Genomic DNA, 122,653 nt, shown 5'->3' with positions numbered 1-122,653 from the left:
AAATGATTGAAAACACCTCTTTTTTCGCATGTTCAAAAATGGAAGGGGTCGTACCGCCCCTCCGTCACGAGATATCAAAAACCGGACCTCGGAATCGTGATTAGGGACAAAAGTTACCCCTTAGGACAAAGTTTCACGCAAATCGAAAAGGGGTCGGGGCAACTTTTCCCGATTTCGTGTGAGTTGGTAGAGAATTACCCATTTAATAAATTTGAGGCATGGCATCAATCAAAATCAAAAAAAAAAAAAATCAAACCATCCACATTAACGACCCCCGGGTCTTTTGTGGTCTCTATTGCAAGTTTCTGCACGGTTCGAGGAGTCCGAAGGCTTTGAATGGGGAGAGCACCCAAACCTCTTTCTACTCCAAGGAACCTTCTACCCCAGTGTTTGAACTGACGACCTTCGGATTGTGAGTCCAACCGCCGCCAGCGATTCCACCGGAGTAGGCTTGGTTTGGTGTGTTGTTTGTACTTATGGCATGGAGACGACTCCTACACCTGGAATGACTTTACGGCCTAACAACCAAGGCCGGGACCGACATTTTACTTCCTCATCCGATGGAAGGTTGCAGCAGATGGGAATCGAACCCAGAATCATCCGCTTACAAAGCGGACAGCGTAACCATTCGGCCACGTACTGCCACATCAAGCATGGCATCAAGCGGTCAGTTAAAAATATAAAACTGTGTCGTTTTTACAGCAAACAAAATTCATAAAATGCTATCAGAGTGCTTATGACTTGCACGTTTATAAGTATTCATAAAATAAACCGTGATTTGAATCAAATCATTATGTTCTTATTTTTTTTGTTAACACAGCAGTTAATAGGACCTTTAATAAAACTCTAGATTTGGTAATTCAAACGTTCATATGTTTTCACAAGTTTTAGGAAGCTTTGGATAAATAAATTTAGTGAGGAATTTCTAAAAGAACAATTCTGGAGTTTTTTTAAAGGTCCTATCAACATATGAAAGCCAATAGTTCAAAAACTCTAGAATTATTGATAATCAAGTTTGAATTGAGGAAACCCCGGAAAACTCTCCCTTTTCAAATCAAACTCACAGAAAAATACAAATTTCTAGTTAAAAAAAGCTTCGACCAAATCAAAAAAGCAATTCAATGATTAAAAAGTTGTTAAAATTCCGTACAAATCCGTATTATGAGTAAAATTCCCTACAAAAATTCCGGCCTGTTAAAAATCCGCAAAGAGGTTCAAAAATCCGTATGGTAAGTAAAAAATCCGTACAGTAGCCTTAATAATAAGCTGAACCTTTTCACGAAAAAAATATTTTGAAAATTTGAGAATCAAGACTAACATTTAAAGATTACCATTTTAAAATATTTGTTAGATTTTTCTTAATTACGTCCTTTCAAATTTTAAGCTAAAAGAACATTTATTATTATAAGCAAAACCATCAATTTTCATCTCAATCAGCTACTGCTTGAGTGATATAATCATGCTACCATCTATCCAATATAGATTGTTCAAGTTATAAAAATTTACAACCATTTTAGGAAACAAGCATTTCTCTGTGAAAAGCCACCTTCAGCTGACTGACTGCATGCATAACACAGTCACTCCACCACAATATATATAGTAATATCGCATCGATATGCATGTAAACACGTGTTTCGCCAGCCGAGCATTCATGCATCGTTCGTTCCCATTAGACTTTATGCTGCCGCCTCCCGACGAACGAGGGACGGAGAAGTAAGTACCTTTTCAATCGTGCACCACTATTTTTCAATTGAAATGAATCGAGTGCTTCCACGAAGAACTGCACGTCGTCGTTCAGGTCTATTACGAGACGAATCGTCTCCGTGAACCGCTCACGACTTGGCCACTCCGAGTCCGTCCGTCCATCTGTCAATACACGGAAAAAAAAGTCAATTTTCAAAATCGTGAAATATGTTCGTGAATTTGATAACCAGGAAGGAATATAATTACGTTTATAATGTAAATGCACTATACTCATGAATAAATTCCTTCGTGGTTCTCAAATTCATGAACACAATTCACAATTATTTCGAGAATTGTTTTTTTTTTCTGTGTAGAAGAACTGCAGTTGTTTTGAAGCCACTTGTGTCCACACGGAGCAGAGGAGCTCGTCGGAGTGCACGGCAGTGCCGGTTGATGAAAAAGGGAATCCATAATTACGGCGTTGCAGCTAATTTAATTTCCAATAATGCTGCTGCTGCTGCAACTCACCTCACTCTTGGTGGCATGGCATCAAGCGGTCAGTTATCTCGCTCTGCGTTTCTGTTTCAGCCCAAACAGCCCTTCTCCTCGTCCTTTCACTCTCATAAACCGTTTGGAGATCCCTCGATGCACTGGAGTCTGCAGGCACATTACCAAAGTACCCCCGCAGAGATAGGGGAAATATACCCATTTTAATCACTCTAAGCCGTTCGACCAATTCTCATCACTTTTGCCGTTTTCCGCTATTAAATCAATATTTTCAGATGTATCAACAACCGAGAGTTGCTTGCTCACTATTATTTGAGCTATTTATTACTTTGGAACAGTCAAAAACACTTTATGAAAGCTGTAATTCATGATCAAAGTGCTGATAGGCCGATAATAGAAATAGGCTGAGAAAGGGTTAAGTTCCCCTACTTGCCATGATTGATGTAAGAGTCAGAGATCGACCCCTTCCAATAGGAGATTTAATGCTTCGTATCGGACAAATTCGGGTGCATCGAGGGTAGAAGGTGAACATGTTTCGAATCGACCAGCAGAAGAAAGCGGTTGTGTAGTGGGAAGAGATCCCATTTGAGAGACACCTTGGTGGACTGATTTCCGGATTGCAAAACCTGTTTTCAGATTTATTAACGATATCGCACACGACACGTCGTGGAAGTTGCAACATCTTGAGATGGTGACTGGTAAATCCGTACATTAAAATATTTGTGATTGTCCCCTCTAAAACCTTGTAAAACATTGTTGCACTCTAAAAAATAATCCTGCAAAATTAGAAAAAAACACGAAATTCTAAAATGAAAATTTCTGTTCTATATAAAAAAATGCCACTAAAATTGCGAGAACTGGTTATTGTAGATTCAAAAATAACATTAAATTTCCCTAAAATGATATATTCAAAAAAATATTACGGTTAAGGGGTTACATACATGAAGAAAATCACAAAATTTCATATTACAGATAATTGATTAAATCCATTTAAAAGATGATTTCCAATCACTCCTGTAAGTTTCATGAAGGTATTTCATGATTTAACTGAGTTAGAGACGATTTAGGCTCAGAATTTTGCCATGCGCAAAGCCAACTGTCTATGGAATAGAATGGAATGGACCAAATTGGCTGAAATTTTGGGCAAAGACTCCCAAGACATGTCCCGTGTGCATGACGAAGCCCGATTTTAAAATTTTGAATTTTCAAAAAATATAAAAATAAAAACTGGCGATTTTTTATATGAAAAACAGAAAAATATTTTCATCTTTTTTTTTAAATAAACTTTTTGAATCGGCCTTCGTCATGCACACGGGACCGGTTTAACGAGTCTTCACCAAAATTTTGAACCGATTTGGTCGAAGCAATGTTGAGATATCGTGGCACCCGTTTTCTGTAACTGCTAACTTCAAATAGCTATATCTCGGCAATGATACAATCAAATGTCTTCAAATTTGTTTTGTTAATAGATGAAAATATATATTTTAATGCTTTTGAAAAAAGTTTAATTGTGTGCTCAAACCGACCTATGACATTTTTGCCGATTTACATGTAACCCCTTAAGCAACGAAAAATGGCAGCATTTTTGAAACTATTGTTGCATTTTTTTACCGATGAAAAATACATTTTTTTCGGAATTGTGAGTACGCCATCAAATCGCGCTTCCAATTTTACATAAAAATCTCTTTGACGACAAATTTCCATCTCATGACTATTTCAGGCTGCAATCAATCAAATCAATTCAAATCCAGTTTTTTTTTGTGAAAATTACGTAGCCTTATGTGTGGGACATCCTTGCCTTGCGTTTTTCTTAGCATGCTGATTTTGCAAATAAGAAATTTATCCTAACATGAGCAGTATAACTCTATGAATGTTTGAATCAGAATGATGCCAGATATCTATTGCAAACAAAATTACTTGATATAAATTATATAAGTTTTTTAGAAAAAAAATGATTTTTTTGATAATAGCAATATTGGTATCAAATGGTTCAGAATTGTTCATACATTACGAAAGAAATAATACGTTTTTTTGAAAACACTCAATATTTTTTTACATAGCTACGTACTTTGAAAAAGTGATACATTTTTTATTTCTTTACAATTTGGTATCAAAAGATTGAGATTTTTTGTACATTTTGAAAATAATAATTCTTTAATATAAAACTTCTCAACATTTTCACAAAACTACGTATTTAAAATGTGTTTAAGAAAACTAAAAATTTTAGTTAATGAAATGAAAAAAAAATAAAAATAAATAAATAAATAAATAAATAAATAAATAAATAAATAAATAAATAAATACAGCAATTCCCCACGAAAACAGCATGATTCGAAAAAAAAGTTCTCCGATCGGGCTCAAAATTTTTCTGGGGGTTCCTTGGTTAAAATAATTAGACCCGTTTTTTTTTGTATGGCCATTAGGGTGACCTTCGCCGTGTTAGGGTGGTCCGAAAAATGGCAATTTTCGTAATTTTTCGCAAAAACCACTTTTTTCAAAAAATCATGTCTCCGCGCCATTTCATCTGATTTTAGCTGTCGTAGACTCAAAAGAAAGGTGATTAGTTTGGCTGTTTGAGAAAAATAGTAAGAAGTTTCAATAACCTATACATATTAGGGTACCAAAATTTTCGTAATTGAAATACGCAACTTTTGGTACCCTAAAATGTATAAGTCATCGCTGAAATTTTCGAGTTATCACAGTTTTAGTGAAAATAAGTCGATTTTTTCCCGTTTTCGTCATTTTCCCATTTTTGCGCGTGGCGCGTCGAAAAACCCAGTTTTTATTTTCAAAAAATCGTATCTCAGAGTATTGAAAACATAACTTCACCATTTTTTGATATGTCATGTAAAACTTTCCGAGGAATCCGATAAAAATATTTTCAGACATAGGCCATTTGGTCCCGAGACCTTCAAAACAGCATTTTAAGTTTTCATACGAACTTTTCAAATGTTAAGCTAGATTTTTGAAACCTCTTACTATTTTTCCCAAATAGCCAAACTAATCACCTTTCTTTTGCGTCTAGAACAGCTAAAATCAGATAAAATGGCGCGGAGATATAATTTTTTGAAAAAAGTGGTTTTGACGAAAAATGAAAAAAATTGCCATTTTTCGGACAACCCCAACACGGCATAGGTCACCCTAATAACAAAACAAAAAAAAATATGGGTCTAATTATTTCGACCAAGGAACCCCCAGAAAAATGTTGAGCCCGATCGGAGAACTTTTTTTCGAATCATACTGTTTTCGTGGGGAAAGCCTTGGAAAAAAATTCACTATTAATAATCGAATCACAAACAAAATCTTTTCGTTGTCTTAATTTTGATTGTCGAGCTTAAGTATGACCCCTAAACTTCGCTTTACTGCCCATGTTCGCATAAATGTCCTATACGAAAAAAAACAGGATTTTCTCTAGATTTCTAGAACAAAGTACTGGATATTTTTGGTTTTTCTGAAAGAGGACATTTTGGGATTGAGGATTTTGATCCAAATTGCATCAAACAGCTCAAAAGTGATGAAAATACATATGGGACATTTATGCGAACAGGGGCATTAAAGTGATGTAGAATTTTTAAATTCAGGATGGCGGCAAAAAAATGCATTTTGTACTTTATCAATCAATCTAATCAATCAACTATTCAAATTTGACTAAAATGGGGTCGCAGAACTTGAATTTGGCGTTAAAAATTAAAAATAGAAGAAATTTTTTTCTTTGTTTTCAACGTGATTACATTATCCTAAGTCCCATAAAATCGAGTCCCATAATCGTTTAATTTTTTTTTAAACTCAAAATAATCACAAACAAACATATTATTTAATTTTAAAAGTATACAAAATTCTCGCGATCATCTGATACTAATGTTTCAAAATCTAAAAAAAAAATAACATTCAAAAAACGAGTTTGTGTGAAAATTTTGACTACTTGCTAAAAGATGCATTCAAAATATATGATACAGACTTATTGGTCCAATTTTCTACCCTTATTGTAAAAAAATTAAAATGTTGATTTTTTTTTCGAGAATACGTTGTTTGAAGAATAATTTGAGGAAAATTTTGTGGTTTTAGGATACTGAAAAAGGCATATTTTGGGCTTAATTAAAGGAAGGTGCAAAATTTGGTACCAAATAATGTTAAAAAAATGGGAAAAATCGGAAATTTGGTCAAACAAAAGGAATTGTTCCAAGTTTTCTGCAATTTCGAAATTTTAAAATACTTCAGTAAGGATAGCACCTCAGAAAAAAAATATTTTTGAAGAGCTGAGAAAAAGTATACAATGTTGTGGTTGCTGGTTGCTGCTCTATTGCAGAACAATTATTTTTTTAATTGTCCAAATTTAGTTGGTGGACACAGCTCCCTATGAATAAATAAAATTGTTTGGTTTGGCCATACGTAAATGTCCTTAGCAGCTGCATATTTTGAAGGTCTTTCCACTCAACGATCGCCTAAGTTAGATTATATCCAAGAAAAAAATAGCCCACTTTCATTATCACCCTTGCAACAATATCGATCATCTGCGCGAATCGCGATCGCGAAAAAGGTGCCAATTCGTTCGATCTTGATTTGGCACCCCAAATTGCGGCCAGCTCCGGTCCACCGCCAGAAAAGATGATGCCCCAAGGTTTTGTCACGTGGCTGCCAATTAGGGGTGGTGGCCACAAAGATGAGGTCATTGTATTACCGCCGCGCGCGCGGCTTAAAAGTTTTCGCCACCGGATCGGGACGAGCGAGGGTTGGGGATAATTTTATATAATCTACCTCGGGGGAGGAGGAGGGAACTTTTGTGAACCGTGGCAATCGTGATTCGCGCAGGGTGTGTGATTACCGTGGTGCGGCTGCCGATTCAAAATGGGCAGAAAGGAGACATTTTTCAGTTTCCTTTCTCGAGCGCAGAAATGATTACTTCACAATCACAAAATGCTACCGCGGCGGGCTCTCGAGCATAGGCTCGCGGTCGGACGGGTTTTCCAATTCGCTGAAAATCACTCATTTATCACATTCATGCTCGCAAAAGGCCTTGGGGAGGGTAATTTTTTAACATAAACAAAAAAGTTTTAATTTATTACCCTAGTTCTCCATTTTTTTAAATCATGTCACGGTTGAATGGAGACGCATGATATTCTACATAATAAAAAAAATAAGAACTGGGCAACAACTGCCAATCCTCTCCAAACATTGGTGACAAACGCGTATAGAAAAACGAAGAAAGCATAACAGAAATCACACAATATCGCATAACGATAAAACCCGCAGATTTCTGCACTGCTGCTTTGCCGTTATGATCGCAACGCAAACGAGGCAAATCTTGCCTCGTCACCTTAAAAGACTGCCTCTAATTGTCTGTGTCAACCGAAAGCAAACAGTGCCAGAGTGAGTGAGAAAACCCCTCCGGATAGTTATGAAATCAGTGAAAGAAAGATACTTGGGTGATTAGCAACGCCCCCGCAACTGAAATGGTAAATATAGAAAATGCAACGTGCAAAAGTCACTGAATTGAAAACGGGGCACAAACGACCTTCGCGGTGATTGATAGGCATAGTTGACGGAGTAAAATGATTGACTAGCTACTGGATTTTGACTATAGGAATTCAGTATGATTAAGTTGCGCGACGATGTTTACAAAGTAGAGTTCAAATGCCAAGCGTAACAAAAATTGGCTACAAATACTTTGGAAAAGTTTTTGACGTCCTTCCTTCAAAATATTCTTTAAAAATATCAAATCATGATTTTTTCATACAAGACTTAATATTAACATTTTGTACTTGTGACTTAGAGCATAAACTTAATTGCTGAGAATAACTTCACTTGTCTGCAAAATTGTTTTTCTTTTACTTGTGACAGATGTGTGTTCGCTACAGAAAATTTAGGTTCAAACTTACGTGATTTAAATTTGGTCAACGTAGTAATAGGATATAGTGCTTTCCGTTTTTTGAACCAAATATCATGAAATTAAACTGTTGACCAGTTGAAAATATATATTTCTCGGGTGAGTTTTCAAAAAGCCGTAAGAGCCACCGTGACCTTCGACACTTATTTTCGTTTTTCTTCAAATTGAAACAATATTTCATTTGTTTCAAGTTTAGGGCACTTAAAGGACGTGTAAATGGACAATTTCAAGCATTTTTGAAATCAGTTTATTGTAATTAGGTCGAATACCGATGCAAAAAGGGCTTTGTTTACCAATGGCTCTTACGGCTTTTTGAAAACTCACCCGAGATTTGTTCCCCATTTAACCGTATTTCAAAAAAATATTTCGGCATTTCTGTGAGCATTTAACAACGATTACTTTTTGTTGTTTTATTCTGATTGCGCTGGAAACTGAGAATTTTTATGTGAACAATGAATTGTATTTCTTATTTGGCTTAAACTTTGTGAGGGCCTTCCATACGACAAAATAAGTCATTTTGTGTCATTTGTTCACCCACACAAATATTCGTAAACGTAAATATTCGAAAATCTGTATCTTTTGTTGGAATTTTTGATCAACTTGGTGTCTTCGGTAGCGTTGTAGGTCTTTTCAGAAAAAAGAAAAAAGAAAAAGAAAAAAAAAATCAGATTTTGAAGGGGGGCGACATAAACTTTGAAAAATATTTGCATCCCGACCGAGCTACGTAGCCCAGTGGTAACGCTTCCACCTCGTAAGCAGTAGATCGGGGTTCAAATCCCGGCTCGGACCAACACAACTGGTGATCTTTTTCCCTTCTGGAATCGATTGCTTAGTAAAGGGAAGGTAGTGTATCGTCACAAGCTGGACCTTATCACGACACCTTAGGGAGGCGCCCTATGGAATGTTAACATTATCCTTATCATGTTAACATTATGTTGAGAATGAAATTGCCACTGAATCCGCTTTGTAAATGCAGGCCCCGATACTCTTCAAGGGTGTTTCTCTTAGGAACTGAGAAAGATTTACTTTTTTTATGATTTTGAAAAAAATGTGATTTTTAGAAAAAGTTGAAGTTTTATACCTTAAATTTGCATCATTTTTTTATGTATATTTGAAATTGCAATCGAAAAGTTCTCAACAGATTTTTGATAAGTGCCCCGTATTTTGAAAACATTTCAACATTTCAAATGGACGTAATATTGAATAACAAATTTAGTTTTTGGTTTTTCAGTCCCAGTACAACGAAATTTAGTTTTTTATGCCCAATAAAAAACAAAATTTCGTCAAAAAAGACAAAAAAAAAATTAAAAATTCATTTAAAAAAAAATTCTCATATTTTAAGATTATCATTTATCATCTTTTCCATTTTTTCCGTCATTCTCAAACGACGAAACAGCCTACTTTTCCCTACCAAAAATTGCAGAATCGAATAGTAACCCTTTTCAAAACAAATGCTGAACTGTTCTACTTTTCAGCACTGAAATGGATGCTGGAAAGTTGAACTTTTCAGCACTTGTTAGGAAAAGAAATATCTTTCTATATTTTTTTGATTTAAACAATTCATTGACTAAATTCATGGACATTTGAACTATAATTTTGTTCAATGAGTGTTGTTTCGGATTTGCAAAAAATGTTGTATGCACAGCAAAAAAAATGTGTAAATTTGGAAGGTGTAATTTTAGAAGGATAAATATTAGCTCTTTTATGATGTAATTTTACCTCAATTTAGACGGAAAAAGCGACATTGCACCAGAATAGTGGTAAAATTACACACTTTCAGAGGTAAGATACAGATACTTTATCAAATTTAAAATAAGTGAACAAATTACCAATTACAAACAATTTGACGAAGAAATTGTCAGTCCCGACCTCAAGGAAGGAAGGAACAAAAATATAAATTTCAAGCCCAATTTTTAAATTTTTATGTATGGTCCTATAAAAAAGCATAATCACAGTTCGAAGTTCTAAATTTGAAGGTTTAATATTATCCTTTTCAATTTAGATTGAAAAAGTAAATACTGGAAACCATGTACATTTCAAAAATTTTAGTTGTAAAATTACACATTTTTGGACATAAAAGAAGTACTTGTTCCCAAGTGTAATATTACACCCAAAGTTAAAGAACGAGGGGATAGTCCTCACGAAAAGAAACGTGAGGAAAGTGCCATTTTGCGAGAGTATAGTCCTCTCGCGTGTTCATTCGTTCATTGGAACAGTTCATCCTATTATATGGACAAATGACCGCCATTAAGTCACCGAACCATGGTGGCCCATACGGCAAAGGCACGGTTCAACATCCCGAAGGTCTTTTTTCTTGATAGATGAACTTTTTTGAAGATGAACCCAAGAGTAAAGTACTCTCGGTAATTTCGGGATTTATCCTCTCAGTCCACACACAGTACCATTTTCCTACCGAATCGTGCTCTTTATCCTCTCGTATGCCGATGTCCAGTTCTGGGTGTAGTATCCCAAGTAACATTTTTTTTCCAGGAGTTCTACAAGAGCTCTTCAAGATAGCTACAGCATAGCAGTTTGGAACGCGGTAGGATAAAACTCTCTTCAAGTACTCTTTCAAACTGTTATGCTGTAGCTATCTTGAAGAGCTCTTGTAGAACTCCTGGAAAAAATGTTAGTTGGGTATGATTGTACTTTACAGAAATTGTGATACCATACCGTTCTCAAATTGAAACCAATTAAAATTACTTATATTTTGTAAAAATCTCAATCAAATTTCGACGTTTATTATTTGTAGAAGTCATGAACAAGCTTGGCAACTCTGAACACATTTTTCTAGTTTTGTATCTAAGATATTGAAGACTTATCTTAGGGTTGCTTAGATGAATCATCTAGAAGAAAAAGCAATTGGGAAGATGTGGTTTTCTGAACATAATCAAAAAACAGCGTCAAATATTCAGATATGTATATATATCTCAACAAATATTGAATTGTTAAAAATATTGTTAAAATATATAAAAAAATATATTAAAATATTGCTATTGCTACAAATGTTTAGCAAAATTGCCGGTTTGGCCTACAGGGCATAAACCAACGTTGTGAAATGTTTGTTCTAGAAAAATCGTAAAACTATGAGAAAAACTGCGATTGGCCAAAAAGTTAATACCGTAGGCCTATAGTCCATGAAATTCCCTAACTTTTGACCTATGGGAGTATGGGTGTTGGAGGCTGTTGCAAAAAGTTATTAAGGTTTTAAAAAAATCCATTTTTAACAGTAATTTGCAAAAGCTATGAGAAAAAGTCAAACCAATCCTGGATGTCTATAGCACATTTTGAAGGGCTTTAAAATACCTTTCGAATGCATCTAAGAGAGTTGGAATTGATGAAGTTTTACGGAAATGCGAGCAATTTTAAGATTTTTCATGTTTTTTGGACCTCAAACTTCAATGCCCGTTTTACCCCACTTCCCTTTGTCGTAGAGGGCTCATATTTGGCATGAGTTCATCTCATGTATAGACAAACAAACCCTGAAAGTTTCATCCAAATCGGAGCACCTCGATACGACCTGTTTCACATCGGTGAAAAACTCGCTCTTAAGCTACATCCTCATCAGAAAGTGACTCTCAAAAAAACAAAAGCTCCGATTATCTCATTCCTTTCTTAAATATTCCTTTCTTTTTCCTCCCAAAATATCACCCACAACCATCGCATCCCACCGACAGCATAATACCACCATAACGATCATCCACATAGCCCCACTCCCTCCCCATCATCCAACAGGGAAGAGCTCTCCAAGAAACGAAAGGGAAAGGAAGACCCCGGACACCCGGGTTTCGTAAATATCAATTGCCGTTCCGTTATGCAGTCCAGACCCGCAGACCAAAACCAAATCGTTATGTACTGGGTACCTGATGAATACTGGTTCGTTCATCTACCAACGATCGAGGAAAGGGGAGGGGGGGAAACCTGTCTCCCACACTCTCCCGGCCGGCTGAACCCGTCCATCAGGGTCGACCGGGGGTCTAGCTGGGAAGCTGGAGGGTCCCCAAGGGAAGCAAGTTTTGTTTACTTGTTTGTTTGGTTGCTCGCTTGTCGATCGTTCAACACCAACTCAACGAAAGTGGTTGTCGATTTGAGCGAAAAGAGCACAAAAAGTGAGTTTACCTTTTCTGCTGCTGCTCTTTCTCAATGTGTTGGTGCATATGTTTACATCATTTCACACGTACACGATAGTAGAACACATTAAAGCTCGCTGTTTACGCGTGTGTTATCCATGTTGGGGGCTTTTGTTGTTTTTTTTTTTCTCCAGCTTAAAAACCTTTCAGACTTACCTGGTGAACCGCGATACGAGATACTATACACACAGACGAGGGCTTGTTTGGTATAGTGATGGTGTTGAGCTGAGATAGATACTTCAAGATTTCGTATGAATGGGAAAGATAGGCTAGGAAAATTCTTGGATTGCACAAAAGTCGACGAAATGTACATGTTTTTTTTTCTCGAATTTCATAGTTTCATATTTGTTTTGTATGATGTGTTTAGTGTGACATATAGTTTTGTTATAAAATCAATTAAATATAAAAATGCAGTATAAAGTTCATTTAAAAAAACCCCTCCACCTATTTATAATAACCACCCAAGGACACAAACAGCAACACAAAGGAAATAAAAATGAGCATTCAAAAACGACACTGCGCCTCCCCGTTACCAGCACACTAATCTAATAAGTGGTAAATTACATCACACCAAAACAAATTGAAGACAGCCCCCGCGAAAAAAAAATATGCAGTTGAAATAACAAACTCCCTCTTCACATCAATGAGAAAAGGCTAATTTACTACAAAAACCTTCTTTAAAAATAAAAAAATGAAATAAAATAAAAATAATAAAAGAAATATACTAAAATGACCAAAATGACCAAAGTGGCCAAAATGACAAAAATGACGAAAATGACCAAAATGACCAAAATGACGAAAATGACGAAAATGACAAATATGACAAATATGACCAATATGGATAAAATGGCCAAAATGACGAAAATGACGAAAATGACGAAAATGACGAAAATGCCGAAAATGACAAATATGACCAATATAGATAAAATGACCAATATGGATAAAATTACCAAAATGACCAAAAGGACCAAAATGGCCAAAATTACCAAAATTACCAAAATGACCAAAATTACCAAAATTACCAAAATGACCAATATGGATAAAATGACCAAAATGGTCAAAATTACCAAAATGATCAAAATGACGAAAATGACCACAATGATCAAAATGACCAATATGGATAAAATGACCAAAATGGCCAATATGGATAAAATGACCAAAATGAACAAAATTACCAAAATTACCAAAATGACGAAAATTACGAAAATGACCAATATGGATAAAATGACCAAAATGACCAAAATGGCCAAAATGACCTATATGGATAAAATGACCAAAATTACCAATATTACCAAAATGACGAAAATGACAAATATGACAAATATGACCAATATGAATAAAATGACCAATATGGATAAAATTGCCAAAATGACCAAAATGGCCAAAATGGCCAAAATTACCAAAATTACCAAAATTACCAAAATAACCAAAATTACCAAAATGACCAAAATGACCAAAATGACAAAAATGACGAAAATGACCAAAATGACCATAATGACCAATATGGATAAAATGACCAAAATGACCAAAATGGCCAAAATGACCAAAATGACGAAAATGACGAAAATGACGAAAATGACCAAAATGACCAAAATGACGAAAATGACAAATATGACAAATATGACCAATATGGATAAAATGGCCAAAATGACGAAAATGACGAAAATGACGAAAATGCCGAAAATGACAAATATGACCAATATAGATAAAATGACCAATATGGATAAAATTACCAAAATGACCAAAATGACCAAAATGACCAAAATGGCCAAAATTACCAAAATTACCAAAATGACCAAAATTACCAAAATGACCAAAATGACCAATATGGATAAAATGACCAAAATGGTCAAAATTACCAAAATGATCAAAATGACGAAAATGACCAAAATTACCAATATTACCAAAATGACGAAAATGACAAATATGACAAATATGACCAATATGAATAAAATGACCAATATGGATAAAATGACCAAAATTGCCAAAATGACCAAAATGGCCAAAATGGCCAAAATTACCAAAATTACCAAAATAACCAAAATTACCAAAATTACCAAAATTACCAAAATGACCAAAATGACCAAAATGACAAAAATGACGAAAATGACCAAAATGACCATAATGACCAATATGGATAAAATGACCAAAATGACCAAAATGGCCAAAATGACCAAAATGACGAAAATGACGAAAATGACCAAAATTACCAATATGACCAATATGGATAAAATGACCAAAATTACCAAAATGACCAACATGGATAAAATGACCAAAATGACCCAAATGACCAAAATGACCAAAATTACCAAAATTACCAAAATTACCAAAATTACCAAAATTACCAAAATTACCAAAATTACCAAAATTACCAAAATTACCAAAATAACAATAATTACCAAAATGACCAAAATGACCAAAATGACCAAATGGCATAAATGAACAAAATGACCAAAATGACCAAAATGACCAAAATGACCAAAATGACCAAAATTACCAAAATGACCAAAATGACCAAAATGACCAAAATGACCAAAATGGCCAAAATGATCAAAATTATTAAAATTGCCAATGTGACCTAAATGACCAAAATGACCAAAATGACCAAAATGGCCAAAATGATCAAAATTATTAAAATGGCCAATATGACATAAATGACCAAAATGGCCAGCATGACCAAAATGCCCAAAATGACAAAAATGAAAAAAATTACAAAAATGTCAAAAATGACAAAAATCACCAAAATGGCCAAAATGCCCAAAATGCCCAAAATGACCAAAATTCCCAAGATGCCCAAAATGACCAAAATGACTAAAATGACCAAGATGACCCAAATGACCCAATTGACCAAAATTACCAAAATTACCAAAATTATTAAAATTACCAAAATTACAAAAATGGCCAATATGACCTAAATGACCAAAATTACCTAAATTACCTAAATGACCAAAATGACCAAAATGACCAAATGACCCAAATGACCAAAATGACCAACATGACCAAAATGACCAAAATGACCAAAATGAACAAATGGGCAAAATGACCAATTTGACCAAAATTGCCCAAATGGTCAAAATGACCAAAATGACCAAAATGACCAAAATGACCAAAATGACCAATATGGATAAAATGACCAAAATTACCAAAATGACCATTATGGATAAATTGACCATAATAGTTTGGTATTTTGGCCAAAATGACCAAAATGACCAAAATGGCCAATATGGCCAATATGGATAAAATGACAAAATGAACAAAAAAGACTAAAATGACCAAAATAAGCAAAATGAGCAAAATGACCAAAATTATCAAAATGACCCATAAGACCAATGAAATGACTAAACATCATTGTGGGACCATAAGATGAATCGAAAGAATGTAAAGCGATCAAAACCGGTTTAGCCAGTCCGGAGATAATGGAGTGATAATTTTTCGATTAACGGTGGTTAACGATAAAATTGCATAATGCATTTCCCGACCATTGCAAGTAATTTAAATTTTTCTCATGACATACATAGCAATAAGTCTACTAACTGTACGGATTTTTTCCTTATCGTACGGATTTTCGACCCTCTTCGCAGATTTTCAATTGGCCGGATTTTTTGTAAGGAATTTTAACAACTTAAAAAAAAAATGAATTGCATTTTTGATTGGGCCAACGCTTGTGCTAATTAGACATTTTTATTTAAAGGGATAATTTGCATAGTTTTCCGGGTTTTCCTCAGTTCAAAGTGATTATCAATAATTGTTCTTTTCAAATTCCTTGCAAAACAAATAAAAAAAAAAAACACTTTTTCAAGAAAAACTCTAGAAATGTTTTTGTGAAAACACTGACAACGATATCATTCTTAAAGCAAACTTGACATTCGGTAAACTTTTTAACGTTTAACAAAAATAGTTTTAATTCCCAAATTCCAAAATTATCTAAATAATTCTGTCATATTGGTAAAGCATAAGCATTTTTGATCAGCTAGAGTTGGTAGCCGTACATGACAATAAGAAAATTAAAACTTCGAAAAAAGGTTACTTTGATGATTCGATTATTCCAATTCCCTTTGCAGACCTTCGAATAATCGAACATCGAATTATGAACTTTTCGGCATTGTTATTTTTGTTTAGGATAAGGATGGATCATTTCGTCACTAAATGAAGACAAAAAAGTGGATATTCTTTTAAATTGATTGAAAATAAAAGTATTTCATTATCTTCGGAATATTTCAAAGTTTTACTGAAAAAAAACTCGTTTCTGCGGATCATGCCAATACCTGAGAAAATTGTACGCTCTTTTTGAAAAAAAGTCATGGAGCCGCAAGGTGCTTAAGATTTTTTTTTATGCGAAATTCGATTTTCTAGATAGAAATGAATGCATCATCGTCAACTAGTCATATTTTTTTAAACGTATCTTGAAACATTTTCAAACTAATTTCACCTCCCCTAAACCACCTTACGAAACCGATATACGTATATGAGCTCCACTGCGCGACACAATATTTTGTTTCTCTTCACTTTGCGACGACGACGACGACGACTTGGGCTTGTTGTATATGCAAACATCACGATCACGACAACGTCGTCGTCCAAGTCGTTTCCAACGTTCCACGATCGTTTTCCGCGCGCGCTCGCCCGCTGCACTCCGGCGAACTTTACCTTTTCGTATGCAAGTTTGCTGTCTGCTTCATTTGTGTATGTATGAGTGAGAGTCTCGTCGCTGTCGGTGTGTGATCGCGATCGTGTGTACAGAAGGCAGAAAACCGCGCCACAGTCGCTTATTATATTGTTCAAGAGCTATTTCAAAATAATTCAAACGTTTCGCGACTGTTCACCAGTACGGACGTCCAGCAGCAGCAACCAGCAGGTCTTCTACCCTTCTACGTTCCAGAAGAACTTGGACGAGGTGTAGTGAAAAGCGAAAGATTCTTGGAAACAGTTGTCGTCGATCGTTCGTTCGTCGGAAGCTCGATAAGGCGCGAATTAGCTCCACATCCGGTTGGTCGTTGACGGTTTCCTTTTTTGTTGGACGAGTGCGAGTGTTTGTTCACCGGAAATCGCGTGCAACAAGTGTGTGCTTGTGACAGAAGAAGCCGAAGTCGAACAAGTTTCGCAGCAAAATGATGGAGAAGGAACCGGATTCGATGGCGGTCACCATGAAGCAGGACTATGCCGCTTCCGAGGTGTACAGCACGACGAGCGAAGCTCCACCTGTAAGTGTCCTGAACCAATCTGAACCATGAATGATTTTTTAGGGGAAAATTGCTGCACGAAAAAAGTGAAAACTTTAATGGCCGGAAAAGCGCTCACATTTGGCGAATGCAAAACTTGCATGACTGTCCCAACCGCCGCCGCGATGTTCTTCGAACCGCGATGAGTTTTAATTGTATTGTTTTCCGATGGAATTAAGGTCAATCCATTGAGCGCGCGCGACTCGTATTCGTCGCTGGTTCGTGCTGATGATGATGAGGCTGGCTAAATGCTAATGCTTGACTACCTTGAAAAATGGTTGGCTCCAAGTCCGGGACACCTGAGTTTACACTGTTGCGCTCGTTGTTGTGGTGCAGCACAGCTTTCACACACAGCATCACATGGGCTCACAGAGCTTTAACAATTGTTGGAGGAAAGTGTAAACTGCAGCAGCGCAGCATAATTGTGCGATAATTTCAAGATAATCACATTCCGGTTCGATGGGTTAGCCTTCTTTGCCCTGGCCCCAGCTTGTTTACCTAGGCGTGAAAAGTTTGTGCATTTCTTAATGGGCACTTTGTGCTGAATTGTGTTCAGTCATTATTCTGAAGTGTTGGGCTTCTTTTGTATCCAGTGCGGGGAGGCAGGGGCAACCTTTCAACCCCTGCGAGAGAGGAGGTTAATGAAGACTAGAGGAAGGCTTTGGTTAACTGGAAAATTACCCCCCCATTTCCAGTGTTCCGGAGCGAGCGTGAAATCAATCTTGGATTTTTTTTATCAAGTTGAATGGTAGATCGGTTGGTAGAGATGCTGGAATATCTTGTAGAAGATCTAGTGTTCTCTTAAAAATGTAAGATATTTTCTTTTCCTTTGAAATTTTTAAATATTCAGCTGCTCATGGCATTGGAAACAAATATTTTCTCTAGAAAAATCTTGCTTGATTATTTATGTTTCTTATTTTGACGGTAATATTTCTTATATATTCATAAGAAAATTGCACATTTTTACCCCCTTAAAAAGAATTTGCCAAAAAATGGCCGAACATTAGATTTTTCGTTGGAAAAAAACTTGTACTTGTAAGCTACACTTTGTAATGTTTTTTTGAAATTTTAAATTATGGGACCACATGTTGGAAAAAGGCGTGAAACTTTGGGAAAAGTAATTGTATAAAACGCTTTAAATACTTTTTGCTTTAAATTTTTGAAAATTTAATTGAAATTAGCAATTTAGTTTGCGGTATCAAAGAAAGTAAATACTGAAATTTGTATGACCCAATGTCATCCCTCATTACGGTTTGCCATTTTCCATAAATTACCGGGCATAATCTTGATGGTTATAGAGCTCAAATCCCAAATTTGAGTACGATTTGTTAGAATTCGAGACTCCCTAGATAAATTGATGGCGTAATGGATTTGAGTTGTCAAAACATTTCACTCATAAGAAATACTCAGGTGAAAAAGGCTCGGATGCCTGTGTTCCGTTGGTTTTCAACCCGTAAAATCGATGGATTTGTGTTTTTGGCATTACATAACTAACGATATTTTGATCAAATCCTTTAGAGTTCATGAATATTTTGCCGAATAGTGTAAAGAGTACCCAATTCGAAAGGTTTTATAAAATGTAACTATAACATCGCCCATAAAAACACCAACTTTTGCTTAAAACATCACTTTTCAACATAATATACATTTAAATTACAAGCTTCAATACACAAAATTTTCATGTTTTGCTTTTTGAATGTTTTTAAATACCGTAAAGCGGGGAATCATTGATAGAATTTCAATTTATTTTTCGAGTATTATTCAATAGGTAACAGTTTTTTCCTAATTTATATTTTAAAACAAGGACTACACAGAAAAAAATGGTGGTAATATTCATCAGGAAATGGTGACAGATTTTGTGTTTAAAAAATATTAATTTTACCTCAAAAAAGATGAATTTTTATCAGTTTTTGATGAATATTCATCAGGGTTACATTTTTACACATTTTTATGTAATATTACTCAAAAAAGAGGTAATATTCAACCTACCAAATTTTCAACATTCGAAAATTCAACTTTTTTTTCTGTGTAGGCAAGGTCACAAATTTTCCATGTATTTTTTTCCAAAAAATGTTAGTTTTTAATCAATAGGGGAAATATACTAATTTTAATCACTCTAAGCCGTTCGACCAATTCTTATCACTTTTGTCAGTTTTCGCTATAAAATCAACATTTACAGATGTATCAACAATAAAGAGTTGCTTGCTCACTTTTATTTGAACTATTTATTACTTTGGAACAGTCAAAAACACTTTATTTAAGCTGTAATTCATGATCAAAGTGCTGATAGGCCGATAATAGAAATAGGCTGAGAAAGGGTATAGTTCCCCTAGTGCTTTCGTTGAAAATTGATTTTCAAAAATCCGGGGTGACTTTGATAGTCACTGTGTTTCTTACAAATTTCAGCCCAAAAGTGAGCATCATTTGGAAAAAAAACTCATTAACTTTTAATAAAATTTATATAAACTTGAGGTTTAGCAATTAAAAAGTTCAACAATTGATAAAGATTCATAAGAAATTATTTTTTCATAGCAAATCAACTGTACTATGATTGATTAATTTTACAATTTTTCGTAGCAAATTGTTCTACTAAAAATACCTTTTAATATGATGATATTTTGATTTCTGTTCCAATAATACTTAAAACGTGTAACCTGGAAACTAATGTAAGCTGTTCTTAGTTGTCAAAAGAATCCGATATTGCAGTCCATTTTCCGATTCGAACTCATATTCAATGAGAAAAACATGACACTAGTTTTCAAATAATCCTATTTAACAATGTTTCCATAATTATAGTTAACTAACTTTTGGAACTTTAAAAAAATGGTTGAAAGCCATTTTGTTTGTATTTAATTCGTATTTTTAATTTTGCAATAAAATCTTCATCCCATCAATGTGACCCCGGTTATCAATGTTAGAAGAAAATAGAAAGTCACAAAAAAAATTCTCAAACTGATTTCTTATACAGTCAATATTCAACTATCCAAATCTTCGATTATCTGAAGTTGGATTATCCGAAGTTATCTTAGGACATATTTTTCCTCGTATTTTTCGTTTTCTTACCATTTCTGCCACCAGTCAAATTTGAGTGTTTGATTTCCTGCTTCAACAAATACATTTTCTCAATATTTCACCATCATCGCCATTTTGCCCGCCATCTTGGATTTTACATATCCTTTTAGAGCATTTTTGGGCTTATTATTTATCTCAATGACCCAAAAAATAAAACAATTAAAAAAAATTTTCATGATTCGATTGTCCGTAGTATTTTTTTTTTCAAAGGACTTTGGATGATCGTGTCAGGATTGAACTTTTCTAAAAAAAAAATCCACCTACTTGATTGACAGCTTCTTTACTTTTTTTAGTTACGGCAAATAAACTGATCTCAGCGTATTTCCGAAAAAATTAAAAAAAAGGGTACGGCATCTTATTCTATCGTGCACCTAATATTGGCATATCAGCACATGGATGTTAATTTACAGCTTAAAAAAACATTTTCATCTGAAATCAGGTAATAATTACCTTAATGGAAAGTGGGCAAATAAATTCGATGTTTGAAAGCAAATTTTTATAAATTCATACGGATAAAATCAATGTTGCCGGATATTTAAACATTGAGTTGTTTCCAAATTTGTTAATAATTCACCAATTTCAAAGTGTTATCTTCAATTTTGAAGAAAAATTAATTCCGAAATCAGCACTTTTTTTTCAAATTGATGTGTGTGATGGGAAATTTAGTTCCGAATAAACAAAGGTTCAACCTTTCAGGGTTTTCGACAAAATATAAAGATTTCTGAAGAGATTATGTAATGTTTTTTTTTATTGTAAATTTTCGAACAATTATTACAATATAGCAGAAATTTTAACATTCACTCATTTTAAAAGGAAAAAAATCACTCATTTTTAAAGGACATTGTGGATGTTTTTTTTCTTTAAGTAAAATAAATTGGCAATGAATCATTAAAAAACTGTGTCAAAACTGTCACACTATTGCGTTCGGTCAACTTCTTTTCGCGTTTTCAAGAAAGCAGTTTCCCCAGCTCTACAAAATTGTGACATCTCGCGTGCAACTTTCCAAAGTTAAAAAAAACAAAAGCACACAAATCTCGCTGCAAATCGCCAAACCACTCCTTTCTGCGGCCAAACTGCAAGAAAAACAAAAAACAAGAAAGTGTCACCTCCAGGGGCTACAAACACCCCAATTTCTCAAAGTGCGTCACGACATCGATCGCCTACTGGTGGTTAGAGCTGTATTTAATCACTGAGTTCATGTTTTGGAAACGCGCACGCGAAAAATCGTGATTCACGTTGTTGTCACATGGCGCGTTCGCGAAAGTGACTTCTTTCACTTGGCAGCCTTAATGATGCGCTGGGAGGGGGAAAGAAGATGCTGCGGCAGATGTAACGCGCCATTTTCCCTCGAAAGTGGGTCTTTTCTCGTCGTTACGAAAGTTTTGAAATTGCATCTCGCAGAGATCTTGCAATAAAGGCAGCGGCGCTCGGTGCAGTTTTGCTCGGCGTTGATTAATTAGGTAATCTTACGATGTCTCTGCGGTTTGCATCTGTGTGTCGTGAGAAGCTTATTAAAATGGCATCTAAAGTTAGCGAAAGAAGAAGAGAAGTTAGAAAAGAAGAAAAGATAGTTTCAGTCTGAAAAGTACACCCCGACGGGGGTTGGCAATTGAGAGTAAAAGCTCCACCGAGAAGGCGCACGAGCTTTCCCACAAGCTTTCGAGAGGTCCACATTACGACACTTTGTTTTTCGGGGGTGATTTGACGACCTCCCTCGGCGTAGTCGAGACTGATCGCTGATCATGGCTGTCATTGTAGGCAAATTAGAGAAAGGTTAATCGCTGGTGCAGTGGAGAATTATCTGTTATGACAACGCTGCTTTGAACTTTTGTTTTGTTGTTGCTGAACTGGAAATTGAGGGGATTTTTGAAGCCACATTGGGCAGGGAGAAAATTAGATGCTTAGTCATGCAGGTTTGTGGGAAATTTACCGGTCTGTCAGGAGGTTTTTGTAGTTTTTCTGAATATTAAATGATCGCAAATTATTTGTTGATTACGTGAATTACAGTGAGTTAGCACAATGACTTTGCAAAATTATTAGCGATCATGCGTTTCGTAGGGAGAATTGATCAGCGCTTTTTTTATTATTATGTAACATAAAATTCAAAAATTATCTAAATTTTGATGGATTACAAAAAAAACTATTACAACATTAAACTTCTGCCAAAGCGTTAGAGACACGAATGAGGAATCAAAAATTATTCAACACATTTCAACCAATTTGCACGCTCTAATACCGATTTAAATCGTTCTTGAAACCAGCACAGCGATTCAGTCATAACACCAATCACAATTATCCCCGGCCGAAAAAACGCAACCGAATTCAGCACACCTGATTCGCATTGTTTCGTTCAATAATAATTTCGACTAGTTTTGTCTGGTGCCCACTTTTGCTGAATTTGCGTGCCAGCCTGGCATAACTTTTCTCCCCGCAAAACCTTCACAGCAGTCGGTTTATTGTTTTTTCCCCCCCACCAAAACTGCAGCGGCAGGCGTCGAGGTGAAAACTCATTTGTTGGCGTGCATTTTCCTTGGACTGCCACCCTAAGCAGAAACATAATGGCCATTGTTTGTTTATGCACACCGAATCTAGAAGGTTTAATTTTTCCTTCATATTTTGTCCGTACGTTGCGCAAACAACAGCTCAGCGGACGCATAAATCCCCCTAGCAGGGCGCCACACCAATTAGCAGCTCGGCAAAGTACCTGAAAAAAAAGAAGTAATTGTCTCCAATTTAGTGCCACCGCCACTAAATATATAAAAACACGGAGCGACCTCTTCTTGGTGACCAACGAGGCAAGGGAAACCACTGAAGGGCACTTTGGGCACCATGAATTGCGTTAATTCTTGCTGACGACGACGCCAGCTGCAGTCGCAGCCGCAGCAGTGAGCGGTGAAGGTTCGTCACTTGCGACTCTGTTGAAATCCTTTCGATTCGTCGTCGTCGTCGAGCTTTTGAGTCTTGTTGAGATAAGTCGGCGCGATCCATTTGTGTGAGGTGACGAGCCAACGCTTGAGAACCTCGAGCGGCTTTTCAGGTTAACGTTTTTGCTGTTGCACTTCCAGTTGTTGGTGAAGTGAAGAAGAAAAAAAAACATCTCAAATTTGCCTAATGAAGCTATGAATATGCCGAGGCGTAATTTTGCATAAACGACCCACTTGTGGGGTGGCCCCTTTGCCATGTTTGGTCGTACCGAATTTGAGGTGGGCAAACAATTTGGCAAATTATTTTCAATATACACACTCATTATGGGTGAAGTTTGTGGGGTGTTTGGTTAGTCAATATTTGTTTACGTAAAAGTGAACTGCTCAAAGTTTTAGGAAAGCAAATTATGAGAAATCAATTAAAAATATAGCTTAAATCTTAATTTCTTAAATGTTAAAATTTTTGTTTTATAACCAATAATTTTTTAAGTATTTTTGAGAAACTTTGTTCTAAAAAAAATATTTTACATACTTTAAGCATAAATTAACCGTGTTTAGTTATTATGTTTAACCCTCTACAACCCAACCCCGCCTTTAGACGGGCTTCAATTAAAAAAATCGCCAAAAATCAATTTTTCGCCCAAATGCATTGGAAAGAAGAACTCTTAAAATTTTTGAAAATATATGGGTTGGATGTTTTACTTGTTTTATGTGACTTTGCCAATGTTTCAAAAAATGTCATTTTTTAGGGGTCAGCTTTGGCTGTGTTTTTAAACTAACATTTCCAATATTTACAATAAAAAGAAGTATGCATTAATTTTTCTAGTGTCGCAGACTATGCCTCTACGCATTTTTAAACAATTTAAATGATAATGGTGCCATTTTATAGCAAACAATGTGAAAAACAAGCAAAAAATTGAAAAAGTGTCTGTAAAAACATGAAAAAATTAGATAGGCAGAATGTAATGATAAGAGGTGGTAGAATAGGCAAAATACTACCAAAAACAAACATAAACTAAACAAGATATTAAAAAACTAAAAATTAAACAAGAAAAACATAAAACAAGACAAGTAAAGTTTTTCGTAGAACAAAAGTTGCTAAAAACGACAATTTTGGACAGTAGAGGGTTAAAACATAGCCAATAATTTTTGTATTTATTATTTGTATGAAACTTTGTCTATCGATTCCTCATGTCTGAGTATTCCATTTTGCATCATTAATTTCTCCATACAAGTCTCTATAAAAATTAGGGGGTTGTCCATAGAAAAGTGCTATGAAAACACTCGAAAATCTGCATCTCCGTAGAAGTGATTTTCTGATCGATTTGGGTGTCCTCGGCAAAGTTGTAGGTTATGACTATCAAAAAAAAAATTAAAAAATAAAAAATTAATAAATAATAGTTACAATCTATAAAAAATGGCAAAAAACTCTATTTTGACAAACTTTGATTTTTTTCATAATATTTTGATATGACAAAAAGTGCCAACTTTTGAGCACCAAATTTTGGATTGCAATTTTAGTTTTTTTTTTGGCACAATATAATTGGGTGCTGGTGTTTATGCATCGACTTGACGACTTGTCGAGCGAGAACGAGCCGGGACTTCGAATTTGATATTCAGTTTATGATTCTGTATAAAACCAAAAATTTAATAGGGAAAAATAGGGTTAAAAAAAGTTAAGCACTTAAATGGCTATATCTCTGGAAATAAATTTTGGAACAGCTTCAAATTTTGGACCCAAGCAGTTTATGGCGCATGTTTTCGAATGGCTTTGCCTTCCTCACTGAGGTGAGGCTATAATCCTGCTCAAAAAATGAACTTTTGAAAAACAGCTCGAAGACCTATATAAATGTATACCTTTCGACTCAGAATCGAAAACTGAACAAATGTCTGTGTGTGTGTATGTGTGTGTGTGTATGTATGTTCCCAAAATTCTTGCCAATTTTTCTCAGCACTGGCAAACCGGTTGCATTCGACTTGGTTTAGGGTCCCATACATCGCTATTGAATTGTTTGAAGTTTCGATAAGTAGTTCAAAACATACATATATAAATGTGTTTTCACATATATCTGGATCTCACTTATATGCATGAAAACTATGTCCGGATCCATCACCCAACCCATCGTTGGTTAGGTAATCAAAAGACCTTTCCAATGAGTCCAAAACATTGAAGATCTGGCAACCCTGTCTTGAGATATGGCCACTTAAGTAATAATTATGTAATATTTTGAAGCCGAATCTCACTTAAATGTATGTAAACAATGTCCGGATCCACCGTCCGACCCATCGTTGGTTAGGTTATCGAAAATTCTTTCCAACGAGTCCAAAACATTGAAGATCTGGCAACCCTGTCTCGATGTATGGCCACTTAAGTGAAATTTATGAACATTTTTATTCCAGATCTAAAAAATAGATGAAATTTGTGTCCAACCCCATCATATCACCCATTTTTGGTTATGAGTGAGGAAGGCACCAACTACATAGGTGGATTTAGTAAGTTTTTTGTTTGAAACTGAATTCTTTTAATTTGATAGTGTTATCCGTAAAATTGTCCCAAAATATCTCTAAAAATGGCTTTGACCACATTAACTGGTCCAAAATTGTGAATCGAAAAATAGAATGTTCGTCTCCGACCCCACGGCTACAAATCTGAAATATAAAAATTGTGGGTTTTACGAGCGGTTTTCCAATGATGGAAGACACAAATTTTTAAGAGCGGATACAGACATCGAACAAGTATTTCAGAAAAAGAGCTCTCAGCCTGGCTTTGAGTTCCGGGTTTAGGGTCAGAATTCAATCGACAGAGCGCATCAAAACCTTCAAATTAGCAATAGGATTTTTTTTCTGGGACGATTCCCCGCCGTGCACAATTTTTTTAGATTTATGAGAAAAGTGTTTTTCCAAAAGCAAACCTTTAACCTTTCTTTTGTAAGAAAGGCAAAAAAAAAACAAAGAGTTCATCTCTTTCACGTCCGTGGATTGGCTCTTTGTTTACAAACCCCCTTTTCGTAATTGAAAGATGCAACTTCAAACAGCATTTTAAATTTTCATTCAACCTTTTCAAATGTTAGGCTAGATATTAGAAGCTTTTAACTATTTTTTCTTGAAAGCCTATCTAATACCCTTTTGTGTGTGTCCAATGTAGCTAAAATCAGTTGAAATGGTGCAAAGTTATGTTTTTTTTTGAAGAATGTGGTTTTTGCGAAAATCGACGAAAATGGCCATTTTTCGGATTACCGTAATGGCCAAACAAAAAAAAATTTGGTCTAATTGTTTCGACCAAGGAACACTCAGACAAATTTTGAGCTCGATTAGAGAACTTTTTTTTTCGAATCTTGCTGTTTTCGTTGGGAATTGCTGTATGAAGGAAAAGTTATTGAGAAAGTCAAAATATCAGAAGAAAACTGAGAACTGGTATAAACAACATTTTTTTTTAAACCCAGTTGTTTTCAATTTGCATCATGAACTACTGATCGAGAATCGCTACATTCCATAGCACAAAATGTGCCTAATCTCCTCCTGTGTTCGACGAATTGTTCGTGCTAAAAATGATGCACCGTCACGAACTGCGCGTGCGCGCGTTACGGTGTAGTCACGATAACCGCTACAATCATACGCCCCCAGAAGACGCAAAAATTCTGTCCGTACAGCTATTAAATTCCAATTAAGACCAAATTGCGTAACACATTCGCGAAAAAAAAAACCCTCCCTCTGCCCTCCCATTGTTCCGCACTGTTGACGCCTAGCCTCACGTAGAAATTACCATAGCTATCAGTCAGTTTGGAGTGTACAACCATCCCCCGGTCATTGCTTTCCGGTCACATAGTCCGGCGTCCGGAGGAACGTGACCAACGTCGGCTACGATATACGGGGATGAGTCTGGGTAGAATTGAGACACGAAGCCAAACAGACAACAACGAGAAAAAAAAAAATGTCAGGGTCTTCTTCGCCGTAATAGCTGGGGAGATAACGAGTGTTCTTTGAAGCGCGAGAAGGTTCTTATAGCGTTTCAGATTTCTTGAACACGATCAATACCTTTGGTATTGAGGTTGTGAGATTTGAAATTAACAGGACATAGAACCTGTCACTTTGTATAGATAAGATTTGTACGTAAAACTTAATGAGTGCTACACGGAATTTGGGCGATCGCCACTTTAAGGGCACAATGAAGTCGTTACGCTTTTAAGGCTTGCTGCAGATCGTACCGCTGACAAAGAAATCGCGATCATCATGGGAGCGGGCTACCCGGTCGGTCGGCAGCTAGGAAACGAAAGTAAAAGTCTTTTATTTTCGCCAAACTCCCACGCTTACATTACCCCGGAAAGTGGCGGCGACCGGCGACCGGTTTATTTTAGTTTTATTTTATTATATCCAGCTTTTTTGAAATTGTCGTCGCGGATATGGTCGAGAGCGAAAGTACAATTTATGTACCCAAAGGTGGTTGTGCTCTGCAGGATCGAGGGGGTGGTGAAAGATATATTACCATAGAGTGCGCTAAGCTGAAGCACTGCACTGCCGAAGGAGAAATCGAATCGAACGGAAAGCTAAAAAGATCACCTCACCGCGATCACGGAGGTCGCGGTACACGCAACGAGATGAACACCGTAAACGATCGATTGTTTACCAACATTCCATTTTCGGCCACATATGATCAACCACCACACGATCACTTCGAGTCGAGAGTCGAGTGTGGAATTACCGTACATCAAAAACTGCAACGTTTTCGTCGATCAAACCCGTTGTTGGCACCCCCATATTCGGCACCCACCACGAGATCCGCTCGTCAAGGTGATCGCGTGTGTGTGTAATTCTAACGCGCGGAGATCGATTTAATTGGCAAGCTGCGAAAAGTAATGCGTCCGTCCGCCACTCGGCGATCACCGATCATCTCATTAGTCAAGAATCGTGGACGTTCCAGGCGCTTCTGTCGATGCCAAGTGTCACGCGAATCAACATTGAAATTCATGTTCTGCGCGCTCAAGAATCGTCTTGACATCGGCGATGGGTTCATTAGCTCACGACCTGCTGGAATCTGGGTCACCCTATAGACGAGAGGGTCTCTCAAGCCTTCACTTGTACCGAGCACTCTGGCACGTCAAGAATCAATAAGATTGTCGATTCTATTGCCGCATACGACGACCTGATGGAACTGCGATGTTGCAGCAGTTCGCTTCTCTAGTTGATGAGCTGAAGCGGTGCGGCGAAGGGTTTCGCCATCGATCGACGTAGCGATCGCCGCCGCCGCCGTGGTGGACACGAATTTGCAATGGGAGACGTCGGTGTCGTTTTCGGTGTGCTTGTTACTTTAATGGTAATGAAGATCTTGGGGAAGTGGACGGTCGGATGGTGTTTTTTTTTTTGCTGTGTGTATGCAGCGAGTGGCATTGACTTGGCTGATGCTTACAATGTCCATGATGTTGATGATCTATTCTAAGTTGAGTGATCGTGTGTTGAATTGGAACATGTGAAAATACATGGAAAATTATTATTTATTTATAAATCTAATGAGAACATTGGAGGCTCAGATTTTAAATTGAAAATTCAAACAGCCAAAAATTTAATGTACCTTCCCTAACAATTGATGAAAAAACCAAAACCATTTTTCGAAAGCTTGAAAAAGCACCAAAATGCAAAAATAATTAAACAAGAAATCTTTTGATATCATTTGAGCCTTGAGTTGGAACGCTCACCAGTATTTCGAACTTATAAATTTGGTGCTCCAGAACGCAACGTGAGCATTTGAGCAACAAAAAATAGATTCAGTTTGTTCTAAACGATAAATAACTCCATTTTGCTGAAATAAATATTTAAATATTTTCCATCCATTTCAGGCATGAATTTTGGAATCATTTTTTTGTCTAATGATACGAAAATTATAGGCTTGATAAAAAAATGATTTTTGGGCCAATATGACCCAAACAAATTTAAGAAATTTTTAATTAATATTTCTTACATCAGAAACACAGAGATACAAAGTAAAAAAAATATGTAAATTTGGAAGCAGTAATTTTGGAAGGTTGAATCAGAGAGAAGGGGTTGAATATTACCCTTTTTATGTTGTAATTTTACTTCAATTTAGATTGAAAAAGTTACATTACACCAGAAAAGAGGTAAAATTACACATTTCCAGAGGTAAAATTACAACTTTTTTCTGACATAAAAGATGTACCCCTTCCCAGATGTAATATTACCATGATTTTTTTTTCTGTGTAGAAAAGGACAAAACATGATGTTTCAAACATTTTTCGAAGCATCTGAGCCAATATTTTTCAAGAAGCCGGATTTTTTATGATTAAATAAAAAGCTGCCGTCTTCCTTGTGGTTCTCTTCCACTGATTTCATGTTTGTGATTTAAAATAAAGCGAAAAAGAAGTGAAGAAAGATTAATTTAGCAACCAAATCATCAAAAAACATCGAAAAGAATTATTTTTTTTATGAGAATGTTTTGTTTTTTTTGAAAAATGAAATTTTTTAGGGGTCAATTAAATTTGGTAAATAAATATTGATCTGTCTCTCAGACTATGTATTTACAGTTGTTTTGCAGCATTAAAAGTACTTCTATAGCATTAATTGTGGAAATCGTAAAGAATATTAAATAAATGATTGGAAAAATAATGAAAACACCCAGTAAACTAAAAAAATATTGATTGAAAATAAGAAATTTTCATAAAAAATGTAAAAAGAAAAGAAAAAAACACTAAACAAACAAATCTGCATTTTTTTAAAAGGTCCAATAAACAAAATTTTATTTTTTTGCTTTTTGAGTATTTTTGAATACCGCTGACTCAAGACGGTTTTAAAAACACCCAAAAAGCAAAAAATGGTAATTTTGTTTAAGAACCCTTAAAAAATCTAGAGGTAGAGTTGTTCATAGAGCAAAAGCCGTCCTGGCTTGTCCCAATCGATGAAAAATATTGAGACTAGAGGTGGGCAAAACCGCTCTTTTTTAGGAGCCGCTCATTTTCGTTCGCTCATTAAAAAGAGCCGCTCTTTTGAACGGCTCTTTCGCTCCTTTTCAAAATTTTGATGAAAATGTTTTTTTAAGAATCGTGTGATTTTTTTTTTTTAGTGGGTCTCGTGGCGCAGGGGTAGCGGCTTCGGCTGCCGATCCCGATGATGCTATGAGACGCGGGTTCGATTCCCGCCTTATCCACTGAGCTTCTATCGGATGGTGAAGTAAAACGTCGGTCCCGGTTTCTCCTGTCTCGTCAGAGGCGCTGGAGCAGAAATCCCACGTTAGAGGAAGGCCATGCCCCGGGGGGCGTATTGCCAATAGTTTCGTTTTCGTGATTTTAAAAGTTATTTCACACTGGACTTTTACAAATTATTTGAAAAAAAAAATAAAACTGAAAACGAGAAGAGGTCCTTGAAAACCATAGGTCTTGGCGGTCTCTATGTCAAGATTTATACTCGAACCTAAACATTTGAGTAATTGAATGGTATTTAAACTTAAATCTAAGATTGAAAAAAAAAATGCTATTAATTTTAAAATTGCGTCTATTTCTGCAAAAATTGAACTAATGCTGATATTTTATTTGGAGAAAACATTCTGTGAACTCTTTTCTACATTCTAATTTAATCGATAGAGTCTATAAAAGCTGAAGTTGATTTGGACAGAAGGATTTTTTTTCCCCAAAATCTCTAAACTATTCAGAAGATTTTTGATAATATTATGCAATTTGATATGCTCAGATTTGTATTCCAGTAATTCTTTAATTTATAATCAATAGTAAAGTTAAAAATATTTTCATGTTGCTTAAAAAAATCTTTTTTTTTTTTTTGATTTTTTTACAGGCATTGAAATATTTGAAATTATATTTTCAATACTCAAAAACCAATTTAATACTACATTTTTTGGAAATTCAATAAATTTTATTTATAACAAATATCATGCCATGTTGGGCCGGTTCTTTCAATAGACCGAAGTTAAAAAAAGATCCGCGGTTCTTTTTTTGTGAGCCACGGTTCTTTCGCTCTTTTCAGTGAGTCGGCTCTTTGAGCGGCTCGCTCTTTTTTTGCCCACCTCTAATTGAGACCAAATTTATCTAATAAAATTAGCTGAAGGCCAGTGTTGAAAACAAACTCTTAATTTTTTTAAAAAAGAGTATAGATTTAGTAAGTAAAAATCAAATTTTTTCAAACGCATGTTTTCCTACAATTTTATGACTAGAATTTACAAAACTGATTTTGGAAAATGTCTTGAAAATCGAGCATTTCTGAATACATTGTCTCAACTCCAGTGAAATTCTAGGAGGAGGAAAGTCAAACATGCAATAGTTTTACTTTGAAACTCAGTATAAATAAATATTTTTCTCAGATTTTTTTAAGGATTATGAAACTCCATAAAACATTATGAAAATATCACCATTCTGACTGTATTTTGTTATTATTTCCATTACCTCAATAGGATTCTTTTATGACAAGTATGGCGTTGTTAAATAATTTCAGCTAATGTATTTTGGTGCGTCCATCCCGGGAATTTCCGGGAAGAAATTCCCGTGATATTTTCAAAACCAGGAATTTTTAAATGCCTGGAATTTTTTATTTTGTCTAGGTTTTCCCGAAATTTGAAATAATGTTGGGCTGAAAATTATGATTTGCTTGTGAAAAAGATGAACAGTTTAATATTTCGTAATTGAATCGAATTAATTTGGCTTTTGGGGAGGCTTCAAATATTTTGATGTTATTTTTTTTAAGTGGTATTACATTTACGTATATTAATGGTTATAAATAAATTTAAAAAATATATTTTATCATTTTTCTCAAGCACAAATCAGGACAACAGTTTAGGAAATTTATTTTCATAAAAAAGTACAACATGCGATCAAAATATTTCTTTGAAAATCACATATAGTGTTGCTTGCAATTTCTATTAGTCATTGAAAAAAAAAAAGAATTATTTCTAAAAGTTTTAAAATATTAAAAACATTGGAACGGATACACTATTTTAAGCTATTCCGTTGTGGGACTTCAATAAGCTAACACTTATATGATATTTTTCATTGTCCTCAAAAAGTTACCTAAAAACTGTCAATTTTGTACTAAAGCTTTGAAAACAGGGCGTTTTTCTTTTTTTTAGCCTCTTTTGGCTCTACCCTTAGGCAACGTAGTTTTTATTTTTGCTTATTTTGTTTTGACAAGCTCCGTTGCGTAAACCCCGTCACAATTCGCAAAACAAACAAATTGCTGTACCCAAATCAAACACCTCGACGCAATTTTCAACAGCACGTTTACCTCCAAAATTATGCGCCCTGCAGCAAATTGACGAGCAAGAAATTGTTAAGCGCTAAAGGTTACCAAATTTCTTGGTACACAATCAAAAAAAATTGAAATGTTGTGTGATTTTTTCAATTAATTTTTAAGGGTATTCCATGTAATATTCAGAACACAGTAAAAAATAATGTAAATTTGGAAGCTGTAATTTTGGAAGGTTGAATATTACCTCTTTTATGATGTAATTTTACCTCTATTTAGACTGAATAAGTGACATTACACCAGAAAAGAGGTAAAATTACATATTTCCAGAGGTAAAATTACACCTTTTTTCTGACATAAAAGATGTACCCCTTCCCAGATGTAATATTACCATGATTTTTTTTTCTGTGAAGTGCATGGTGCAAATCAAACTTTTTCCACATATTTTTTTCACAGTGTATCAGCAGCGGTAGAAGCCTCTCTTAGCACAGGTCTACTAATTGCAAAACATACCGACGCTGAGCTTTTAGCAAATCCGTCGACGCCATGTGTGTATTTATTCTGTCATCACTTCGTGAAAAGTCACCGCCAAGATGTTGAAGGTCGGAACATCAGTCAGTCGTCCACAGTGCGACACAGAGAGTGTAAATGAGCTTTTAATGAACGCAAGTCCTTTCTGATTGATGGGAAGTTGACATTTTCAGCTCGAATTATGGGAGGTTCAATGACTTATTGGCCAGCTCAGAAATCGAATTATTCACGGCGCATCATATTCAGAACTCTTGGGCTTGTACCCAGTCAGAGTGGCTCAATAATTATGCAATCCGAGAAAGATCGACGCTCTACGGTTGATGTAAGAAGCCGCACGGTATGGTATGGAAATCAAAAATGAAACTTCACTTTTTTTCCCGCGGCCAACCGGCCAGTCCGCGTCTGATTGAGTGGCCAGTGTGGCGAAAGCAATTAATCTTGTTTTCAATGTTAAATACTTAAAAACTCCATAACGAGCTAATCGAATTGAGCGTGAAAGCCACGCTTAAGAGGAAAATACCGGCGGATGATGAGGAAATTGGATGCGTTTCCTCGATGTTTCCGGAGATGGATTCTGCAAGCTCAATTGGCGAAACGAGAAATGTTTAGTGGATGCAAACAAGAGCATGAAATTGAAAAGGAATTTTAATGTTGAATTATGACAAGAAAACCCTAAAGTCATCTTCTGAGAACCCTATTAACCCTAAACGATGAGCTCGCGTTTGGCAAAGGTCAGTTCGGAGATGCTACCGTCCAATCAGCAGCAGCAGCAGCTCGATTGCGCAATTCCGTTTGTTCGTTTTGCTCCCAAGAACATCATCACGGAATATGCAAATGCCAAGTCAGCCGTCGTCGTCGTGCCTTCAAGCGAGAATCCTCTCAGCGAGCTTGAAAAAAACCACACGCGCGTGCTCTAGAAACACGCTAACCGAAAAATATAGACAGACCTCACCGAATTCGTAATGCTTTTCATAAATATTGCCAGAGACGATCAATGCAGCAGCGCTAAAGTTCCATCATTTTAACCAAGATTGAAATAATGAAGCACACGCGAACCGCATAACCGTGAGGAGGGTTGCCACCGATCAGGGGTGACTTCTGAGACAATCAAGTATTTTTGAAGAAACTTTTATATTTAGGAAAAAAACGCCAGATTTCCGATTAAAAATATTGGATTTAGATTATTTTCATCTTCCTGCACAGATAATTAAATTTAAACATTTATGATATTCATAACAAAAGGTCCAAATTTAACCAAAATAATTATCAATTTTGCTAAAGCAATTAAAAAAATGAAATTGGCTAACTTTCCATTGGATCTATCAATTAAAATGTTCAACTTAACGGTGCACATCAACCAGGGCATTAGCGCCAAGATTTTTGGAACTATCGCAATAATTTTTTCATTTATACCTAAAAGAACTTGCTACAAGATAATTTACAACAAAGTTTGACTATTTAAACAATCATATTGTTGCAGCATTTTATCAATTTTGGAATAAAAAGACAACAACTTCCTTAGTTGATGTGCACCCTTAAAAGTGTGGAAAACTTTTTTGTCCATGTTATGTGTTTTGCAAGTTTTTACTTTTTTGTTGTAACATAAATCGTAAATTCAAAAAAAAATCCGTCAAATTATCATTCCAATACATTTTTGAAAAAAATAAAGTACTTTTGTTTTATTGAAACTTTACAGTTCAAAATTTCATTCTGACTTAACAATTATTTCTAAAATATTAATGCTGAAGGAGATTTAAACGCGTTTTCTGTAAAAATAATCGGACCACGATCAACATTCCTGTCTGTCATTTTTTTTACTTTAAGCTTATCACGGAGCAGGAATAGGAACACTATCAACAAAATTGGCGCATTCTTTTTATTATCATGCGAATGAGATTTTTTGGGGAGAAATAAAAAAAATAAAAATATTCCAATATCATAAATATGTAAAAATCTATAACTTTCAATTCCAATTCACAAATTAAAATAAATTATTAGCGCTTAAAATTGCTGATGTTTATAAATACATTTTAAAATGTAATTTTTTTTATTTCAAATTTGATAATTTTAAGCGGATTCAATTCTCAGTAAATCAGAAATTTAGAAAATAACGAAAATTTATAAATTCAAAAATAAATAAATTTATAAATTTGAAGTTCTAAAGATTTAAAAATGTAAAAATAAAAAATCTGAAATCTTAATTTCATAAACAAGAGCTTTAAATAAAAAAAATCAAATTCAAAAATTTTAAACCTAAAATTCAGAAATTCATCACAAAATTTCAAATTCTAAAAGAATAAATGCCAAAATTTATTTGTTCGTATTTTTTTATGGCATTTTGTTTTTTTTTTTAGTTTTAAAATTTTAAAATTTTGTGATGAATTTTTGAATTTCTGGTTTAAAATTTTTCAATTTAAAAATGTCTTAATTATAAACTCCTGTTTATGAATTTAAAATTACTGATTTTTTTTTATTTAGAATATTTCGAATCTTTTGATATTGAAATTTCTTAATTAATTTATTTCTGAATTTATAAATATTCGTTTTTTTCCTAAATTTCTGATTTAGGGTAGAGTAGTCATCAATGAGACACGGGGAACAATGATAAAATGGCTCTCACAAGTCGTAGTTTCAACCAATCAGGCTCATATTTGGGGGACAGGTGAGTCTACTGGATAGACGTCTGCCATATTAGTGGCTTTGGTTATGGACGCTCCCTTGAAAAGTTATTCATAAATGTTTGATTCTGGGGTGTTAAAGTAAATTATGGACAAAAAATACTTTTTCGCTCGTAGGCTGCCATTTACACCAAAACTAATATTTCTTCAAATTTCTTTCGACGTTCCATAGGGATTGAGTTGGGCTACAATGTCCTTTCATTAGGTTTGACCAAAATTTAGAATATACCCAGAATCCAGGGCTGTCTCATTGTTCCCCACTCATTTTAGCCCATGGGTAACAATGAGACACTTTGATTTTTCTTCATTAAACATTTCAAAATCCATGTAAATCTTTCAAAACATGAATTGAAAGTGATTTTTGGCATATTTATTGAGTTTTAACATCATTTAATCAGACATACAAAGTTATTTAGTATAAATAAATGGATTTTACAAAATTTAAATACTTTTTAGTTTAACTTTTGTTAATTAAAGTTTCATGTTGGCAAAATTGCTTTAAAATATTCAAGGCAAGTCATCTGTAATGGAACAATACAAAAACATGATGTTTTACTAGAAAAGTATTGATTTTCGTAGAGTGTCTCATTGTTCCCCAGCTGTCTCATTGTTCCTGCCAAGTGCGTCTACAATGAGACAGTTGAATAACTCTGGCTGTAGATGTCGGATCGATCTCATATTTTGGTCAATGTTAGAACACATTAAAAGAAAGAAAATGCAACAAAAAGCTCATTAAAACATGCTGATGAAAAAATTAGAAAAATCGTTGAAAATTGAAAACCAAAAGTGTCTCATTGATGACTACCCTACCCTACTTGGATTTACAACCTTTATTATTTTTTTTAAATCATCAATTTCTCAAGTTTTGAATATTTTATTTTTTAAATTTTAAAAATTCCGACTTTTTTTTGAGCGTTAAATATTTTTTTTTGTGTTATACACTGTTTACAATTTAAGGCGTTTCAAGATTCGGCGCTTTGAGATTCGATCTAGTAAAATAATATAACATAATTAAATTATAATGAACAATTTTAAATCATATTATTTTTTTTCAAAACATTTGGAAACAAGCATCGCGCGAAGAAACGTCAAACGCCACTTTTTGTTTCTGTTCCGTTCCACACGCAGTCAAAACTTGTGTAAATTTGGAAGGTGTAATTTTAAAGGGTTGAGAATTACCTCTTTTATGATGTAATTTTACCTAAATTTAGGCTGAAAAGTGACATTAGACCAGAAAAGTTACACATTTTTCTGACATAAATGATGTACCCCTTCCCAGTTGTAATATGGACATTTGATGTTATATCATGATGATATAAAAAAACTTTTGTTTTGTCTGAAATAAAAGTATTGCAAGTTGCAATAAAATTCAAAACAAACCATTTTTTCTTCTTCATTCGGCCAATTTTTGTGACATTTGTTCAAAAACCAGCAAAACAGAGATACGAAAACTTTAAGATAACGTGATAAATTTCGATTTCAACCCTGCCCTCACCCCACCAGACACGTCTAGCCACTTTGGGCGAAGAATTACCCCACTAACTCTCTAAACGCAATTGCTATGCGAAGCACGTAAACACGCGTCCGCACCGTACTGAATTCACTCAGCTATTCAGCTTTCGGTTGATCCTCGACGCGTGTGTCATCATCATTAGGGCAGCGCAGCGTTCTCATCAAATATAGCACACAGCTGGCAGAAGAATGGAGTGATCTATCTGTTGCCAGCGATCTTTGAAGGTGAGCGTTTGGATCAAGTTATTATGCTTCTAATAGGTCGTCGCGGTACGTGCTGGGAATCTCCCTCTCACTTCAAAACCGCGATCATCATAAACATCTTAGTGGAGTTGGGGAGATCTCGAAAGGAGCGGAGTTATGAAGCAATCTTCCAGATTTAACAAATCCGAGCAAATAGGCATTAGTCACTCTGATAGCCCTCCAAGAATTGGAGCTCTACGGCGTGAGGTATTTCGCCAAGTCACACAGTCTCTTTGTGTGTCTGCTACAATGTAGTGCCCGGGAGATCATGATCATATGCGCGCACGAGAATGATACTTCGGTAGGAAGTAATTAGTCTTCGTCACTCAGCGTGCGCCAATCTCTGGCCGAGTGATTTATGGACACCCCCATATCTGCTGGAGGCTCCGCGCGGCGCAGCTTCACGTATAATGTAGATCTCACGATTCCGCCGCCAGCCGGGCTGGACCACGTGATCTACCCCGTCTTCTTGACTGTTGACGTAACGCTACGCCTCCTCAACATCTTGGAGCTGTGGGGTGGTTCCGAGAACGCCGTACCACCCCAGCAGCAGCACACGATCTGTTGGGAATCATTTCCGATAATCGATCGATCAACTTCGGTTTGAGAGCGTGAGAGATTGACGACGTCTGTGCCGTTTTGATCAATTGGGCAACAGTCGTCGCAGCATGATTATACGGTTCAAGTTTGACCTGGGGACAGCAGCAGCTCTCGAAATGTGGCGCGGTTCGTCGCCTAACGCTCCGTTCAGCTCGTTTAGGGTCAAATGAATTTTGTTACAATATATTTGCATAACAGTCTCTCTGGGTGCGGTGAAGAGCAGTACTTTCAACCTTTTTGGCCGGCACTGTGCCGCCAAAGTGGCCCATCATAACGCAATACAGAAAGAGACAGCCAATTTAATATGCCGCATATTACTCGCTCTGCCTCTCGCCATCACGGATAATTACGTACAATTTTTACATATCATCATTATCACCGGCAATAATCATAACCATGGGCATCGTTTGGATCGCACGAACGGAACGACGCGGTCAGCCGTCTCGTCATCATCATCATCGTCGGTGGAACTGGCAACCCTTTTTCGGTAGATTGTGTATTCACATTTAACGCTTGTCATTTTGAATCTGAAAACATTAAATGCTATGATTTATTTGGCTCAGCATTCCTAAATCATGTTTTGAAAGACAAGAAATGTCAACCACAAATTTGAAACGCAATTTTCTTTGACGAATAATACGAAATCTAATAATTTACTAGATTTAGCTTGAAGATATTCAGAAAGCTATAACTCACAGGCACAAATGGGCGTCTCCCTTGGTCGGTCACAGCTGGTATGTTGACATAACTACTTCCGTGCCAACCAACAACCGAGCGTGTTTGGTTGCAATTTATGAACACTGGTTCCAGTGTTGTACCGTGCCGAGGGCTTGTGATACAACGAGATTTTGCAGCTTTTGATGGCCTGGATGATATCCAGGCTCAGTGAATATTCGAGCTGTAAATTTTCAAAGTTTGCGGAATCATCATACCTAAATTTCAAATTTTACAAAAAAAAAAAAAAAATAAATAAAACATCCTAGAAAACGCCTAATTTAAATAAAAACGTTACTTAATCCACCTTTAGGTGGTTGGTGCCATTCATAAAGTAAAGACACTACACATCCTAAAAAAAAGTGTATAAATAACACTAATTTTGCCTTCCTCACTGAGGTAAGGCTATAATCCTGCTCTAAAAATGAACTTCGTATAAAAACGTCGTAGACCTTCCTTCATGTATACATATCGACTCAGAATCGAAAACTGAACAAATGTCTGTGTGTATGTGTGTGTGTATGTGTGTGTGTATGTGTGTGTGTATGTGTGTGTGTATGTATGTATGTGACCAACAAACTAGCTCATGTTTCTCGGCACTGGCTGAACCGATTTGACCCGAACTTGTTGCATTCGACTTGGTTTAGGGTCCCATAGATCGAGTTTTATACAGATTGAAGTTTCGATAAGTAGTTCAAAAGTTATGTATAAAAATGTGTTTTCACATATATTTGGATCTCACTTAACTGTATGTAAACTATGTCCGGGTCTATCATCCGACCCATCGTTGGTTAGGTTATCAAAAAACCTTTCCAACGAGTCCAAAACATTGAAGATCTGGCAGCCCTGTCTCGAGATATGGCCACTTAAGTGATATTGATGTACTTTTTTGAAGCCGGATCTCACTTAAATGTATGTAAACTATGTCCGAGTCCATCATCCGACCCATCGTTGGTTAGATTATCAAAAGACCTTTCCAACGAGTCTAAAACATTGAAGATCTGGCAACCCTGTCTCGAGATATGGCCCCTTAAGTGATATTGATGTACTTTTTTGAAGCCGGATCTCACTTAAATGTATGTAAACTATGTCCGGCTCCACTATCCGACCCATTGTTGGTTAGGTTATCAAAAGACCTTTCCAACGAGTCTAAAACATTGAAGATCTGGCAGCCCTGTCTCGAGATATGGCCCCTTAAGTGATATTGATGTACTTTTTTGAAGCCGGATCTCACTTAAACGTATGTAAACTATGTACGGATCCACTATCCGACCCATTGTTGGTTAGGTTATCAAAAGACCTTTCCAACGAGTGCAAAACATTGAAGATCTGGCAACCCTGTCTCGAGATATGGCCACTTAAGTGATATTGATGTACTTTTTTGAAGCCGGATCTCACTTAAATGTGTGTAAATGTAAATGTATGTCCAGGTCCATCATCCGACCCATTGTTGGTTAGGTTAGGTTATCAAAAGACCTTTCCAACGAGTGCAAAACATCGAAGATCTGGCAACCCTGTCTCGAGACATGGCCACTTAAGTGATATCGATGTACTTTTTGGAAGCATTGTTGTGAGGAAGGCTCCAACCACATAGGTGGATTAAGTAAGTTTTTTTTATCAAATTATCGTGTATCAAAAACACTAAAGTACTTATAACTTTTGATAGGGTTGTCAGATCTTCAATCTTTTGGGCTTGTTGGAAAGGTCTTTTGATTACCTATCCAACAAAGATGATAGATCCGGACAACTTTTTCATCAAAATATATGAGATTCGGCTTCAAAAAAGTCTATAAATAACACTTAAGTGCTCATAACTTTTGATGGGGTTGTCAGATTTTCAATCTTTTTAACGCGTTGGAAAGGTCTTTTAAAAACCTTTCTAATAGTTATATATATATATGATGGGTTTTCTTACAAAAAACACCCTTTTTACAATCTTCCGAAGTTTAGCTAAAATCGTTTTTTTTAGCATAACTTTTGAAGTACTTTTCTAAACTTCGTAATATTAACTAGGGTCTTGTGGGACCCCAAGACGGATCGAATGAGACCAAAACGATCTAAATCGGTTCAGCCAGTCCGGAGGTAATCGTGTGCATATTTTTCGGTGCACGGACTCACATCCAGACACACGCACAGACATTTGTTCAGAATTTGATTCTGAGTCGATAGGTATACGTGAAGGTGGGTCTACGAGGTCAAATAAAAAAGTTCGTTTTTCGAGTGATTTTAAAGCCTTTCCTCATTGAGGTGAGGAAGGCAATAATTTCTTAAAGCAATATTTAATAATTGTTAATCAATCCAAGATTAAATAATTACATTTCTAAAGGGTTCTTACATAATTCACACTGTAATAGAAATCATGTTGCGCAATGACACAAAGCCAGGGTGACCACTCAAATTGCATATTAAATTGCCCAACTTTTTCCGAACTTTCCAGAAACTGAGATAATAGCATTTTTTTATCTAATGAATGGTTATAACAGAAAACTCTTTTTAAAAGATAATATCAACCATCGAAAAAAAGTTTTAAATAAATCAAAATGTTGTTTAGAAACTAAACAACAAATTTCTAAAATAATACTTTAAATATGGAAAAAAATTCAATTCCAAGATGGCGTCCTGAATGGCGGTGATGGAATATTGAAAAAGAGCATTTAGTTATTTTTAAGGCAATCAACTATCCAAATTTGACTAAAATGGGGTCGCAGAACTCGAATTCCATGTTAGAAAAAGAATTTAAAAAACACGATTTTTTTGGCTAATTTCCGACTTTCCCGACTTACGTGGCCACTAGGGTGACAAGAAAAAATGAAAATTTTGGAAAATCGTAAAAGAATCGACCTGGCTCAATTTTTTAGGTAAAGATAAGTAGCCAAATAGGTTAATGGGTTAATGTCAGAGGTTGATATGAGCAGACATTTCAACTTTTTTTTAAATCTGTTTTTAGGGTATTGAAACATACATTTCCATCTATTAGCAAAATAAATATGAAGACATTTGGATGTGCCATTGCCGAGATATAGCTATTTTAAGTTAGCAGGCAGTTTAAAAAAAACGGGTGCCACGATATTTCAACACTGCCTTTACCAAATCGGCTCAACATTTTGGTGAAGACTCACTAAACGAGTGTTGTGTGCATGACGAAGGTCGATTCTCAAAAAGTTTATTTTAAAAAAAGATAAAAATATTTTTCTGTTTTTCATATAAAAAATCAACAGTTTTTGATTTTTGTAATTTTTTAAAAACCTTCAAAATTGGGCTTCGTCATGCACACGGGATATGTCTTGAGAGTCCTCACTCCAAATTTCAGCCAATTTGGTCCATCCCATCTCGAGATATCGTGGCACCCGCAAATCAACTCGGTGTTTTGAGAAAAACGCTCACAAAGTTTGAAGGTTCGCTTTGCGCATGGCAAAACTTTAAACTTAAATCGTCTTCGACTTACTTACATCACGAAATATCTTTATGAAACTTTTAGGAGTAATCGGAGATCATTTTTTGAAAGGATTTAAAAAATAATCGAGAATATGAATTTTTGAGATATTTTACATGTATGTAACCCTTTAAGGGTTAAGGGTTGCATTTTATCGTTGAAACTTGTAAGGGAAAATTCGAAAAAATGTATGGAGAAAAGCAAAAATTTCAAAATTCTGCCAAAAAGTGGCGTTAAATGTGTCGGATCATTGTCAAGTGTGAGTTTCTTTAGTAAAATTTTATCACAAACAACTTTGTTTAAGATCGCAAAACGATCCGAGTTAACCCTGACGAGTTATTAAGAGCGAGTCCACGAGCAAAGCATACCCATCTCGCATCGACCTCACCAATCTGTCTGAAATTTTCAGGAATTCTTTGTACATATAAAACTAGCATCTGGCCAAAATATGAGCACTCTAGGTCAACGGGAAGCGGGGCAAATCGGGACACAAACTTTAAAGGTTCAAAAACGTTAAAAATCGTAAAAAGGCTGTAACGTGGGCAAAATTCAATTTAATTTCAAAATTCAAAATGCATCTGAAAGGGCTTAAAAATGCAACAAAATGCAGGGTAGAGCATCCCAATTGGTTGAATCTAAAGGGAGTTATTGGCACTTTAGTGAAAAAATAGCACAATTTTCAAACTCAAATAAACAATTGTTCCATCCAGATATTAACTCGGTTCGACCTGCAGCTTGTAGGGGACATCTGGGACTACCATCTGAGACTGAGAACTTTGGGTAAGGCAGTTTAACATATTAAATAGACACTTTTACTTTGAGTGAATTTTTTGGTTGAAAATTTTTGCCCGGGGACCCCTTAGATCCCATTTTCTGATAATAATTTTATCATATTCGTGTTCCTGAGACAATTTCACAATAGAAACATGCATAAAAATGTTTATTTTCATCCATTTTAACCCTTTAAAAAATGAAAGTAAAAAAAAATCTTCGATTCACATTTATTGAAATTCAAATTCGTTTCCAAGGATAACTTTAATTTTTTAAAGGGTTAAAATGGATGAAAATAAACATTTTTATGCATGTTTCTATTGTAAAATTGTCTCAGGAGCACGAATATGATAAAATTATCATCAGAAAATGGGTCTAAGGGGTCCCCCGAGCAAAAATTTACAACCAAAAAATTCACTAGAAGTAAAAGTGTCTATTTAATATGTTAAACTGCCTTACTCAAAGCGTTCTCAGTCTCAGATGGTAGTCCCAGATGTCCCCTACAAGCTGCAGGTCGAACCGAGTTGATATCTGGATAGAACATTTTTTTATTTGAGTTTGAAAATTGTGCTGTTTTTTCACTAAAGTGCCAATAACTCCCTTTAGATTTAACCAATTGGGATGCTCTACCCTGAATTTTGTTGCATTTTTTAAGCCCTTTCAGATGCATTTTGAATTTTGAAAATAAATTGAATTTTGCCCAAGTTACAGCCTTTTTACGATTTTTGACGTTTTTGAACCATCAAACTTTGTTTCCCGACGTTTTTGCATGAAAGATTTTTTTATCAACCTCAGATCAAATAAAAAAGCAAAATAAATTTAACTTAATTTTGACAATTACGAATTAAAAGTATCAGATCGGAAGCGGATATCATTCTAAAAATCATTTTTTCAACTGTTTTTTGGTCTTCAAAAAGCATTGGAAATTAGAACTTTTAAATTAAAAAAAATATAAATTTTATCGTTTCACTTATTTTGTGACCTTGTCAGTGTATCGAAGCATTTTTTTTAACAAGGAAAAAAAAGATTTAAAAAATCATTAAAATTCAAAACAACAAAAAGAACAACACTTATTTTGGATGAAAACTATTAACTGTCAACCAAATCATGAAGATATTCTTTCTAGAAAATTCAAACTAAAATAAAACATCAATAACTAACAGAGCACAAAACACAGGCTACTTAGTTGCGTCTAGTTTATTTCAACAATTCCCGCTAAAACCAACTGAACACATTCGTCAAGCTGTGTAAACCTCCCAGTCTTTAAAAGAACGGCGCAGTAAACGTTCCCGGAGTTCGCTCCTCGCCAGGATTTTACGACTTGACGCAAACGCGTTGACACTTTTTCCTGCTTCCCTCAGAATGTTCTCCCAGCAATTTGAACACTTGTGCGCTCGTAAAATGGAAAAGCTATTTACCCGCATAGGCCTGATTATCATCGGAGCTCGACAACTTTTTATGAAATTTCCACTAGACGGCGTAAACGCCACGTAGTTCACTGCTTTAAAAACTGTTATTACGCTGGCTGGAAAGCGCGCTTTCGTAGACCGCTTTCCTTTAATTAATCCGCAGCGAGCGCGACGAATCTGTTGGGAAATCACCGGCCGAGTAATCTAATTAGCTTTGAGGAGGGAGGCCTGCAGTTATGATGACTTCTGGTGCTGTTGTTGCATTCGTCATCTGTGAGCAGCGAGTGCAGCTGTTTTTTTGCAATTGGACTGAAACCGGTGCGATTTAAAAGATCAAATCTTGGTTGACTAATGGAAATCTTTTTTTTTTCTTCTCTTCCCTCAATTAGGCATACAAAATCCGTCAGGCCAACTCGGTGAAGATCGCCAAGATCGTGGCGGTGACGGTGATCCTGGCCTCCTTCATCCTGGGGTCGTTCATGCTGGCGTCGACGTACCTGCAGGCGAAGCAGTCCTGCGACCAGATGCAGACGCTCGATGCCGTCCTGAACAAGGAGCTGATGCTGGAGGCGATGCAACAGGTAGGTGTTTTTGGGTTGAATCGGGCACTCACTGAGGGTCGATCAAATTATCTTCTTTGACGGCTCGGATCAAACCCTGGGCGTAGCCTTGAAGCACAGCCTACTTCGCTGATTTGCTTTGGCATGGTGGATGTCGTTCGGAACAAATCCAAACAGATCGCGCAGCTGATCTGCGCTTGGGAGTTAAGAGGTGGATTGCCAAAAGTTTGAAATTTATGCATGAGATGTATGAGTCTTCCATAAAGATGTACCTCGCGCCTTTATGACAGCTGATCAGCGATGCGAGAAAAGAGATCTTTACACGCGCCATCACCTTTGTTCGCGCCCTGGCTTTACAAGATGTTCGCCAGGTTGGCCAACAACTTCAAGGAAAAGCAACCTCAAGACGTGCAAAACATCGCGCGCCGAAGAAACTTACCGAACCGCGAAAGTGAGCAGCGCCCATTCTTTGCGGGGTTTGGAAAAGTGGTTCACCTGCGATTGCAGACAAAAGGTTATCATTTGTCGGACTTGTCTCGTAACTTGACTTGTATATGACTTATTTCCACAAGCAACGAGCATCGCCATGCGGTTTGCGGCGAAAGCCGCACTACTTCAGCCTCAAAATGGCAAAGTGTCCTAGTTTTCAGCTTCATACAATTGGAAATGTCACTTGAACAAATACACCGACTTGTCGGACAACCTGAGTCACCCTGGCAAAAGGTGTCACCTCAAGCTTTTCGACGCCGATCGCTAACGAGATTTACGCAGGTGTGCTAATTTAACGCGCCAAAGTTCCCCAAACTCGATCCAATCGCAGAGATCGTTCAAAACAACTTAAAATTTTGTTTATTTTGATCTGAGGAAGCTAATTAACACACTGGAAACCGCTGCTAGTCGCGCCACTAAAAACCCAATTTACGTCCGGAGATGACCTTAGGCCTGACTGTAGTTGCCGAAGAAGTGGAGGAAGATTTATACCTCTCGATCGCGCTGTAAACCGTTTCTGGGTAGGGGCAGATTTGATTCGCGATGAAATCGTCGTAAGACACACAAAGAACGCCGGATCGCGAGAAGGGTTTGATTTATTTTCCTAGAGTGCGTTGTGAGAGGTGCCGGCGATGATGATCATTCTATTCGAAAAATTGTGTATTGCCTGCCTTTGGTTGGAACAGGGTTTAACAAAGGATTGTAGTAATTCACAGAATGGCTCGTTTTATTGGGAATTAATGATCGGAGTCGGACACTGTTGATATTTCAAAGCAATCAACATTTGTTTCATTGCCCGCTATTTATGGCACCTGTTTATTATATAATGTGAGATGATGAAAGAGCCAATATCGAACTCTCATGACAAAAGTTTACAGTTTGAATTCTAGTGAGAAATGATTTCGAGTTAAATTTATAGTAAAAAATTAATCTTTTTTGTTGACTTGGGAAGTGTTAAAGTTAGGGTTTATTTGTAAATTTTAAAATCATAAGAATCTGTCTGACTCACAAAAAAAACATTTTCCTGTTTGTTTTTGAGAGATTTTGGAATTTATAGAACATTTAACGACCTTTTCTTTTAAATAAACATTTACAGAAATGACCAGTAGGGTGACATTAAAAATGGATCAACTCGGATCGTTTTGCACCCTTGGATAAATATGTAGAGAGTTGAGTTTCTACACGAATCTCATACTTGGACAAATTACGAGGACAGCAAAATCCTGAAGCGATGCTGATTTGGTTTCCTCCATACATTTTTGCGATTTTTCCCATGCACATACATATTGATACATAATTTTGCCTAATAAGTCGTGCTAGGAGGTGTTATTTAGTATTTTTCAAGGTTTTCGATTTTTCTTGTCACCCTGATGACTGGGAAGCTTGAATTAGAAAACATAAACTCATTATCAAAAAAAAAAAAAGAAATTCTCAATTTAAAAGTGGCTTCAAAAGTAATATGTTTTAAAAAATTTGGCAACACTGCCAAACTAACTTTGTTGGTACACAGTAAAAAAAATCAAGTGATACATCGCTAATGTCAGAAAAAAGGTAAAAAAGGTAATATTCAACCTTCCAGAATTATACCTTCCTAATTTTTACTGTGTACCGAAAAGGTGAAATTTTTCTTGCACAGTTCTTTTATTCAGTGAAAATAGAAAGTTATTTTTGACAAACTATGCTTTCTTAATTCTTTCATCTTGAAAATATTACATTTTGTAATATTTTATTTACGCATTTCGTACATTATGGTGCTAGAAAAATGTGTAAGATAACACAAAAAGTGTGTAAATGTAACTATTTTTATACGTTGTTTCTCTTTTTCCAGGTGTTAGTCAGAATTATTAAAATAGACCCAAAAAGCAAAAGAAAAAAAAAATAAATTTAAACAAAACTCCAGAATTGTTACAACACCCTTTTCTAAAAAAATATATTTTCTGGGAAAATTTCAGACAAAGCAAAATAATTTTCCAAACTAAAAAAAATAATTTTAAAAAGTTCGTAACGTGATTTTCAAGTTTGTTAACGATAAAATTATCGAGGTTCGATTACGATATTTTTATAGTTATCGTCATTTCGGTAATTATATCGGCGATAATCTTATCGCCGATAATAGACGATAAATCAGTTTTGAAATCTTTCTAAAATCGACTTAATTCGACGATATCATGTTAAATTTTCAATGCTTTCATTAAAATGTAAAAAATTGTTACATTTGAATTTCAGGGTGTAAATACTCAAAATTGTTCACAAAATACCGTATTATTTTGAAAATACTAAAATTTCCATAATTCGCAAAACAAGTATCAAACTAAGCGAAATTTTTTTATACGTTTTCACTTTATTAGTGTTTTTTTTTTGCAGAAAACTTAAATTTTCACAAAAAACCTTATTATTTTGAAAATACTAAAATTTACATAATTTGCAATATGGGTTCAAACGAAGCAAAATTTTGTATGCGTTTTCACTTTATTAGAGTTTTTTTTTTGTTGAAAACTAAAATTTTCGCAAAATACCGTAATATTCACGAAATAGTGTATTTTTCAAAATTTGCAATATGGGTACTAAACGAAACGAAATTTGTTATGAATTTCCAAATTTTTAGAGTCGATTTTGGAAAATACTAAAATTTTCACAAAATACGGTATTTTTTCTAAATAACTAAAATTTTCATAATTTGGCAAATGGATATCATACGAAGCGAAATTTGGTTTGGATTTTAACTTTTTTTATATATTTTTTTGAAAAATACTAAAATTTTCACAAAATACCGTATTTTCGATACAAGACAAATTTTCAAAATTCGCAAAGGAAGCGAAATTTGGAATGCATTTTTACCTTATTGGGTGGGTATCAAATGAAACAAAATTTTATATGACGCACATAAAAAGTTTTGATGTATGTTTGAAACATGAAAAATTTCACTATCGTTTCGTTTGATAATTATATTGCAATTTTTTAAAATTTGGGTATTTTCGGAAAAAATAAAGTGTTTTGTGAAATTTTTATACATGCATCATTTGTTATTTTATTGTCGAAACATAAAAAAAATAAAGATAAGGAGCGGCCGTGGCTGACTGGTTACGGTGTTCGCTTTGTAAGCGAATGGTCCTGGGTTCGATTCCCATCTGCTTCCAACGAGAATGTATAGGAAATATTAATCTTGAAACTCTGAACATGAACGAAAAATCAAAGCCGCGCTCGAGTCGGGGTTCGATCCTCCGTCCTTTGGATTGGTAAGCAAAAATGCTAACCACTAGGCCATCGCGACTTAGTGAGCTATGACTGAAATTAGGAATACTGTTACCACCATCAACTATATACGCGCTGGGTCCTTGGCCATTTGACAAGGGTTCGGAAGTTCTAAATAACGTTTGAATCCGATTGGTGCAAACGTTCTTCAGGGCGGGGCTTGTCGACAAAGCTGAAGTACCTCGCGCTCGGCTAGCCAGCGTAGAAATGGGTCACCGAAGCTCGGCAGAGCTAACACCTTCCAAACGCCTATGCGAGTTATTTGCATTTATAGAATGTAGAATTAAAAATATATGGAAACAACTCAATTTGTAAGAAGCGGCCGCGTGGTCCCGTTTGGTTGGTTGCACACACACACAACATAAAAAAAATTAAAGATCTTTATTTCAAGCAAATCTTTCTACCAGTAGCATTAAAGTTTAATGACTTCACAATACTTAAATCAGGTTTTTTTTCTATTTCCAACGTCGTTAAAACTGTCCCAAGCACGCCTCTTTCAACTTGGCAGAACTTTGACCTTTCATCATAAAGTGTTTGTGAGTGTATCTGAAGTGTTATCTGCGACCATTATAATGACTTTCTGAAAGATCTGGCTGGTATAGTTCCACATTCAGCCAAGAACGTCCAATAATGACCACTCAGCGCCGAGGCTCAGATTCACGATGCCCTCTCATTTGCATACGTTGTTCTGTGTTTACGACCACCAAGATCTTCTGGCCTTCCACAGGTGTTCATCTGTGCCGTGTTGATGCTGTTTGGCCGACTATCAAGCCAACATAACACAATTAACTTTGAGTACAATCATGATCCTTCTCGTTTTTTTGTGTACCTCTTCAGGCTTAATTAACTGTATTCACAATCTACAATGCAAACAAAGTATGAGTACATCAACCATCGCTTACAACCGCTCATAACCTTCGCAGACCAGAGATCGTCTTCGATACGCGGGGCTCAAATCAAACAGAGCTTAACATTCAGATCTTCCCCGATGGAAACGAGTTTTTTGCTGTGAGAATTATCATGTTTTTCATTTTTGTGAAGGGAAACTAGAATGACTGGTTTTGAGGCTTAAACAGATCGCGAATGACGAAAGTTGCACTGCGCGCAGCAGTAGAGAGTTGTGTCGACGCAAAACGAGTGTTCACGTGGCACCGTCAGCCGTCTAACTAGACTGACTGGGTAACGTGAGGCTTGTAAACGTGTACCTTCCATCGATCGCCAGTATCATCCTCCTCGCATTGAATGATAATTCGATTCCCGCCTCGGCAACTTGTTGTCGATTGATGGGAAATACCACCCGGGTTCTGCTGCGAAGAAAGCTGCGTCGACACAGAACAATTGCTACTGAGCAGAGCATCTGTAATTAAACCCCACCAACAATGATGATTTGCATCCCCCTCCGCCGGATATGGGAAGATCATCACCAGCACCAGCTGAACCGATCCGGGAGTGGCAGCGTGTTATTACCTAATCTTAGATGGAAGATGCTAGAAGTGGCGTTTCCCCCCTCACAACCCACACCGACCCATCCCACACCTCTAAGGGAAATTGTATAATTACACGCGATAATGCTCTAATCGATTTGATCCACATAGACGCAGTCTGGCTGATTGAATAATTAGCCGTGGCGTCCCGCGCAGGGAGGATCGCGAAAAGCGATGGCTTGTTGAGGTATTTTCCACGTTGTAATTTAGAACAAATGTTTTTTTTTTGTTTTACTTTGCGTGGATTTATTTGCATAACAAACAAGTATAATTAGCGAGAAAATTGCATGCTCTGATTAAACTGATAGAACTGAACATGTGAGCATATGAAATATTCAAACAAGAATTGTTTGAATCGGGTTTCTTGATGATTTTAGAAGATCTGATTTAAAAATCATCCCGTTTTTTTTCTTTACAAAACAAGTAGGGGAAATTTTAATTTAAATCTCTATCTGAAACTTCTTTCTCATTTAATCCCTTGCAGACCATTTATGGTCAATATTGTTGGTCATAGAGGTAAGAAAACGCTCTGAACATTGTAATAATTTTAATATTATGAAAATGATATTTTTCAATTTGGAAATCACATTAAACATTTCAATGAGTGAAATCATGGTAGCTGAAATCTAGTATTCTCTCTGGTTTAGCTGAAAAAAAAAAATGAATTAAATTTGATAAATGAATTTTTTTATTCAAAATTCATCATTAGAAATGCTTAATACAATGTTACTGTCAGCGAATTTGTCAAGTGTTGAAATATTATTTTTACAATTCCGTCGTAAAACTACTTACTTTTCCTGTCATTCTTGAACGACGAAATAGCCTGCTTTTCTGTACCAAAAATAACAGAATCGAATAGCAACACTTTTCGAAACAAATGCTGAAAAGTTCTACTTTTCAGCACTCAAATGGGTGCTGAAAAGTTGAACTTTTCAGCACTTGTTTCGAAAAGTAACACTTTTCAACATTTTTTTGATTTAAACGATTTATTGACAAAATACATGAAAATTTGACATAAAATTTCACTCAGTGGGTTTTTTTTTTGGAATTGCAAAAAATGTTGTATGGAACTCGTTGCAAAACTTGATTTTTTCAGCACTCTTCGTATTTATCCAACTCGGTGAACCTCGTTGGATAAATGTACGACTCGTGCTGAAAAAATCCTTTTTTTGCAACTTGTCGCATAAACTACTATTTAAGTCTTTTTCCAATTTGTTCAAATTTAAAAATAAAAGACTAAACATTTTCGAATGTTTATTCTAAATATTTTTTTTTAAATAAAAGCTAAAACAACAACATCTTAAAAGGGCTTAAACATAAAATGTTGAGCTTAATTTCAAAAGTAGAGCAACATTCAAATTTTTATTTGAATGAAACTTTGTGCGAGCTTTTCCTATGAATAAAAAAGTCAGGCTATTAAAAATCTGTGTCTTGAGAGCGGGTTTTCTGATTGATTTGGTGTCTTCAGCAAAGTTGTAGGTATTGTTTGGAACTTTTCAAAACAAAAATAACACTTATTGTATTTATATATTTAAGATAAAAAATGCCATCTTTTGAGCTATGCCACAAGTTGGTCAAAATAAATTTGGCAGTTTTGCCAATTTTCCAAATCAATATTAAAAAAACGTTGAAGAAATCGAAAAAAAATGAATCTATTCTTGAAATCAAACTTGCAATCTAAAAAATACAGTATTTGGCATCATTTTTAAGTTTTAGCTTCTTAAAATAGATTTTGTTTTTTCTGTAGACATCATGACCAAGCTTGACTTAACCTAAAAATATATTTTTTTCGAAAATATCAGAAAATCTCCTAGAAACTTGCTTCAAAGACTTTGAAGATCGGTTCAATGGCTTTTAAGATGCAGCTGCTGAAAGAAAAGCAAAACGGAAAAATTAAGTTCTTTCGATTTTTTTTATTCTCAGGCCATCCCTATCCTTTGACATGATCGAAAATAAGTGTTTTGGGACTTTTTCACCGATTTTTTTTCAGAAAATTTCGGCAATTTTGCGGAATACACCAAATGTTACAGAAAATCCATTTTAAAGATCCGGATTTTTGGTCATAAAAAAAAGTACAAACAAAATTTCATCCATCAAAATATGACAGGTTTTTTTTTTTGAGGAACACTCTGCTCTTATTTAAGAGAATTGCTCTATAAGTATTTTGAATGCAAAGCACAGAAATCATTTAAAAATTGATCAACAAAGTTTAAATTTCAGCATTTTCTTTCAAAGAATATTAGTTAAAAAAAAAATCTTTTGTGAAAAAAGTGAAATGAGGCCTTTTTTGTGGAACTATTTTTTTTTCTGGTTGATTGTAATCAATAACAACAACGTTGCCGAAGATACCAAATCCATCAGTAAATCCCATAACAAGATACAGTTTCAGATTTTTACCTTTTATTTGTATGAACGCAAAAATTGTATGGAAAAACTAATTGTTTGGCCAAAGGAAAGTTTTATCCAATTAAAAAATGCAAAATTAAAAATCACTGAAAAACTAGTTTTTATGCAGAAATAAAGAGGAGAAACAACTCTCAATATAAATTTTATTGGCAACTTCGCTAAAAATTAATTGCATCCAGCATAGTTTTAGTTTTAGTGAAAAAGAAATGGTTAAGAATCAAATTGCAACATTGACTTAAAATAAATGATAATGAGTTTGGGACATATATGCGAACAATGGCATTCAACATTTTACTATCCACCATTTGTCCACTTTCGATCTTTTCCTCTATTGTTTTTTTTTTGTTTATTCGGCCTTTTGTCATATATTCGTCATTTTTACAGAAATGACCATGCGCAAAATAAATATAATAAAGATATTTGCACCAACACTAGATTGAAGTCCCAAAGCGGGCTTCGGGGGTTGAAAGTTTGACTTGTTTTATGTGACTTTGCCAATGTTTTGAAAGTGTCATTTTTAGGGGCAATTTTGGTTGTGTTTTTTTACTAACAGTTTCTTTATGTTATGCACAAATAAGTATGCAGTCATTTTGTAATGTTCCAGACTTTACCTCTATGCTTTTTTTTTTTGATAATTTATATTACAAAGGTAACGTGTGAAAAATTTAAATGAAAATGAAAAAAAAACAAAATAGGAAAAAGTAATGCAAGGAGGTGGTCAAATACCATAAGGAACAAACATAAACTTAACATGATAACATTAAATTGAAATACAAAACATGAAACAAGAAAAACATAAACCGTGAAAATAAAACAAAGGTGCTGAAAATTACCTCCTGAACACAGTGAAAATAAAAAAAACTTCGAAATTAAAAAAAAAATTGTAAGAATACCCTGATTATGATCCATTTTTTACGCTTTTTTTGTTGCAATCTGCCATGCTAAGAAGTTTTGGTGCTCCTTAAAGGGACATCGTATATCTACAAAAGCTTTGGCCACTACCGAACGATACAATTTGAATTATTTGTAACACGAATTAGCTAATCGTAGCCACTTGCAATCATCAGCACACCTCAACCAACTCTCGTTCCAATCCCGCTATCTCTCTCGAAACCACACTCGTTCAACATAAATGTGGTAATCGACGCAAACGCAACAACAATTTTGCGCACCCCCCCAAACAAGTCCTCCGCACCATATCGGACAAGTCGCGACTGCCATAATCCAAAACCCAAGTGAAATGGAATTATGCTACACCGCCGCGCAAAAATGATGGGAATCGGTGGCGCAATTGGTTGGCCGAAAGGAAAAGTTTGAACCAAAACAAACCGATAAGCATCATCGCGACGACGACCGATGAGTTACACAGTGTTGTAGTAGGTACAGCTCGGCAAACATGGAAATCATACACACACGTGTGTGGATGCGTGTGCTTAATTGGAAGTTGATTACTTTAGGATGTTGGCATGGAAAAACTGGTTACATGCTGCGCTCTTTTTCTGTGGTGTGTGTGTGTGTAATTGTAATAGGTTTCTGGTTTAAATCAACAGCCACGCTGCCGTGGAGAACGATTAACTTGGAGTAGTTGTTGCAGGAACAAAAAGAGAGGTAGATTGCGGTAGTTGCTGAAATTAGCGTAATGAAAGTGTGCACCGACGGTGGTGGAACCACGCGACAACATGTCAGATTAAATAATGATCTTGTCGTAAAGTTAAAATGACATGTTGTTTAAGCTGAACTGGATGAAGGTAGATCTAGAATCAAACTAGACAGAGATTTCCAATTTATGACTTGTGGACAATCGTTTCACCGCGCAACTCAAGACTGTTCGCCACCATTCAAAGAGAAAGATTACCCAAATGTGTAAACACGTTGAGCAAACATTTTCATATCTCAAACAATGAGCAATTGATTTCTATTATTTTGCACGTTCGCGACATGAGTGTGACGAAACTCGCCGCGTGACCATCTTTAGTCCTCACCAAGCCGAGTACACCCAAGTTGTACTACAACACACTATCTAGGTTGAGTAATCTCACCACAAGGGAGTTGTAAGTCTATTCCTAGCTATTGTTTTGCACGAATAGATCAACCCTCGGCCACCCAGGTGCTGATTTCTTCAGCGATCTGCGCCAGGCCAGAGAGAGGTTGATGGGATGACGTAAAAGGTTTCCCAGAGGTCGACAATCATCCCCGGCGCGTGATGGAGAAGGTACAAATTGCCCGCCGTCGCAGCATCAACTTCGGTGGAGATTCATCTCGCGAGATTGCATTCGCAATTGACATGCGGTTTGACACGCCGTCGTGCAATTCAGCAGAGATTGAGGCTGTGGAGAAATTGCTTGATTAGCTATTCAGTGTAAATGCTGCAAGGATTGAGGCGATGCGATGTAATCTTGGGATATTGGCAGTAGAGTCGACATAAGCTGAAGACTTGAAGCTTCTTATAAAACGTACCTGAACTTCAACTTGAAGCACCCAAAATTACCCTCCAATGCTCGATATTTACGTGCAAAATTTCACTACTTATCCAATGAAGCAACCCCTAAACCATCATTGTCCGTTACATAAGCTGGCCCATTAACACACAATCGACCGGACCCCGGCTTGTCTTGCCCGGTGTCTCGCTTGTGCAACTCTCAACAGTACGACCAGCTTTGCCCAAATTCCCCGCGATAACCGCGTTCGCACAAAAACGTTTGTTTTGTTTTGCCTTTCTCGACTCGACCACCTTCGGACTAGCGCAGACCTGTACGGAAGCAAAAACATGACTCATCATCGCCGAACGGCAAAAAAAAAACACAACAAAACCGATTCCAGGTCAGTCCGAACGAAAGTGAGTCCGCGCGCGACTTTGTTTGCATCACCGACCTACCTTGTTGGCGTGTAGGGGCTGTTTGTCATGTCAACTTTCTTCGCGTCGAAATGGAAAGTTTTTTGCGAACCAGAGGTGAACTCCGGGTGACCTCGAGCGTACTCGACCCAGCATCCCAGAGCGTTACGACATCGATGGCGCCTAATCTCCTCGGGGCGCCCCACTTGAAGGGCCCCGGTTATTACATCTTCTCTCAATCTCTCTCTGGTTGGCGTTGGGCTGCCTTCGGCAGCAGCTGATCCAGGAAACTGGCCGTAAAAGTGAAAGTGGTTACACCACTTGTGTCTTCTCCTCAACTGTGCCGTAATTTATCTTCTTCGGGGTTAGCCCCCGCGGGGATCTCGGGGTGAATCGCGTTCTTCCGATGGCGTAACGGTGTAAACCAGATTTTGACACTCTTCTTTTTCTCTTCTCTTCTTCAGGAGCTTCCAAAAGCGGCAGCTTTGATGCAAGACCAGCTGTCCGCGGACGAGGCCAGCCTGCAGACCGTTGAGGAGAAACCAAAGAAGAAGGCTGCCGAGCCGGAGAAAAAGGAAACGTCGGCCGAGAATCACGACGACGATGAGGACGACGAAAGTGATATCGACGAAAGCGCCGACATGAACAACGCTAACCGAGTTCACATCAAGCTTCCGCTGGATCTGGACCTGACCGAGCTGGCCCACGCTATGCTTCGCCAGAACCAAAAGTCCAAGATGAACTGTGTCGTCGAACGTCGTCGCTCGGAAGAAATGGTCGACTCGCCGCTCAAGACCATGCGTCTTCCGTTCGGAATGGCCTTCAACACCGAGCCCAAGCAACAGAAGGTCACCGGAGAGCGCATCGCCATCTTCTGCGAAACCGGAAACGAGCCCAGGTAAGATTTCGCAGCTCCAAGCTATTCAATCTCTAACCACAATCCCGTTCTAGAAACGAAGACGCCGAACCCGTCCGTCAAGTCCTGATCCCGATCCCACCGATCCGTTCCTTCGGACCCATCACTCATCTGCCCCAGCAGATGCCACCGCAGCCAATGATGCGCCAGATGCCGCGACCAATCTTCCCCATTCCCATGATGAACCACCACTCTCAGCAGCAGATCCCTCCGGTGCCAGCCCAGATGATGCAGGCCCCTCACCAGGAAGTCCCCATGATGCGCCCCAGCTTCCATCAACCACAGCCCATGATCCCGCAGCAACTCCAATCTCAGCAGCCCCAGCCTCAGCAACACCAGCAGCAGCAGCAGCTGACCTTTCCCCAGCAGATGCAGCCACCACGTGCCGAAGTCCGCATCCAGTTCCAGCGCATCCCCATCCCGGAAGCTATCCGACCCTTCCTGCCGCCCCAGCTGATGCGCAACGGCCAGGAACAACCCGAAGTGCAGGTCCGCGAAGTCCCGCTGGAAATGGCCCTCCAAAAAGTCGGACTGTCCGCCGATGAGCTCAAGGACATCCACGAAATCGCCGCCCAAAAGTTCACCGAGCAGCTGAAGCAGCTGATCGGCGAAATGTCCGAATCGGAAGAGAGCGAAGAGGAAACCGACTCGTACCGCACGACCCCCGCCCAGGAACCGGCCTCGCAGCACTCCGAGGAGCGGGAACTGCAGGAACAGCAGCCGCCCCGCGTCCAGGAGCCGGAACCCCAGCCGCAGCACCCCGCCGAGGGCCAGATTCTCCCCATGGGACGCGCCCAGTACGCCCGCTCGCTGGTCAACCCGATCGATCTGCCCGGCAAGGTCGTCGAGTCGTCCGTATCCGACGAGGAAGCGGAACGTCCCCACTGTGAGTAACGGCTTAAATTTCTTCAAAACTGTCGGTTTAGAAACGTTTGTTTACACATTTTTTCGGGTTCTCCAACATTTTTACGAATTTACCCGGAATTAAACGCGCAGTTAGTTTGAATTAAAATGGAAAACTTTACTGAACCGCGTGCTAAACGTACTATTATTGTTTTTGTTTGTTGACAGCACTGACAGTTGCGCGCGGTTAGGTTGAAATGGGTTCAGTCGATTAGGTCGAATCGATGGTGTCAATCTATTTTTTTGTAAAACTTTATCAGGTTTAACATTTTGAGAAAAAAAAAAGTGAATTGTTTTCATTAAACAACCCCAACCAACCGACAAAAATGGTAGGCAAAATAACAAATTTTGATTTCAGTCCAAAATAATAATGTTTTCAAATTGAAGCATTTTAAAGAAATTAAACAATACATTTCCTCAAAAATAAAAATAAATATTAATTCTATTCCTCATTCCTCCCCAGATGTCCAGCCACGATCGGTCTAAGTGCGGAAGGATTCCAGGAGCAGCAAGCAAGCAAAAAAACAACAACAAAAAAAACTGAAAAAATAAAACGCGCAAATGTTTCCAATTCCCTCCAAGAAAAGACAAACATTCCCGGCACGCGCGCGCTCTTGTGCTCTTGTGATGTTGTAAATGTAAAACGAAAGTGAGAGAGAGAGCAGATAGTCTAAAAGTTTACAAAAAAAAAAGTGACAAACATGAAAAGTATTAGCGATCGAGTGAAGGAAGGCGGCGGCGACGAAACGAACGAGAGAATCTCAAATTTCATTGAAGCATGCTTTGTTAACAACAAAAAGAAAAAAAAGCAAGGCCTGCAGAGATGTTGTAAATAAGTCAGAAAAGTGAATCACCAAAATCCCTCCACTATAAGATGATTACCACAAAAAGTAATGCGAGACAAAAAAAAAATGCCACAAGAGATGTCAGCAAAACTTCAAATTATGGAAAGACAAAACAACACCAACAAACTGAAGATCTTTTGCTAGATATACACTGAAAGGTTTCCTAAGTAGCGATGTAGTGATGTAGTAAAAAAACAAAAACAAAAAATGATATTGTTTATAAAGTTTTTTAATCAATCTTGGAAATAACGTACAATTGGATTCAAGTCAATCCACTAAAATTTTATGATTTTGAACCATTTCAATAAAGATGTTTTTACTAATTATGACACGTGTTTTATTTAAATATAATATCAGCTATACTCGAAAACGATTATATGGATAACAAATAAATGTTGTTATTTAACCGTGTTTTACTGATTTCTGTCAATATCTTTTCAGCATGTTTTCATTCAATCTTAATAAAATTGCCAACACAGCAAGAATGTACGATTTTGATTTTTTTTGTCTTAAAATTTAATAGAGAATTTGCAGCAAAGCTAAAAGACACATGTCGCCACCTATGAACAAATAGCGTAAACATATGTTTTTTTGAAAAAATGAGTTTTTTTCTTCATATTCAACATTTTTATTAAACTTATGCCGGATTCGGATGAGAAAAATTATTTCCAACAATTTGGTGTACAACTTTCCAATTGAGGTTTTGCAGCGCGACTGCGTTTCAAATGTAGGTGGCGCCAAAATGAGGTTACTTGTCTAAAATCGTATGCCTTTCTGCCGATCAAAGAACAAAATCGATTATTTCTCGTGATCCCCTGCATCAATCTTAATGAAACTGGTTGCAAAAGACGAGAAAAATTTTTTGCTTTAAAATAATGAACATCAATTTTTGGGCGCGCAAAAATTTGTGACCTTTTTCTTTAAAAAACATGTTTTGGAACACGAAAAAATGAGTTTCCCGATATATACCAATGAAATAAATAGTTATAAAGTTGATAACAAGTGTGTTAACATATATTCAACAATTTTTATTGATTTTTGACAGACTTTCTTACCAAATAGTTCAAATTACTATCTTTTACTAAATTTACAATTTTCTCATAGTAAAATCAAACAAATATTGGAAAGTTATACACCAAACTTTTGGAAATAATTTTTCTCATCCGAATCCGGCATAAGTTTTGTAAAAATGTTGTATCTGAAGGAAAAAACAATTTTTTTCAAAAAATCATAGGTTTACGCTATTTGTTCATAGGTGGCGACATGTGTCTTTAAGCTTTGCTGCAAATTCTCTATATTTGTTTGATTTTTCTATGAGAAAACTGTTAATTTAGAAAGAGATAGTAATTTGGACTATTTGACAAGAAAGTCTGTCAAAAATCAATAAAAATTGTTGAATATACGTTAACACATCTGTTAACAACTATATAAATGTTTATTTCATTGATATATACGGGGAAACTATTTTTTTCGTGTTCCAAAACATATTTTTTAAAGAAAAAGTTCACAAAATTTTGCGCGCCTAAAAAAGGTTGCTCATTATTTTGAAGCAAAAAAAGCGTGTTAAAACCGCTACCAAAATATTATCCATTTTTGACGGATACTCAAATGAATGTTTCGTTTTTTGCACGTTACACTTTTCTGGATTCGTTTTTGCCATTGGATTCCAGGCAAAGCAAAATGGAATAAAATCGGTACAGTCCAGACTCGATTATCCGTAGTTTCGATTATCTGAAATCCGAATCGAATCATGAACGAAAAAAGAATCGTGTTTTTTTACTTTCTAGCTTTAAACGTTTAATTATAGTACTGGGACCCCATTTTAGTCAAATGAGAGTTGTTCATTGCTTTTTAGCATACTAAATACATTTTTTCAGTATTTTAACAGCGCTATTTTGGCCGCAATCTTGGAGTTAAATAAATCATACTCACTTTAGAGCATGTTTGGGGTCATAGCTTAACAATCAAAAACAAGATAACAAAAAAAAATCGTGATTCGATTATCCGAAGTGAATTTATTGTGACATTTTCAATCAAATTGAAACTAGAACGATTTATAAAAAATTTTAATGATGGGACCACAAAACGAAAAATGAATACAAACCAATAGAAAAAAAACAGTAATGAATTCTGATATTTTACAAGTTTTTGAAACATAATGTGGGAATTATTCGTTGATAGTTTTTGTAATGGAATTTAATTTTTTTTTAATTTGTTTTTGTCACCACCCCTATTTCCCCTGCATCTCTCTCATCACATCCCTGGACCTACCCAGGGTTTAAATACAAAACCTTAAAAAAAAATGCCTAAAAGCGACTAAAATAAATCTTGTCTGTAACATTTCGTTATGTTTAACCATTCGGGAAACGTTGAACTAGCGACACCTTGATGTCATTTGAAACACCAGAATGTTGCATGCAAGCTTGTGTTCAAGTTTCAAAGCTGAAAAATAATTACTTCAATGTTGCACAAAAGCCGGACGGTAAATAATGATTTGCTCGAAAAATATGATAATATTAAATTGTTAATGTTCTAGGTGATTAATTATGTGTTTGATATGAAATAACTAAGCTTAGTGATTATTCTCGCAATACAGGCAAACAAACAAAATAGGCAAACTGTCAAAAAGTTGGTTTGTTTTCGATTTTGTTTGTTTGTCGTAGTCTAATAACTCCTTAAGAATACCAAAAGTGGTCTTGGTTTTTCAATATAAAAAAATTAAAGCGAATTTGATTTTTAATTGAGATTTTGCAGCGCGACTGTGTTTCTAATATAGGTGGCGCCAAAATGAGGTTACTTGCCAAAAAACGTATTCCTTTCTGCTGGGTTGAAGAACAAAATCGCTTATTTCTCATGATTCCCGGCATCAATCTTAATGAAACTGGTTGCAAAAGACGAGAAAATTTGTTTGCTTTAAAATAATGAACATCAAATTTTGGGCGCGCAAAAAATTTTGAACTTTTTTTTTAAACATGTTTCGGAACACGAAAAAATGACTTTCCCCGTATATATCAATGAAATAAACAGTTATATAGTTGATAACAGATATGTTAACGTATATTCAACAATTTTTATTGATTTTTGACAGACTTTGTGGCCAAATAGTTCAAATAACTATCTTTTACTAAATTTACAATTTTCTCATTGAAAAATCAAACAAATCGACGGTAACATTTCAAAAGGCATCATGTACATTTTGACACTTTCTGAGTTATTGCATATTCTGCAAGTACTCCTAATAAGCTACCTCTCCACCAAAAATGAGCAAAAGTTACTTCAGTAAAGTCTGTTAAATCATGATTTTAAATAAAGTAACATAAACAAAATCTCTGCCATCAGCAGTCCCTGTTTATATAGCCCTGTCAACCTGTTTTTTTTTTTTTTTTTTTTTTTTTTGGGAGGGTGGTCCAGCCGCACATCGTTGATGTTGAAACCTCTAAACTGGGCCCTCGTCCTGTCACGTCCGTCAGTAGTCTTGTCGTACATTACAACTAGAATCAGATCTGCCAATGAATTAGTACACTTCGACCAAATAAACACTGACGCTGTATGGATCTGACTCTAGAATAAATGCACAGTTGAGTGTTATTCATAAGTCCAAAATGTTCAATTATTCATTTAAGTCCAAATATTCATTTGCTAACTGTTTTAAATTGAAAATCTAAACTTTAATCTAAAATCCTCTAAACTTAATGTTCAAAAGTAAACGTTCCTTTAACTGTTGTAGTACTACTTTTATCAAAAACAATAAAAATTTATGAACTGATATACAAATAGGACAGAATCGCGATTTGAAAAAGAAATGACCATTTACGTCAAAAGATCCGTAGTTCCTCGATTCGCAACAATGGTCGATACAACCATAATCCGAAAACCGTTAGTTCAACAGATCAACGAATTTTGTCCGATATCATTACATTATTGATTGATAGAGACTCTATGGACAATTTGACATAAAAGAATGCCTAGTATTCTACATCAATCAAAGTTTATTGACAGCATTACTCTAACTTAATAATTGCAACTAAATTTAACATCAAAAAGATTTGGAAAGGATACAGATCTATTTTAAATGCTAATGCTAAGCAACAAATCAATTGTACTATCCTGAAGTCCCGACCTAAATCCCACATTGTGATAGTGAAAAAGTCACAGAAGCAGCGGTGTCTTGTGCAATTGTGATATTTTCACTATCGGAGAACTACCTAGTTCACGAAGACAGCTTATCGGTCAACGCTTAAGCCCTGGGGCTGCGGCAAAGCGAGTTCTCGTAGCATGAAGTGGTGTCCATAGTGCTTATAAAAAAGAATTTATACCCAAATTTTAACTAATGCACTAGGATCAAATCATGCCTCTTGACTTGACAAGGCCCAGGGTTTATATAGCCCTGTCAACCTGTCAAACAAAAGACTACATGAACCTCGTGACGAAAAAAAAAGCAACATGAACAAAGCGCCATGTTCATTCGGCGAAGAAAAACGAATCATAACAAAGCGTCCCCCTCAATGACAGCAGGGTGATATAGACGTTGGTGATTTCAAAAGAAGTTATGTTTGTTTTTCTCAAATAAAATTACGGAAATAATGTTTTATTGAATTTGGATGATCAAGTATCAATAAAAGCAACGTTTTTCATCGTTTGTTATCATTAGAACATCTTATTTTGCTTTTATATTAAAATGGGAATTGAAAATGGATGTTCAACATTCAAATGCGTTTTTCTCAAAACGCATGGTTTGTACATGATGCTTTTTGAAATGTTGGCGTCGAAATATTGGAAAGTTGTACACCAAATTTGATCATAATTTCTATTTTGCGAGACCATTTCTCATCATTTTGGTGGCACACACATCCACACGCAAGATCAGAGGATAACTGCTTAACGAAAGTCGCCATCAATATCTTTTCACTTGCGCTAACAATTTCAAAGCGCTTAAGATATAAAATTGCTTCCAACTACCGGCAACATGTTCCTTTGACCATTACTTAGTCACTCACTTTAAAAATAATCCCGAAAAATGTAAATAATTAGCAAGCACCAACAAAAAAAAAAACAAACGCGCTAAGTCTTTTGACGTTTCAATTTTGAATACCGATTCTAATCGAAGGCTGAAGCAAACCGAGCGAGAAGCAAAGAGGCAAAGGCAAATAAAGAACAAAGGGTGACCACCAACATCACCAGCAGCGCCTGTTGGAGTGCGCCAGTGATGCCAGGAAACTTTCGCTATAAATGCTACTTTTCGTGAGTGTTTGCTTAAAATTTCATCAATTTTGGCAGCACTAAGCAGACCCAAAAGAGAGTTGGAAGAAAAAAAGAACTAGGCTGAAAATAGATAAATGGGCTCGGCCCAATGCACTCGACGGATTAGAATTTTTGAAATATTTTTTTTAAATGCTTGTAAAAGGAATAGCATCACTTTTAATACAGAAATGTTCACAAAAAGTTGCTCTACTCGTTGGTGTACTTGGTTGTAGTGAATTTCAAGGAACAATCCAGATTATCCAGCATCATTCAAACACGACCGCTTATTAGGCTTAAAATGGGCATATTTCCCCTACATTCGTTCTCACCGATGACTGTCCACCAGAGCAAACACAGTTCCATTCTCGAGTCATCATGATTTGTTGAGAAAGTTCGCGAAACACACAGCCAGTAATAATTCATTAGCCGATTAACCAATTACCGATTCGCCTCCCCGGTGATCGTGCCACCCCTTTCGCCGCGCTCGCGGTCACTGAGCAAACAACAAGTGCCATGCTGACTGATTTTTTGTTCGTTATCTTTGCATTTCGCACAATATTCTCGTCATTTCTGGGGGGTTGAAACCACAGACAAGAATACGGAAGACTGCGATCATTTTGGAGATTTTTTTTTCTGTGGTTGGTAAAACGCTCTACAGGTTGCGCTAGTTTCACTCAAATACAAATCCCATTTCTTGTCTGCTTGTCTGTGATTGCAACGACGGTGCCAAATTAATCGACTTTGTTGAATTATAATAGGATGGCAGTTATGGGACAGCAAAAAAGAGAAGCATTTTACTGATGCTCGCAGTTGGAAGGGGGCGCACTTGACCTTCGGTGCGATCCGCTGAGAGGCACTTGCTCGACTTTCGTAGCCATCATCTTGGCGGGATAAGTGCGATTGTTGATTTCTTTTTTGTTGTTCTACCAGTTGAAAGACGGCTGTGCTTAAAATATGACTGATTTACACGAGTTTATTGATGGTTTCGTCTTAGTTCCTAGCAGTAAGTTGTAGTTTCAAATTTTTCAACACGCTAACCTAAGGTTTCTCAAAGTTAATACAAAAATAAATATTACAAGAAATATATGTTCAATAGTATTTACACAATGCTTCGCAAAAGTGGGGATTTTGTTTTGATTTGTTCGGGACGAGTTAAACGGTCTGTTTATTTTCACATATTTTGTATTACATTAGCTTGAACGCCCTAATCTACGTACTTAATTCACTTATGCATATATTTTGTTACAGTTTTGTTCACAACTTCGGATTCTGTTTCAAACTAGGGCACAAGAACGATAACTTTCGACTGCTAGAAATAGAAATTGTGTTGCTCACAACTAGTTTAGTAATTTTGGTAATCTTTAGCACAACACTAACGTTCACATTCTGAGCTGCATTTTTTGATTTCCGCAAAGTCGATTTCACATTTCACAGAAGAGAACCGACCAACCTACGACCACACTACGACGAATGACCCAGATAAAAATGGCTATTGTGTTACTATTTTTCCTTCCGCTTTCTCCAACATGTTCACATTTAATAAAAAAAAGACAACTAGAATACAAACTTTGGTTGAGTCTCGTTCTCACTGTTGGGTGTTGCTGTTTTTTGTTTTGCTAGTTTTTTGCTTTGTTTTATTTTTTTTTTCTTTCTTTCAAAGTAGGTCCGCACTTTGTTGTTTTGGGCGCACGTGCTCGCAATAGCAGATACATATTGTGGTTACGCAATTGGTGCCACCTGCAAAGGAGAGGTAAACAGGAAGATGCAAACTTTAAGAAGAATTTGGTATACTAATTTTGCGAATGGGTGATGCAGAAAATTTAAGAAATGAAGCATTTTCTGTAAAAAAATAAATTTTGTGATCAATATTTTTTTAAATTTAAAACAAAACCTGTGCATTTGAAGACATCTCAGAAAAAAAAGAAAAGCTAAACTCCAAAAAAAGAAAAAGAGAAACGAATACAAACCAGGCTCAATTGACCGGAGCATTGATTATCCGAAGGGGGATAAGGGATTTCGGATAATCGTATATGTATTCGTATCGTATTTTTATTTATTTTGGATCAAATGTAAATTTCCGGCTAGTTCCCTCCTTGACTTGATACATAGTTTAACTAACAAGTTAAACAACAAATTACAAATTACAATTTATATTTTCTTACTTTTAACATCAAATTAAATAACCAATACAGTCCAGACTCGATTATCCGAAGGTTTGTATGGGATTTGGAATAATCGAATAATGAAAAAAAAAATGTTTTCGTATTGTTTTTCTTACCTATAAGAGTCCATAAAAGTCGCCACACAATTTTGGCAAATTTCTAAACAAAACATTGTTTGTAAATATACGAAGATTTATTTTAGACTTGAGGATGTTGAATAATCAACAAAAATTGGTCGAATGTCTGTGGCAGTGTTGTGAATGAGTGATAGAAAAAGATTATCATTAGCACTAAAATATCAGAGCTAGTTACTCTTCTTCTATTTCGTCGCTTTCGTGCTAACTTGACGCACGTGCGTCACTTTTTAGTTTGACTTTGACCAAATTAAAAAAGTGTCAAACGAAAAAGTGACCAAGTGTAACATAACCAAACTTTTCGCACCCTCAGCAAACGTCAAATCAATACAAATTGCTGCCAGATCTTTTTCCTTATCTCTCTCGGTAAAGATCCGGTAGCAATTTGTCAAGAGGGAGCTGTGTCCTATCCCTTGCCTTGTCCAGACCAAAATCCATGATAAAACTGTCAGACCAAGACTATCAGACCAAAGAGTAATGGTTTGACATTTGCTGAGTGCCGAAAAAGGTAAACAAATCACTTCGTGCATCAGCCAATCACACTGTTGTCGGCTGCACACTCCTGCAGCGAGCAACGTCGCACACACAATGACATTTACCGTGAAGCAGCCCTAGTTGTCAAACTATATAAACAATAAACTCATTCAGTTCTATCACTACGCACGTGTTTGCTTTTTCTATCTCGTCCGTCTCTCTCAATCCGTCCGCTGCTCGCATAACCTGTAATAGACACACCCTGAAAATTGTTGTAAATGCGACATTTGGCCAAAGGGATTACAGGCCAGAGCGCATTTGACACAAGTACTAGCTCGACTACCGTAAACATTTGTAACTATAATTCGAGACTCCAGCAACCAAATACAACCAAACTTCAGGACAATGCACATAATGGTCAACCAAATTAAACGTGTTTGTTGTTGTTTACATTCCGTGCTCTGCTCGGAACGACAAAAACCGGCGTAAAACAGGTTATCACGACAGCGTCGATTTTGTGAATGTCTGCAAGAGCTTTCTCTTTCTATCAATCAATTTCTTTTCCTCGTTCTCGAACATTCGCAGAAGATTCTTTTGTTTTCTCAAAAGACAGCTATGAAACTACGCGAAAGGGGGGTTGGGAACCGACCACGCATTACGCCCCGTTGAACTGCGTTGGCAAATTTTGTTTTGTGGCGGTTTTGCCTTCCTCACGTTACTGAGGAAAGGCTATAAAATCACTCGAAAAACGAAATTCTTAATTCTTCCTCCTAGACCCACCTTCATGTATACCTATCGACTCAGAATCAAATTCTGAGCAAATGTCTGTGTGTGTGGTGGGATGTTGATCAAAAAATTGTCATTCGATTATCTCGACATTGGCTGAACCGATTTTGTCCGTTTTGGCGTCATTCAGGGTTGTTACGGAAAAGTCGAAAAAAAATCCGCGCCAGATCCGCGCCGACCCCAAAACCCAATCCGCGCGAAATCCGCGCCATATAAAAAAAATCGCGACAAACATATAAGAGAGTAACATAATGAATGAAATTTTAAACGAAAAAAGAATAATACAGAAGGCATTTGGATCAGTACCGTTGATCAGTTGTGGATTCATATCCCACCTGTACCAAATGGAAACTTTATTGCCATTTCTGAAACAATATTAGTATTTTTTGCAACACTCTAAATATCGTTGATTTAAAAACAAATTCAGGAAAAAAAATTAAAACCATAAAATAAATCACCAAATTATAAAATCTAGGGATTTAGTACTTGATAATTCTCGCCAAAACTTAACTCTGGAAAATCGAAACACGAAATTTCTATTATAAACTAAAATATGACTCCGAAAATGATCCGAACTAAGAAAATGGCAAAAAAAATAGTTTAATAATTTAAAAATTTAATAATTTAATAATTTAATAATTTAATAATTAAATAATTAAATAAGTTAATAATTTAATAATTTATTAATTTAATAATTTAATAATGTAATAATCTAATAATTTAATAATTTAATGATTTAATAATTTAATAATTTAATAATTCAATAATTTAATAATTTAATAATTTAATAATTTAATAATTTAATAATTTAATAATTCAATAATTCAATAATTTAATAATTTAATAATTTAATAATTTAATAATTTAATAATTTAATAATTTAATAATTTAATAATTTAATAATTTAATAATTTAATAATTTAATAACTTAAGAACTTTCTTAAAACATTAAAAATTAACAAAAAAATCAATTGTAACATTTTCGTAATTTTTCAAATGAATAATTCGTACTTATTTGACAAGTTCAAATTATGAATTATGTTCAAATTATGAATTCTTTTATTTATTATTTGAACATGTAAATTCTGAATTTTCAAATTGTTGAATTCCAGATTTGTAATTTTTTTTTTATTTTAACATTACATTTCGTTTTTAGACGGAGATTTTAGCAGATTTCTAAGTGGATTTCGTCATGTTGTGATAATTGGGAATAGAATCAATTCTACCTGAATCAGAGTGGCAATAGAATTTTTAATATTTTCAATAAACCAAAAATTTAAAAATTTAATTTTTTATATTGAAAAAAACTTAGAAAATCTTAAAAGTTTCACAGCTTCAACGAGTTTAACAGAAGTCCGGAAGCTTCAAATTTTTAAAATTCTGTAACTTTCGAATTTTGTTATTTAGATTAAAAAAAATGGTATTTTCTTTGAATTGTTAAGCAGATGTTTTAAAAGTACAGTCATCCCACATATTCGGAACACCCACAAATTCGGAACACTTTGATGATAATTTGTCAATAGCATGCCAAAAGTAGCTTTTCTGACGACCTTACTATTTTTAGAACCTTCATTTGGACATTATCTTGCTATTTCACTAGTAAAAGTAGTACTTTTTGAACAAAAAACTTCATTCCAAGACTATTTTGTGCAGAGCAGCAAAACACTGCCTCCAAAAGGCCTGTTTCATAATTGTGGGATGTTATTGTGCCTCCCACAGTTGTGGAACACCTGAATTTAACTGATATTTTCACAAAAAGTTGTCAAACCATGTATAAAACATTACTAAGCTTGAGTTTCATTGGTTTCAGTGTGTGAAGTCATTATTTGGTAATAAATATGTACTCCTGGAGAGATCCAAAGTTTGTTTACATTCGTAAGAAAAAAGTGTCCCGAATTTGTGGATTTCAAGGGTCAAAGTAATTCTTCAAAAACTTCATATAAAAGTTAAAATTTGCAGATGTTTGATACAGCATTCGAAAGATTGCAAGAAAAGTTTTAAAATGAATGTAAAAGCGAATCATTAAGTTCAATTATCGATTTGCTATGATTTTTTGAACATTGGCCGATCTGGAAACCGTTCCGAATATGTGGGATGACTGTAATGAGTTCTAATGTTATGTTAAATTTATATAACAAATCTCAATACATTAAAAAAATCGCTCCTTGAAGCAATCAATCATTTTTAGAAGAAAATTTTCTTCATTTACAACTTCTTAGAAATTGATGTTTTCGCACTTACGAAAAAGATTGAATTCATTTAATTCCTAATAATATTTTCCTTTGTAATTTGAAAGAATTTCTATCGTTCCCAATTATTTTGTTTATCAAAATAGCTATCAGCGCGAAATCCGCGCCTGAGCAAAATTAGTCAGCAAATCCGCGCCAGATCCGCGCGATACGCGCCATCCACGCGATCCGCGCCGTCCGTAACAACCCTGGTCATTCGATCCGTCTTGGGGTCCCATAAGTCGCTATTAAAAATGATAAAGTTAAGTTAAGTACTTCAAAAGTTATGCTAAAAAAACGAGTTTAACAGAAGTCCGGAAGATTGTAAAAAGGGTGGTTTTTGTAAGAAAACCCGTCATGCTATACATTTTCAGAAAGGTATTTAAAAGACCTTTCCAACGCGTCTAAAACATTGAAGATCTGACAACCCTATCAAAAGTTATAAGCAGTTAAGTGTTATTTACGCACTTTTTCGAGGCCGGATCTCAGATATTTTGATGAAAATGCTGTCCGGATCTCTTATGCGACCAATCGTTGGATAGGTATTCAAAAGACCTTTCCAACGCGTCCAAAACATTGAAGATCTGACAACCCTATCAAAAGTTATAAGCACTTAAGTGTTATTTACGCACTTTTTGCATTTTGGATAGCACCCTTTAAATGTGAGGAAGGCGCCAACCACCTAAAGGTGGATTAAGTAAAGTTTTTGTGACTACGCTCTGTTGAGGGAGAATGATTGTGAATACGGAAATGAGAGAAAAACAGATTGTCACACGGGTTTGTGTAAACACGAGATAGAGATCGGCAACTGAAAGTTTGATTTTTTTGCAATTCTTGTATGCAGTATGGTTCTAATATAAGTAGTTGTAAATTTTACAGCAATGTTATACACATACTTGACAATATTTGTTTGTGATAGATCAAAAAAAAAAAAAAAAAATCTAATTGCGTAGTTTTAAATATTTTTAATACCCACAACTCCACGCAGTCCTTCAATATAGACCATAATTTTTTAAAGCATTTTTATCTCACTGACCCAAGCCATCACCTTTACGGTTCAGTTCCGCTGAACTTAGTTTCCAATGCCAAGTTCATTTCCATAAACTTTGCCAGCAAGCAGATCAGTTTGAGTGATGCATGGCTGATAAATCTTTGCTTCCTTTCAAGGTTTACAACCACCGCTGCTCGTTCTCTAGCGCCAATCTCTAACAAGTTCCCCAAAAACCAAACCACCCAAAAGGCAGTCAAGGTGAACCACCTCCGCGCCAAATGCCAAAACACAAAATATATGATAAAGAAGGCAGTGTGTAGGGAAAAAAGCAAGAGATGCACGAGCATATACAATACCTCTTTCCTCCCCGTCTTCTGCGCCATCGTCGTCACCACAGCTCGGCCGTGGCCTTAGCCATTCTCGCACTGGTGACCTTCGCAGTTGCTCCAAAAGATGCAGTTTCCCAGCCCGCTGTTGCAGATCAGAAACACGGCCACCAGGAACACCAGACTGCAGATGGTGCAGGGCTTCCGTTCCAGGAAGAACCCGATCAAGTACAGCACAATAAACATGACGTGTGTTTGCATCAGGGCCGGGTTCGTCGGTTTCGGAATCAACAGAACCGGAATGAGACATTGCAAGCAGTACATGGTCGCCGGAAGCGGGGAACCGCTCACACGTACATGAACACACACACACACCCTCACGCACGGGACGGACGGAACAGCTCCGGGAAAGCTTGAGCGAACGGGACCGATTCTCGCGAGCACTACCGTCGACGGAGCTGGCCGCTGGTCATTGTCGCGCACGCGAACCTTCTTTTTACACACTCACTGAAGAGTCGTCCTCTTCATCCAAATAAACAATCCGCTGCTGCTGGGCGAAGTCTCGATTCCGCGGAGATATTTTACGCGAATCAAACTCAGCTCGTCGCTGCTCCCCACTTTTTTGCAATATTTTTACGCGTGACAGCTGACCGATTTGTCAGATACACGCTGAGTTAGGGTTGCCTAGTTAATTTTTGCAATGTATACAATTTCTCATTACTGAATTCAGTTAAATTTATTGAAATCTGCACTACTGAAATTTTCAGTAAATGAAAACTTGCTGAAATTGGGTACTAAAGCCCTATTTCAATTTTTATGTATAACGGTGAAAACACGATCAAAAACCATTTCTGATCACTTTTTTTCATTTTAAAGCGAAAAAAATAAATGACGAGACAATATTTTTTCGATGGATCAACTATGGTCCCCTTGTAACGAGCTGTCAAGTAGGAACTTTTCTGTCAAGAAGGACCGCGAGGTTAATTTTTCAAAATTGATTTAAAAATCAATTTTAAACTTTTTGTGGTCGTTCAAATGGTCATTGTACTCAGAAAAATAAGCTTTATCGCTGTAAACAATAATATCTAGCAAAACAATGCCAAAGGGCCGTTTTGGGTTTGTAAACAAAGAGTGTATCCCTTTCATGCCAGATGTAAACATCCTCTAGCGTGAGCAGGACACACTCTTTGTTTACAAACCCACAACGGCCCTTTGGCATTGTTTTGCTTGATATCAGCAATCTAAGCTTCATTTTAGGACCCAATTTCAGCAAACTTTGACAGCTCCATACAAATTTTAACTAAAATTCAGCGAAAACTAACTGAAAATTTCAGTAGTGCAGTTTTCAGTAAATGTAAATGGTAAAAACACGCTTAAAAACGAGCTTAAAAATTATTTTTTGTTATCTAAATGCAAACAAAAAGTTGACAAGACAACCTTTTTTTGATGAATCAACTATGGTTCCTTTGGAACGAGCTGTCAAGGGACCATCCTTAAACCTCGTGGACACTTTTTTGGGAATCTGTTACCCCCCCCCCCCCCCTCGTGGACAATTTTCCATACAAAAAAAACTTTTTTGTATGGATCGTGGACAATCGCCATACACCCCCCCCTAAAGTGTCCACGTGGTTTATGGATGGTCCCCAAGTAGGACCTTTACTATCAAGATGGTCAAACGTTAATTTTTTAAAATTGATTTTAAGATCCATTTCAAATCCTTTGCGGTCGTACTCAGAAAAATAAGCCATATCGCAAATTTAAGCTTAATTTTAGGACCCAATTTGGTCCTAAAGCTTAAATTATTGTTTACGATAAAGCTTATTTTTTACGACCACAAAGAGTTTAAATCGAGGTTTAAATTGATTTTTAGATCAATATTGAAAAATTATCTCCGCGGTCCTCCTTGAAAGAATATGTCCTACTTGACAGCTCCTTCCAAGGGGACTATAGTTGATACATCGAAAAAAAAAAAAAATGTCCAGACAACTTTTTTTTGCAATAAAATAAAATTAAAAGTGATCAGAAATGGTTTTTAAGCGTTTTTTATCGTTGTATATTAAAATTTACATTGGGCTTCAAGACCCTATTCTCCTCCAATTCACCCGGCAGTTGAACCGACCCCTTGTCGATTTGCGTGAAACTTTGTTTTAAGAGGTAACTTTTGTCCCTGGTCACGAATCCGAGCTTCATTTTTCGATATCTCATGACGGAGAGGCGATACGACCCCTTTCATGTTGGTTCATTAAAAAAAACGTGTTGCAGGCTAAAATGGTGATGTTTTTGAAATTTAGTGTCACCAAATTTGATGCGCCAATGAAACTATTTTTAGTATTTTTTTTTCAATAAAAAAAACGTTTTTTTGGAATAAGGCTTTCTAGGCCCAATGAAAAAATATAATTTAACTCAAAAATGATGAACTTCTCGTCACAGTGTCCTGATGCAAACAATGATCGAGCTCGAGCTGTCACAGCCCTGCGAAGCATGTTGGCTGACATATCAGGCGGTCAGTCAAAAAAACCAGCTAGAAGTCGCCTGACAAAAAACTTTTGCTAGAAAGAGATAGGAAACCTGATGCAAACAATCGTCCAGCTGTAATGTAAACATACTTTGAATGTATTGGTAAATTTCTGACTAGAAAGCCTTATTCTGAGAGCGTCATTCAAAATTCCGAAAAAACGTATTTAATCGAAAAAAAAAAACCAAAAAATAGTTACAACCACGAGTTATGTAACCCCCTAAATGATCAGAACTTGCATGCCGAAGACTACTCAAAATTGGGTAGCGCTCGGTAACTGAACAAAAATCAAAAGCACGCAACTCCCTTTTACCGTAGCTGCTTTGTTTACAGTTCTGTTTGGCGCGAAAACGCAGATGCTTGCATGGTAGCGCTGTTGGAGTCTGATGTCGGAGTGTGTGCTGAGAAAATCCAAATAAATTGTTTCAAAAATGCCCCAACCGATGGAAACTAGCCAAAAGGCAGAGGACAAGTTTGATCCCGCGTCGCTGAACGATCTGCTTCCGCTGTACTACAGGCGTTTGTTCCCGCACCTGCAATTTTACCGCTGGATGTCGTACGGGTTGTGTGAGTATTAAAGAAATTGTGGTCCCACTAAGTCCAAATTGTGCTGATAATTTGCTTTCAGCGGAACCATCCGTGTTCACGAATCGTGAGTTTTCGTTCACCCTGCAAGACGACATCTACATCCGGTATCAGTCGTTCGAGAATCAGTCGGAATTGGAGAAGGAAATATGCGCCAAGAACCCGTCCAAGATCGATATCGGGGCGGTGTTCAACGTCCGTCCCAAGGATCACCGGGCCAGTACGGTGATGAAGCCGGTCCAGCGTGAGCTAGTGTTCGATATCGATATGACCGATTACGACGAGATTCGGACGTGCTGCAGCGAAGCCAATGTTTGTCCCAAGTGTTGGAAGTTCATGACCATTGCGTGCAAGATCATTGATGCCGCCTTGAGGGAGGATTTCGGCTTTGAACATCTGCTGTGGGTCTTCAGTGGTCGGCGAGGAATCCATTGTTGGATCAGTGACAAAGTGGCGCGCTATTTGGACACCCGAGGACGGGCGGCTGTAGCGGAGTATCTGAACATTTTGATCAGCGGTGGCGAAGGAACGGTCACCAAAGTGAACATCAACACCGATCGAATGCACCACGCCGTCAAGAGGGCTCACCGAATCATCGAACCGTATTTCGAGGAAATTTGTCTGGTTGACCAGGACATGTTTGGAACGCCAAACGGCCTGCGGAAACTGTTGGCGATGGTTCAAGATGATGGCGCCCGAATGGACCTGGACAAAAAACTCAAACCACACGAAGGAGACTCGAAGGCGATCTGGAAGGCATTCGTAAACTTTTTCGAAGCCCGTCGTATCACCGGAAAGAACCGCAACCGCAAGCTGAGACACGTCGTCGAGGAAGTTCAGCTGGCCGTGACTTACCCCCGGATCGATATCAACGTCAGCAAGGGTTTCAACCATTTGCTGAAGGCTCCATTCTGCGTGCACCCGAAAACCGGCAAAGTTTGCATTCCCTTCAATCCGAACGTGGCTGACAAGTTCGACCCCACCCAGGTGCCGACCATCACGTAAGTTGAAACATTCATCTTCACATCACAAAGCTCTTAAATTTTCTGCTTTTCAGCGGACTCCTGAATGAAATCAACGCCTTCGACGAGAAGCTCAGCGCGGACGGAGAGACGGAACGGTCGCGCATTAAGGACTACAAGAAGACCAGCATGTTCAAGGGGACGGTCATCTTTGAGGAGTTTTTGCGCAAGCTCGAGCAAACGTTCAAAGGGAAGGCAATTCTGGCGAGCGATCGGAAGATGGAGTTTTAGGGGGAGGGAGAAAGCGGTGGTTATCTTTATTCATTAAACTTCTTTTGTACAAATTATAATTTTGAAATATATTTCATGAGAAATTATTGCTCATTTGTTTTATTCGTTTGCTAGTATATCATTGAAGATTTAAGAAAGAGCACAATCGAGTTATAATTACACTTGAAGCCCTTCTAATCCATCTAAATATAATCCTTTAAGTCGTTCAATCGATTTTCTTGCAAACTCGGCAGTTAAATATATCCCCTATCCCAACTAGATTACTCGTGCCAACAATAGCTTGGTCGAAGGAAAGCATCGCCGGCACCTTCATCTAAAATGCTCCCATAATTACCTGCGTAGCGACGGCCTACGGCGGCCCCTTCATATCACATCCGTGGCCAACGGCGCGGGTTTCGAGGTTTTTGGATTATGCATAGGAAAATTTCTACAAACAAAAATCGCGCGCGTAAACAACCACGTGGTGACGTAATGAACCGCGAAGTACCTGCAAGGCACTTATCGGGATTCCCTGGGAGGTTTCCTGCGAGGACGAGCTCGGCCGGTGTGTTTAGTTTTACACTGGAAGTCGGTCGGATCGGAACGGAAAAATAGCAGCGGGAAAACAAGTCGCGGAAAAAGTGCTCCTTTCAAGTGAAATAGCCGTTACTCAAGAAGGGTTGAATTGGTCATTTTCCGGAAGTGTCTGGAACAGAATTGATTGCTCAGAATCGGGCGCCAAACCGGCAATGAAAAGTGTCTCCGGCGGCAAGAGGTGGAATAAGCATGCCAAATTGAGACAGTTGGTGGTCCTGGCGGCTCTGGCGGTAGTTTCCGGGGTCGAAGGATTACCGAAAGTGTTCCGCAACAATGAGATCTGTGGCATGTACAACGGACACCGGGTGTACCTGGAGCTGGGCGATCGGGGCCAGCTGCAGGCCACGAACGTAACGTTTTCAAAAGTAAGCTCAAATTTGAATAACATTGTGATGATTCAGCTACAAAGAGGAACAAATATCGAAAAACACTTATTCATCGTGCTTTGGACTAATTGGATTTTCTTAACCTGTTGGTCTCCAGGGGGAGTGGTGATTGTCAATGAAAGTTGGGGTGGGAAATGGAATGCGAAAAATCGAATGAAAAGCGGCCATTCTTTCAACGGTTTTTGTTGTTCTGTTGCGTTCTGCTGGCGTTTATCGATTTGCCCTAAAGCATGTTGGATATATTCATACTTTTTGTTATGTCGCTATCTACGAACTATCTTTTGTTTGAGGAAAGGGAAAAAGAAAGTTGTAGTTGTGTGTTCTGTAAGAAAAGTATGAAATTTGAAGCGTCTCCATCAGGCATTAATATTTAAACGACGGTTTAAATTTATTATCTGACTTGTAATTTATAAGTGTATCTGTTATTTCATAGATTTATTGATGAGCCAATCTCTTCTTTTTTTTAAAATAGCGTATTTTTGACATGGTTTCCTTTGAATCGAAAGAAAACTATGATAGTCGAGATGATAGTACTAAAACCAAACATGAACTAGATTTAACTCAGGGTTGTTCCTTAAATCAAACTACAACATAAAAATTGACCGAAAAAGTGCAATATAAATGTTATGTTTGGATTCTGAAATTGTTGTCGTTTTTTGGGACCATCCATAAACCACGTGGACACTTTAGGCGGGGGGGGGGGGGGTGTATGGCGATTGTATTGTCCACGAGGGGAGGGGGGGTTGAGATACAAAAAAGTGTCCACGTGGTTTATGGATGGTCCCTTAGGTGTTAATAGTAGTTTATGCAACAAGTTGCAAAAAGAGGATATTTTCAGTACGAGTCGTACATTTCGACGATAACATTTCAAAAGGCATCATGTACATTTTGACACTTTCTGGGTTATTGTATATTCTGAAAGTACTTCTAATAAGCTACCTCTCCACCAAAAGTGAGCAAAAGTTACTTCAGTAAAGTCTGTTTAATCATGATTTTAAATAAAGTAACATAAACAAAATCTCTGCCATCAGCAGTCCCTGCTTATATAGCCCTGTCAACCTGTCAAACAAAAGGCTACATAAACCTCGTGACGAAAAAAAAGCAACATGAAAAAAGCGCCATGTACATTCGGCGAAGAAAAACGAATCATAACAAAGCGCCCCCCCTCAGTGACAGCAGGGTGATATCGACGTTGGTGATTTCAAAAGAAGTTATGTTTGTTTTTCTCAAATAAAATTACGGAAATAATGTTTTATTGAATATGGATGATCAAGTATCAACAAAAGCAACGTTTTTCATCGTTTGTTATCATTAGAACATCTTATTTTGCTTTTATATAAAAATGGTAATTGAAAATGGATGCTCAACATTCAAATGCGTTTTTCTCAAAACGCATGGTTTGTACATGATGCTTTTTGAAATGTTGGCATCGATTTATCCAACGAGGTTCACCGAGTTGGATAAATACGAAGAGTGCTGAAAAAAACAAGTTTTGCAACGAGTTCCATACAACATTTTTTGCAATTCCAAAAAACACACACTGAGTGAAATTTTATGTCAAATTTTCATGTATTTTGTCAATAAATCGTTCAAATTAAAAAAAAAAATTGAAATGTGTTACTTTTCAAAACAAGTGCTGAAATGTTTAACTTTTCAGCACCCGTTTAAGTGCTGAAAAGTAGAACTTTTCTGCATTTATTTTGAAAAGTGATGCTATTCGATTCTGTTATTTTCGGTACAGAAAAGTAGGCTATTTCGTCGTTCAAGAATGACAAGAAAAGTAAGTAGTTTCACGACGAAATTGCAAAAAGGGTTTTTTTGAAATTTAATTAAAAGTAATCCAGCAGTCCATAATTTTAAAATTTACATTTTTGTTTAACTTGTGGACATATTATCCGCGCACCACCAAACCAAAGTGCGCAACACTTCTGTTGCGCGAAAAAATCTGTTGCGCCGAACAAAAATCTAGTGGTTTGTCGTTAGCGTGTACATCAGCCTGTGGCGCAACAGATTTGACAGGTTGCGCTCGTATTTTGATTTTAGTCTGCTTTCACAATATATTTACTCATACACATTTGTCTATGTTTTTTTTCAGACGTCTCAGATTTCAATATGTTTTTTTATAGTTTCAATCAATTTCGTTGAATAATCTGCAAGTAAACATATATATGCAATATTGATTTTTTAACTATTTTTAAGATTTGAACAGTTTGTTTGACCAGAAATGATGGATCTCCGGGAACCTCTTGAAAGGATCAAATGGAACCGACATGCCATTTTTTTGTATTTATTGTAAAAACAACCTGCTATGAATGATATCTATCTACAGATCGGATGATTTCACATATTCTTTCTTTTGCATGGTTTGTTTTTGAGTGGTTTTATTTAAAAATATAGATTGTGTTCAAACTTATTTGAATATCACATTATTATGTATAGTTTGAAGATAATTTAATATAAAATAAATTAAGATTATTTCCAATATTAGATATAATATGATCACTTGTAGCTTTATCTAAAAAATTAAAATTAATTTAAACTACTGAAAAGCGAAATGGTCAATTTTGAAGTCTGAGCAGAAATCAAGGGAAAATGTGCAATCCTTTAAGAATATGTTTTTAAGAGTCATTTTTATTTTTAAGTTATGTTAGAAAATGGCTTCTGCTGAAAACAAAAATAAAATAAGTAAAATAAAATAACTCTAAACAAATCTGTCGTAACTCTGGCCTTAATTTTCTTTACCCTCCGGAAACCAACATTACCTCAAGACGCAATTTAAAATTTCGCTGTAAATTCAATTTTCAACTGATATTTTAAAAGCTTTGGAGTAAGAATTTATTTCTTTTATAATATTATGGACTTACCGGTTTAACGACCCGCATAGACAACAACCATCCAAGTTGTATTAATCATAAAATTGTTTGTCATACAGTTTTTAACAATTCTAAACATTTTTCAATATTCTTAAAACAAAGTTTTACAAAATGCTATGAAAGAAAAAAAAAATATGGCAAAATATGATTTCTATAAACAAGAAAAAAGCCTTTTGATGAAAAATTAAAAATTAATTAGTGAAAATAATAGCAAATATTTAAAAAATAAAAGGTTATCGTTACTAAAACACAACAAAAAAATAAACTTCTTCAGAAGCAAAAGCCATGAATTAAAAAAAACTCAGGTAACCCCAATCGGTATCGGTTGTTTATTGTATCAAGACTTTTAGTTAAGAACTTTGGTCTGGTAACCTTTGAATTACAACTCATGGAGACGCATGGTCATGAAAATAGGTGATAATAAGGATAGAACTCTTTTTACTTTTAAACTAAAAATTCTATATTTTGTTTAGCAGAAACTGATACGTAAACTTGATTTTGATGTACCACGCGTCTCCATATTCTTATATCGGTCGTTTACTCGGGTTATTTCGCATCCAAGTTCTGGAAAAATAGGTCTTAACAAAAAGTGTTGTTCCTCCCTTCACCAACAATGTATCGATTTGTCCTTTTGCAACCAAGAATTGATTATGTGACTAACAGCTGTTTCCGCCAAATCCGTTGCAGTCAAACCACACCATACCGTCCATTTGCACTCTGGAGCTGGTTACCTGCCCGTCATGTAACTTCAAAATCTCATTAAGGTAAGCGCAACCGGCGGCGGCGACGTCGTCGCCATTGTCCGCGCCTTACAACGTTTCTTCCCCCACTTTCTCTAGCTACTCCAACTTCCCCACCAAGTGCGCCTTCCTGCACAATGAGCTGCCCTGTCGGTGCGATTATCTGGAATTCTCCGAACCACCCTTCGACGTGGACCAGTCGGGGCGGCGCAACTGCGGCCACGACGTGGTCTACCAAACCCAAACCCGCTCGGTACTGATCCGGTTCCTGTACTGGGGCAACCACTCGCACGCGTTCACCCTGGAATACGTGGCGGAGAGTAAGGACGCGCCGCTTTGCGTGTTGATTTGGTTCAGGGTTTACTGACTTTTTTTTTGTTGGCTGTTTGCAGGGAATCGTGAAACGCTGCAAGGCAATCCTGGCGGGGTTCACAATCTGACCGGGGCGCACACCCGGACCATCATGACGCCCTACTTTCCGTCGTACTATCCGCGGGACTTTGGCAAAGAGTACGTGCTGAGCTGCAACGTCGAGTCTTGCCGCGTCAACGTGATCTTCAGCGACTTTCAGCTGGCGAAGACATCGTCGATGGAATTTTACGACTGGAACGGACAGCGGCTGTACGCGATATCCGGGGGGAGTTTCCGACCGCCGGTGGTGCAGAGCAGTGGACCTTCGATGATAATACGGTTCTATGCGAACGGTGGCTCCGGGTTGGGGTACAGGGCGAAGGTATCGTTCCTGACGGTCGAGAGTGCTGCGAACCCAATGATGCTTCCGGATTCGAATTGTGGCGGCGTGGTTGAGAACATTGGAGGGGCGATTACGATGATGAACTTGGTTCCTGGAGATAACGAGACTCGGATTTTTGACTGTATTTGGCTGTTGAAACCTCCAAACACTTATGCCCACCTGAAAACACATCTTTCACTGAAAATTGATACGTTTGAGAAGATGGGACCGAACTCGATTCTGACGGTGGTTCAGGGAACGACGTCGGACAACGCGATCCTGGATGTTGTGCGGCCAAATTTGGGCGGGGGACTCTTTGGTCCGCATACCTATGTGGCACCGTTGACGGCCGGGTTCTATGTGCACCTGAGAGCGAGCTTCAGGCTGCAGTCCAGAATGGCGTTGGTGTATACTGCGTTTAGTTATCTAGGTGAGTATTCTGTGGAAGTTAGCATCAATTCTTCTTGTAGAATGCCGTATACGTCTAGCATGTAGTGCGTATTTTTATCGTTTACACAAAAGTCTTGGAGAACACCACTGTACACATTGACCTTCTATTTTTCTCTGTTGATTCTTCGTCACGTTCTTTAATTGTTCAGTTATTAAAGCTAGTGAATTCTAAAAAGCCAGGCGCCTCCATGGATTTATTCTAGTAAAGATAAATTCAATGGAGGCGCTTGGTTCCTTAGAAATTAACCAAAGTGTTATTCTGTTATTTGAAGCGTGTTCAAAGATTCCAATTGTTACAGGACGTGGCATGAACTGAAGAGAGAAAAAGGAAACTTACTTTTATTCCACTTTTTAGGCTATATGATAATAATAATTACATTAATTTGTTTTCCTCCTCAAATTCAAAGATTGCTTCATGGGTTCGGAGTTCCTCTGCAAGAACCGGAAGTGCATTCCGGTGCAATTACGTTGCGACGGGTTTGACCACTGCGGTGACGGAAGCGATGAGCCGGACAGCTGTGAAATCCAGTGGGAAACGGATCGAATTGACCGTCGCTGGTATTCGCACACTCCGAACTACTACTTCCCGAAGATGGATCGTTATCCGGACCTGCGAACTGCCACGATAATTTTCGTAGCCAGCTCGGTTGGGCTGATCATGCTGATATCGGCGTTGATCATTTTGCTGTATCGCACAGGGAATCGAGCCAGACAGCAGCGGGAACTACAGAGTCAACTGCAGACCATCAGTGAGCTGTTAGGTTAGTGATACGATCATTGGATGAGATGTTTGAGAGTTTGAAAAGATTTGTAGTTAATATTATTCAAGCAGATAGCAACGCGCCACGTGGTCCGGAAGACGTGGACGAGCCACCGGTGTACGAGGCGCCACCAGACTATGACGAGATCATTAAAGTTGGAATGGACGAGGATATGCATCGCAAGCGTCGCCGTCACTCGTCCTCAGCTTCGGGACGAAGAAGCCGCATGAGGAGATCGCGTAGACCCAGCAACGTGTCCGAAAGTAACAATCCGATCCTGGAAGTTCGCCTACCTCCGGAGTTCGAAGGAGATGGTCCTTCAACGAGTGGAATGTTGCAGGTTCCATATGCGAGTCACGACCAGGACGAGGATAACGATGACCTACGGGACACCCCTTGGATGCGTACGGAACCGGACTTTTTCATGTCGTCCCGTATTATAGGTGAGTAATATCCGTTTACTTGACCGGTGAAACGGTTCCGATACACTGTTTTGATACAGAATGGCGTTTGCAGAAGCTCCAACGTCGGCTTCGACGAGCCAGAGTCACAGCATCGGCTGCCAAACAGCAGCATCCGGAACGGGCACATCCGGCGGCACTAATTCGAGCCCGCCGCCAACTTACGACGACTCGCAGTACTTCAGCACGAGGTATGACTTGCTACTGCTTCTGCTTTAGCAACCTAAACTGATCACTCCCTTACCATTGCAGCGCCCTTGCTGTCCCGATCTCATCCGGGTCAACGTCCGCCTCGGACAACATCTCGCGAGGCTTCACTGAGGAACCGCCCAACATTACGCTATCCCTAGCCGAAACGCCCCCTCAAGTAACCATCACCGCGATGGCGGGAGCGTCCGCCGTAAGACCTAGCCACATCTGGAGTCCAACTTCCCGCAGTCAACGGCCCTGGTTGGCGTTCAGCAGTGGCGACGAACTGCGCCAAGTTGCGAGCGTCACTTCATCCGCGTCCATTCCGGCAGTTCATACCTTCTCGCCCAACTACGATAGGTCGCAGATCTTCGACTCGATTGATTTGAGTCAAATTAACGAGATTGACGCGTACCTGTTGGCCTACGGATCGGGATCGGAAATGCGGTAATCACAGGAATTTCATGGTCATTTGGCAACCCTTCTAATCGAATCCCAATTCCAGATCTCCTGATGGCGCTGGAAGTAGTTTCGATCTGCATTCCACCGCTACCGGCCTGTCGCACCTTCCGTCCACGTCATCTTTGGCTCGGAACTCGATCGCGGGATCTTCGCTGGGATCCAACAGCAGAAGTATCGCCTCTGCCAGCTATGACCACGTGGTCCGGAATTGTCCGCGCTGCAGAGAACCCCTCCGTTATCATTCCCAATGCCCCAGCTGTCAGCCCGGTCGGACCAACACGATTCCGGCGAACATGTGCTCCGCTTGCGGGGGAAAGATCTCCCTCGAAGAAAATCTGGACCAAACACCGTCGCAAGCCGTCGGTGACAGTCAGTTGGCGACCGCCGTAAAACTTTGCAACTGTTTCCCAAAATTTCCCTCCACTACCAACATCGTGCGCAGTGGTTCGGCGAACGTGATTCCTCCGAGGCCCTTCTCGGCGGACCGTGCCGAGGCGAGGCGAAGTGTTGCCAACCTTACAAGTAATTTTGAAGCTTTCTTCAACTCCCACATCGGTATTCCCAACGCGGCGGATGCGCGGCGTTAACTCAAGCTATTGTGGTGTTAGGTTTAAGAGATACATGTTCGGATTAAATAAAACTCTTCCATCTCACTGACTGAGAGTGTGTCTGTTTAATTTTTTATCTTTTATTTCCTATGTCTATACAGTTAAAAAAATCTGTGTAAAATCGCATGCAAAAGCATGCACAGCACCTTTGTGAGCAAAAGCATGTAATTTTGTATGAGAAAACATGTTTTGGGGTGAGCAGACCTGATTTTTTTCTTCGGTACATGCTTTTTGTGTACACGTTTTCTCGTACAGTATTACATGCTTTTGCTCACAAAGATGATGTGCATGCTTTTGTATGCGATTTTACCATCGGATGTTTTGCTGTGTAGTTGGCTTACTGTAGTAATAATATAAATATCTACTTTGTTCACTCCGTTTGACTATCGCCTTAGATTACATCTTCTATCTCAGTAAATAACAAAAATATTTCTCTTCTAAGGAAAATCCCATTCGCTTAATTCAGCACTTCGTCTACGAGTATTTTGCTGCTGTCTCGTTTTCTCAAAGCTACATTTTCTGCTAATATACATTCACTAGCGATTTTGATTTATATGGTACGGTAAATTGGTTTTTGGGTGACGCGCGCGTCGTAGGAATGGAAAAAGGTACAAATTTTGGCTACTATAGAATCAATTAATTGGGTCGTTGCTGTGCATGCAGAAAAGTGTCTCAGAATCGCTTTTTCCTACGATCGGAAAATTTCTTGCGGCAAGACAGCTAGCAAACGAGCTGCTCTTTTTTCTCTCAACGTTGAGAGAAAAGAGAGCAACTCGCTTGCTCACTGTCTCGCTTGGTAACCATGGTAACCGATGTAATTGATGAGCACAGTAGGTCCTGATAGTATGAGAATGCGATTCTGCTCGAAATGAGAATTCCGCAAGAGCGAGACCTAATATTTCGAACGTTGGAATTTGAAGGTCGCGGCACTGGTAATCACAAGCTACTGAATACTGAGGGAAATGTGTCACTATTGAATTTGTAGTAGAAAGGACATTTTGGAGTTTAGAAATGGCTGACCAGTTGAAGTGTAGAATTACTTTCGAGATGGCATCGTCGTTCCGATCCGGACGAGATTCTGCTGGTACATTGGACTGTAGAGACCTTATTGTCACATCAAGCTAACCATCGGTAGTCCGTTATCCGCCCTTTCGTCGCAAGCAGTAGCAATACTTTCTCAGGTAGTCCACGTGCATGCACTCGCTCTGGCTTGCGTACTCGTTCAGGCGGCTGATCGAGCCAGTGATTTCAAACTTGTTCAGCTTGGTGTAGTGCCGGACGGTTGATTCGAACTTGCCATTGCCCGGCTTTCCGTCTATGATCAACAGGTAGTCATTGTGGGGTGTTTCAGCGTCCGGATACCGGGCGATCTTGGCCAGCGAGGTTGATTTTAGCTGCATCTTGGCACATAATTTCTTCGTAAGGTTGCGCTGATTTTGCGCCAGATCTTCGTTGATCGAGTCTATCACGAAACCGGCGGCCTCCTGGACGAGTCGCGATCCTTTGTCGATCTTTTCGTAGTCGGAACAGGTACACCAGTGCGGTGCGATGGACGTCTCCTCGCAGGATCTATTCCAGGGCATTTCCTGGAAAATACTTTGGCAGTTTGGGCAACTCAGCGGCGTTGGCAGGTTGTCGATGCGTTCGGATAGCTCGAGCACGTGTTTCAGCGTTGCGTGTAGATCGTACGGGTTGGTGAGACGATTGCGGTTGACTTTCAGTGCCTGCACAATTTGGGGGTGTTCTTCTTTGAACCAGTCTGGCAGCCACATGAACATGAAAGGTAACCGCTCCTCTAACCAACCCGTCAACAGCGATCGTACCGCACCGAAGCGGATGCCGTGATCGCTGAAGAAGATGACCATGCTGTTGTTCAGAATGCCTCGACTTTGCAACTCTTCGACGTAGTACTTCATGCGCAGGTCCATCGAGGAAGGATCACTGATGTCGTTGTGACTGAAAGTATTCGTCCAGAACAGCCCAAAGTTTGGTTCGTCCTTGTAGAACGTGGCAAAGTCCAGCGCGTACTGGTAGATAAAGTCCGCATAGTGTTGATAGCCCAGGCAGAACGTAAGAGAGTTTTTCAACTTTTTAACCAGATTCTTCTCGGCGGCCAGCGCCATCGGTCTCAAATAGTAGTCGGTTGGTTGCTTAACGAAACCAAACTTGTGATAATTGAACGTGTTGATGCTGGCCTCGTCCTCGGCATAGGCCGTCACGTAGCCACTGTCGGCAAAGTACTTCCACAGGAACGGACACGTTTCCAGCTGGCCAACTTTACGCGGATTGCACACATCGTACGCGAGGGTGTTGTTGTATCCGGTCAAGATCGCCATCAGGTTCGGGTAGGTGTTGTCGTCGATCTACAAAAGAGGGCTTTATAACCAAGCTTCAGACAAACCTTGTATGCAACGTTACCTTGTTGTACCCCTTCAGCTCGAACCAGCCCGTATCGTACAGATGCTGGGCCGTGTGCGGCATCGCTCGGATCAGGTTCAGCCGGGATATGCTGTCGATGCCGATCATGAGCACGCTCAGCGGGCGTTGTTTGTAACTTTGCCGGAAGCGATCCAGCCGCTCCTGCACGGCCGGCTTCTTCCGGATGAACGCGTGCACGTTGGTGTACACCGACTTGCGCGTTTTGGCCTTTTCCGAGACGCTACCCTTACAGCGGACCATAATCCCGTTGGTAACGTTCGGCGGTAGTTGGACGTCGTGGGAGAAATATTTACACTCACTTAAGCTGTACGGGGAGGGGGGAAGTGTTAGCATTGCTGTTGATCGAGTTCCAGAACAAACCTACTTAAAGTTTTTATCAGCCTTTTCGTTGACCCCGGAACGTTCGATGCTCTGGTAGCAGCACTCGATGAACTTCATGTAGTGCGGCAGATGTTTCTCGGCCTGGTCCCGGTGGAACCTCAAGACGACCGAGTTGTTCTCAAAGTCCTGCTCGATCGTGGTAAGCTGCAATAATTGAAATTAATCAACCTAATTCAAAACGATTAGTAATAACTTACTGGTTTCTTCGGCGAGCACGGCTCAAAGCGCTCCTTTCGAAACAGTCGCATCACGTCGTCTGCCAGCGGATCCAGATCGAGCATCTTACAGCCTGGTCCCCACACTAGAAATCCTTTTGGCACTGCGGTTGTCGTTAGGTTGGTGTTGTGGTTAGTATCACGGTTTAGGTCATCGTTGTACAGGTGGTGGTTGTTCAGGGACGAGGTCGTGTGTAGTGGAATAACGGGAATGATTCGGTTGGTACTGGATTCAGTTACTACGGCAGGTGAGGCTAGGCCTTCATGTTGGGGTTTTAAATGTGTGTGTGTGGATTGGTAGTTTAAGGATGGTTTTTAGCGCAGTGCATGAGGTTTTAATATGGATTTATTTCATTTTATACAAACACATCATCGACACATTAGAAATCAGCGTGCAACATAGACATAGTTTGGTTTTGTGGTTGTGGTGGTGGTGGTGGCAGTATGCAGTAGAAGTCGCCAGGATTGGGTTGGCCGTCGCAGGTGGGGTGGTATTAGCGGTTAAGATTGGTGGTTTTATTTTTAGTGGGGAAAAGGGTAAAAAACGGGTAGCAAAACGTGAAAAACGAAAAGAAAAACACATTTATACATTAAAACCAATCGAATGAAAAATAACAGTTTGTGGTTTAATATTTTTCGGCATTGCAACAGGTTAGATAGGTAAGGCGGGGTTGTGTTAGAGGGTGCTTAAAAAAATAATGAAGTAACGTAGCGCTAAGCCAAAATAACATGGACATTTTCAAAAATTGTTGAGTCAGAGAATTGAGATATACGATAATCCAGATAGGATTGAATCTAATTTCGGATAATCGAACCAAGATTTTTTTCTTTGAATTATTTTGAGCCGTTGAGCTCAAATATGACCCAAAAAAATAAAAAAAGTCTAAGAATTTGTAAACTGGCGGCCAATATGATGTTGATGAAGTATTGGGAAAATTAATTTGTTATTGTAACAGCCAATTCACTATTAAAATTTGACTGAACTTGACCCTAATACTAAAAAAAATGAAAGGCGAAGAAAATATAATTCTTTGTCGTGAATGTGTGAAAATACATGCAAAATGTTGCTTCGTTTGATACATTCATTGCAAATTATATAAATTTGAATGTTTTCGAAAAAATACGGTCATTTGTGATATTTGAGTTTTCTAAACTTGAATAATTTGAAAATTCATTCTTCTCAAGATTATTATTTTTAAAGCATGTTCAGGGTTAGGGCACACAAAGTCCATGCACTATTTTTGAAAAAAAGTTTATTCAAGATAAGTTAAAAATTCTTTGTTTGAATTCCGGGGTGACTTTGATAGCCATAGTTTTTCTTGTTAAAATCAGATTTAAGGTGTTCAAATTGTATTTTTATGCCGAATGTGCAATCAAGGTCGTAGATGGAGTCATTTATTTTTGGGGTGATGACTGGCGATAATGATTCTAAATTTAGGGTCCAGAAATAGAAATCACGAAACATTTTTTTGATTGATACATTCTGAATCAAGATTTGAATGTTTTTCTAAAACAAAGATGGCCGTCAAAAGCCGATCGGGAATGTTGCCTTTCAGAACCTTAATAAGGTTGCTGATATAATTTCTAAGAAAAAAAAAAAATCAATGTTTATATTCAGTTTACTAAGTTAATAAGCTTTTTAACAAGATGCATATAAATTTTAGGTAAAATTGTTTAAAAATCTGAATTTTGGTGAAATTCGTTTAAACTAGTTTTGTTTAAATAATTTAAGTTATCGATTTATATTGCATTTTAAACTGAATTCGAAGCACATTTTATATGAAATTTGTTCTACTGAAAATGCTTAAACATTGTCCAAAGAATTCGAAAATGCATTCCGTTTTTCGATTCAAAATTATGATTATTGAGAAATTCACGACACTTTGAGAAGATTAATGTAATGTTATTCATAACCATTTTTTACAATTATAGTTGACTAACTTTTTAAACTTTTCAAAATTTTACGAAAAGTTTTTCTTGAGGTACTTTGAAAACTTCTCTACCACGGTATGTATGATTCCATACCATTCCGTACGTATTAAATATGTAAATTAAGCGCAAATCCTTACAGAATTTAATTTCGTTTACTCATATTGAAAAAAAAAATAAAAAAATTGTATAAAAAATGGCGTTTTGTCATAATTTGAGTTTTTTTTACAACAAAAAAGTTATTCAAGTAAAATGCAAATAATTTTTTTCTTGGTTTCATACCCTTGTTATATGAAAATTGGAGTACACTCGAAAAAAAAAACCGTTATTTTTTGCGAGTTTTAGTATTTAACAAAAATCTCTGATAAAATGAAAATGCATACAAAGTTTCGCTTCGTTTAGTATCAAAATTGCAAATTTTGAAAATCTGAGTATTTTCCAAAAATGCGGTATTTTGTGATTTTTTTTTAGTATTTTATAAAAACTCTAGTCAAGTGGTAAGCATACAAAATTTCGCTTCCATTGGTTCCCATTTAGAAAATTATGTAAATTTGAGTATTTTCAAAACATACGGCATTTTGTGAAATTTTTTGATTTATGTTAATTTATACCTTGAAAAGATTCTTTTTTTCAGCGTACATCTGCTACTCTTATGACTTTGATTATTATTATTATTACTTTATTGAAAACATTGAAAATATATTATGATATAGTTGGATAAGGTCAATTTTAGAAAAAAAAAGTTTTCGTCCGTTATCGATAAGGTTATCACCGACAGAATTATCGAAATACGATAACGATAGACGTCGTGACGACGACGATAACGATAACCATTATCGTTTTCTTTGGACGCTAATATTAGCAACAACAATAATATCTATTAACAACCTTGTTAAATGATTGAGTTTCAGGATTCTAGAATTTAATTTAAAGTTTAACTTAAAAAAAAAGTTTGATGTCTAATTTAAAAGTTATCGAAGCTTCAAGTACAATGCTTTTCCATGGATTAGTATTACGAAATCCAATAACATTTTTAATGGAGACGCCATTCCATACCATTCTTTCAGAATATAACAATTCAACAACAGGCAGGGTATAAATTTATTCTTTTTTAACAGAACTTGAAATTTTTGTTGGTAATGACAGTAGAGCTTCAGTTTCGCCAAAACTTAAATTTGAGCACCCTGAACATGCTCCATTCGACAGAATTGAATTTTAGTGCTTTTCCTGCCAATAAACAAAGTATTAAATTACGGGTAACAATGCTATGGAATTGTCTTAAGCCAAACCCAAATCTATCATACCTTCACGAAAATGGAGTGTTTACCAACATCAACTAAAAAAATCGAGTTGTGTTATTTGTTCAACTTTGATTTCTTTAGATTACTGATTTCTGCATTCATTCAAAGAATACACCTTTTATTTATTTTTTTAAATATCGATAACTTATAAACGATGGATGCAGATTTGGAAAGATTAGTATAAAAAAAAAAACAAATATTTTGAAAAAAAATGTGTTAATGGTCTTTTTGTGCCTGGGAGGGGGAAGTCAGTCGTGCAATCCCTTTTTTTCTCAACATACCTCTTGGTCCCGGAAGATCCTCGTCGTCCTCGGGCACGTTGACCACCATCTGGTGCACCACCGGCCGCAGCGTGATCGTCGACAGCGACAGGTAGAACGTGACGAAGGCCAGAACGACCAGCACTCCGAGCCGGATGCGGCCCCACTTTTCCTGGTACAGGGATTTGGTATCGCGCCTATTCGTGCCCGCGATGCCTCCGGTTGCGGGCCTCTTTGGGAGGGCCTTGCCGTTCGGTTCCAGCAACGGTTCCCAGTCGGCGGATTCGTTGGCGGAGTTCATGCTGCTGGTACATTGCTGGAATTGGGGCGAGATAACGATCGGGACACGCTTTTATTCGACTCTATTAGTGAATGGGTTTCCGATTTGGAACGGGCGAGCGGAAATCCGGAAATTGGTAATGATGCAGCAGTAATTTGAAGCTTTTCCAGAGTAAAGTTTTGGGGGACACGAGAAGGGACTAACGACTTTGCGGTACAGGGTAGTTTGTCAATTGCTCTATGTAACAGAATCAAGACTATTCACCAAGTTTTTTTTGAAATTCTCTTAATATAATAGTTAAAATTTTGAGTTTTTTGTCAGTGTAAAATTAAAGAGCTCAATAACCCCAACTTTACCCCACAATCCTGCTCCCCTTAATACCACACAAGTGGTAGTGGAAGCGGCACCGGAAGCGTGACGCCAGGCGAAACTTTATTACTCGGTTCCCTTTGCTCCGTTTCACCCCAGTTTCGCTGCGATGTTGCATTGTGCACACTACAAGTCCCATCAGGACACAATAGCAGGACGACGACGACGACGATGTGGTTATAAAATCGAGGCTTTTCACTAAAAGTGCAGACGGTGCATTCTATTGACACCTTGCTTGTGGTGGCGGTGGCGACTGCTGCTACTGATGATGACATAGACCTGCCAGCTGCACTATAGCCATGGTTCTAGGCGGTGTACTAGCTGGTACTGTATAGTGCATGAAAATATGGTGGTGCAGCGCGAATTGTGCTAAATTTAGAGTCCTGCAGATGTGTGTATGTCACGGCTGGCGCGAATGCGGTCGTAAAATTGTTTGCCTATGATGCGGTTTATAACTCTATTAAAATGAAATAATGTAATTTTAATTGTTTAGCATTCGCTAAACCAACCGTTTCTTAAGAACTAAGAACATTTAAAAATTGTGTTCGAGTTTACTAAAATTATTTTAAACGTTTGTATCCACTGATGGATAATAGTTTTCTTAAGGGGTTACATACATCTAAATTGGTTAACATGTCAGAGGTTGGATAGAGCACACACTGAAACTTTTGTGAAATTTGTTTTCAGGGCATTCAAATATACATTTTGATCTATTTAAAAAACAAATTTGAAGAAATTTGGTTGTATCATAGTCGAGATAAAACTATTGAAAGTTAGCAGTTTCGAAGAACGGGTTCCACGATATCACAACACTGTTTTGACCAAATAGGCTAAAAATGTTGGTGAAGTCTTGTTAAACCGATCCCGTGTGCATGACGAAAGCCGTTATTCAGAAAGGTTTATTTAAAAAAAGATAAAAATATTGTTATGTCTTACTTACACAAAATCGTTAGCTTCTGACTTTTGTATTTTTTTGAAATTTAAAATCGGGCATTTCAATATAAACTCAAAAAATATTATTCGGGCATTTGCATGCTCATTTTTACATACCGTTTTATTTTGTTCAGTCAATTTGAGTTTTGACAAACAAAACGAGCCTCATTCATAACTGAGCAATTCTCTACGAAATCGGTCTCTATTCTTTCTTAATTTTTCTATTTTATAATCCAGCTAAAACTTTTTTGGTGCCTTCGATGATATATGAAATTCTAAAATCTGTATCATTTGAAGGAATTTTTGATCGATTTGGTGTCTTCGGCAAACTTTGTAGGTATGGATAAGGACTACACTGAAAAAAATGATACACGGTATTTTTTTGTTATTTTTAATTTCACTTCTTGTTACTTAAACTTTATTTGCAAGAAAAATTTTTTTTTTCATATGTTTTAGAGGACATCAAATGTCAACTTTTCAGAAATTTGAATGATTTTTTTAATCTATACTGTTTTTATTTCTAAATATCGAAATGTTGGTAAGTTTTTCTAATTTCATTTTTCGATGGAAAATCGAATTTGCAATCATAAAGTACTTTATTGAAATTTTGATTAAGTGCATCGTTTTTAAGTTATAGCCATTTTTAGGTAACTTTTTTGAAAATAGTCGCAGTTATTATTTTTTTTTAATTTAGTGTCCATGTTTGCCCACATTTAAAAAAATATTTTTTGATAGCTCACAAAATTCTCTACACGCAAAAAAAAATCAAGCCTGTTTGAATCAACAAATTTTTTTGTTGTTCTAACGTTACGATTTTTTGTTGAAATAACCCTCAAAACCAACTGAAACAACTCAAAATTTTGCGTTGAATTGACCCGATATATTTTGTCAACCCTTTGTAGAAATAACAACAAAATTATTGCGTTGATTCTACCAAAAAACGACATTGAATCAACTTAGCCATTTTATTGATTAAAATAAATGTTGTTTACACGTTATGTATGTTGCTTTTCTGAATTTTGTTGAAACGACCCACAGTGGGGCCAAACCCGCTGCTAATCCCATGAAATTGATTACGAGAAAGGCCGCAGGTTTTTAGATCCCAAAAATAGTGTTCTATACGTAAAAAAGCCTGATGAATCGAATGGCGATGACCCCATCCACCGGAGACCACGGGAACAGGTCCATTTTGCCCCTTTTCCCCTAAAAATCAATTTTCTTATACTATTTGAGCTGTACAGAAAAAGGCCGCAGGTTTTTTGACCTCAAAAATAGTGTTCTATACGTAAAAAAGCCTGATGAATCGAATGGTGATGACCCCATCCACCGGAGACCACGGGAACAGGTCCATTTTGCCCCTTTTCCCCTAAAAATCAATTTTCTTATACTATTTGATCTGTACAGGAAAAGGCCGCAGGTTTTTTGACCTCAAAAATAGTGTTCTATACGTAAAAAAGCCTGATGAATCGAATGGTGATGACCTCATCCACCGGAGACCACGGGAACAGGTCCATTTTGCCCCTTTTCCCCTAAAAATCAATTTTCTTATACTATTTGATCTGTACAGAAAAGGCCGCAGGTTTTTTGACCTCAAAAATAGTGTTCTATACGTAAAAAAGCCTGATGAATCGAATGGCGATGACCCCATCCACCGGAGACCACGGGAACAGGTCCATTTTGCCCCTTTTCCCCTAAAAATCAATTTTCTTATACTATTTGATCTGTACAGGAAAAGGCCGCAGGTTTTTTGACCTCAAAAATAGTGTTCTATACGTAAAAAAGCCTGATGAATCGAATGGTGATGACCTCATCCACCGGAGACCACGGGAACAGGTCCATTTTGCCCCTTTTCCCCTAAAAATCAATTTTCTTATACTATTTGATCTGTACAGAAAAAGGCCGCAGGTTTTTTGACCTCAAAAATAGTGTTCTATACGTAAAAAAGCCTGATGAATCGAATGGTGATGACCCCATCCACCGGAGACCACGGGAACAGGTCCATTTTGCCCCTTTTCCCCTAAAAATCAATTTTCTTATACTATTTGATCTGTACAGAAAAAGGCCGCAGGTTTTTTGACCTCAAAAATAGTGTTCTATACGTAAAAAAGCCTGATGAATCGAATGGTGATGACCTCATCCACCGGAGACCACGGGAACAGGTCCATTTTGCCCCTTTTCCCCTAAAAATCAATTTTCTTATACTATTTGATCTGTACAGAAAAAGGCCGCAGGTTTTTTGACCTCAAAAATAGTGTTCTATACGTAAAAAAGCCTGATGAATCGAATGGTGATGACCCCATCCACCGGAGACCACGGGAACAGGTCCATTTTGCCCCTTTTCCCCTAAAAATCAATTTTCTTATACTATTTGATCTGTACAGAAAAAGGCCGCAGGTTTTTTGACCTCAAAAATAGTGTTCTATACGTAAAAAAGCCTGATGAATCGAATGGTGATGACCCCATCCACCGGAGACCACGGGAACAGGTCCATTTTGCCCCTTTTCCCCTAAAAATCAATTTTCTTATACTATTTGATCTGTACAGAAAAAGGCCGCAGGTTTTTTGACCTCAAAAATAGTGTTCTATACGTAAAAAAGCCTGATAAATCGAATGGTGATGACCCCATCCACCGGAGACCACGGGAACAGGTCCATTTTGCCCCTTTTCCCCTAAAAATCAATTTTCTTATACTATTTGATCTGTACAGAAAAAGGCCGCAGGTTTTTTGACCTCAAAAATAGTGTTCTATACGTAAAAAAGCCTGATGAATCGAATGGTGATGACCCCATCCACCGGAGACCACGGGAACAGGCCCATTTTGCCCCTTTTCCCCTAAAAATCAATTTTCTTATACTATTTGATCTGTACAGAAAAAGGCCGCAGGTTTTTTGACCTCAAAAATAGTGTTCTATACGTAAAAAAGTCTGATAAATCGAATGGTGATGACCTCATCCACCGGAGACCACGGGAACAGGTCCATTTTGCCCCTTTTCCCCTAAAAATCAATTTTCTTATACTATTTGATCTGTACAGAAAAAGGCCGCAGGTTTTTTGACCTCAAAAATAGTGTTCTATACGTAAAAAAGCCTGATGAATCGAATGGTGATGACCCCATCCACCGGAGACCACGGGAACAGGTCCATTTTGCCCCTTTTCCCTAAAAATCAATTTTCTTATACTATTTGATCTGTACAGAAAAAGGCCGCAGGTTTTTGACCTCAAAAATAGTGTTCTATACGTAAAAAGCCTGATGAATCGAATGGTGATGACCCCATCCACCGGAGACCACGGGAACAGGTCCATTTTGCCCCTTTTCCCTAAAAATCAATTTTCTTATACTATTTGATCTGTACAGAAAAGGCCGCAGGTTTTGACCTCAAAAATAGTGTTCTATACGTAAAAAGCCTGATGAATCGAATGGTGATGACCTCATCCACCGGAGACCACGGGAACAGGTCCATTTTGCCCCTTTTCCCTAAAAATCAATTTTCTTATACTATTTGATCTGTACAGAAAAGGCCGCAGGTTTTTGACCTCAAAAATAGTGTTCTATACGTAAAAAAGCCTGATGAATCGAATGGTGATGACCCCATCCACCGGAGACCACGGGAACAGGTCCATTTTGCCCCTTTTCCCCTAAAAATCAATTTTCTTATACTATTTGATCTGTACAGAAAAAGGCCGCAGGTTTTTGACATCAAAAATAGTTTTCTATACGTAAAAAAGCCTGATGAATCGAATGGTGATGACCCCATCCACCGGAGACCACGGGAACAGGTCCATTTTGCACCTTTTCCCCTAAAAATCAATTTTCTTATACTATTTGATCTGTACAGAAAAAGGCCGCAGGTTTTTTTACCTCAAAAATAGTGTTCTATACGTAAAAAAGCCTTATAAATCGAATAATATTTGTACCAGCCTAAAATAAATTTAAGAATTTAAGAATTTAAGAATTTAAGAATTTAAGAATTTAAGAATTTAAGAATTTAAGAATTTAAGAATTGAAGAATTTAAGAATTTAAGAATTTAAGAATTTAAGAATTTAAGAATTTAAGAATTTAAGAATTTAAGAATTTAAGAATTTAAGAATTTAAAAATTTAAGAATTTAAGAATTTAAGAATTTAAGAATTTAAGAATTTAAGAATTTAAGAATTTAAGAATTTAAGAATTTAAGAATTTAAGAATTTAAGAATTTAAGAATTTTAGAATTTAAGAATTTAAGAATTTAAGAGTTTAAGAGTTTAAGAATTTAAGAATTTAAGAATTTAAGAATTTAAGAATTTAAGAATTTAATAATTTAAGAATTTAAGAATTTAAGAATTTAAGAATTTAATAATTTAAGAATTTAAGAATTTAAGAATTTAAGAATTTAAGAATATAAGAATTTAAGAATTTAAGAATTTAAGAATTTAAGAATTTAAGAATTTAAGAATTTAAGAATTTAAGAATTTAAGAATTTAAGAATTTAAGAATTTAAGAATTTAAGGATTTAAGAATTTAAGAATTTAAGAATTTAAGAATTTAAGAATTTAAGAATTTAAGAATTTAAGAATTTAAGAATTTAAGAATTTAAGAATTTAAGAATTTAAGAATTTAAGAATTTAAGAATTTAAGAATTTAAGAATTTAAGAATTTAAGAATTTAAGAATTTAAGAATTTAAGAATTTAAGAATTTAAGAATTTAAGAATTTAAGAATTTAAGAATTTAAGAATTTAAGAATTTAAGAATTTAAGAATTTAAGAATTTAAGAATTTAAGAATTTAAGAATTTAAGAATTTAAGAATTTAAGAATTTAAGAATTTAAGAATTTAAGAATTTAAGAATTTAAGAATTTAAGAATTTAAGAATTTAAGAATTTAAGAATTTAAGAATTTAAGAATTTAAGAATTTAAGAATTCCTGTACAGATCAAATAGTATAAGAAAATTGATTTTTAGGGGAAAAGGGGCAAAATGGACCTGTTCACGTGGTCTCCGGTGGATGGGGTCATCACCATTCGATTCATCAGGCTTTTTTACGTATAGAACACTATTTTTGAGGTCAAAAACCTGCGGCCTTTTCCTGTACAGATCAAATAGTATAAGAAAATTGATTTTTAGGGGAAAAGGGGCAAAATGGACCTGTTCACGTGGTCTCCGGTGGATGGGGTCATCACCGTTCGATTCATCAGGCTTTTTTACGTATAGAAAACTATTTTTGAGGTCAGAAAACCTGCGGCCTTTTTCTGTACAGATCAAATAGTATAAGAAAATTGATTTTTAGGGGAAAAGGGGCAAAATGGACTTGTTCCCGTGGTCTCCGGTGGATGGGGTCATCACCATTCGATTCATCAGGCTTTTTTACGTATAGAACACTATTTTTGAGGTCAAAAAACCTGCGGCCTTTTTCTGTACAGATCAAATAGTATAAGAAAATTGATTTTTAGGGGAAAAGGGGAAAAATGGACCTGTTCCCGTGGTCTCCGGTGGATGGGGTCATCACCATTCGATTCATCAGGCTTTTTTACGTATAGAACACTATTTTTGGGATCTAAAAACCTGCGGCCTTTCTCGTAATCAATTTCATGGGATTAGCAGCGGGTTTGGCCCCACTGTGCGACCCTTAGTTGCTGAGATATTGTCATGCAAAGATTAAAAACAGGAAAATTGATGTTTTCTAAGTCTCACCCAAACAACCCATTATTTTCTAATGTCGATATCTTGGCAACTTATGGTCAGCTTTTCAGTGTTAATATATGAATCGTTCGTGAAATTTTGCGATCTTTTCGAAAACTTTATTTCATTTTTTTATCAAGAATAACATTTAAAAAGGGACAAACATTCAATATTACGCTAATCTCAGAGAGTTGCGCAACTTCATTGCATTTAGAGTTTATTGAATCCAAAAATTAAACAAGAAGCATGCTGTCAAGTCAGACAGTCATTATTTATACCATAAAACATATTGAAAAACTCACATAAACGCTTGTAAACTTATTGAAATGTGTTAAAAATACAAATAATAGTAATTCGCGGATAGAAATCCTGTTAGCCAATCCTGTATCTTTATGTTGAGGAAATTGCATACATTGTGGTGTTTCCAAAATCATCACCTTTTTTCGATTTCCATTGTTGCACATTTTGAAAACATTTTCAGTGCAAAAAAAAAAAAATAAAATGATGATGGTTTGGAAACATTATCAGCAATTCCCCATGAAAACAGCAAGATTCGAAAAAAAAGTTCTCCGATCGGGCTCAAAATTTTTCTGGGGGATCCTTGGCCGAAATCATTAGACCCGTATTTTTTGGTCTATACAAGCCAGATGACACATGTCGCCATTTTGAATTTTCTTTGTGCTAAAATTTAGTGCTCATTTAGTGCTATTTAGTGCCCTATACCCCACATTTAGTGCCCTTATAGTTTCCATACAAATTGCCATACAAAATTTGAAATACAAGCCAGATGACACATGTCGCCATTTTGAATTTTCTTTGTGCTAAAATTTAGTGCTCATTTAGTGCTATTTAGTGCCCTATACCCCATATTTAGTGCCCTCATAGTTTCCATACAAATCGCCATACAAAATTTGAAATACAAGCCAGATGACACATGTCGCCATTTTGAATTTTTTTGTGCTAAAATTTAGTGCTCATTTAGTGCTATTTAGTGCCCTATACCCCACATTTAGTGCCCTCATAGTTTCCATACAAATCGCCATACAAAGTTCAAAAGTCAAATTTCAGATGTCGCCATTTTGAATGTTTTTTCGTGCTAAAATTTAGTGCTCAGTTAGTGCTATTTAGTGCCCTATACCCCACATTTAATGCCCTTATAGTTTCCATACAAATTGCCATACAAAGTTCAAAAGTCAAATTTCAGATGTCGCCATTTTGAATGTTTTTCAGTGCTAAAATTATGTGCTTATTTAGTGCTATTTAGTGCCCTATACCCCACATTTAGTGCCCTCATAGTTTCCATACAAATCGCCATACAAAGTTCAAAAGTCAAATTTCAGATGTCGCCATTTTGAATGTTTTTTCGTGCTAAAATTTAGTGCTCAGTTAGTGCTATTTAGTGCCCTATACCCCACATTTAATGCCCTTATAGTTTCCATACAAATTGCCATACAAAATTTGAAATACAAGCCAGATGACACATGTCGCCATTTTGAATTTTCTTTGTGCTAAAATTTAGTGCTCATTTAGTGCTATTTAGTGCCCTATACCCCATATTTAGTGCCCTCATAGTTTCCATACAAATCACCATACAAAATTTGAAATACAAGCCAGATGACACATGTCGCCATTTTGAATTTTTTTTGTGCTAAAATTTAGTGCTCATTTAGTGCTATTTAGTGCCCTATACCCCACATTTAGTGCCCTCATAGTTTCCATACAAATCGCCATACAAAGTTCAAAAGTCAAATTTCAGATGTCGCCATTTTGAATGTTTTTTCGTGCTAAAATTTAGTGCTCAGTTAGTGCTATTTAGTGCCCTATACCCCACATTTAGTGCCCTCATAGTTTCCATACAAATCGCCATACAAAGTTCAAAAGTCAAATTTCAGATGTCGCCATTTTGAATGTTTTTTCGTGCTAAAATTAAGTGCTCATTTAGTGCTATTTAGTGCCCTATACCCCACATTTAGTGCCCTCATAGTTTCCATACAAATCGCCATACAAAGTTCAATAGTCAAATTTCAGATGTCGCCATTTTGAATGTTTTTTCGAGCTAAAGTTTAGTGCTCATTTAGTGCTATTTAGTGCCCTATACCCCACATTTAGTGCCCTCGTGGTTTCCATACAAATCGCCATACAAAGTTCAAAAGTCAAATTTCAGATGTCACCATTTTGAATGTTTTTCAGTGCTACAATTTTGTGCTTATTTAGTGCTATTTAGTGCCCTATACCCCACATTTAGTGCCCTCGTGGTTTCCATACAAATCGCCATACAAAGTTCAAAAGTCAAATTTCAGATGTCACCATTTTGAATGTTTTTCAGTGCTAAAATTTAGTGCTCAGTTAGTGCTATTTAGTGCCCTATACCCCACATTTAGTGCCCTTATAGTTTCCATACAAATTGCCATACAATGTTCAAAAGTCAAATTTCAGATGTCGCCATTTTGAATGTTTTTTCGTGCTAAAATTAAGTGCTCATTTAGTGCTATTTAGTGCCCTATACCCCACATTTAGTGCCCTCATAGTTTCCATACAAATCGCCATACAAAGTACAAAAGTCAAATTTCAGATGTCGCAATTTTGAATGTTTTTTCGTGCTAAAATTTAGTGCTCAGTTAGTGCTATTTAGTGCCCTATACCCCACATTTAGTGCCCTTATAGTTTCCATACAAATTGCCATACAATGTTCAAAAGTCAAATTTCAGATGTCGCCATTTTGAATGTTTTTTCGTGCTAAAATTAAGTGCTCATTTAGTGCTATTTAGTGCCCTATACCCCACATTTAGTGCCCTCATAGTTTCCATACAAATCGCCATACAAAGTACAAAAGTCAAATTTCAGATGTCGCAATTTTGAATGTTTTTTCGTGCTAAAATTTAGTGCTCAGTTAGTGCTATTTAGTGCCCTATACCCCACATTTAGTGCCCTTATAGTTTCCATACAAATTGCCATACAATGTTCAAAAGTCAAATTTCAGATGTCGCCATGTTGAATGTTTTTCAGTGCTTAAATTTAGTGCTCAGTTAGTGCTATTTAGTGCCCTATAACCCACATTTAGTGCCCTCATAGTTTCCATACAAATTGCCATACAATGTTCAAAAGTCAAATTTCAGATGTCGCCATTTTGAATGTTTTTCAGTGCTACAATTTAGTGCTCAGTTAGTGCTATTTAGTGCCCTATACCCCACATTTAGTGCCCTCATAGTTTCCATACAAATTGCCATTCAAAGTTCAAAAGTCAAATTTCAGATGTCGCCATTTTGAATGTTTTTCAGTGCTTAAATTTAGTGCTCATTTAGTGCTATTTAGTGCCCTATACCCCACATTTAGTGCCCTCATGGTTTCCATACAAATCGCCATACAAAAATTTGAAATACAAGCCAGATGACACATGTCACCATTTTGAATTTTCTTTGTGCTAAAATTTAGTGCTCAGTTAGTGCTATTTAGTGCCCTACACCCCATATTTAGTGCCCTCATAGTTTCCATACAAATCGCCATACAAAGTTCAAAAGTCAAATTTCAGATGTCGCCATTTTGAATGTTTTTTCGTGCTTAAATTTAGTGCTCAGTTAGTGCTATTTAGTGCCCTATACCCCACATTTAGTGCCCTCATAGTTTCCATACAAATCGCCATACAAAGTTCAAAAGTCAAATTTCAGATGTCGCCATTTTGAATGTTTTTTCGTGCTAAAATTTAGTGCTCAGTTAGTGCTATTTAGTGCCCTATACCCCACATTTAGTGCCCTCATAGTTTCCATACAAATCGCCATACAATGTTCAAAAGTCAAATTTCAGATGTCGCCATTTTGAATGTTTTTTCGTGCTACAATTTAGTGCTCAGTTAGTGCTATTTAGTGCCCTATACCCCACATTTAGTGCCCTCATAGTTTCCATACAAATCGCCATACAAAGTTCAAAAGTCAATTTTCAGATGTCGCCATTGTGAATGTTTTTCAGTGCTAAAATTTAGTGCTTATTAAGTGCTATTTAGTGCCCTATACCCCACATTTAGTGCCCTCATAGTTTCCATACAAATCGCCATACAAAGTTCAAAAGTCAAATTTCAGATGTCACCATTTTGAATGTTTTTCAGTGCTAAAATTATGTGCTCATTTAGTGCTATTTAGTGTCCTATACCCCGCATTTAGCACCCTCATTGTTTTCATGCAAATTGTCATATAAAGCCTTCGGCTAAGTGCAAGTATGGGGCTAAAAATGTTTTTCAGTTAGAATTTATACTTGATTTAACATATTTTCACACTGGAATGATTTAGTGCAAGCAAGTATCGGACTAAAAATGATATTTTCCTAAAATTCAAACTTGATTTAACATATTTCCACACTGGAACGATTTAGTGCCTTCGACTTAATGCAAGTATTGGGCAAAAAATGATATTTTCTTAAAATTCAAACATGAATCAACATATTTTCACACTGGAACGATTTAGTGCCTTCGACTTAGTGCAAGTATCGGACTGAAAATGATTTTTTCTAAAAATTCAAACTTGATTGAACATATTTTCACACTAGAATGATTTAGTGCCTTCGACAAAGTGCAAGTATCGGACTGAAAATGAAGTTTTCTTAAAATTTAAACTTGCTCAAACATATTTCCACACCGGAACGATTTAGTGCCTTCGACTAAATGCAAGTATCGGGCAAAAAATGATATTTTATTAAAATTTAAACTTGATTGAACATTTTTTTTACACTAGAATGATTTAGTGCCTTCGACTAAGTGCAAGTATCGGACTGAAAATGATATTTTCTTAATATTCAAACATAATTAAACGTATTTCCACACTGGAATGATTTAGTGCCTTCTACTAAGTGCAAGTATCGGACGGAAAATGATATTTTCTGAAAATTCAAACTTGATTAAACATATTTTCTTACTGGAATAATTTAGTGCCTTAGACTGAGTGCAAGTATCGAACGGAAAATTTTATTTTCCAAAAATTCAAACTTGATTCAACATATTTTCACACTGCAATGATTTAGTGCCTTCGACTTAGTGCAAGTATCGGACGGAAATAGTAGTTTATGCAACAAGTTGCAAAATAGTAGTTTATGCAACAAGTTGCAAAAAGATGATTTTTTTAGCACGAGTCGTACAAAGTTGAACTTTTCAGCACTTGTTTCGAAAAGTAAAATTTTTCAACATTTTTTTGATTTTAACGATTTATTGACAAAATACATGAAAATTCGACTTAAAATTTCACTCAACGGGTGTTTTTCGAAATTGCAAAAAATGTTGTATGGAACTCGTTGCAAAACTTGATTTTTTCAGCACTCGTCGTATTTATCCAACTCGGTGAACCTCGTTGGATAAATGTACGACTCGTGCTGAAAAATCATCTTTCTGCAACTTGTTGCATAAACTACTATTTTGCAACTTGTTGCATAAATCACTATTTCCGTCCGATACTTAAGAACTTAAGAATTTTTTTTTGAATTTTAAGAAAATATCATTTTCCGTTCGATACTTGCACTTAGTCTAAGGCACTAAATTATTCCAGTAAGAAAATATGTTTTATCAAGTTTGAATTTTCGGAAAATATAGATTTCCGTCCGATACTTGCACTTAGTCGAAGGCACTAAACCATTCCAGTGTGAAAATGTGTTGATTTATGTTTGAATTTTAAGAAAATATCATTTTTTGCCCAATACTTGCATTTATTCCAAGGCACTAAATCGTTCCAGTGTGGAAATATGTTTAATCAAGTTTGAATTTTAAGAAGATATCATTTTCAGTCCGATACTTGCACTTAGTCGAAGGCACTAAATCATTCCAGTGTGAAAATATGTTTAATCTAGTTTGAATTTTAAGAAAATATCATTTTTTGACCGATACTTGCACTTAGTCGAAGGCACTAAATCATTCCAAGGTGAAAATATGTTGAATCAAGTTTGAATTTTTAGAAAATATAATTTTCCGTCCGATACTTGCACTTAGTCTAAGGCACTAAATTATTCCAGTAAGAAAATATGTTTAATCAAGTTTGAATTTTAAGAAAATATCATTTTCAGTCCGATACTTGCACTTAGTCGAAGGCACTAAATCATTCTAGTGTGAAAATATGTTCAATCAAGTTTAAATTTTAAGAAAACATCATTTTTTGCCCAACACTTGCATTTAGTCGAAGGCACTAAATCGTTCCAGTGTGGAAATATGTTTAATCAAGTTTGAATTTTAAGAAAATATCATTTTCAGTCCGATAGTTGCACTTAGTCGAAGGCACTAAATCATATCAGTGTGAAAATTTGTTCAATCAAGTTTGAATTTTTAGAAAATATCATTTTCAGTCCGATACTTGCACTTTGTCGAAGGCACTAAATCATTCTAGTGTGAAAATATGTTCAATCAAGTTTGAATTTTTAGAAAAAATCATTTTCAGTCCGATACTTGCACTAAGTCGAAGGCACTAAATCGTTCCAGTGTGAAAATATGTTGATTCATGTTTGAATTTTAAGAAAATATCATTTTTTGCCCAATACTTGCATTAAGTCGAAGGCACTAAATCGTTCCTGTGTGGAAATATGTTAAATCAAGTTTGAATTTTAGGAAAATATCATTTTTAGTCCGATACTTGCTTGCACTAAATCATTCCAGTGTGAAAATATGTTAAATCAAGTATAAATTCTAACTAAAAAACATTTTTAGCCCCATACTTGCACTTAGCCGAAGGCTTTATATGACGATTTGCATGAAAACAATGAGGGCGCTAAATGCGGGGTATAGGACACTAAATAGCACTAAGTGAGCACATAATTTTAGCACTGAAAACATTCAAAATGGTGACATCTGAAATTTGACTTTTGAACTTTGTATGGCGATTTGTATGGAAACTATGAGGGCACTAAATGTGGGGTATAGGGCACTAAATAGCACTTAATAAGCACTAAATTTTAGCACTGAAAAACATTCACAATGGCGACATCTGAAATTTGACTTTTGAACTTTGTATGGCGATTTGTATGGAAACTATGAGGGCACTAAATGTGGGGTATAGGGCACTAAATAGCACTAAATAAGCACTAAATTGTAGCACTGAAAAACATTCTAAATGGCGACATGTGTCATCTGGCTTGTATTTCAAATTTTTGTATGGCGATTTGTATGGAAACCATGAGGGCACTAAATGTGGGGTATAGGGCACTAAATAGCACTTAATAAGCACTAAATTTTAGCACTGAAAAACATTCAAAATTGCGACATCTGAAATTTGACTTTTAAACTTTGTATGGCGATTTGTATGGAAACTATGAGGGCACTAAATGTGGGGTATAGGGCACTAAATAGCACTTAATAAGCACTAAATTTTAGCACTGAAAAACATTCAAAATGGCGACATCTGAAATTTGACTTTTGAACTTTGTATGGCGATTTGTATGGAAACTATGAGGGCACTAAATATGGGGTGTAGGGCACTAAATAGCACTAACTGAGCACTAAATTTTAGCACAAAGAAAATTCAAAATGGCGACATGTGTCATCTGGCTTGTATTTCAAATTTTTGTATGGCGATTTTTATGGAAACCATGAGGGCACTAAATGTGGGGTATAGGGCACTAAATAGCACTAACTGAGCACTAAATTTTAGCACGAAAAAACATTCAAAATTGCGACATCTGAAATTTGACTTTTGAACATTGTATGGCGATTTGTATGGAAACTATGAGGGCACTCAATATGGGGTGTAGGGCACTAAATAGCACTAAATGAGCACTAAATTTTAGCACAAAGAAAATTCAAAATGGCGACATGTGTCATCTGGCTTGTATTTCAAATTTTTGTATGGCGATTTGTATGGAAACAATGAAGGCACTAAATGTGGGGTATAGGGCACTAAATAGCACTAAATGAGCACTAAATTTAAGCACTGAAAAACATTCAAAATGGCGACATCTGAAATTTGACTTTTGAACTTTGTATGGCAATTTGTATGGAAACTATGAGGGCACTAAATGTGGGTTATAGGGCACTAAATAGCACTAAATAAGCACATAATTTTAGCACTGAAAAACATTCAAAATGGCGACATCTGAAATTTGACTTTTGAACATTGTATGGCGATTTGTATGGAAACTATGAGGGCACTAAATGTGGAGTATAGGGCACTAAATAGCACTAACTGAGCACTAAATTTTAGCACGAAAAAACATTCAAAATGGCGACATCTGAAATTTGACTTTTGAACATTGTATGGCGATTTGTATGGAAACTATGAGGGCACTAAATGTGGGGTATAGGGCACTAAATAGCACTAACTGAGCACTAAATTTTAGCACGAAAAAACATTCAAAATGGCGACATCTGAAATTTGACTTTTGAACTTTGTATGGCGATTTGTATGGAAACTATGAGGGCACTAAATATGGGGTGTAGGGCACTAAATAGCACTAAATGAGCACTAAATTTTAGCACAAAGAAAATTCAAAATGGCGACATGTGTCATCTGGCTTGTATTTCAAATTTTTGTATGGCGATTTGTATGGAAACAATGAAGGCACTAAATATGGGGTATAGGGCACTAAATAGCACTAAATGAGCACTAAATTTTAGCACGAAAAAACATTCAAAATGGCGACATCAGAAATTTGACTATTGAACTTTGTATGGCGATTTGTATGGAAACTATGAGGGCACTAAATGTGGGGTATAGGGCACTAAATAGCACTTAATAAGCACTAAATTTAAGCACTGAAAAACATTAAAAATGGCAACATTTGAAATTTGACTTTTGAACTTTGTATGGCGATTTGTATGGAAACTATGAGGGCACTAAATGTGGGGTATAGGGCACTAAATAGCACTAACTGAGCACTAAATTGTAGCACGAAAAAACATTCAAAATGGCGACATCTGAAATTTGACTTTTGAACTTTGTATGGCGATTTGTATGGAAACTATGAGGGCACTAAATATGGGGTAAAGGGCACTAAATAGCACTAAATGAGCACTAAATTTTAGCACAAAGAAAATTCAAAATGGCGACATGTGTCATCTGGCTTGTATTTCAAATTTTTGTATGGCGATTTGTATGGAAACTATGAGGGCACTAAATGTGGGGTATAGGGCACTAAATAGCACTTAATAAGCACTAAATTGTAGCACGAAAAAACATTCAAAATGGCGACATCTGAAATTTGACTTTTGAACTTTGTATGGCGATTTGTATGGAAACTATGAGGGCACTAAATATGGGGTAAAGGGCACTAAATAGCACTAAATGAGCACTAAATTTTAGCACAAAGAAAATTCAAAATGGCGACATGTGTCATCTGGCTTGTATTTCAAATTTTTGTATGGCGATTTGTATGGAAACTATGAGGGCACTAAATGTGGGGTATAGGGTACTAAATAGCACTAACTGAGCACTAAATTTTAGCACGAAAAAACATTCAAAATGGCGACATCTGAAATTTGACTTTTGAACTTTGTATGGCGATTTGTATGGAAACCACGAGGGCACTAAATGTGGGGTATAGGGCACTAAATAGCACTAACTGAGCCCTAAATTTTAGCACTGAAAAACATTCAAAATGGCGACATCTGAAATTTGACTTTTGAACTTTGTATGGCGATTTGTATGCAAACTATGAGGGCACTAAATATGGGGTATAGGGCACTAAATAGCACTAAATAAGCACTAAATTGTAGCACTGAAAAACATTCAAAATTGCGACATCTGAAATTTGACTTTTGAACTTTGTATGGCGATTTGTATGGAAACTATGAGGGCACTAAATATGGGGTATAGGGTACTAAATAGCACTAAATGAGCACTAAATTTTAGCACAAAGAAAATTCAAAATGGCGACATGTGCCATCTGGCTTGTATTTCAAATTTTTGTATGGCGATTTGTATGGAAACTATGAGGGCACTAAATATGGGGTGTAGGGCACTAAATAGCACTAAATGAGCACTTAATTTTAGCACGAAAAAACATTCAAAATGGCGACATCTGAAATTTGACTTTTGAACTTTGTATGGCGATTTGTATGGAAACCACGAGGGCACTAAATATGGGTTATAGGGCACTAAATAGCACTAAATAAGCACATAATTTTAGCACTGAAAAACATTCAAAATGGCGACATCTGAAATTTGACTTTTGAACATTGTATGGCAATTTGTATGGAAACTATGAGGGCACTAAATGTGGGGTATAGGGCACTAAATAGCACTAAATAAGCACTAAATTGTAGCACTGAAAAACATTCAAAATTGCGACATCTGAAATTTGACTTTTGAACTTTGTATGGCGATTTGTATGGAAACTATGAGGGCACTAAATGTGGGGTATAGGGCACTAAATAGCACTAAATGAGCACTAAATTTTAGCACGAAAAAACATCCAAAATGGCGACATCTGAAATTTGACTTTTGAACTTTGTATGGCGATTTGTATGGAAACTATGAGGGCACTAAATGTGGGGTATAGGGCACTAAATAGCACTAACTGAGCACTAAATTTTAGCACGAAAAAACATTCAAAATGGCGACATCTGAAATTTGACTTTTGAACTTTGTATGGCGATTTGTATGGAAACTATGAGGGCACTAAATATGGGGTATAGGGCACTAAATAGCACTAAATGAGCACTAAATTTTAGCACAAAGAAAATTCAAAATGGCGACATGTGTCATCTGGCTTGTATTTCAAATTTTGTATGGCGATTTGTATGGAAACTATGAGGGCACTAAATATGGGGTATAGGGCACTAAATAGCACTAAATGAGCACTAAATTTTAGCACAAAGAAAATTCAAAATGGCGACATGTGTCATCTGGCTTGTATTTCAAATTTTGTATGGCAATTTGTATGGAAACTATAAGGGCACTAAATGTGGGGTAAAGGGCACTAAATAGCACTAAATGAGCACTAAATTTTAGCACAAAGAAAATTCAAAATGGCGACATGTGTCATCTGGCTTGTATTTCAAATTTTGTATGGCAATTTGTATGGAAACTATAAGGGCACTAAATGTGGGGTATAGGGCACTAAATAGCACTAAATGAGCACTAAATTTTAGCACAAAGAAAATTCAAAATGGCGACATGTGTCATCTGGCTTGTATTTCAAATTTTTGTATGGCGATTTGTATGGAAACTATGAGGGCACTAAATATGGGGTATAGGGCACTAAATAGCACTAAATGAGCACTAAATTTTAGCACAAAGAAAATTCAAAATGGCGACATGTGTCATCTGGCTTGTATTTCAAATTTTGTATGGCAATTTGTATGGAAACTATAAGGGCACTAAATGTGGGGTAAAGGGCACTAAATAGCACTAAATGAGCACTAAATTTTAGCACAAAGAAAATTCAAAATGGCGACATGTGTCATCTGGCTTGTATTTCAAATTTTTGTATGGCCATTTTTATGGAAACTATGAGGGCACTAAATATGGGGTATAGGGCACTAAATGGCACTAAATGAGCACTAAATTTTAGCACAAAGAAAATTCAAAATGGCGACATGTGTCATCTGGCTTGTAATTCAAATTTTGTATGGCAATTTGTATGGAAACTATAAGGGCACTAAATGTGGGGTAAAGGGCACTAAATAGCACTAAATGAGCACTAAATTTTAGCACGAAAAAACATTCAAAATGGCGACATCTGAAATTTGACTTTTGAACTTTGTATGGCGATTTGTATGGAAACTATGAGGGCACTAAATATGGGGTATAGGGCACTAAATAGCACTAAATGAGCACTTAATTTTAGCACAAATAAAATTCAAAATGGCGACATGTGTCATCTGGCTTGTATTTCAAATTTTGTATGGCAATTTGTATGGAAACTATAAGGGCACTAAATGTGGGGTATAGGGCACTAAATAGCACTAAATGAGCACTAAATTTTAGCACAAAGAAAATTCAAAATGGCGACATGTGTCATCTGGCTTGTATTTCAAATTTTGTATGGCGATTTGTATGGAAACTATGAGGGCACTAAATATGGGGTATAGGGCACTAAATAGCACTAAATGAGCACTAAATTTTAGCACAAAGAAAATTCAAAATGGCGACATGTGTCATCTGGCTTGTATTTCAAATTTTGTATGGCAATTTGTATGGAAACTATAAGGGCACTAAATGTGGGGTAAAGGGCACTAAATAGCACTAAATGAGCACTAAATTTTAGCACAAAGAAAATTCAAAATGGCGACATGTGTCATCTGGCTTGTATTTCAAATTTTTGTATGGCCATTTTTATGGAAACTATGAGGGCACTAAATATGGGGTATAGGGCACTAAATGGCACTAAATGAGCACTAAATTTTAGCACAAAGAAAATTCAAAATGGCGACATGTGTCATCTGGCTTGTATTTCTAATTTTGTATGGCAATTTGTATGGAAACTATAAGGGCACTAAATGTGGGGTATAGGGCACTAAATAGCACTAAATGAGCACTAAATTTTAGCACAAAGAAAATTCAAAATGGCGACATGTGTCATCTGGCTTGTATAGACCGTATTTTTTTTTGTTTGGCCATTAGGGTGACCTACGCCATGTTAGGGTGGTTCGAAAAATGGCAATTTTCGTCGATTTTCGCAAAAACCACTTTTTTAAAAAAAAAATCATAACTCCGTGCCATTTCATCCGATTTTAGCTGTCCTAGACGCAAAAGAAAGGTGAATAGTTTGGCTATTTGGGGAAAATAGTTTTCAAAAATCTAGCTCAATATTTGAAAAGGTTGAATGAAAACATAAAATGCTGTTTTGAAGGTCTCGGGGCCAAAGAGTCTATGTCTGAAAATATTTTTATCGGATTCCTCGGAAAATTTCACATAACATATCAAAAAATGGTGAAGTTATATTTTCGATACTCTGAGATACGATTTTTTGAAAATAAAAACTAGGGTTTTCGATGCGCCACGCGCAAAAATGGGAAAATTACGAAAACGGGAAAAAATCGACTTGCGCTAACTTTAAAATTTCAGCGATGACCTATACATGCTAGGGTACCAAAATTTTCGTAATTAATAGACGCAACTTTTGGTACCATAACATCTATAGGTCATATTTCTTTTCAAATGTTAAGCTAAATTTTTGAAACTTCTTACTATTTTCCCAAATAGCCAAACATATCACCTTTCTTTTGCGTCTAGGACAGCTAAAATCGGATGAAATGGCGCGGAGATATGACTTTTTAAAAAAAGTGGTTTTTGCAAAAATCGACGAAAATTGCCATTTTTCGAACCACCCTAACATGGCGTAGGTCACCCTAATGACCAAACAAAAAAATACGGGTCTAATTATTTTTACCAAGGATCCCCCAGAAAAAAATGAGCTCGATCGGAGAACTTTTTTTTCGAATCATGCTGTTTTCGTGGGGAATTGCTGTACAATGTTTACAAATTCGACAATAAAGAGTTACCGGATTTCTTAAATGATTTGCACCTAGAGCGTTCAATTTCCCGGGAACAAATTTTCCGGATATTCCCGGGATTTTCCGTAAAAAAAATTCCGAAATTCATACTTTTTGGCACCAATGTTTTGAAAATCGACAATAAAAATAATGATGTTACCTAATCCTAATGAACTAATCAGCTTGTCTGTAAATTTTATGTAAAGGTTTATTTCAGATAATATTTATTCCTTGCTTATTTGTTGGGCAGCAAAAAAAAAACGCAATTTTGGAATAAAAACAAATTATTTTGTTTTTGGTAACCTTTTTTTTTTTAACAAGATGTTAACCCTTCCGGCCAGGTCAAAATGAGATTTTCAAAGAGGGTTGTGCTAGCAGAATTTGTATACTAGTTTTCAAGATATTACAGCACGAAGTTAAAATTTTTTGAAGCATATTAAAAAACAACTTCGTTTCATATGAAAGGTGCCCAATGAATTTGAAACTTTGAGTGATGATTTCATGAAATAATGTTTCAAGTTAAAAAGAACATAACTTAGATTTTTATGGTAAATTCAATGATTATCTATTTATTCACAAGCGAAATCCAGTAAGACTTGGTCTGGAAAAAGTTATTTGTCATTTTAAAAAATTCTGCATGATTTTTTTTTCATTTAAACTTTTTGTGTCAATGTTTTTTTCAACCGTATTCTCTTAAAACTCGTCACTGAGACAAATTTTATAGCAATTTTATGGATATGGAGCATGGAGTTACTGTCTAAACACTTTTAAAAAGACTTCTCAACCAAAAATACTAAGGATTTGAAAGACAGCATGTGAAATTAGAATATATATATAAATAATTTCATGAAGTTGTATACTTTTTTACAGGATAAGATTTTTTTGATAAATTTCAATTTCCCGGGAAGTTTGTTGCGATTTGCTGAAAATTTTCCGTTTCCCGGGATTTCCCGGGAAATTTTAAAATATGACATTAAATTAGAGATTTTTTTTTTAATTATGCGATTCCTAAATATGGTAAAAATAACTTTCTGGAAAACAACTTATTGTATCAAACAACTTGCGCTATCATTACACTTTAGTCAAATATCAAAACAAATTAAATGCATTGACTTTACCCAATATCGGCCATCATGTTGCACACAATCGGGTTAATACCCTTTTAATGGGTTGAGTAAGGCCAGTAGTATTTCACATGTAGGAAAAATACCGGTTCGTGCTTTCTTCCAAAATAATGTACCAAACGACTCCAAACATTTGCCACTTATTTACGGTAAATACCAATGCTGTTAATCGTTGAATCAACGTCATCGATGTCGATGATCGTTGATTTCAACGTAATCGTAATCGCAGCCATCGTTGATTTAATCGTCAACGTCAACGGAGTCGTTGATTTAAACGGCGTTGATCAACGGCGTTCTTTTATAGTTTTCTAGAGTTTTATGAGGAAAGAACGATTTTTTCATAAAAGTTTTGATTGGGAAACATTCTCAAATTGATGTGGCATGGTTGTTCGGGGATCCGTGTGTACCAAGAGGACCGAAGTGACCGGATTTTAAACGTAATTAAAGCCCTAGCGAATTGCTGGTCACTTCTATCTCCACTCTGGTTCCCAAGTCCAACCAGGATTTTTCTAATGTAAATGACACCGATGACGGACAATTGGGAATCGATATATGGTCGGATTTTCACCGGAATTATTGTTCCGGCGAGTTCAGTAAGGGTCTCGCGTGGTTAAATATCGACAGAATTTGTTGTTCTATGATACAATACTGAATTGACCACATGACCCATGTTCCAGAACCCAGATTAAGATTGACCAAGATGTCAAACTTCGTGACAGACCGGAGTAGCCTACTGTGAGTAAACAAAATATTTATGACCTACTGCGATCGATTTTCGGCACCACACGAAAGATTTATCTCTTGGGATTCGATCGAAACTCATTGATCACCAACAGTAGGCTACTCCGGTCTGTCACGAAGTTTGACATCTTGGTCAATCTTAATCTGGGTTCTGGAACATGGGTCATGTGGTCAATTCAGTATTGTATCATAGAACAACAAATTCTGTCGATATTTAACCACGCGAGACCCTTACTGAACTCGCCGGAACAATAATTCCGGTGAAAATCCGACCATATCTCGATTCCCAATTGTCCGTCATCGGTGTCATTTACATTAGAAAAATCCTGGTTGGACTTGGGAACCAGAGTGGAGATAGAAGTGACCAGCAATTCGCTAGGGCTTAAATTACGTTTAAAATCCGGTCACTTTGGTCCTCTTGGTACACACGGATCCCCGAACAACCATGCCACATCAATTTGAGAATGTTTCCCAATCAAAACATTTATGAAAAAATCGTTCTTTCCTCATAAAACTCTAGAAAACTATAAAAGAACGCCGTTGATCAACGCCGTTTAAATTAACGACTCCGTTGACGTTGACGATTAAATCAACGATGGCTGCGATTACGATTACGTTTAAATCAACGATCATCGACATCGATGATATAACCGCCGTTGATTTCAACGATTAACAGCATTGGTAAATACAGTTCGCAAATAAACGCGATTCGCGTGAATTCACGCTGTTGAGTTAACGAAATTTATGCTTACAAAATAACGTCATCTTGTAGAAAAAAGTTGGTTGGTTGAATAAAGTGGGGGATACCAAATTCAAGAATGTGGACTTGTGATTTCAACATCGTCTTATCACATTGCTCTCCTTAGTTTCTTTGTAGGGTTTAATAATAATTGATAAGGTTAGAGTAGTCAACAATTTAGAATAGTTTTGTTTTTTCTGAGTAATCACGGTTCAATGCTTAAGATTTTAAAATATTCGCAGCGTATTTTAAATCACAATATTGATTGTACCCATGATTCATCTTGATAAAGCACTGACCATCGCGGGGATTTTACTAAATCCGCAAATGACAAAAACCAACAGCAAAATCGTGAGAACTAACTTAGCACCAAACAAACACTAAACCGTCTGCACCTGCAGCATCGACATTATCGTCTTGGCTCGAGGCATGCAAACTCCGCCGGCTATAACATCCCATCTCATAAAACATTAATTACCCCCTTCTCAAATAAGTTCGTCATCGTTGTCTTGTCCGGCCAGGGGGGGGGGACCCACAATCCGGTGCATCCGGTATCATTGTGCGGAGGTCACCACGACCTGGCTGCAAGCGTTTTTTTAACACCTCAATCACCTGTCTCTAAGTGTTAGGGTACGAAACAGTTGAGAAGGGTGCCGATTACCGGCGTCGGGGTACCTTTTAATTTGGCTGGGATTTTTGTGTATAGTTAATTAAAGTTTTGACCTTGAAGCAGTTTAATGTTTGCTGATGATTAGATCAGCGTGAGCTTACGGTCGGTGGTGATGATGCTCTCAAGTTCTGGACATCGGTGTATCTGATTGAAACTTGAATGGAATCGTCATAAACGGATCTTGGTGACGCAAAAACAATTAGTTGTTAGATCATCATTAAATATTTTTTTTTTGTAATAGTTCGTGGTTGTTCTCTATAATCTCACATTTTTTAGAGATTTTTTTATTTTCTTATTTTGATTTGCATGAAACTTTGTCCATGTTGAAAGGAGAAATTCTGCATCAATAGTTTTTTTTTCACACATGTCTCCATACAATTTTGGTATGTAATGTGTAATATTCTGTATCTTGAAAACAGATTTTCTGACCGATTTGGTGGCTTCGGCCGAATAGTAGGTCATGATTACGACTTTTCGATTATTTTTGTATTATTTTATTTACCTTTTCATCACTCAAAGTTAAATTCCCAAAATAATTATTTGTTTTAATTTTCGATTTTTCATATGTTTTCGGGGACTTAAAATACATCTTTTATGTCAAGGGCGTGATGGTGCAAATTCTGTTTTATGATTTGCATGAAAAAATTTTCCTGCATGCAAAAAAGATATGTTTTTCAATCATTTTTCGATTTGATGTCAAAGGGACATTTATGTAAAATTAGATACACGTTTTGATGGCGTACTTAGAATTCCGAAAAATGTATTTTTCATCGGAAAAAATACAAAAATAGTTTCAAAAATTTAGGCATTTTTCGTAACTTGACTGTAACCAAATTTGAGACATGTAATTTTAAGGAAAATTGAATGTACTTTTCGAATCTGTAATAACACAAAACGGATAATTTTTTCCATTTAGAACAAAAAATTTCATTTTAAATTCCGTTTTTTTGAACTGTTGTCCATACTAATCTTTACATTTTTGACAGCAAAATATTTAAAAATATTTTTACTCAAAAATCACAAACGTTTTGACATTGAAGTCAGTTTGAAGCTTTTTTTTTAACCATTTCGAAAGACACATTTTTTTGTAATGGTCAAGCTAGGTCATGACATCTGTAAATAAAATGATATCTTTTATGTTATAAATAAAACATTTCTTCTTGATAGAGGTGGGCAAAAAAAGAGCGAACCGCTCAAAGAGCCGGTTCACTGAAAAGAGCGAACGAACCGTGACTCACAAAAAAAGAACCGCGGTTCTTTTTAAACTGCGCTCTTTTGAAAGAATCGTTTCAATATGGCATGATTTTTGATATAAATATAATTTATTGAATTTCCAAAAAATATAGTATTAAATTTGTTTTTGAGAATTGAATATGCAATTTCAAAAATGTCGATGCTAATAAAAATTAATCCCAAAAGTAAACGATTTTCTAAACAAAATGAAATAAACTTTTCAGTGTGCTACTGATTGTTCATTAAAGTAAAAAAAATTCAAATTTTAATGAAAATAGAAGTCTAACCCACTGAAAACAATTAAAAAGCTTTTTGGGATCGATCAAAAATATTTTGATTTTTGGTGAAATTACGTTGCACCGTACCTAACGCAAAAGTTTTTTTTTCCGTTTAAAAAAAGTTCATCAATACTTCGATATTTTGAAAACTAATGATTGCAAAAGAACTGGGGATGTGTAAAATGCATTTTAAACTCTTTTTTCATTAAAATGTCTTGCTTTTATTTTTTTGTGACTTTGGCCAGAGTTGAGGGACATAAACTTCAAAAAATATTTGGTATGGACAAATTTATAAAAGTCCAATGAGAAATAACTTATAAAATAAAACGATTCTTGAAAAAAACTCTATTCATTCAAATTTTGAAAAAAGAGCGAAAGAACCGTTCAAAAGAGCGGCTCTTTTTAAAGAGCGAAAGAAAATGAGCGGCTCCTGAAAAAGAGCGGTTTTGCCCACCTTCACGGAGAAAAAAGAGTTCCCAAAATCGTGAACACCCGTTCATGAAATTGGGAACCACGAACAAAGTGTTCAAATGCCATGGTACGATTTTCAAAAACATTTGAACACTTTGTTCGTGGTTCCCAATTTCATGAACGGGTGTTCACGATTTTGGGAACTCTTTTTTCTCCGTGTCTACTTCTTGATAAACTAGAAAACGGTGTAATTTATCAACAAAAAAAATTATGCTCTTTTCGATTAAAATTGTTTTTGCATCTAAAAATTAAGTACATATTGACTTAATTTGCTACTTAATTTTGACGACCTTCAAAAATAAAGTTTATTTTTTTTTAAATAATTTACAACACTGCCAAATGATTTTTGAACGTCTTGAGTCACCCAGTTACGAAAAATGCTAGATGAGCTGATTTTGCTTGAATCTTACTAGAATGGCTCTAACCTTTCTCTCAGTATGCTGTAAGAGTTGTCCACTTGGGTTGGTTTTTAAATTTTAAAATATTTTCACTTAAAACAATGTTTTTGTTTTACTTTGAAAATCAGTGCTTATTTTTTTAATCTTTTTAATAGACATATTTTTAAGACAATCTTGGCCATGACTGCCTTAGGTAAAAAGCTATTTTTGACTTAAAAAAATCTATTTAATATAATTTGAAATTATAGTGTACTTTTTGAATAGAAAAAAATGTTTTCACATCTAAAAATTTAAAAGTCAATATTAGGGTGACAAGAAAAATTGAAAATTTCGGAAAATCGCAAGAGATACCCCCTGGATCGATTCTTAAGGCAAAAACAAGTAACTGTGCCATTTTTGAGCCAAATCGGTTAAGGCTAAGGGGTCGCTTTTCATCGTTGATGTTTATATGAGGAAAATCGCAAAAATGTATGGAGAAAAACATCGTTTCAGGATTTTTGCAGCAGGTGGCGCAGGTCTCGCCCAAAATTGTCCAAGTGTGAGATTCTTGTATGAAATTTAATTACCTACAACTTTGTAGAAGGGTGCAAGACGATCCGAGTTGATCCTGATGAGTTATTAGCAATGCGATGAAATGAAATCGGCTTATATACTTGAAAGTATACAAGGGGTATATAGGAAGTTTATAAGAAAATATTTTTTTCTAGAAAAATCACCAAAAATCAGGATCAATTCGGATCGTTTTGCACCCTTCGACAAAGTTGTAGGGAATTAAATTTCCTACAAGAATCTCACACTTGAACAATTTTGGGCGAGACCTGCGCCACCTAGCAGAAATTTACTGAAACGATGTTTTTCCCCGTACATTTTCGTGATTATCCCCATATAAACTTCAACGATAAAAAGCGACCCCTTAGCCTTAAACGATTTGGCTCAAAATTGGCACAGATACTTATTTTTGCATTAGGAATCGAGTCAGAGGGTATCTCTGATGTCGATTTTTTATTGTCACCCTAGTCAATATGTTGCTACTTAATTTTGACGACATTCTAAAATAAAGTTTATTTTTTAAATATTGATCGCCTTGTGTCTCCCAGTCACGAAAAATGCTAGGGAAGCTGATTTTGCCAAAATCTCGACAGTATGGTTCTTAATTTCCTCGAATTTCCAGAAGCTCTTTTAGAATGGTTAGAACCTTGCTAGAATGTCTTGATTTGGTATAAGCTTAGCAGATATCATTTTTGGGCATTTATACATATCCAACAAAAAAATTTCTATATGATTTAAGCTATGCAATTTTGCTGAATACACTTAAATAAAAAAAATCACAGCAATTGAAATGTTTTGGAAGAATGGCTCTGTAGTATTAAATCTTAATATAATTGATGAACTGAAACAACAGCAGTTTCGCCACTCTGCTAAAATTCGTCCCACCAACCTGTTCACCACCAAAAATGTCGCACCTCAAATTAAAAAAAAATCATTTACACTTGTTCGCTAATCAAACAACCCGCTCATATATTCACAACAGACACGTAACATTGTCACCTCCATCACTGCGCTCTACGTCTGGTCACGTCATCAAAAACCGCTTGGCCACGTGCCAGAACGTCCCCGTGTCGTCGGTCTCTCCCATATTGTCCGGTCCAAATCAATCAACAATCAAACTCAGCCGGGATGCTGTGCGTTGATGCCAAATTAACGCTTTGTAAACAGCGATGTGTTGTGGCAAGTTTGATGAGAGGTGTACCCGCTCACAGGTGGGATGGAAAATGCTCAGGAAAATGTTTTGACATTTTTTTTGTGTTGAGGGAACTCACCTTTTGCTCACAGTTTTCGGGCTGCTGCTCTCGGGATTACGATTAGCATCCAGCATCCGAGACGTGCACGATGACGAGGGCGAATTCTGGACGAGCTGCTGGACATTCAAATCACGTATCGCTGGGCAGAACAATGATCTCCATTCATCTTCCGGTTGTTTAAAGTGCTGCGCAAAATTGTTTTTTTTTCTACTTTTTCTCCCAGCTACTTCTAGCCCCTGCCGAGATGAGAGTTTCGCACAGGCATATATATTTGCCAATTCTGCTTTGGCTACAATGGTATCATGTATACAACTCACATCACAAGCAGAAACTCTTCAAAGGCCAGAACGGCGGCGACTCGTTAAGCGATTGATTTTCCTTCCGCTTTTCCTCTTTTTTGCACTTCTCTCCCCCCCCCTGTGACGCTCTTCACGCTTTTCCAACGCTTTTCACGCCACTGATAAAAATAACATCCTCTCGAAAGTGATATTTTAAACGCGCTTCATGTTCGCCTAATGTTTTCCTAATTTTCATTTTCCGTTTTCCACCAGCAGCACCAACAGCAAGGGGCGCTTCAATGCGTCAATTTTCGCCACCAGTGCGGAATGAGAATTTTCCCCCATTCAACTCAGCAAACCCACACACTCACACAGTTATCACAGCCTGTCCGCTGTCCTTTGCAGCGCTCCAGCTGTCCTTACTGATACCGTCGGCCCCGTCGTCGGCGTCGTTCCCGCAGAACCGCATTGCTCAAAGGACATTCTCACTCTGAGGCAATGTGCGCGCTGCTGAGCTGACTACCGAGCAGAGAGTACGTGTGGGGGCTGCACGTTTTCACGGAAGCTCTCAGTGAAAATCACGCTGAGAGAAAGAGAGAGAGAGAGACAGAGCGGGAGAGTGAGATTTTGTTTTGTTTTTTTTTCTTCTTAGTTTGGCATTATCAGTGAGACCACGCGTTTATTTCGAGTGTTAATGTTTGGCTGCCCATAGGGTATTATCGGGTATTGAAAGCATTTAAACTTGAGGATTGAGAAATAATTTTTGTTGTGTATCACTTTGTAGAGTTATTCCATGGACCGTATTTTTTAAAATATTTTTCTATCCCAGATTTATTTCAAGGTAAAACGCTCGGGTTTAAATTTTTACCCTTTTTTTTCTTAGAAATCTTGTAGGCTAGAATTGATCAAATTTGACGATTCCGGATTTGTGGGTTTTTGGTCAACGACTAATAAAAATAAAGACAATGACAAACCTTTGCAACCGGCATCGTTCAATTAGGTCAATTCTAACAAAAGTCACAAAAAATGGTTGAAAATTACTTCCAGAACGATTGAGTGTTAATATAACAAAGTGGTTCTAAATTATCGCTAATCCACATTTTGTTTTTATTTGGGTTGAACTACATTTATGCTTATTTTTATTTATGCTTGGTCCATCACTAGGATAAATTTCAAACATTCTGACTGCGGGAACCTCTGCCCCTGAGTCTTTGAAGTTTGTATGGAATAAATCGTCTATATTTTGGGAAAAGTGACTGTACATTTTTTACCTGTGTAAAGTGTAATAGTTGTCAAATCCTTTCAATTTCTCTTGTAGGATCTTTATTAAATTTGGAGCAAATTTTCTGAAGGCTCTTTATTTGTACCATATGAAATTATTAGTTATAATTTCCATTTTTAAATTTTACTGGTTGGACAACTCGCTCCTCCCGATCAGGGGTAAATAACACAGGAATACCAAATTTCGGTATTACTTGGGCAAATAACAGGAACCAAAACGTGCCCTTAGTTGCCCAGTAATTGATGGTAAAATACAATGAAATCATACCAATGTCTTGTTTGTGGAACGGCACAACAATACCAAACCATGTTATTCCAAGGGTAAAATAATACCTTAACATAAAACCATTGCAATCTCAAAACTAGGTACTGTCATGGTTTTGTTTTTAGGTATTCCCGCGCCCTTGGAAAAACAGATTTTGGTATTCCTGTGGACTTCCACATGCATGTTTATGGTATGATTTCATGGTATTTTACCATCTATTTCTGGGCACACCATTTGCACATTTTGGTCGCTGGTATTTGCACAAGTAATAGGAAAATTTGGTGATGATTCCATGTTGTTTTTAGTGATATTCTTCACCACATCTAATACATTTGTCATTGATGAACGGCTTGTGCTTGAAGTTCTCGAAGCTTCTGAAAAATAACATGATTGAAAAATACGTGTTATAGTATGAAATTGGATTGAAATTCATCAAAATTCAATAATCTGTCCATTGACTCGTTTTTCCAAGTAAATGGTTATTCTGACTTAGAGAAAATTCTCCGATTTTTTTTAAAAAAAGGGCTTAGTAAGTAAACAAAAACATTGAAAATCAGCTTTAACATGTTTGAGTTTCAAGTCATTTTAGCGCAAAACTTATTATCTTGTCAAAATTGATAAAAAATTTCACATGGTTTCAGAGGAATTTGAAAAAAAAAACACTTTAATACCAAAATGTGGTATCCTGACTTAGAAAATTTTCCACAATTTCAAGTTCCAGTTCTTTAGGGGGTATATCAAAAATGTTTAAAATCAAGTTTGAAATTTTTGGTTTTCAATGAAAGCATTCGCTTTGAAAGCATTCGCAAAAGAATACCAAAATGTGGTGTCCGACCATTGACAAATACTGCAATTTTGCAATATCATAACAATACCTTAAATTGGTATGATACCAAATTTTGCTATTGCATACCAGGAATACCAAAATTTGGTATTGATACCAGAGATTTGTAATATTTGTACCAGCCTTAATCTGAGAAAAAATCCTAAGTGTCACCTTATAGGACTTAAATGATGATTCTCGACAATATTGTTCAGAAACACGGTTTAATTTTTTCTCATATTTTTTTTAAATTTTATTACTAAGTTAGAAAGGCCACAAGTATTTTTTTTCAAATTTGATTTAAAAATCCATTTAAAGCATTTCATGCTTCAAGCTTAATTTTAGGATCCTATTTAAAAAACCGAAAATCTTTCAATAACAATATTAACAAACTTTAAGGACAAGCTTTTCGTTTTGAAAGGGGTTAAATTAATAATTGGCTGTAGGCAATTGTTAAGACAATTCTGAAAAATTCTTACTAACAATAATGGCTTCAACTATTTCGTTCTTTCCTCTAACAACAAGTGAATAATCGTTTTATCAATCAAATCTAAATTTTGAAGTTTTGAATTTTTAACTCATACTAAATAAAAAAGGTTATACTGAGTGCAAATTGTTTTACAAGAATTTTACAAAAAAGACTTCTCACATTTGCCTACATTTCTTTTTAGAAAGATTTGTCCTTTTAAAATAAATATTTTTTTAATGATTAATGAAATCGCTCTTATGAAGGTTTAGGTTTCGGGTCTTTTGGAATATAAAACCTTTCTCTAATATTTATGAGGTATTTTTCATTTCCTAGCATACCTATCTAATCGTCTCCCTCCAAAACACAGAAAATTTATGTCATAATTTGAGCTTGAAAACGAACCATACTTGATGGTTTGGTTGATTTCCAGGCTCAAATTATGAAAAAAAAAAACAGTTTTTCGAACGTAATAAATTCTTGTTTCAGTTTCAGAGAAGTGACGTTCGGAGAATTTAAAGTATTCTGAAAAACTAACATTTTTGTTTGGAAAGAATTTTAATTTATTCTAAAGAGAGTAACAGTTTTATTGATTAATATTTTTTAAGGTAGAATTTTCAAATGTTAACATAAGTGCTTGATTTTTTTAATTAGTATTTTAGCTGTTGAATCTTAATCTGTTCACAAATTGGATTCCTGACGTTTTTTTTCTTATTGAATTTAGAGCACAATATTTAATATTTATTTCAAAGATAAATGGGTAGGGTACCACAAATCACCAGCTTCTGCTATAAATAATAATCTCTCTGTTTTTTTTTCCACCACAAACCCCTCTCCTATCTCACACTAAAACATCGACCGGGTAAACAACCGGCGCGATCTTGCTCACTAAATTCCACGGAAGCTGCGAGAGAGACGCTTCACTATCAACAAATGAGTACTTTTTAGTCTCTTACCACCGTCAAACGAATCAGAACCAGACCCTACGCAAGCTGTAGAAACACATGTAAAGCAGATGCGTCTCTCATTGGTCTGATTTGTTTCACTTTTTTTTTGTTCCGGATTCATTGTTCTTTTCTGATTTCTCGATTGCAATCACAACAAAATGCGTGTTCTATTCTAGTTCTAGTTTACGTGAGAGAAATTTGCAGCACAGTCAACTGACCTTGGACTTGTTAATTAGAACGATTGCGATTGTTTTGTTTCCGACGTTCAACTTTAACCTTATTTTGCGCATTTGCGGGGTCAATGTTTGTTCGCAGACTAGTTGGGACTCAGTGTTTCTGTCTACTTTTTAGCATGCTCTTTTTGAGTGGTTCTCTCAAACTTTGGCATGTCGGGATTCTGCGCACAGAGCCACTTATGAGGATAGTCATTTGTTTCGGTGGAACAAATATTAACAATTCTTGAAATATTTTTGTTTAAAAAATTGAACAATTAAAAAAAGTTTTTTTTCAATAACAAATAAATTGCTGTGATATTCAAAAGAATCGATGATTTTTTAAATTTGGGCTTTCAAAAAAATAAAAATAAAAAAAAAACAAAATGAAAAGAAACATTGAAAGAAACTCTCAACAGCTTCTTGAATACTTTCCAAGAAAACGTAAGGATTTTAGCAGCCTTTTCATTGTTAAAACCATTTACATTAAAGCTAGCCACTGCAAGGATAGCCAAGCTGAAACAAGTTGTAGCGGAATATAGAAAGGTTGTCAGGTGCGGTAATTTATGCAACCGATAACAATCTCTTCTTTAGCTAAGGTTACAATGTGGTTGTAGTACTGGTCATTTCACCCAATGATGTC

At 36.5% G+C, this 122,653-nt stretch overlaps 5 protein-coding genes and 1 long non-coding RNA gene across 9 annotated transcripts; 4 read left to right on the top strand and 2 right to left on the bottom strand.

Moving 5' to 3' along the window:
- The first annotated feature begins 16,983 nt into the window (after positions 1 to 16,983).
- On the top strand, positions 16,984 to 58,519 carry LOC6031047 (RNA polymerase II degradation factor 1). Its single transcript, XM_038261931.1, has 5 exons — positions 16,984 to 17,405; positions 44,895 to 45,086; positions 55,994 to 56,427; positions 56,481 to 57,331; positions 57,812 to 58,519. Exons 1-5 carry the CDS (start codon positions 17,313 to 17,315, stop codon positions 57,832 to 57,834), a joined length of 1,593 nt encoding a protein of 530 aa, XP_038117859.1. The 5' UTR covers positions 16,984 to 17,312; the 3' UTR covers positions 57,835 to 58,519.
- A 5,731-nt stretch (positions 58,520 to 64,250) lies between these two features.
- Positions 64,251 to 65,284, top strand: LOC119770301. Its single transcript, XR_005278762.1, has 2 exons — positions 64,251 to 64,441; positions 65,098 to 65,284. It is a non-coding gene; the product is annotated as an uncharacterized LOC119770301 (long non-coding RNA).
- On the bottom strand, positions 64,382 to 71,193 carry LOC6031048 (bladder cancer-associated protein). The gene is made up of 2 exons (XM_001841845.2): positions 70,566 to 71,193; positions 64,382 to 65,171 (listed from the first exon to the last, which is right to left on the bottom strand). Exon 1 carries the CDS (start codon positions 70,857 to 70,859, stop codon positions 70,620 to 70,622), a length of 240 nt encoding a protein of 79 aa, XP_001841897.1. The 5' UTR covers positions 70,860 to 71,193; the 3' UTR covers positions 64,382 to 65,171; positions 70,566 to 70,619.
- A 2,205-nt stretch (positions 71,194 to 73,398) lies between these two features.
- Positions 73,399 to 74,990, top strand: LOC6031049 (DNA primase small subunit). The gene is made up of 3 exons (XM_001841846.2): positions 73,399 to 73,617; positions 73,679 to 74,636; positions 74,693 to 74,990. The coding sequence occupies exons 1-3, from the start codon at positions 73,482 to 73,484 to the stop codon at positions 74,886 to 74,888; spliced, it is 1,290 nt and encodes a 429-aa protein (XP_001841898.1). The 5' UTR covers positions 73,399 to 73,481; the 3' UTR covers positions 74,889 to 74,990.
- A 465-nt stretch (positions 74,991 to 75,455) lies between these two features.
- On the top strand, positions 75,456 to 83,196 carry LOC6031050. 2 transcript variants are annotated; one of them, XM_001841847.2, is made up of 9 exons: positions 75,456 to 75,829; positions 79,411 to 79,487; positions 79,563 to 79,783; positions 79,856 to 80,626; positions 81,054 to 81,407; positions 81,479 to 81,850; positions 81,924 to 82,059; positions 82,121 to 82,504; positions 82,563 to 83,196. In XM_001841847.2, the coding sequence occupies exons 1-9, from the start codon at positions 75,617 to 75,619 to the stop codon at positions 83,104 to 83,106; spliced, it is 3,072 nt and encodes a 1,023-aa protein (XP_001841899.2). In that variant the 5' UTR covers positions 75,456 to 75,616; the 3' UTR covers positions 83,107 to 83,196. The 2 variants fall into 2 exon arrangements, with proteins under 2 accessions (XP_001841899.2, XP_038119718.1); XM_038263790.1 differs by having other exon boundaries at positions 81,461 to 81,850.
- A 709-nt stretch (positions 83,197 to 83,905) lies between these two features.
- On the bottom strand, positions 83,906 to 122,149 carry LOC6031053. 3 transcript variants are annotated; one of them, XM_038262559.1, is made up of 7 exons: positions 122,017 to 122,149; positions 117,757 to 118,599; positions 89,674 to 90,001; positions 86,145 to 86,422; positions 85,931 to 86,091; positions 85,546 to 85,870; positions 83,906 to 85,490 (listed from the first exon to the last, which is right to left on the bottom strand). In XM_038262559.1, exons 3-7 carry the CDS (start codon positions 89,951 to 89,953, stop codon positions 84,267 to 84,269), a joined length of 2,268 nt encoding a protein of 755 aa, XP_038118487.1. In that variant the 5' UTR covers positions 89,954 to 90,001; positions 117,757 to 118,599; positions 122,017 to 122,149; the 3' UTR covers positions 83,906 to 84,266. The 3 variants fall into 3 exon arrangements, with proteins under 3 accessions (XP_038118487.1, XP_038118485.1, XP_001841902.2); XM_038262557.1 differs by having other exon boundaries at positions 89,674 to 89,968; positions 122,017 to 122,148; XM_001841850.2 differs by having other exon boundaries at positions 86,145 to 86,266; positions 89,674 to 89,968; positions 122,017 to 122,148.
- Between the last annotated feature and the right edge of the window lie 504 nt (positions 122,150 to 122,653).

The sequence above is a fragment of the Culex quinquefasciatus genome, chromosome 3 (assembly GCF_015732765.1).
Source record: "Culex quinquefasciatus strain JHB chromosome 3, VPISU_Cqui_1.0_pri_paternal, whole genome shotgun sequence".
NCBI classification, from domain to species: Eukaryota; Metazoa; Arthropoda; class Insecta; order Diptera; family Culicidae; genus Culex; species Culex quinquefasciatus.
Note: the sequence above shows the minus strand (reverse complement) of the source record. Positions and strands in the feature narration are given on the sequence as shown.

Bases quoted from the DNA above. Each gene is read 5' to 3' on its own strand.
- LOC6031048 (XM_001841845.2), bottom strand. From the start codon at position 70,859: ATGTACTGCTTGCAATGTCTCATTCCGGTTCTGTTGATTCCGAAACCG.
- LOC6031047 (XM_038261931.1), top strand. From the start codon at position 17,313: ATGATGGAGAAGGAACCGGATTCGATGGCGGTCACCATGAAGCAGGAC. The intron at 56,428-56,480 runs GTAAGATTTCGC...ATCCCGTTCTAG, and splicing joins GAAACCGGAAACGAGCCCAG to AAACGAAGACGCCGAACCCG. The intron at 57,332-57,811 runs GTGAGTAACGGC...ATTCCTCCCCAG, and splicing joins GGAAGCGGAACGTCCCCACT to ATGTCCAGCCACGATCGGTC.
- LOC6031049 (XM_001841846.2), top strand. From the start codon at position 73,482: ATGCCCCAACCGATGGAAACTAGCCAAAAGGCAGAGGACAAGTTTGAT. The intron at 73,618-73,678 runs GTGAGTATTAAA...ATTTGCTTTCAG, and splicing joins CTGGATGTCGTACGGGTTGT to CGGAACCATCCGTGTTCACG. The intron at 74,637-74,692 runs GTAAGTTGAAAC...TCTGCTTTTCAG, and splicing joins ACCCAGGTGCCGACCATCAC to CGGACTCCTGAATGAAATCA.
- LOC6031053 (XM_038262559.1), bottom strand. From the start codon at position 89,953: ATGAACTCCGCCAACGAATCCGCCGACTGGGAACCGTTGCTGGAACCG. The intron at 85,871-85,930 runs GTAGGTTTGTTC...CTCCCCGTACAG, and splicing joins AAGGCTGATAAAAACTTTAA to CTTAAGTGAGTGTAAATATT. The intron at 85,491-85,545 runs GTAACGTTGCAT...CCTCTTTTGTAG, and splicing joins AGCTGAAGGGGTACAACAAG to ATCGACGACAACACCTACCC.
- LOC6031050 (XM_038263790.1), top strand. From the start codon at position 75,617: ATGAAAAGTGTCTCCGGCGGCAAGAGGTGGAATAAGCATGCCAAATTG. The intron at 75,830-79,410 runs GTAAGCTCAAAT...AATCCGTTGCAG, and splicing joins CGAACGTAACGTTTTCAAAA to TCAAACCACACCATACCGTC. The intron at 79,784-79,855 runs GTAAGGACGCGC...GGCTGTTTGCAG, and splicing joins CCTGGAATACGTGGCGGAGA to GGAATCGTGAAACGCTGCAA.